General features: G+C 43.5%; 2 protein-coding genes across 2 annotated transcripts; one reads left to right on the top strand and one right to left on the bottom strand.

The window, feature by feature from the left end:
- Positions 1 to 32,592: 32,592 nt before the first annotated feature.
- Positions 32,593 to 65,206, top strand: COPB2 (COPI coat complex subunit beta 2). Its single transcript, XM_065942134.1, has 22 exons — positions 32,593 to 32,706; positions 37,876 to 38,013; positions 43,478 to 43,564; positions 43,798 to 43,924; positions 44,846 to 44,994; positions 46,809 to 46,955; positions 47,790 to 47,889; positions 48,548 to 48,690; positions 48,929 to 49,128; positions 50,471 to 50,581; positions 52,563 to 52,651; positions 52,744 to 52,850; positions 54,036 to 54,179; positions 55,050 to 55,180; positions 55,939 to 56,146; positions 60,622 to 60,732; positions 61,703 to 61,917; positions 63,768 to 63,860; positions 63,947 to 64,127; positions 64,313 to 64,381; positions 64,539 to 64,610; positions 64,846 to 65,206. The coding sequence occupies exons 1-22, from the start codon at positions 32,704 to 32,706 to the stop codon at positions 64,939 to 64,941; spliced, it is 2,721 nt and encodes a 906-aa protein (XP_065798206.1). The 5' UTR covers positions 32,593 to 32,703; the 3' UTR covers positions 64,942 to 65,206.
- Positions 65,207 to 65,783: 577 nt separating this feature from the next.
- MRPS22 (mitochondrial ribosomal protein S22) lies at positions 65,784 to 79,271 on the bottom strand. The gene is made up of 8 exons (XM_065942135.1): positions 79,084 to 79,271; positions 74,656 to 74,819; positions 73,397 to 73,561; positions 71,640 to 71,783; positions 71,244 to 71,327; positions 69,874 to 70,019; positions 66,877 to 66,985; positions 65,784 to 65,912 (listed from the first exon to the last, which is right to left on the bottom strand). The coding sequence occupies exons 1-8, from the start codon at positions 79,253 to 79,255 to the stop codon at positions 65,817 to 65,819; spliced, it is 1,080 nt and encodes a 359-aa protein (XP_065798207.1). The 5' UTR covers positions 79,256 to 79,271; the 3' UTR covers positions 65,784 to 65,816.
- Positions 79,272 to 144,179: the final 64,908 nt, after the last annotated feature.

Consider the following 144,179-nt stretch of genomic DNA (forward strand, 5'->3'; position numbering starts at 1 on the left):
CTAAAAGAGACTGTGTATAATTTGTGATAAATCCTCTTTGAACATTTGGTAGACTTCTCCAGTGAAGCCATTTGAGCCTGGAGACTTCTCTTTGAGGAGTTTTAAAATTATAAACTCAATTTTAAAAATAGTAATAAAGGTATTCAAATTGTCTGCTTACTGGACTGGGTAGCCATTCCCTTCTCCAGGAAATTTTCCCAACCCAGGGATCAAACCCAGGTCTTCTACATTGCAGGCAGATTCTTCACCATCTGAGCCACCAGGGAAGCCCTTAATTTCCTTAATAGTAATAAAGTTATTCAAATTGTCTATTTCATATTAGGCTAGTTGTGTATTTTTTTAGAAATTGATCCACCTCAGCCTCAGACTTTTTCCTCTCCTTCCAGGACTCTGAAGACACAAATATTCTTCTTTATGTATTTTGCTTCCTTGCTGAAACTTTCTTTTTTCACTTTTCATTTGTTTCAAGCATGTTCATAATTGCTCACAAAACATTTTTAAGATGACCGGCTTTAAAATCATTGTAAGATAATTCTAGCAATTCTGGCATTTTGGTGTTGACATCTATTGATTGTATTTTTCCATTCAGTTTGAAATCTTCCTGATTCTTTGCATGATGAGTGATTTTCAGTTGAAATCTGGACATTTTTGGTATTGTGCTTGACCTTTGATCTTATTTGAACTTTCTGTTTTAGCTGACTTCCTCTGACACGCTCTAGTGATGTGGGGAGAAAAGAGGCATCTCGTTGCCAGATGAAGGTAGAAGTTCAGCTTCACTACTTAGCGTCCTTTGACACCTAAGAGCAGTATGGGGTAGCTCCTCGTTAGGTGGAGGTAGGAGTTACAGCTCCCCACCAGACCTCCACTGACACCTGTCTAGCTGGGAGGGGTAGGAATGTATCATTGTTTTCCCCTAATGGCCTTCGCTAACATCATGAGGGTCAAGGGGACAGTGATCACCTTACTGCTAACTCTCCATTGATATCACTCCAGCAGGGTGAGGGGCACCTCATTACTGACACGTGGAGGGGAAGTCCAGGCTCCCCACGTGGTCTCCACCGACACTGGGGGAGCGGGGGCGGGGCAGGGATGAAGGATCCAGCTTGGTGCTGGCCTTCCCTGACACCACCACAGCAAGAAGGTTGGGACACCTCATTATGGTCTGGCATGGGTGCAAGCCTAGGCTCACTACTTGGTCTTTGCCAGCATGAGTGGGGTGGGATAGCATTTTTTTCTGTAGTGTTTGGCTAGAGAAAAATGGTTATCACCTAAAGCTTTTCTGTCTTTCTAGACTTCCTATTTCCTGATCCATTGGTTAGTAAGAATAGGCTCTTATTTGGGATTTTTTGGCTTGCTTGCTTGTGTCCACTGGTGTTTCCAGATTGCTGGCTTCCTCAGTTCCAAAGAAGCTGATGATATATAGTACAAAATGACAATCCAGGGAACTCACCATTGTGTCATTAGTTGGGTCTTGGGTCCCTGGCTGGTCTGTTATACTTAGGAAGAATAGTAGGGAAAAGTCTGTCTACTTCATTTTCCTGGAAGTGGAAGTCAAGTACTGATAATTACAAATTTTAAAACATCCAAATTGTTGAATTCTCTTGTCTATGTCCTATGTCCTTTCTTTCCACTCCTTCACCTACTCAGTGGCTAAAGGGGACTTCTCATAAGTCTGTTTTTTATACAGTACATCTTACCCCTGGGGAAGTAATCATAAAATAGTTGACCATGAATAAGGGGATGGGGGGAGGAATTTTAGCACACACAAAAAAGGAAATATGAGGTTAAAAAAATTGGGTCAATATTTTTTAAAATGGTAACCTCATTTCAAATGTATTATTTTTATAACACCTGCAGCAATCCATAAGTTAGGTATTATTATCAGTTTACATTGAAAAGACTGAGGTTCCTAGAGGTAACAAACTTCCCTAAGGTAAGAAGAAAATGTGAAGAGTTTGAGTCAGCTATATCTGTTCCCTTTATTAGGAAAGTGAAGACTTTCTCAGAACCCGCACTGACAGACTTCTACTAGCATGTCACTGGTACAGCACTATGTAACATGGCCATTCCTCACTGCAAGTAAATCTGGAAAAGCTAGTCAGTGTTTCAAGTGGATGACTATAAGGAGAAGGTTGACAATGGCTGTTGGGTCCACCACCCTGCAGGTTTGCCATAATCCATAACTGTTATCCAGGGGCCTCTCCTTATGCTAACTGACCCAAATTTCCAGGGAATCTACTTCATTTTTAAAAGGTATATTCAATATACTTTCATATATGGGAACTTTAAAAATATATAATAGGTTGAAAAAATTTAACTTAACATCTTCCTCACATCTTGGAATCTGAAACTGTAATGACCTATATATGGTAAGGGAGAAATTTTATATTTAACCAAAAAAGACATAAATTTCAGCAGGTTGAAAAGTTTGACAACAGAAAGTGAGCACCTTGGGCACTATTAAAAGATACCATCTGTATTAGTCAGGGGTCTTTATGAAACAAAGCATATTTATGTATGTGTGTATGAGTGTGCATGCATGCTTAGTCATGCCCAACACTTTGAGACCCCACAGACTGTAACCCACCAGGTTCCTCTGTCCATGGAATGTTCCAGGCAAGAATACTAGAGTGGATTGCCATTTTCTACTCTGGGGGAAATCTTCCTGATCCAGGAATCAAACCTATATCTCTTGCACCTCTTGCTTTGGCAGGTGGATTCCTTACCACTGTGCTACCTGGGAAACTATGTGTGTGTGTGAGAGAGAGAGAGAGAGAGAGAGAGAGAGAGAGTTATTATGAGGAATATAATTATGGAGGTTCCAAAGTCCCAGACTTGCCATCTGCAAACTGGAAACGCAGGTAAGTCGGAAGCATGGTTCAATCTGTGTTCAAAGGTCTGAGAGCCAGGGAAGCCAATGATTTCAGTCTCAATCCAAGGGCAGAAGACCAACATCGCAGTTCAAACAGTTATAGGAGCTCTAAAGGCCATATACAAAGATGAATTGACTGCCCTCTTTGTCAGCTTCAGCTTATCTATTTAAAGGGGTCAATGTGTTCTCTGGACCTGTCTAGAGTCAAGATGTAAGTGTCGCAAACAGTTTTGTGACAGTGTCACATGTTCCTGAAGTGCAAGGAAGACCCACAGAGGGAGGGAGAAAGGAAAACATGCTGTAAACCATGGTCAGAGCTAAGGGCCTTGTTGGTTATGCTTTCCTTCAGGGTCACTTGACATAGAGAGTAGTCAAGCTCGGGATTGGAGGAAAATCTCCTCTACTCTATTGGATTGCTAACTGCCCAAGAAGCAAAGCACAGTAGAAATAGCAGGCAGATATAAGACTCCAGATGTTGGTGATAATTGTATTTAACCTTTCCTAAAGGAACATTAAAGAGGCTTTAATACTTTGGGCGCGGGGGGGAACCCCTGTGTGTGAAAAAAGAAACAGCAATTGCTGACAGAGTCACTTTCCATCTGAAGGAACCATGCCAGAATCAATTTCTGATAGGAGGGAAGGGCCAAGAGAGTGCATTGTGGATTACAGTCACGTTCAACATCACATGCTAAATCTCTAAAAGCTTCTCTGGACAGATTGTAAATTACCCTGACCTTAAAGAAAATGTTCACATTAAGGCTTTGGTTTTTATGAACATTCCACCTGGACAGTCTGACCTGGCTTTCAATGAAATGAGAAATAAGCCAAGAAACCAGCTGAGTCACACAGAACCAAGGGTCAGGCTTGGTTTGATGATTGATTCAGAATGTTTCCTTGCCACCCATATATTGAGAAGAGAAAAGAGCATTATTTCCATAAATGATGACCAAACCCAGGGCTAACTTGGAATGACTACTTGCTACCCTGGGTTTCCCTGGTGGCTCAGGGGTAAAGAACCTACTGCAGTGCAGAAGATATTGGTTCTAATCCTGGGTCGGGAAGATCCCCTGGAGAAGGAAATGGCAATGCACTCCAGTATTATTGCCTGGGAAATCTCACAGACAGAGGAACTGGGTGTGCTACAGTTCATGGGGTTGCAAAAGAGTCAGACATGACTTAGCAACTACACAACAGTAACAGCTTGCCTCACCAAATTTGCTTTGGTTACTGTCAAAAATCAATGTGGAAGGAGAACAAGATGGTGGAAGAGTAAGTGGACGTGGAGTACATCTCTCTCCACAGATTCATCAGGTATACACCTTCAGACACAGAAGTGCTTGCAGAACACCAGTTGAGAGCGGACAGGAGCACCTGACCAGTGAAAAAGAATATATAGAACCATGCAAAACTTGGTAGGATGAAGGAACTAGAGGAAAAAACAGGAGTGTTAGTAGTAGGACTGGACCTGCCCTTGGCAGGTGGAGGAACTGAAGCAGGGATCCGATCCCCACATGGGACAATTGTCTGAGTCAGAGGAGAAACATTTAAGGCTGAGAGTGAGACAGTTGACCCGTGGCAGCCTATATGGAATGAGAATCAGGCAGCCCTTGTTGCAGCCGTACATACCACGGACAGGGATGCAGTTGCCCTAGAAGGGGCAGTGGCTGGGAGCGGGAGTTGAGGGATTATGGAGCAATCCCAGGGTAAGGACTGCTGTTGACTGTGGAGAGACGGATCAAGGGATTATGAGGGAGGAGACTGTGGTGGGAAATGCCTGTGGATGAAAGCCAGTCAGCCATGGAAGCAAGGTGATACTGCTGAGCCACGCATAGAGGGTGGAGCTACTACCACAGCCTCTCTCTCCGCACTCACCATTATCTGGAGCCGAACAATAGAGAGGCTGGCCCATCAAATGCCTGATGCACTGAACTACAGAGTAGGACCCCCACCCAGGGTGCCACTTTAAGTGCCTGAGGCACAGATCTACAGAGTAGAATCCCAGCCAGGAGGCCCCTATATGTGTCTGCTGCTTGGAACAGCAGAGAAGGACCCCAGGCAAGATAGCCCTCTAAGTGCCTGAATGGGCAGAGCTACGGAGAAAGACTGGCCAAAGAGACCTCTGATAGCCAGCTACAAGAGGCTCGAAAAAAGACTCTGATAGGGCCATAACTCCTGCGGTGGAGACAGTCCGTGTCGCTGCACACTGGACACCACCAGGATTCCTGCAAGCCAAGCACCTGTGCCACTGAGAGAGTAACAGGCAGGAAGGCCAGGGGTCTCCAAATGGAGGAATGAGGCTGTAAGTGCCAGACATTTTTATCTCTCTTAACCGGCAGGAAAGAACAAACCAGCGATCTGTTTTTCCTTCTCTATACAAAATTAAAACGAGGTTTCTCCTAACATTCTGTGTGGCCATGACACCTGGTCTCACCTAAAGCTAACTACTCCCAAACCTTGAGTTAACCAATACATTTCTTTTTCGTATGGAAATGTCGTCTTAAGCTATGTTAATGAACCCCAGACTCCATCTTCAAGTTGGTTCCGCCAAACGGCCTAACTTACTTATTCAGGTATTGTTCCCCTAATCTATGTAAATGAAACTATTTGTTGGTACAAGATGCAAGTCAATAGTTTTATGGCCTGGGATGAATTATCTGGTGCCATTCTAGATTTTATAACATTCCTTTCTTTTCATTAACAGACTGTGAGTGACTATATAACATACAGCTAAAGACTGGGAGGGGGGTTCTCTTTTGCCCCCTTCTGATGCCTATGTCAGAAGCTTTCTCTATCTCCTTTATACTTTAATAAAACTTTATTACACAAAAGCTCTGAGCGATCCAGCCTCGTCTCTGGCCCCGGATTGAATTCGTCTCCTCCGGAGGCCAAGAATCCCGCGTCTTATCGTTCAGCAACAACCTTTCACCACCTTCACGCTCAACTCTCACTGGGGCAGAGCTACCACAGGCAAAATGTCACACAGGGTCACTTTGATAGTGTCCAACTCTTTGCAACCCCAGAAACTGTGGTCTGCCAGGCTTCTCTGTCAGGGAGGGGGATTCTCCAGGCAAGAATACTGGAGCATATTGACCAATACTTGTTGCCATACCCTTCTAGAGCACTGTATTTCCTGCTGCCCTAGCTGCCAACTCCCCTGAGTACCTGGTGCTGCCAGAACCCCTGCAATGCCAGCAGATGTACCACCTCCACACCTGGCCCTCATGGGGGCAAACCCAAATCCTCCAGGGCAGCCTCAGGAGCAAATCCCAGTGGACGACCCACATGCAGAGGTGGAAGTAAAATCACAATTGAAACCCAGGGGCAGTGTGGCTAAGGAAGAAGACCCAAAACCTTCCCACTGTTATGCTCGATGTCCGAATCCCCGAGCGGGAAGAAAAAAAGGCTTTTAAGACAATGCAACTCGCAAAAAAGGGAAGTTTATTACTGACTCGAGCCAGGGCTTTCTGCCTCACCCATCACAGTGGTGCAGGGTCAGAAAAAAGCCCCGAGCCCAAGCTGTTAGCAAATTTATAAGATATGCATAAGCAATTAGTAGCTGGCTTAAGCGGATTGGTTACATGTTTGTAAAGCAATTTTATTGGTACAGACTTTCGCGGGCTTTTTTAAACCTGGGCGTTCGCGGGCTTTTTAGTTTTTCCTTTGTCTCTTACTGGGCGCATATTGATTGGCTGGCTCCAGGTTACCTGATGCGGGTAGGGAATCTTACCATTTCGGGGGAAGCTAAAACTTAATCCAGGCTGCCTGTCATGGTATTAACCCTGGCAGCCTCACACCCACTAGCTCAGATAAAATCCATATGACCAACTAGGCAGATTCCGTGTCTGTGGAATATATAAAATGTCATTGAGAGTTCCCACAAAAGAATACGACTAGTTCTCATAGCTGTGGACATTGAAGGCAAGAACACACAGAGGTAGTGAAGAAGGAATTCATAGGGCCTGGACTCCATCTCAGGCCTGTCCGTGCTGATCGTGCTCGGCTGCCTCTCCAGTGGACTCTGAACTCTCTGCTTAGTGCCTGTGGGAACGACAATGGAAGGATAAGACCCCCTCCGGACAGGGGAACCTTGAAGATCATATCCAGGTTACTCATCGCCTAAGAGAAAAGAGACACTAATCACCCCTGACACTATCTATCAGAATGTAAGCACAGGCTTATCGGTTATTAACTGTTTGGAATGTAACTGCAGGCTGATTGATTATTGACTGTTTGAACACATAACACGGGAATGATGGGGTTATTGTAGTTGTATTTACCCTGCCTTTGTTTATGTAAGTCTCAAGGGAATTGAGGTGGTGGGTTTGGACACGTACACATGGGGTATAAAAGATTTTCACAAATGCTGGACGGGGTCCTTGGCTAAGAGGTGACTCTGCCTTGGGCCCGCCGGTGTAATAAACTGCACTCCACTATCTGCATTGTCCTTCTGAGTGAGTCTGTTTCCCGGAAAGCGTGGCTATAACATTTGGTGCATTGGCCGGGAAACTCCTCGCTTTGAGGAGACAGGTCTCATTTGAGGCCACCCCGAGGCTTTGTAGCTTGAATCTCCTAGAGGGGGGAAGGCGCCTCGCCCCTCTGGAAGGATTCTGCTTTTCAACGCCGGGACCTTTCACGTAAGCAGGTAGTGGACGGCAGCAGGGGAACTGAGCGCTCAGGTGAGGAGGAGCCCACCCAGCAGGGTGGAAGAGGGGGCCTGATCACCCCCCTGGGAGGGACTAGAAGGAGCGGGGACCCACAGGAGCCTGGAATAGGCAGGTGGCGATTGCTTGGTACACAGGTTGACGAGCGTGCTAGGGTTTAAGAAGGAAATTTGTGAAGGACATTTAGGAGGTGTGTCCACGCCGTCTCGGGGAAAATTATTACCAAGCGATCGCCAGGGGATTCTTAGGATAAGAAACTGGTCCGTGTATGCTCGTATTCTGCCCTCCCCCAGGAGGTGTCCCGTCTGCTGTGAAATTCTTGACCCCCTCGGAATTGTTAGGCTAGAAGGAGGGGGATACAGAAGTGAGTATGAATTGGCTTTTCCGGAGATGGCCTGGGACATGAGATATTTAACCCATCTGTGTTTTCATCCGCACCTGATCAAGCCCACCAAGGCAGAATGGACTTTAAGGGAGAAACAGTCTCGGACCATGTGATGTTCTGGTTCAGCTGTGCTGACCGGCAGGTGAAGACACGCCAAACCCCCTTCTCCCTCTGGGGTCTGGCAGGTAAGGCTCTTCTCTCCCCAATTAGAAAGGAGGCAGAATGGCAATTTAAGTGTCACTGAGTGGAAATATGAGAAGTACATAGGGTACTGAGAACTTCGTAGACAGAACGAAAAGGAAAAGTAGAAGAAGGTCCGAGAAGGTAAGCGAGATGGGGGAAAGTGAATCTAAGGCAACTGTATTGGAGTGCATGATTAAAAATTTAAAGAAGGGATTAGGAGGAGACTATGGGGTGAAGATGAAGCCTAACTGCCTCCACATACTCTGTGAGGTCGAATGGACCCCAATGGGAGCAGGATGGCCACCAGAGAACACCGTGAACTTAAAAATAATGGAAGCAGTCTACACAGTAGTCACAGGCGAGCCAGGACACCTGGATCAATATCCATCTATTGACTCATGGCTAGGGTTAGCTAAAGACCCTCCTACTTGGACAAGGTTCTGTATCCAGAAGGGAAAGGGAAAAATATTAATGGCACAAAAATTGACTGATGATAAAAAAGGAAATTCTACAGGATTTGGACGGGGATGACCTGACCCCTCCCCCATGCTGGATAATGACACGCCTGCCTCCCAGTGCTTCACCAGGACCGGAGGCTGCCTTAATGCCCGATCCAGGGCCAGGTGAAGTTTCTGCAACAGCCACTGCTCCTCCGCCAGCTTTCCCGGAGTTCGTAGAGCCTCCGTTTGGGCAGGCTCCGATCCCGGTGACAGAAGCCTCTGGCCAACACTGCCAGGATCCGGCTCCAACCGAACCGCCCAAGCTATACCTGCCTCTCCCGGTGAGTACTGACAAGAGGGGGAGGGAGACGTTGGAATTAAGCAGAGACTGCGCTCTGCCAGAGAGCCGGAGGGAATAAAAGAGAACAGACAAGAGACTTACAGTGCTAGCTGCTGCTCTGGGAAAGTCTATCTTGGGCCCTCCAGAAAACCTCATCTGCCCCAGGGACAGGACAGTCCTTCAACGGTCCCAAGGGAGGCCCCGGTCCCCGTTACAGCCAAACCAGTGTGCCCGGTGCATGCTTTTGGCCACTGGAAGAATGAATGCCCTAAGGCAAGGAGGGAAGAGGAAGCTCCCGCAGTTGTGGGGCTTGCTGACTTGGAAATTAACTAGGGCTGCCAGGGCTCAGAGATATCAGGTCCCTGAGAGCCCATGGTAACCGTAAAAGTGGGGGACCAAAACATTGACTTCATGGTGGATACAGGAACAGAACTGTCGGTAGTAACAAAACCTGTGGCACCACTGTCCAAAAAGACTACCGCTGTAACTGGGGTGTCGGGAGAAGAGATGATTAAATCGTTTTGCCAGCCCAGAAAATGTCAGATGGAGGGGGGACACCAAGTGACATTCCTGAGTGCCCAGTACCCCTGTTGGGAGGAGAGCTCTCCAAACTAGGAGCACAGGTGACTTTCTCCCCTGAGAAGAGGCCCACCTTCTGGACGGACTCTATGACTTATTTGCCCTCTCTCTCAGTGCCAACCCAAGATGAGTGGAGGTTGCATGAGCCCCTGAAGGCAGAGCCGGGTGGGCCGGAAGAGCATGAGAGAGCTAACTCAATTGTTCCCTGAGGTCTGGGTGGAAGACAACCCCCCCTCCCCCCAGGCTGGCTGAACATCACGCCCCAGTGATAATGGGACTCAATCCAGGTACCATCCCAGTTAGAGGGCACCGGTACCCGCTATGGATGGAGCCTGAGCTGGCATATTGCCCTACATCAATAGATTGAAACAAGCAGGCCTTCTAGTAGAGTGCCAGTCGGCTTGGAATACGCCAATCCTGCCAGTCAAAAGGGAAGGAGGACAGGACTATAGGCCTGTACAAGATCTCAGGCTAGTCAACCAGGCTACTGTGACTTTACAGCCCACTGTTCCAAACCCCTATACCTTGCTTAGCCTCCTTCCGCCGAGGACTAAAGTTTACACTTGCCTAGATCTCAAGGATGCCTTCTTCTGCGTACACCTCGCCCCAGCATCACAGCCCATAATTGCCTTTGAATGGGAAGATCCAGTCGGGAGCACCAGATAACAAAGGCTAACTCCACAGCCATCTTTGGGGAAGCCTTGGCTTCTGATCTGAACTCATTCCATCCGGAAGAGTATGGATGTCAGCTCCTACAATATGGAGATGACCTGCTGCTGGCTGCCTGAGACCAAGGAAAAATGCTAGAAAGGGACAAATGCACTGCTCCAGCTGTTGATGAAAGCAGATTACCGGGTGTTGAAAGAGAAGGCACAATCTACAAAGAGGAGGTAAGGTATCTGGGGTTTGTTTTAAAAAAGGGCTCAAGGTTCGAGACCCTAATTGGGTCTTATATACTGATGGCACTCGCATGATAAAACAAAGACAACAGCTGTTGGGTTAGCCAGAGCAGAAGGGGCCATCAAGACTGAAAAGAGATGGTGGGAATTGTCAGGTGACAAATTATTGGTACCAGAGGAGCTGGCACACACTCTGGTAAGCCAAACACACCAAGCGACCCACCTAGGCCATGCTGTCTGCTCACAGGTTAATGCTGCCTCTCGGGTATTCAGACAAAATCCTCTGGGTATTCACCTGAAAGGCATGCTGCCCCTTGAACACCTGGGAGTGGACTTCACTAAAATGAAACCTCACCGACACTACCATTATCTGCTGGTCATGGTATGTGCATTCTTGAGATAGGTAAAAACTTTTCCTACCTGGACTGAAAGAGCATCAGAAGTAGCCTGGTGGCTGCTTAGGAAAATGGTTCCCAGATTTGGATTTCCTACCAGCAGTGGATCAGGCAATGGCCCGGCTTTTGCAGCTGATTTAGTACAAGTAAGCAAAACTTTAAACATCAAATGGAAACTGCACACTGCATATAGGCCCAGAGTTCTGAGATAGTGGAATGAACCAACCAGACACTTAAAGAGACTGACTGCTCCTGAGTGGACTTGCTTCTGACGGCTCTGCTCAGACTCAGGATGACCCCACAGTCCCAAGGCTATTCTCCATACGAAATTGTGTATGGGAGGCCTCCTCCCATAATAAAACAGGTGTCAACAAATTTGCCTCAGGTAAGGGGGGATAAGATTTCACAGCAGATGGAACTGGGTAAGGTAATAAATTGGGTAACTAAGTTTGTACAAGAAAGGGTGCCGTTCCCCCTTGGGGAACAGATTCATGAGTTTACACTTGGTGACCAAGCATGGGTCAAAGATTGGGAACATGATTTGCTAGCCCTTTGGTAAAAGGGCCCTTATGTTATTCTAACTACCCCTACTGCAGTTAAAGTTGCAGGTATTGTCCCTTGATCCATCACACCAGAGCAAAGAAGGCATACCACGCTGACCCGGAGGACGCCAAGTGTACCACCCAGAAGGACCCCACCGACCCACGGGAAACCAAGATCATTCTGAGGAGAAAGAAGAAAACGAGGTCCCGGACGAGCCCTCTACAGGATGGAGCTGGGTAAACGACTCCTGCTGCTCGGCCTCATCAACGCAATTCTGAACCTGACCACTGCTCCTGCACAGGACAACGTCTTCATCTCGTGGGCCACAACTCTGCCAACTGTTGGGTGTGTGGGGCTATGCCCCTGTCAGTAATGGACAGACTCCCCTGGTGGGTATCGCCACTCTGTTCCTCTCTCCAACCATAACCTGTCTTTGCTCTCCTGGTGTAAAAAGAAGCCATCAATGGGCCAGGGACATAGGGTTACATTTAACATGAGCACCAGCCTTACAGAAGTAACAAAGGCTTATACCTCATATGTGAAAAATAAAAAGGAGAAGTGTTCTTTACAAAAGGGGGACAGGCCTCCCGGTACCTTGAGCAATACTACTAGGTCTGGGATGAACATTTCTGGATGACTCCTGAGAAAGGACAGTTGATTACCCCTGCTACTATTTGCTGGGAACAAAAAAAAAAAAGAAAGTTAGATTTGGAGACCACCCCCTAGACCCAAAAGAATTAAAATATATGGGTTATTTACCCCCTGAACAATGTAAACAAATCTTGGAAGTTACCTATCACCCCAATCAATCTGTTCAGTGACCTGTTTCCGACTGGAAATATAATCCTGGAATGTGCTGGGTAGCCCCCAATGGGACCCAGTGGCTCTGTGGGCTTAACTTATGGCCATGGTTACCAGTTGGCTGGGTGTGGCGTTGCACATTAAGATTTGCTTTCGCCCATGGCAGAATTAAGCCTAGCCTGCACCAGCCTCCAGTAAACCCGCCTTATCTGCATGCAAAATGGACACGATCTGTGTTCCAATGGTATGACTATCTTGCTGCCTTGTTTGTACCCTCTGTAGGGACAACGGATATCATGGTTAAAGTAGAGGCCTTAACTAATTTCACTAAACAGGCCCTCTTAGACAGTACAAAAGCCATTCAAGCTTTGAATGAGAAACAAATTCAGATGAGGAAGGCAGTAATTCAAAATAGGATGGCATTAGACATACTCACAGCAGCCCAAGGAGGGACTTGCACCGTAATTAAAGTTAAATGTTGTGTGTATATCCCTGACCTGTCTGAAAATGTATCTACTGCCTTGAAGGATATGAAAAATCAAGTGAAAGCCATGTCTAATGAAAATATTCCCTTTTGGACTTCAGTTCTCTCCTGGGTAAAGGGAGACTGGTAGAAAACCATTGTAACTGTTGTTATAGTAATCTTAATCATACTGCTCTGTGGGCCCTGCTTCCTATAATGTCTTGTGAATTTTGTAACCCAGAGGTTGATAGCATTCTCTCATATGGGTGGCAGGAGGGCTAAGGTACAATATATCTCAATAAATGATGCTCGTTATGGAAACTAAGAGCATCAAGGGGGGAATGAAGAAGGAATTCATAGGGCCTGGACTCCATCTCAGGCCTGTCCGTGCTGATCGTGCTCGGCTGCCTCTCCAGTGGACTCTGAACTCTCTGCTTAGTGCCTGTGGGAACGACAATGGAAGGATAAGACCCCCTCCGGACAGGGGAACCTTGAAGATCATATCCAGGTTACTCATCGCCTAAGAGAAAAGAGACACTAATCACCCCTGACACTATCTATCAGAATGTAAGCACAGGCTTATCGGTTATTAACTGTTTGGAATGTAACTGCAGGCTGATTGATTATTGACTGTTTGAACACATAACACGGGAATGATGGGGTTATTGTAGTTGTATTTACCCTGCCTTTGTTTATGTAAGTCTCAAGGGAATTGAGGTGGTGGGTTTGGACACGTACACATGGGGTATAAAAGATTTTCACAAATGCTGGACGGGGTCCTTGGCTAAGAGGTGACTCTGCCTTGGGCCCGCCGGTGTAATAAACTGCACTCCACTATCTGCATTGTCCTTCTGAGTGAGTCTGTTTCCCGGAAAGCGTGGCTATAACAGTAGGTCCAGATTAGAATCTGAGCTGCCTCCACAGCAGGCCCAGAGATCAGCACAGTGTTTGAGGGCATCCTAGGGAGGTGAGATGGCCTGTGACTCCTAGTAAGGCAAAGGGCTCTGACAGCAGCGACTCAAGAAAAACATTTATTATTCTTATGTTTTGACTTGTTCTGTAGATTATTTTGGAATTTCTTTTTTTCTTTCCTTTTTATTCCCCCCTCTATTGTCATTGTCAATTTTATTGGCACTATAAAATCTAATTAAGCTTTTGAGCTTTTTTTTTTCCTCAGTCAATTTTTTTTTTTTTTTCTGTTATTATAAACCTCTGCCTCTACATTGGGCTTTTGCAGTTCTGTGTTTTCCTTTGTTTTCTTTTTTCCGTTTTAATTTTAATTTTTAAAATCTATTATTATTTTTTCTACATTTATTCCTTTGTTTGCCTTTTCTACTGTTCTTTCCTCCTTGCACTTCATTTTTAATGTAAATAAATCTTCTTCATCTACCTCTATTTAATTTTGCATATCTATTCTCTCTTTCCTTTCTTTCTTTCCTTTCCTCTCAACATATTTGTTAGTTCTTTTTTCACTACTTTATTCCTCACTTGGCACCTTGCTTTAGTTTTGTTTTCCAGTTTGTGCTTTAGTTACTTTTCCTATTTACTAGTAAATATAATTTTTTATTTCCCTTGTTCACCAGGTCAATCTACTGTACTTTATTTTTGTTGGACCGTTTTGACTTTGCTCATGGGTGCATATGTATATGTGTCTATTTCATTATTTTAATTATTATTTGCTTGGTTTTGTAATTGCCATTTGTCTGGGGTTCATCTTTGATTTCTCATTTTTGGATATTTGTTTTGATCTCAGTTAATGCCATAAGGAACCTCTTGTGAACTCCTCATTCCTGACCAGAGATCAAGCCCTGAGCCTGTGGAGTAGGAACACTGACTCCAAGACCCTAGAAAACCAGAGAACAAGCCCTAGGGAGTATCAAATAGTGAGAACTCACACAAACAAAATGACTTGAACACAAGACCCAGCATTATCCAACCACCAGCAGCACCCTGTGCAGGATGCCTCATCTAAACAACAAACAAAATAAAAATACAAACCAAATCATCAGCAGTCAGGATGACCACCTCACTCAGCCTTGCCCATCAGAGGAAAACAAACAAAAACTCAGCACAAATCTCACCCTATACAAGCTTACACAAACCACTGGGCCAACCTTAGGAGGCAGAAACCAAAAGAGGAAAGAATTCAGCCCTGAAGCCTGGGAAAAGGAGACTTCAAACATAATAAGTTAAAAAAAAATAATGAAAAGGCAGAGAAATTCTACACAAATGCAAGAACAAACTAGAAACACAGAAGTCCAAATAAATTAAGAGGAAATAGGCAAACTACCTGGAAAAGAATTCAGAATACTGATAGTAAAGAAGATCAAAAACCTTGAAAACAAAGTGGAAAAAATGAAAGAATCAATTAACAAAGACCTAGAAGAATTAAATAATAAACATACAGAGACAAACAACACAATTACTGAAATTAAAAGTACTCTAGAAGGAGTCAATAGCAGAATATCTGAAGCAGAAGAACAAATCAGTGAGCTGGAAGATAAAATGATGGAAATAACTTCCGAAGAGCAGAGTAAAGTAAAAAGAATGAAAAGAACTGAGGATAGTCCAGAGACCTCTGGGACAATATCAAATGCACCAACATTCAAATTATAGTGGTCCCAAAAGAAGAAGAGAAAAAGAAAGGGTATGAGAAAATTTTTGAAGAGATTATAATTGAAAATTTCCACAACATGGAAAAGGAAATAGTCAATCAAGTCCAAGAGGCACAAAGAGTCCCATACAGGATAAACCCAAGGAGAAACATTCCAAGACATGTACTAATCAAACTAATAAAGGCTAAACACAAAGAAAGAATATTAAAAGCAATAAGGGAGAAGCAACAAGTAACATACCAGGGAAACTCCATATGCCTAACAGCTGATCTTTCAGCAGAAACTCTGCAGGCCAGAAGGGAATGGCAGGATATATTTAAAGTTCTGAAAGGGAAAATTTTACAACCAAGATTACTGTACCCAGCAAAGATCTCATTCAAAATTGATGAAGAAATAAAAATCTTTTCAGACAAGCAAAAGTTAAGAGAATTCAGTACCACCAAACCAGCTTTGCAAGAAATATTGTAAGGGACTAACATACATTTAAAATACAAATGTTAAAGGAACTTAAATAGTCAAGAAATACAAGAGAAGAACAAAGATCTACAAAATCAACCCCAACAATTAAGAAAATGGCAATAGGAACATACATATCAATAATTACTTTAAATGTAAATGGATTAAATGCTCTAACCAAAAGACACAGACTGGCTGAATGGATACAAAAACAATATCCATATATATGCTGTCTACAAGAAGCCCACTTCAGACCTAAAGACACATATCGACAGAAAGTGAGAGGATGGAAAAATATATTCCATGCAAATGGGAAGCAAAGAAAGCTAGAGTAGCAATCCTCATATCAGACAAAATAGACCTTAAAACACAGAGGATTACAAGAGATAAGGAAGGATGCTACATAATAATCAAGGGATCAATCCAAGAGAAAGACATGACAACTGTAAATATCTATGCACTCAACGTAGGAGCACCTCAATACATAAACACTAACAGACACAAAAGGAGAAATGAACAGCAACACAATAATAGTAGGAGACTTTAACACCCCACTCACACAAATGGACAGATCATCAAAGCAGAAAATTAATAAGGACACAGAAGTCTTAAATGATACATTAGATGAGAGGGTTTTCATTGATATCTTCAGGACATTCCATCCAAATGCAGAAAAATACACCTTCTTCTCAAGTGCACATGGAACACCCTCCAGAATAGACCACATCTTGGGTCACAAATCAAACCTCAGTAAATTTAAGAAAATTGAAATCATATCAAGTATCTTCTCTGGCCACAACACTATGAGACTAGATATCAATTACAAGAGAAAAAAAAAACTGTAAGAAACACAAACACATGGAGATTAAACAACACATTTCTAAATAACCAACAGGTTACTGAAGAATTAAAAAAATTCTAGAAACAAATAACAATGAAAACACAACAATTCAAAACCTATGGGATGCAGCAAAAGCAGTTCTAAGAGGGAAGTTTATAGCAATACAGTCCTACCTCAAGAAACAAGAAAAACATCGAATAGACAACCTAATTTTACACCTAAAACAACTGGAAAAAGAAGAATTAAAAAAACTAGCAGAAGAAAAGAAATCATAAAGAAATGAGTAGAAATAAATGAAAAAGAAAAGAAAGAAACAGTTGTAAAGATTAATAAAACTAAAAGCTGGTTCTTTGAGAAGATAAACAAAATTGACAAGCCTATGGCCAGACTCATCAAGAAAAAAAGAGAATAATCAAATCAACAAAATTAGAAATGAAAAAGGAGAGGTTACAACAGACAGTGCAGAAATACAAAGGATTATATGAGACTATTATGAACAACTATATGGCAATAAAATGGGTAACCTGGAAGAAATGGACAGTCTTAGAAAAGTTCAGCCTTTCAAGACTGAACCAGGAAGAAATATAAATTATGAACAACCCAAAGACAAGCACTGAAATTAAAGCTGTGATCAAAAATCTCCCAAAAAACAAAAGCCCAGGACTAGATGGCTTGACAGGAGAATTCTATCAAACATTTAGAGAGGAGCTAATGCCTATCTTTCTAAACCTCTCTCAAAAAACTGCAGAGGAAGGAACACATCCAAACTCATTCTATGAGGCCACCATCACCCTGATACCAAAACCAAAGACAACACAAAAGAAGAAAACCACAGGCCCATATCACTGATGAACATAGATGCAAAATTCCTCAAAAAAATTTTAGCAAACACAATTCAGCAACACATCAAAAAGTTCATACACCATGATCAAGCTGAGTTTGTTCCAGGAATGGAAGGATTCTTCAATATATACGAATCAATCAATGTAATACACCATATTAACAAATTGAAAGATAAAAATCATATGATAATCTCAACAGATGCAGAAAAAGCCTTTGACAAAATTAAGCACCCTTTTATGATTAAAACTCTTCAAAAAATGGGCATAGAAGGATCCTACCTCAACATATAAGGGCCATATATGATAAGCCTACAGCAAACATTATTCTCAATGGTGAGAAACTGAAAGCATTACCCCTAAGATCAGGAACAAGACAAGGGTGTCGACTTTCCCCACTATTATTCAACATAGCTTTGGAAACCCTAGCTACAGCAATCAGAGAAGAAAAAGAAGTAAAAGGAATCCGGATTGGAAAAGTAGAAGTAAAGCTCTCACTGTTTGTAGATGACATGATACTATACATAGAAAACTCTAAAAAATATTGTCAGAAAATTACTAGAGCTAATCGGTGAATTTAGCAAAGTTGCAGGATACAAAGGCAATACGCAAAAATCACTTGCATTTCTGTGTACTAACAATGAAAAGTCAGAAAGAGAAATTAAGGAATCAATCCCATTCATCATTGCAACAAAAAGAATTAAATACCTAGGAATAAACTTACCTGAGGAGACAAAAGAACTTTACACAGAAAATTTTAAGACACTAATGAAATAAATCACAGATGACATAAATAGATGCAGAGATATTCCATGTTCCTGGGTAGGAAGAGTCAATATTGTGAAAATGACTATACTACCAAACGCAATCTACAGATTTAATGTGATCCCTATCAAATTACCAATGGCATTTTTCACAGAACTAGAACAAAAAATTTCACAATTCATATGGAAACACAAAAGACCCCGAATAGCCAAAGCAGTCTTGATAAAGAAGAATGTCGCTGGAGAAATCAAACTTCCTGACTTCAGATTATACTACAAAGCTACAGTCATCAAGACAGTGTGGTCTGGCACAAAAACAGAAATATAGACCAATGGAACAAGAAAGAAAACCCAGAAATAAACCCATGCACCTATGGGTACCTTATTTTTTACAAAGGAGGCAAGAATATACAATGCGGCAAAGACAGCCTCTTCAATAACTGGTGTTTGGAAAGCTAGACAGCTACATGTAAAAGAATGAAATTAGAACACTTCTTAACACCATACACAAAGATAAACTCAAAATGGATTAAAGACCTAAATGTAAGGCCAGAAACTATAAAACTCTTAGAAGAAAATATAGGCAAAACACTCAATGACATAAATCAAAGCAAGATCCTCTATGACCCACCTCCTAGAGTAAGGGAAATAAAAACAAAAGTAAACAAGTGGGACCTGATTAAACTTAAAAGCATTTGCACAGCAAAGGGAACTCTAAGCAAGGTGAAAAGACAACCCTCAGGATGGGAGAAAATAATAGCAAATGAAACAATGAACAAAGGATTAATTTCCAAAATATACAAGCAGCTCATACAACTCAATGCCAGAAAAACAAACAACCCAATCAAAATGTGGGGAAAAGACCTAAACAGACATTTCTGCAAAGAGGATGTACAGATGGCTAATAGACACATGAAAAGATGCTCAACATTGCTCATTATTAGAGAAATGCAAATCAAAACGACAATGAGATATCACCCACACCAATCAGAATGGCCATCATAAAAAGTCTACAATAAATTCTGGAGAGGGTGTGGAGAAAAGGGAATGCTCTTGCACTGTTGGTGGGAATGTAAATGGATATAGCCACTATTGAAGACAGTATGGAGACGCCTTAAAAAAAAAAAAAAAAGCTAGGAATAAAACCACCATATGACCCAGCAATCCCCTCCTAGGCATATACCCTGAGGAAACCAAAATTGAAAAAGACACAGGTACCCCATTACTCATTGCAGCACTATTTACAGTAGCTAGAACATGGAAGCAACCTAGATGTCCATTGACAGATGAATGAATAAATAAGTTGCAGTACATATACACAATAGAATATTACTCAGCCATAAAAAGGAATGCATTTGAGACAGTTCTGATGAGGTGGATGAAACTAGAACCTATTATACAGAGTGAAGTGAGTCAGAAAGAGAAAGAGAAATATTGTATTCTAACACATATAAAGAATCTAGAAGAATGGTACTGAAGAACTTGTTTACAGGGCAGCAATGGAGAAACAGACATAGAGAATAGACATATGGACATGGGGAGAGGGGAGGAAGGGTGAGATGTATGGAAACAGTAACATGGAATATTACATTACCATATGTAAAATAGATAGCCAATGGGAATTTGCTGTATGGCTCAGGAAACTCAAACAGGGGCTCTGTATCAACCTAGAGGGGTGGGATGGGGAGGGAGATGGGAGGGAGGTTCAAAAGGGAGGGGATATATGTATACCTATGGCTGATTCATGTTGAGGTTTGACAGAAAACAACAAAATTTTGTAAAGCAATTATCCTTCAATAAAAAAATAAAAAGGAAAAAAATCAATATGGGACTTCCCTGGTGGCAGAATGGATAAGAATCCACCTGCCATTGCAGGGGATGTAGGTTTGATCCCTGGTTCTTGAAGATTCCACACACCATGAAGCAACTAAACCCATGTGCTGCAACTACTGAAGCCTATGTGCCTAGAGCCTGTGCTCTGCAACAAGAGAAGTCACCACAATGAGAAGTTCATGCACCACAAAAAAAGAGTGACCCCTGCTCACTGCAACAAGAGGATGCCAGCATGCAGCAAGGAAGACACAGAACAACCAAAAATAAATAAATTTTTTAAAAAATCAATGTGCCATTTGGAGCTTTCTTTCAGCTTTCAAAACTACAGTTGAGAGCACCATACCATCTTTCATTTGTGGCCCAGTTACTGGATACTATATAGGTAGGGTTCTAGATTGAAAACAGCAGACACTAACTCTGGGTATGTATTTGATGCATATTGGCTGGGGAAGAAGGCCAACCTATGAGCCTACCAAGGATCTGTGTGTGCAGCACAGTGCTATGGGCACTGCATAGGCATCACAGACCTGCATCCCTTCCATTGGTGCTACTGCAGCCCATCACTTTGGACACACACTCTACACTCCTGGATTCCACCAGCCGACAAGTCTCTCAAGATGCAACTTAGACAGGAACACCTTACAGTTGCTGCTGAGACCACAGGGCCATGCTTGAGTTCAAGCTGCCAGGGGGTGTGCAAGCCCCCCACATACGAAGGGGGTGTGCAAGCCCCCCACATACAAAGGACATAGTAAGCAGTCAAAACAACAATGCTAACTGTGGATTTGAGGCCCAGGTCTTTCACATATTGTGATCTTGAGAAGTTATTTAAACTTTGCAACCACCAGATTTCTCAACTATAAAATGGAGATACTTTCAGGATTGTTGGCTGAAGGACCAAACTCTGTGACACATGGCCAACAGCTGTTACTATCCATCAGTTGAAAACTGTCCCAGTCTTAAGCGTCTCCTCCTCCCAGTAGAGTTCCTCAGTCTCCCAAGGGAGCTGGTATCCCACGCTCCTCCTTTTGTGCTTGGTTTTTACCTTCTCTGCGGAGCTCAACACAGGCAACACTATTGGATAGCAGGAATCTTCACCATATCCCCAGTAGCACCTAGCAATGCCTCGCACACAGTGGGTCTCTATAAAAAGTCATTGAATTGAAATAGTCAAACTAAATTCTTCATGGCCAACTATCCATTTAGCAACCTAAATGTGCTAGTGAGTTGTCTAAATTGCTTTTTCTCAACAGTAAAAAAGGAGATGTTTTGTACTGAGAGGCACACAAGCAAGGTTTGGATTCCTCATTCAGCATACTATACAAAGACATGACAAGATAACCCTTAAACACATCCTTTAAAAGTAGCCATGCTGGCGATTGACATACAACCTTGCCATAAATCTAAAGCAGCTATTTCCACTTTGATCACTGATTTCTGAGTTAAGAACTACAGGAGAGAGATGGGTTACATTTAAGGACAAGTGATAGAAAACTCACCTGTTTTTAAGCCCCAAAATCCCACGAGAGAGGGAACAGGATCTCATCATAAGTATAAAGGAACTGAGGTGTTTAGAAGGGATAGGAGATTCACTCCTAGTGTGTGTTCATTCCAAGAAGAGAGAGATGCTGTTAATATTTCTTTATTTCTTTTGTTTGTCTATGTTTTTATTTCTCTTGGGTATATACTAGGTGTAGAGTTGCTAGTCACATGGTAATTCTATATTTAACCTTTTGAAGAACCATTAAACTATTTTCCAAAGCACTGCACAATTTTACATTTCCGCCAGCATGGCAACAGGGTTCCAATTTCTCCACATTCTCGCCAACACTCATGATTATCTATCCTTTATTATTTTAACCACCCTGGTGGCTGTGAAGTGTTTTTTTAAATTAGTTTATTTATTTCAATTGAAGGATAATTACTTTACACTATTGTGGTGCTTTTTGCCATACATCAACATAAAGCAGGCATGGGTGCACATGTGTCCCCCCATCCTGAAACCCCTTCCCACCTCCCTCCCCACCCCATCCCTCTGGGTTGTCCCAGAGCACTGGCTTTGAGTGCCCTGCTTCATGCATCAAACTTGCACTGGTCACTCAAATAGCGGAATTTGTATAGATTTAGATGTATGATGCCGTTTTACTACATAGTCACAGGCTACGGAACTCACTTTATCTTAACTCCCTGTTGAATCCTGTTCAGGGTTTTGTTGTACACACTAACCTTTCAGCAAGTTGCAAATAAGAATGGCAGGGAATAAGACAGAGGGAACAGATTTGATCTGAAAATGTTCTAAAGCTGTGTTAAGAACCCTCTTCATGGTAATCCTGATTATTGAAAGACATGGCTAAATTTCTAGGCTTTCTGCCTTCTCCCCTAAGACCAAATATAAGATTGATGTTCCTCCTTATCCAGGGTTCCTAGGGGCTGTGAATAGCTTGCATCTCTCATTGGTGTCCCACGGATGCCCTCTTAGCACTGCCATTAGTCCCAGCTGCCTATGGGAATACGACCTTCCTTGTCTAGGGCACAGCGGTGGAGCCTCCCGCGTAAGCGCTGCTGGGACCTGTCAGGTGACCACTGCGCTGTGTCCGTCATTCTTTACTTATTCACCTGTGTCTACAAGTCACTAAAATCTGCAGCTAGTCCCCTACTCTTTCTCCTGTAATTGGATTTATAATGAATCCAATCTTCCTGGGTTTGGGTTTCTTTAAAACACAGGCAAAAAACTGTATAGAATCCCTTTAAACAGTGCTCACCCTGGATATGTTTGTGAGGACAATGTTTTTATTATCACAGTAAGCTCAAGACCTTTAGAATAGGGATGGTGTCTTTTCTACCTAGATCTAGAACTCTACATGATTCCTAGCACAGAAGAGGTCACCAAGAAATACTTGTTGAATTTGCATTGTCTATACAGTAGGCTTGGTGCTTGAACTTTTTAATGGGTTCCATGAAGTCTTAAAACTGTATGAAAAGTACATCACATATACTCTTCCCTTTAGGAGAATATTCCATCCTAATCTGGGAACACCAGTGACTTCTGTGAACACTTCCCTCGTATACTGATCCAGGTGAGGAAGGCAGCAGTGTTGGAGAGAATGGAAGGAGAACCTGAGACAGATGCTTGAACAGAGGTTGCTGAAGAGTCAAGCTGAGAGATGCAGGGAGAAAAGAGGCACATGAAGGAATGTGGGGAAAATTCTTGCCAAATATGTCAAAACATTACCCTGCTACAGCACTAGAGACGGGGTCAACTTTCAGAAGCACTGTAAAGGGTGCTCTCTCACCTCCGTTGAGAGAGAAAATGTGGTGTGTGCTCCTGGCCACTTCAACATACACCTCTTCTCTCCACTGTAAATCAGAATGACTCACCATCATTATTGTTTTTCATACTCAAAATGCCTTCATTAAGACCCAATTATAAAATCGCTCAAGGCTTCTGGCTTCTGTAAATAGCAAGCTGGTATACTCAGATAAAAACTCTTGATGAGAAAAGAACAAATACCATATATTAATGCACACATATGGAATCTAGAAAAATGGTACTGATGAACCTATTTGCAGGGCAGGAATAGAGACACAGATGTAGAGAACAGACGTGTGTGCACAGTGGGGGAAAGAAAAGATGGGACAAATTGAGAGAGTAGCATTGACATGTATACACTACCACAACCATGTATAGCTAGTGGGAAGTTAAACACAGGGAACTCAGCTTGGTGCTCTGTGACGACCTACAGGGGTGGGATGGGGGGGGTGGTGGGAGGCAGGACCAAGAGGGAGGGGGTATATGTATACTTACGGCTGATCTACGTTGTTACATGGCAGAAACCAACATATCATTGTTAAGCAATTATCCTCCAATTAAAAAAGCAAACAATAACAACTTTGGGTCAATATCTGAATGAAAACCTCTATCGAAATGGTAGGAAGAAAGACTATGGGATGATCAGAACTCCCAAGATCATCTGCCAATACTGCTGTGACCAGTAGGAACTAGATGGGCACATGTCAAAGCCTGAGACCCACCAAAACTGAAAAGTCTTACAGGACACTTTCCCCAAATCAATACACACAGAGATTGAGGATAAACCAAATGTAAATCTGCCTCCTCCTACCCATCAGCCTCAGGGGACTGCAGGACACCCTACCATGGCTGTAAGCAAGGCAAAAGAATTAAAAAGAAAAGGAACAAAATGTCTTCAAAAAGGGCTATCCACAAAATACCCTGTTGTGGATTTGTACTGTGGGTACACTTGACCTGGGTGGGACAGAGGCATTTCAGTCATGAATTTGGTGTGAATAGATCTCAGTTGCCATCAGGTGCATGGCAAAACCAAACAAAGCCTCTCTGAAGGGGATGCATCTAAACTAGGCTTGAGATATCCCCCTAAATAATTTAAAGATGGGCTTGCCTGGTGGCTTACAGGTAAAGAACCTGCCTGTCAATACTGGAGATGAGGTTTCAATCTGTGGGTTGAAAAGATCCCCTAGAGAAGGAAATGGCAAGCCGCTCCACTATTCTTGCCTGGAAAATCACATGGACAGAGGAGCTTGGTGGGCTAGAGTCCATGGGATTGCAAAAGAGTTGGACACAATTTAGCGACTAAACAACAATTTAAAGGCAGTGATTAGTTATCCAATCGAAGATAACTAAATATCAAGGGAACAAGAACCAGCAAAACAACAGAGAGAAGATATAAACCCACACATACTTCTGCTATTAAAGCCAGATTTAAAAAAAAGCCAGGCTTCCATGTTTATGGAAATAAACAATAACCATGAAAATAACTATACAGAGACTATGAAAAGTTATGTACTATATCTGAAAAAAAGAACCAAACTAAAAATAAAGATAATAATTGAAATTTTAAACTCAACGATCACATTTACAACATACTGACACTATGAGGGAGAAATAAAGAACTGGAAGGTGGGGTCAGAGGGCCTTACACAGAATGCAGGACTGAGAGAAGAAAATGGAAAAAATATACACTTGCAAAAAAAGTGTGTAGAAGTCATGGAAAATGTGGTACAAGGTTGCTACAAACATTGGCATGCTAGGAAGATATAAAAGAGGGAAAAGCAGATGGGGTTGAGAATTTTTCAGGACTGATGAATGATACCTATCCTCAGATTTAAGAGACTCAGTAGATTCCAGAAAAATAAAATAAAACCCATTCCTAAACAGTTCATATTAAAACTTCATAAAATCAAGACATAGAGAAAACCTTAAAACAACCAGGGGAAAAAAAAAGATTATCTTCAAAGAAGGAACTGACAATGGGCTTTTAACAGCAAGTGAGAAAAGAGAAGACTGATACAGCTTTAATGTGCTCAAAGAAAATTAGTGCTAAACCTGTAATTCTATACAAAACCACAAATGAATGAATTTGGAAAGAAAAGAAAAAAACGAATTTGGTCCCTTTCCCTAGAATGTGGTCCCCTTTAAAATTCTTGACACTCTGAGAGGGGCCTGAAAAACCCATGTTGAATGATTGCACTTTAATATGATGGGCTAGGTGATGAGTTTTCAGAACGGTGTTTGAGAAAGTCATAGAACAAGGCCCTGTGATGGCACACAGTTAGTGGGGAAGGGAGGAGAGGATACCTGAGAGACTGAAGTGGCTGCCAAAGACCAGCCAGGCTTACCTTATAATTCAAAATACCTGCTTTCTCCTTTCACTGATTCCTCAAATAGATGCAGCAAGGACCAGCTCATTATCCTTACCTTACAGGCAGAGTTGATACTCAAAATACTAAGGCATCAGCACTCATCAATCAGAAGAGATGTCTAGTACCAGACTAGCTGCTGGCTGTTGCATAAGTTCAGGGGTGTATCTTGTTGCTCCTCTAGTGGCTACAATAGGGAGAAACCCAGGGGAGACACTTATTAAGCTTCAGCTGAGATGATGGAGACATTCAAGGTAGCAGCTATCTAATAATTGGTATATTAATACATTTGCTGGCATCCTAATACATACCTGCTAAACATAACACTTCTAGCCCTTCCACCAGGCTCCTTAGTGGGTCTCATTCTTCCTCTCCTCCCTGATCACTACCTCACCTTGCCCCACCCCCACCCACAACTTCAAACATTTCAACAAAGCTGCTTCCCTGTATTCTATGAGGAATACATCTTAGCAAAAAAACCTTTCTTAAAACCCTCAGACAGGTATTGCATATTGTGCCTTGGTAACTGCCTGGATATGACTATACCATTTTGTTGCAACTCAAATGAACTTTATAAAATGAAAAGTGAGATTTATGCAGAAAATAAGAGGTATTAATTTGCTTTATAGCCAGATTCAAACTAAGCTTTCTTCATATGACAAGCTCCTTTGCTACATTTTATATTTGCATAAAGTAATTTATTTTCTTTATTATACAGTTTACATTCATAAAAGTTAGAAAATATAAATAACCAAAAGCACCTGCAATTTTTTCCTATCTCCCTCAGATATTGACTTTACCTCTTTATGTACATACATCTGTATATATGAACAGATATATATATATATATATATATATATATATATATGATTCAATTAACATTCATTTTATATGTAAATCTTTTCAGGATAAAGTTATATCTGTATTCATTGTCAATGTCAGAGGCACCAAAGTATGGCCATATTTAGCAAAGGAAACACTTTCTTCTTCTATTTGGATTTTAGTGAATGGATCAAGCACTATCCATGTGAAGTTGCTTTGACATCAAATGCAAAGTCCTGTAATAGTGTGGCTCAATGTGAATTGGATTATCATCTTCAGGTACAAAAACATATCATGAGTTCAAGAGCCCAAGGACTTCATTTTTAAAGCTTTGGAGCTTGAACTTTATTTGAATTCAAATTAAGTAATGCCCTTAGATCAACTTGAGCTGACAAATTCTTTAGAAGAAAGTGGAATAAGGCAATTTGATGGAAGTTATACTGTGCAGTGCCTTGTCACTCCAGATATTTCACCTTTACATTAAATTTTTTTTCAATTAACTTAATGGTAACTGTTGTATGCCTGATATTCAAGCTATCTGTCATTATTATTCATTTATTTATAAGCAGAACTATCATTTACAAGGACCTAATTCTTAAGGAAACATAATTACTCTAAACCAATCAATTTGCTTATATAAAACTTACCTCTGGAACAAAAGTTAAACATTGGTTGTCAAAGCATGTTCCCTGGGGATCCTCAAGTTTATACAGCATTGTTCCAAGCTTCAACAAAAATTTGCTGACTTAAGGTGACTTCCTGAAAAAAAGAGCAATGCATGCTATAAAATATGCAGAAAGAGCTACTTCACTGGCACCGGAATGAAGTAAAAAAAAAAGAAAAGTCCATTAATATATCCTGCACCCACTCCCTTCACCCATTTCACTTGAAAAGAATATAGAATCACAGGCCTAAAATTCTAAAGAAACTAAGTAGAAAGGGAGTTTAGAGTTCATTTTTCCAAAATAAATGTGTTTTGTAGGTAATGAAATTGAGACCCAGAGAGTTCATTCCACAAGACCACCCTGAGCCAAAAAACAGTCTCCAGAACCTGCTGGTCTTGACTTAACCACCGGTAGTCTTAGCACCCCACATATGAAGAACTGATAGAAAGCCTAGTGTGTGGACTGCTGTGCAGGTCACTAAATGACAAACTCCCAAAACTCTTCTGCCATATTTTCAATGTTTAGCAATTCCCACCTATGAAATCACCCCCTTTATTCATTCAAAGCTCATTTTAAACTCTGCCTCCTCTAAATATGTTTATTAAAAAGATATGAAAGTGAAAATTGAAAGTGAACTCGCTTAGTTGTGTCCGACTTTTTGCGACCCCATGGACTGTAGCCTACCAGGCTCCTCTGTCCATGGATTTTCCAGACAAGCGTACTGGAGTGGATTGCTATTTCCTTCTCCAGAGAATCTTCCCAACCCAAGGATCAAACCCAGGTCTTCCACATTGCAGGCAGACGCTTTACCATCTGAACCACCAGGGAAATCTAAAAGATATGAGGTTAATGCAATTTTTAAGAAGGTAAAGCTATACTTGTATCAAAACATGACTAACGATCTGGATAGTTATGCTTTCAGGTAAACAAAAGCAAGCATTCCATCTACCTCAAATCCCACAACAAGCTTGCATGGAGTAAATTTAAAAAGTTTTAAAATTTTGGAAGGTAATCATACTAAGTGTATAGCACATTGTAGTCGAACAATGCTTTTGCAATCAGTCAAAACTTTGCCTCTAGTGTCAGGCAACCCTAAGTTTCATTGTTCTTAGAAGACAACTCAGTGGTTCTCCAACTCAGTTTAGTCTCCTGCTGGTTAGTATGTGATTATGTGGTCAAGACTCTCACTCACTTCACAAAGAAATCCACCTGAGAACCTTAACATTTCCTTTAATAGGGAAAGTAACTGACATGCAATGATGAATCAGTAATAGAGCATGAAGATTATCCTACTTGACATTCTTCAATGGTTCCCTAGAGCCTTCAAGGTAAAGTCCAGACTTCTTACACTGGCAATCATGGACTTTCAGGATCTGAGCTTCATCTATCTTCCTAGTCCCATTTCTCAATCCTCTCCCTTCTTACTCTTTGGCCCAAGCATGCTAAACTACTTTTAGTTCTCTGGAAAAATTGAACTCTCAAGTCTTTCCACTTAAAATGCCCTACATATACCCTCTTGACATTTGTCTTGCTAGCTCCTACTCAATACCGCAAAAGTTTACTCCATCCGTGTGGAGTAGTTATCATGAGGTAATTAATGTCAACTACACCCCAAATACAGGAACAATTAATCCACTTTCAGTGAGACATCAACATTTGTCTTTTCATGACTAAACTTTCGGTAAAATATTTTATACTCACCACTTTCACTGCTTTATCACCCAATCATTTCTTAATCCTTTGCAAACCTATTCCCCCTAGCATTACTTGACTGAAAAGAAAATTTTAAGGCTACTAGTGTCCTCATAATCATTTAGGTCACTGACAATAGTTTTTTCCCCCAAAACCAAGTTTCCTTAAATTCTCTAAAGCCATCTAGACTACTGTCAATGAACTAAATGATTGTGAGTCACCCTACTATATTCTACCTCCCTTTCCTTCAGTTTTTCTTGTTGTCTTATTCTAATTGTGCCTTTTCTGTGTCATTTTCTGGCTCCACTTCTTCCTCTAATTAAAGATATTCCTCTTGGTTCACTAGATTCAAAATATTAGCATTAGAATATCTCCCAATCCCTTAACTCCAAAACAAAGTCAAATCATTTGTGTATCTTGTTGATTCTACCTTCTTAGTGAAAAAGGAAAAACTCATAGTCCAGTAGAAAGAGCAGTCATTTTGGAAATAAACTTGGGTTCAGATCTCAAGTGTGTCACCAGCTCTTAAGCAGTGTGGCACAGAGCTTATTATTTAACCCATTTGGGCTTCATCGTCTCATGTATTGGGGGCTACCCAGGTAGCATTAGTGGCAAAGAACTGCCTGCCAGACATAAGAGAATGGGTTTGATCCCTGAGCCGGGAAGATCCCCTGGAGGAGGGCATGCTAATCCACTTCAGTCTCATCTATTGGGCTTCCCTGATGACTCAGACAGTAAAGAATCTGCCTGTGAAGCTATAAATTTAAGAAAATAATGACTATATGTTAGTATTACTATATGAATTGTAGCATGCAAAGTGAATATTTCAATTACAAAAGTAAGCACTCAATGAAATCTGTTCAATATTACTGTTATTTCCATACCCACTTCCTCCAAACTTGTATAGTATCTCACTGTTCCAATTCATTTCTTCATACACATCAATGAAAGATAAATCTTACAGAGTGCATACATAAACATGTTTCTTTTCTGGCTTAATTGTTCCCAACTTCTTACTGAATCACAGTCCAATTCCTATTTCAGTAAAATTTCAGATTTTAGCACCATCCTTTCTTTCTAGACATCTGCCTCATGCACTTCTAAATGAATACCATTCTCCAAGCAAACGAGACTTTTTGTGGTCCAGAAGTCCAGCTCAATTCTGCCTCCTTTATGAAAATTATCTCCCCAGTTGGATATTTTATGCTGAGTATTTTTACTTGTACTTCTTACAAATTTGTAATCCCTTTTAGTTTGGCCAGACAGCATGCAGGATATCTCAGTTCCCTGACCAGGATTCAGACCCTTTGCCCCTGCATTGGAAGTGCAGAGTCTTAACTGCTGGGCCTTCACTGAAGTCTCTTAATTTGTACTCCCTGTGAAGGGAGAAACTAGGCTCTTATTCTCCTACTCACCACTTTGCTAAGTGATGAGACATGCATATATTTTTTAAATGCCAACTAGATTTTTCCTCAAGGAATTATTCTCCCTTCCTCAGCTTTTAATGAAGGGGTGGGAACAGCATAGGGAGGGAAGGATGTTTGTAGGGTATTAATAGAAGACAAGTGAGCTTCCACTTGGAAAAAGGAAGAATTGAAAAGTCACCCTAGAAATCCAGTTGTGACCAATCTTTGGGAAACCAACCCTTCATCAATTTGCTACGCTTGTTCCTATTTATTTTCTTCCCCAGAGTTATTTTCTAACATAGTCTTCTCTAAACCAAAGAGTAAATGGTTTTACTCTTTATTTTTAAACCCACAATTGAACATACAGGGATACACACACACATGATGTAATTTTATGTATTAGTTCATATTTTAGAATCTTATTTCTTTAAAATGAAATTTCTTCCAATCCAAATCCAAGAGGTATAATCTTCAGGCAGCATCTAGTATAGTGCCTTGGATATAGTACAAATTCAGTATGTACATTACATGAAATAATGTATAATACACAACTACAGAACTTAATGGAAAATATATAGCCCAAGTGAGTATGATACTTGGGGGCTAAGCCCCTCATCAATACCAACTAGGTAAACTCTTGGGTGCCTAGTGATGTACAAACTTTTTTTTTTAAGATGAGGAAAACTAAGACCCACAAAGAAGTTACATTAGCAATAAAGCTCCTGCTAAAAGCCAAGTTACTTGATACAGAGTCTATATGTCTCCCTCTGAATATTACTTTCTACACACACACACACACACACACACACACACACACAAGCTTTTTTCCTTTCTGATAATTTAAAGGGCTACAAAAGCTCCAAGGCTACTTTCACGCCTTTGCTAGACATTTATATGTAGCAAAAGGTCAAAATTATTTGGCCCACTGTGTTTAGAAAATTAAAAACTAAATTTATTTTAAAAAGTGGGAACTCAGAAGGTGGTGGTAGGCAAATACTCTAGCAGTACATTTTGCAAACCCTATGGCTCAGGTCCCTATGCTAGAGTTCAACTACCTTAATGAAGATGTATTTCAGCGAAGGAGAAAGAGCACACGACTTTGAGGACATATCAAATCCTGACTCTATGATTTACTGTGTGGCCCTGGCTGGGATACTTCTTTGAACCTTAGTTTCCTCATTGGTTTCCTGAAATTCAAAGATGCTTGCTCCTTGGAAGACAAGTTATGACCAACCTAGACAGCATATTAAAAAGCAAAGACATTACTTTGCCAACAAAGGTCCATATAGTCAAAGCTATGGTTTTTCTAGTAGTCATATATGGATGTGAGATTGGACCATAAAGAAAACTGAGCACCAAAGAACGGATGCTTTTGAACTGTGGTGTTGGAGAAGACTCTTGAGAGTCCCTTGGACTGTAAGATCAAACCAGTCAATCCTAAAAGGAATCAGTCCTGAATATTCATTGGAAGGGCTGATGCTGAAGCTGAAACTCTAATACTTTGGCCACCTGATGTAAAGAACTGACTCATTGGAAAAGACCCTGATGCTGGAAAAGATAGAAGGCAGGAGGAGAAGGGGATGACAGAGGATGAGATGGTTAGATGGCATCACTGACTTGATGGACATGAGTTTGAGCAAGCTCCGGGAGTAGGTGATGACAGGGAAGCCTGGTGTGCTGCAACCCATGGAATCACAGTCGGGCAGGACAGGGCAACTGAACTGACAGAACTGACTTCCTCATCAGCAACATGGAGATAATTCAGATTTGATGTGAAGATTAGAGAGGAAAGTATTCTGGCACATAGCCGAAGATTGACATATAATTATAAATGAATGAACAATGCGGTCGATGCTCAATAAAAGGAGATCCTGCAGGGCCTGATACTCCTATCTCCCGGGGAGCTCCAGAGCTGAAGACTCTTCGCTGCCCTCCGATCTCCGAAGCATTAAGCTCAGCCCTGAAAACCGCCCACATCTTTCCAACAGAATTCGGTGTCCCGAGCAGGGCCGGAAAAGGACTGCTACATGGGCCTCATTCTCAAGCCGGCCAAAGTACAAGTGGGCTGACAGCCTCGCTTCATCTTCCCTTCTCTCCTCCGCCCTCTCCCTCTGACAGCACTTCCCAGCTCCTGTGACACAGCTCCGCTGTGGGGGGGTTTCTCCGGCCGTTAGCACTCGAAAGTAGCATTTCGCTTTTCCTTCTCGTTTTTAACTCTCGGTTTGTTTCTACTCCACTCTCAGCAGCCTCAGGGCACTGCAAAGGATTCTAGAGGTCACACCCCGCCTTCTCCTGAGCGCCCAGGTCCGCTTGGGGCAGTTTGGAGGCCCTGTTGCCTAGGAAATTGGGGCGGGGCTTAGGAAACCAGCCCGGTGCCGGCTTTGCGCAGGCGCTCGCTCTGGTCTTTACTATCGCGAGAACTCCTCCCGGAAGTTCCACGTCAGTCAGTCGCCTGGTCAGCGGGTCGGTGGGTTTCTGCAGGACTGGTTGGTCGGTAGCGAGTGAGGGCGCCAGGCCTTGGACCGTCGGAGCCATGGTAAGTCCAGGCCTTGCAGGAGGCAGTGGGGCCCCGTGTGGCCAAGGCCAGTTCTTGGGGCTCCTGGCCTGAGACCCGCAGTTGTCCGCGGCCTGGTTTCCCGCTGCGGCCACCGCCTCAGGCCTTGAGGGGTCCTGGTCCAGTTTGAATTCTGGAAGGAAAGAGGCGGCAGGTCGTTTGGGGAGGCAATGCTTGGAGGGTCCCTGACTTCGGTGCTTACGGTGTTTGCTAGAGCTTCTGCGGTCTGCAGTGGGGTCCTTAGTGTAGGGAAATATAAGAGGCCGAAAATGTTGAATTCTGTAGAAGGTTTTGATGAAACTACCTCATTATGCCTTTAAAACGGTGACAGCTGATTTTGCACTCTTGTGCTTGTTTTGGAATAGTATGACCGCAGACTACGAACTTAAAACAGGCAGGCTCCCCCCATCCCCCCGCCTTTCAAAATGTGAATGGATCCTATAGAGTCAAAAGTGGAATTTCAGATGCTTTGGAACTCCAGCTTAAGTGTCAAGGGAGAAGCTTAGAGTTGGGACGTATTTTATAAAACTGGTTGGCGTGCTTGTCTGTATTTGCAAATATACTGACTGAAGAATGACCCTGAAAAGATCCTGATGCTGGGAAAGATTGAAGGCAGGAGGAGAAGGGAACGACAGAGGTTGAGATGGTTGGATGGCATCACCGACTCAATGGACATGAGTTTGAGTAAACGGGAGTTGGCGATGGACAGGGAGGCCCGGCGTGCTGCAGTCTATGGGGTTGCAAAGAGTTGGAGACGACTGAGCGACTGACTGAAGAATGACAGTCACACAGCATTTTTGACAAATGACAAATCATCACACCATTTTTTGTATTGTCACCCCCAAATATGCGCTAAAATATTTTTGCACTTGTTATACTAGTAAGAAAAACAGTACGATAGTGTGAGAATTTCTTTCCAAAAGCATGTAAGGGATTATGTATTTTGTATTTAAACATTTTCTTGCTTTTTTTTTTTTTTTAACTTCTTAGGCAGCACAGATTCAGAGATTTTGGAGCTTGAAGACCTTAGGGATTAATAAGTCCAGGTCCCTCACCTTACAGTTAAAAGGGAGGGGGAAAAAAAGTTTAAGGCTAATTGCTGCAGAGTTTTAACTGCAACAGAAGTTGATTCCCTGGGGAAACTTATGAACGTTATGAATATTTCCATAAAAATGCGTAGAGAAACACAACATTGCATAAAAATTTAATGGGCTCACTCACAGGTACTGTCACCCACCAATACTCATTCATGAGCTTTCTTGGGTCCGCAGGTTAAGAGCCCCAGAACAAAACTTAAGTCCTACTACCTTGTCTTACCAAGGACCTGCTCTGGAGTGTGCTGTGGTTTTCAAAATGGACATTTTTGGAAACAGCCCCTTGCATCTGCCTAATTTAGTTTTCTTTTAAGAGTATTTTTATGATTAAATATTTCATTCTTTAACACATTTAAAATCTTTTACAAAAGATTTTAAATGTAAATTTTTTCACTCATTTACCATAGAGTGTTTACTGTGTGCCATGGATTTTGCTAAACATTTGCTTCCTAATTCTCATAGCAGGTGGGAGAGTAAGTTATAAATGTTCATGGAGTGGTTAAAATAGGCAAGGCATTGTTCTTACTGCTTAATACTGAATTTAATTCTCATTACACTAAGGGATAGATAATAGTCAATAGTTTTATGTACATCAAACCTGAGGGAAGTTAAGTAAACTTGCCCACTGTCATGCGTTTGAGATGAGTGATGGAACTGAAGCTTGAGTCCATCATGATTCTTTAGATCTTGATTATACTATCTTAAACCTCTTTTGTTGTTTAGTCACTCAGTCACGTCCAACTCTTTTGTGACCCCATGGACCCACTGAGGCTCCTCTATCCATGGGATTTTCTAGGCAAGAATTCTGGAGTTAATTGCCATTTCCTTCTCCAGGGAATCTTCTTAGCTCAGGGATTGAACCCATGTCTCCTGTATTGGCAGGCAGATTCTTAAGTGCTGAGCCACCATGGAAGCCTCCCATACCCAAATATATAAGGTGCTGAATATTGCACATGAATGAGCTCTTTAGGAGCATCCACTCTAGAAACCAAAAACAGACATGTGCACAAATATTAAACTTTAAATTCTGTAGGATCCTGTAGGGAAGGATACTTCTGGTAGGGTAATCCAAGAGATTATATGATGGCAGTAACAGTTTAACTAAGTCCTAAGTGCCTTCAGCCTTGGGGAGATACAAGGAGATGTTTAGAGTTAAGGCTGCAGTATGAGTATCTTCCCTGATAGCTCAGTTGGTAAAGAATCAGCCTGCAGTGCAGGAGACCCTGGTTCGATTCCTGGGTTGGAAAGATCCCCTGAAGTAAGGGAAAGGCCACCCACTCCAGTGGAAAATTCCATGGATGGAGGATCCTGGTGGGCTGCAGTCCTTGGGGTTGCAAAGAGTCGGACACAACCGTGTAACTTCACTTTCATTTTCACCCACTCCAGTATTCTTGGGCTTTCCTTTTCCTTGTGGTTCAGCTGGTAAAGGATCTGCCTACAATGCTGGAGTCCTGGGTTTGGTCACTGGGTTGGGAAGATTCTCTGGAGAAAGGAAAGGCTACCCACTCCAGTATTCTGGCCTGGAGAGTTCCATGGACTGTATAGTCCATGGGGTCGCAAAGAGTCAGTCACAGCTGAGCCACTTTCACTCACTTTTATGAGTACCTTACTCATCTTGGTATTCCACAGTCCCTAGTACAATGTCTCTTTCAAAGTAGGCACTAAAATATTGGGAGAGATGCAGCAAGAGCCCTTGGCTGTGCTTTTAAAAACTGAGATTGTGCATTAGGGGCATGTTGTTATACTGGTGTTGCTTTGTACCTTGGGCCACCTTCACTTTTACTCAGTAATCAGTCATTTAAAACATTTTTTAATGGTAAAATATGCATAGTTTAAAAGTGTACAATTTCCTCATTTGCTAGAGAAAAAGTATGAGATATGCTGGCTTATGTAAACTTCCACCATGATTCCTGGTATATAATAGACACATCATGTTTGCTAACTATGGAGAGACCAGAAAAAAAGTTAATATCTGTGAAGGTAATTAATGGGGCAAGATTCAGAAATAGATGAAGTGAAAAGTCCTGCTTCAGGAAGGAATGTGAAGATAATGGTTTGAAAGTAGAATGTTTGAGATGGAGAAGATATTTTTGTGGCGATTGTGAAGAGCCAGAGAACTTAGATCTTTTAAAGGAAAGTAAGAGGTGGAGGTTGTTGCCAGAAGGAGGGGAGGCCTTTATAGAAGTGAGAACCAGGTTCAAAGTAGTCAGTGACCCAGATTTGATAGAAGTCCAAAATGATAAGTAAGAGCCTTGTGAGGTGTTTGCTTTGTCTCAAGAAATTACCTCTGCTGAAATCATTTAGCAGTCTTCATTTGTGTAGAAAAGTAATGTTAAATTTCTCTCCCATTCATGAACATCTCAGAAGATAGCAAAAATAAAAATTTGATAGTAACTCAACTTGCCAAGTAAACTCTTGGGTTGTGTTTTAAAACCTGCTGAAGGAGAAACATGTTTTAAATCAGTCTTCCTCATATCTGCTTCCAAGAGAGAACTGAGACTACTACCATAAGCCATCAGTGTGTATAATGAATTAACTTTTCTCCTAAAAAGCCATCCTTGGAAGAACTGAGAAAATAGTTATTCAAATCATTTTTTTTTTCTGTGGTTTGGATGATAAATCCAGATTGAAAAACACTGTTTTTAACCTATTAGTATTTATGATGAGAGAGAGTATTTTAGCTTTGGTTCAAAATTCTCCTAATTTCCATTTGGTTATTATAACTTAAATCCATTAAAATATTATAAACATTCCCATTTGACTCCAGAGCCCTTCATGGACATGTATATAATAACCCTTATTGATCCCACATTACATTGTCTGGCATTTACTATTAACACTATTGCCAAAATAAATCTACTATTCTCTGAAGAACTCAATTTAAAAAAATAGTAAAGGTATAATTGACATGATATTATATTAGTTTTAGGTGTCTAGTATAATGATTTGATACTTACATATAGTAAAACAATCACCACAATAAGTCCGGTTAACATTTGTCACCATACATAGTTACAAAATTGTGTGTTTTTTTCTTGTAATGAGAACATTTAAGATCTACTCTCTTAGCAGCTGTCAAATATGCAACACGGTATTATTAACTGCTTTGCTGTACATTACATCTCCATGATTTACTTTATAACTGGAAGTTTGTACCTTTTGACCTCCTCTACCTATTTCTCCCTCTTCTACACTCCACCTCTGGCAGCTACAATCTATTGTTTTCTGTATCTATGAGCCAGGTTTGTTGTTTTTTTTTTTTCTCATATACCAACCAAAACAACATATCACAACATATTGAGGGCCAAAGCAGATATGAGAAATGAACTGTCTTCTGTTAAGTCAGAATTTAAAGAGTTCTGCAAAACTGTAAACATCGCTACTCTTATCACTAAATTTCTTTCGAAGCTCTAGTTATTTTATTTAAGTTAATGTGAATAGGTTTAGTATGTTTTTGAAAATGAATTAATACATGAATATTTTAAAGTTGTCTCAGTTTTCATTTTTAACATGATAAATATTAATAAATATAATCTACATAAATAAGGTGGCTCAAACAGTAAAGAATCTGCCTGCAATACAGGAGACTCGGGTTTGATCCCTGAATTGGGAAGATCCCCTGGAGAAGGGAATGGCAACCCACTCCAGTATTCTTGCATGGAGAATTCCATGGACAGAGGAGCCTGGTGGGCTACAGTCCATGGGGTCAAAAGAGTTGGACACAACTGAGCAACTAACCCTTTCACCTTTCACCCTTCATATAAACAGAAGCTTTTTTATGTCCTCAAAAATTAATACTGTAAAGGTGTCTGTAAACCAAAAAGTTTGACAAGTGCTGCTGTAAGTTAAAGTTTTTTAAATACTCGTATTTTTTTGTATGTATGAGTGTATAAGTAGGTGCTTTAGACTTTAAACTGTGGCTACAATTTCGCAGAGTAAAAACTGAATTGTTTTGTAGGCATGTTAATGGACTTTTTACTTAAGATTGCAAACATGTTTCATTTGACATAGCAATGTAACATTTTGTTTGCTTGTTTTTCATGTTGTTTGTCCTTAGCCTCTGCGACTTGATATCAAGAGAAAACTTACTGCTCGATCTGATCGAGTTAAGAGTGTGGATTTGCATCCTACAGAGCCTTGGATGTTGGCGAGTCTTTACAATGGTAGCGTGTGCGTTTGGAATCATGAAACACAGGTAGAAATTTTTAAGGGCTTTATTAGAAATACTGTCTTAGACTGTTTATAATGAAAGAGGATAAATATAACAGTCTAGTAGTATGTGTGTGTATACTGCTTTTCCAAATAAATTGGTACAAAGTATTTTTAATATAAGCCAACATTTATGAAGATAGAGCTTGTGGGAGAAACTATTCTGGGCTTACTGTATCCAATATTGAAGTATTAAGTTCTCATTTAGGTATATTAGCTCTTCTTTGAAGAAACTGACCAATATAAGATCACTTGCTGTAGATAATAGTATTTAATGGTACTTAATTTTCCATTCAATGAGTGTTCTAAAAATCTTTATAATGGGACTTTTACTTTTACTGATTTTCCCCCACATGCTTAATATAATGCATGATGCAGATAACTTTCAGACAGCCATACAGATTATAGACGATATCAGAGAGATGTTTGCAGTCAGCTTTTCATTACATGTGGAAATATGTCTTTTACAGATTATCTGTCTTAAATGCTTTCATCTGAGTAAGTGATATATTTTTAACTTAGTTTATTTTTTCCAGTCTTTCTTGGCCATCCTTAATCTTTTTCTTTCAAGGTATAGAACATAGTCAGCACTATACTATACAGTTTTGTGTCTATTTATACAATAATTATCCACAACATCCAAGGTTAAGTTTTTAAAATCCAGATAAAATTCAGATTTGAGGGGTTTAAAATGGCAAAAATAGGCTGTAGGAGGAACCAAGTTCAAAAGTAAACTTAAAACCACCCTTTCAGCTTATATCATTCTAATGAAACAGTAAGGACTGCACATTTCAACCAGGACCCCACCAGTGATATTTTATTCACGTTAACATTTTGTTTTCTGCTGTATCCCAGTGCCTATGACATTACCTGGCACACAGTAAGTGCTCAGTAACTATGTGTTGAACTACTGAATAATAAACTTTGCATTTATCAGTATATCATTGATTCAGAATTTCTGTCCTCTGCAGTTTCAAATCTTGTGAATTCCTTTTGCCTTGATGTGGAAAGTATGCTTGCTAATTGCTTTTGGTGGGGTAGGGGATCTATTCTATCCAAATGTTTAAAATCTTTCTGATTTTATGCTTAACAGATATATATTGGTGCATCCACCACCCCCACCATGCTTCCTAGGGGTTCCCTCTGTCAGCTCCATTTCACCATCTCTCACTCTCCTTCCTCTCACTATGGTATGCTCTAAAGCCCAGGTGTACTTCCCTCAATTTTACTGTAATGTAACTGCTTGATTCAGGTCATCTACTTTGCTTCATCTTTGTTTTTGTGCCCTTCTGCAGGGCCATCTGCTTCCCCCTTCATAATTCATCTCATTGGTAATTTTTAAAATTTCCTTCTTTCCTTCAAGAAAAGAAGGTTCTGTGAGGACAGGGATTTTCCTAGTGTCAATTCCCATTGTTATTTCAAGTGGGCACCTGACAGTCAGGCTCATAGTAGATACTCAGTAAGTCTTGTTGAATGTTTGATTTGTTTTGGTTCTCCCTGCTTTTCTTCCTTTATCACCAACAGAAGTTACTTGGTACTCATGTATATGGAGAGCAAGATGCTTGAAAGAGCCAGAAAGGTTTTTGGGAGTAAATTCAAATGTTCTTCAATTTCAAATAAGGAGGAATTATTTACTCTTTGTGGTGATGGGTACAGCAGTTTAAAAATCAGTATGTTAGAATTTGAAGTCATCCTGCTAATTAAATGATGTGGGCATGACTTAACTATGTTGAGGCTTGATTTACTTACCTAAATGAAGGTGATATGTTGCCTTTCTTACTTCACAGGATTGTCAGAAGAATTAAATTAGATAAAATTATGTATGAAACCCTGTCAGGCACCATACAAGTATTTCTTTATTTACTTCTCATTGGTGATTTATATGTTGAGTGTGTAGTGTTTCATCCTCTTTATCTTGTTTAGCTTCTGGAGTAGGAAGGCCATCCCTTAGGTCATTTGTATCAGCCACAGCACTTAACGTAGACCTGAACCATGACTCTTAGTGCTGTGGCTGCTTTATTTTTTACTGCACAGCAGATCCCTGAGTTTGTTGCCACCTTAAGAGGAGGCCTTACACATAGCTGTGAAAAGAAGACATGTGAAAAGCAAAGGAGAAAAGGAAAGATACACCCATTTGAATGCAGAGTTCCAAAGAATAGCAAGGAGAGATAAGAAAGCCTTTCTCAGCCATCAATGCAAAGAAATAGAGGAAAACAATAGATTAGGAAAGACTAGAGATCTCTTCAAGAAAATTAAAATGCCAAGGGAACATTTCATGCAAAGATGGGCTCAATAAAGGACAAAAATGGTATGGACCAAGCAGAAGATATTAAGAAGAGGTGGCAAGAATACATGGAAGAACTCTACAAAAAAGATCTTCACGAGCCAGATAATCACGATGGTGTGATCACTCACCTAGAGCCAGACATCCTGGAATGTGAAGTCAAGTGGGCCTTAGGAAGTATCACTACAAACAAAGCTGGTGGAGGTGATGGAATTCCAGTTGAGCTATTTCAGATCCTGAAAGATGATGCTGTGAAAGTGTTGCACTCAATATGCCAGCAAATTTGGAAAACTCAGCAGTGGCCACAGGACTGGAAAAGGTCAGTTTTCATTCCAATCCCAAAGAAAGGCAGTGCCAAAGAATGCTCAAACTACCGCACAGTTGTACTCATCTCACACGCTAGTAAAGTAATGCTCAAAATTCTCCAAGCCAGGCTTCAGCAATATGTGAACCATGAACTTACAGATGTTCAAGCTGGTTTTAGAAAAGGCAGAAGAACCAGAGATCAAATTGCCAACATCCTCTGGATCATCAAAAAAGCAAGAGAGTTCTAGAAAACCATCTATTTCTGCTTTATTGACTATGCCAGAGCCTTTGACTGTGTGGATCACAATAAACTGAAAAATTCTGAAAGAGATGGGAATACCAGACCACCTGGCCTACCTCTTGAGAAACCTGTATGCAGGTCAGGAAGTAACAGAACTAGACATGGAACAACAGACTGGTTCTAAATAGGAAAAGGAGTACGTCAAGGCTGTATATTGTCACCCTGTTTGTTTAACTTATATGCAGAGTACATCATGAGAAATGCTGGGCTGGATGAAGCACAAGCTGAAATCAAGATTGCCGGGAGAAATATCAATAACCTCAGATATGCAGATGACACTGCATATCCCTTATGGCAGAAAGTGAAGAGGAACTAAAGAGCCTCTTGATGGAAGTGAAAGAGGAGAGTGAAAAAGTTGGCTTAAAGCTCAACATTCAGAAAACTAAGATCATGGCATCCAATCCCATCACTTCATGGCAAATAGATGGGGAAACAGTGGAAACAGTGGCTGACTTTATTTTGGGGGGCTCCAAAATCACTGCAGATGGTGATTGCAGCCATGAAAATGAAAGACGCTTGCTCCTTGGAAGGAAAGTTATGACCAACCTAGACAGCATATTGAAAAGTAGATACATTACTTTGTCAACAAAGGTTCATCTAGTCAAGGCTGTGGTTTTCCCAGTGGCCATGTATGGATGTGAGAGTTGGACTACAATGAAAGCTGAGTGCTGAAGAATTGATGCTTTTGAACTGTGGTTTTGGAGAAGACTTTTGAGAGTCCCTTGGACTGCAAGGAGATCCAACCAGTCTATCCTAAAGGAGATCAGTCCCGGGTGTTCATTGGAAGGACTGATGTTGAAGCTGAAACTACAGTACTTTGGCCACCTGTTGTGAAGAGCTGACTCATTTGAAAAGACCCTGATGCTGGGAAAGATTGAGGGCAGGAGGAGAAGAGGACAACAGAGGATGAGATGGTTGGATGGCATCACCAACTCAATGGACATGAGTTTGGGTAAACTCCAGGAGTTGGTGATGGACAGGGAGGCCTGGCATGCTGCGGTTCATGGGGTCGCAGAGTCGGACACGACTGAACAACTGAGCTGAACAGAACTAAGTGCTTTTGTGCATTACCATGTCATCTTGTAAGTTGCATGTTCTGCCTGCTCACATGTGTCTATATCACAGTCAGCTGGTAATGGTTGTGCAGGTTGGAGCTCATGTCCCCACTTATTCAGTCTTTTCTGAAGAATCTTTGAGGTCTTGCTCAGGAAGCCAGATTGGGCTCAACGGTTCTTATGAACCAGTTCCTATATTTAAATTTGGTACACATGGTTAATCAATCAGAATATGCTCTTTTCATTATTCTCTAGTACAGAAACAGATATAGAAAAGTGATAGTTTGGGGCTTCCCTGGTGGCTTAGTGATAAAGAATCCACCTGTCAATGCAGGAGACATGAATTCGATCCCCAATCCGGAAGGATCCCACATACCGAAAAGCAGCTAAGCCCGTGCACCACAGCTATTGACTCCGTGCTCCAGAGCCTCGGAGCCGCAACCACTGAGCCCATGTGCCACAACTGCTGAAGCCTGTGCTCTGCTTTAAGAAAGGGCCACTTCAATGAGAGGCCCATGCACAACAACTAGAAAAGAACCCCCATTCTCCACAACTAGAGAAAAACCTGTGCAGCAGTGAAGACCCAGAACAGCCAAAAAATAAATTATATATATAAAAAAAGAATGAAATAATTTTTTAAAAGGGATGGTTTGACTTTCAGAATTTTAAAGAACAAAGCATCAAAGTGGGAGGACAAAGAAATGCATTCATTGCTGTTCTTTCTGCAACGGTCTTCTAGTTTTCCACCTTCATTCTGTGTGTATAATTCTTTTCTGAGCAGCTTTCTATCCTGTGTATATAATTATATTCTGAGCAGCTTTAAAGGACATCTTAATCACTGTGAAGAATTAAGAATCACTTAATTCATCACTAAAAAGAAACAGCTTCTGTATGGAAGTATATTGCTGAAGTATACAAAAGAATTGTATATTGTTTGTAAGTTTATTTTATGAGTTTATGGGCTTAATTTTTATAAAAGAAGAAAACTAAGAGCTAATTCATTCAATAAATACTTATTACACATGGGTTATTTTTCATCCGCTGTTCTAGGCTCTAGGTATACAGTGGTGAACAAGATTCCCACCCTCAGGGGGCTTAGCAGGGAAGACTGACATTAAACATGTAATTATGAAAGTGCTATGTTATGAAAGTGGAGCATAAGGTTCTCTGGGTGGGTTTTCAGGCGGAGGGAATGGGAGCAAAGGTAAGACTGAGAGTAGCTAAGAATGGGGCTAGAAAACTAGGGAAGGACTGGAGCACAGAGGATGGGGAACTTCATCTTGTGGACATATGCTTTCTTTTTTCTTTTATAAGTATTTTAGGTTTGAATCTGTTAAAAGATGATTGGTCAATGTTTTCCATTCGACTGCTTTTATATTTTAGCTAGAGAATATTTTTAAGATTAGAAGTGATCTAAATAATTGGATGTTTTAAGTATAACAGAATAGATTTTTCAGTTATTTTCTCATAACTCAAAGTGGTATGTTCTTGTTACATTTTTAAGACACTGGTGAAAACATTTGAAGTGTGTGATCTTCCTGTCCGAGCTGCAAAGTTTGTTGCAAGGAAGAATTGGGTTGTAACAGGAGCGGTAAGTAAGCATATGAATTTCTTTTTTTTTCTTTTTTAGCATATGAATTTCTAATCCCATTTCTGAATTTGTCAGTGATTACCTAAATGAATTGCAGAATTTTGATTCTGGCTTTCTTTTGTTAATTAGTGCAGTGTTTTGAAGTCTGGACTTTATACCTTGAGCCTATAGTATATTTTTTTGTGCAGTTTACTTCATAAGAGTAATGGTGGTTTTTAAATTTCCATTTCTAGGATGACATGCAGATTAGAGTGTTCAATTACAACACTCTGGAGAGAGTTCATATGTTTGAGGCACATTCAGACTATATTCGCTGTATTGCTGTTCATCCAACCCAGCCTTTCATTCTAACCAGCAGTGGTAAGAGATGACCCCTTTTGGTCATGTAGGTCTCTGAGTAATTCATTTTCATTCAGTGAGACATGCAGTTCATTTACTGCTGTTACAAGTAGAGTTCTAATTCCAAGCAGCCTTTAAACTGTTTAAATCCATTAACGTGCTATCAGTGCTGCTTGCTTTTGTATTTTAATGAATATCAGCTCTACTTAGGATTTGTGTAGCAGTTGCTCCAAAATCTGTCAGGGAAGACCTGAAGGTCTAGATTCTGAAACATCTGCTGAACAGAAAGCTGAGTGAGTGAGTGAGTGAGTGAGTTTTTGGCAGATTGCCATATACTCTAGTCAGTTTTATCTTTATATTCAGACTACTTTGCACCTTGATGTTATGTATGAAGCTGTGGAGCTTTTTGGAAGGCAGTTAAAACAAGTTGCACTAAATTGGTAATAGCTCTTTGAAACATTTTTAAGTTAGAAATTGAGAGGTAATTCAGAACTTTTTCTAACCAATTGAAGCTTGGTGTGCTACAGTCCATGGGATTGAAAAGAGTCAGACATGACTAAGCAACTGAACTGATTAAAAGAGAAATGCTTGTTTCTGAAATAGTCATTGTCATCATTATTCAGTCATACTTAGACTCTAATTAAACTTATGTTGCTCTTTCATCATTCTGTAAAGTCCATTGAGTCTGTTTTAAATTTTTTCCATGAAATTTGTACATTTGCTGTTAGTAATCTCTTTTATCTCCATTCTTCAGAAAGTTAAAATTATTCTTAGAATAAGCATTTTGAAAAATCTGTCCAATTCTGATTCTGTGTCTGTAAGTCATGGAATATATGATTTGTGTTAGATTTTCTTCCTTAAAAAGGCACAGAGATTCTGCACCTTAGTTCTGAATGAAAGAAATAGAAATTGCAACTAACTGGAGACTTTCTTTTGGTCTAGATGACATGCTTATTAAACTCTGGGACTGGGATAAAAAATGGTCTTGCTCACAAGTGTTTGAAGGACACACCCATTATGTAATGCAGATTGTGATCAACCCTAAAGATAACAACCAGTTTGCCAGTGCTTCTTTGGACAGGACAATCAAGGTAAGGTGCCCATCGTTTGTGTCAGTTATGCTTGTTGGTGAGATATAGTTGTGTTAGGTATTTTACTGCTGGCTTCCCAGAAAGTTATTTCTATCTGAAAAGTTTCTCTCAAAAGCTCATTTTGAAGCAAAATAAGACTTCTTATTTTGATTCAGAAGGGCATATTCTGTTTAGAAAAATGGTGTGGCAACTCACTGCTCTTAATGGAGGGGTGTTTTTCCATGTGGAAGCAATATATTGTAAGAGTTTTAAACCTCTGCAAAACTAGAGTAAAAAAATGCCTGTGTCTTCTCTAAGTCACTGTTTTCCTCTTTGTTAGTGTATTTGCTGGTGCCTTCTACTGATTATTAATCTATTTCATCTGCCTCCATTCTCTTTTTCTTATTCCATTTCTCCATACCACTACCAGTTACCTTTCTAAAACATGGGTTCTGTCTTATCAGTTCCCAATCTAAGGGTAAAGTCCAGTTGCCTTGGTATGGAATAAAAGAGTTTCCAAGACCAACCTTAGCTAATGTTACAAGACATCTCCTGTAAACCTGATCTTCTCACCATTTTCTCAAGAGGCCATGAATGTTCACAGAACCTTACCTCTTTCAGCTGGTCCCTCTGCCTACAGTATTCTTTATTCTCCCTTTTTGATTTCTTTTCTTCTGGAGAATTACTCATGTTTCAAGGCTTAGCAGTTATTTACTCTGAGAAGCTCCCTTCAGACATCCATTTCACCCCTAGACAGAGCCATTCTCATCTCATTCCTTTCTCTTTTTTTTGGCCTCTATTATGGTCTTCCTGTTGAATAATAATGGGAAATCTTTATTCCTGAAATGTTGATGTTTGGGGCAGGAACCGTATGTTACCCTCCTCCTACAAGCAGACAAACGTTAGCAAGCAGCACAGTGCCCTGTCTGTATTAGATGCTTAATACATGTTGCAGTGAGTGCAAATATATTCCTTTTCCCACTATAATATTTAAAATATTTCTATATGCATAGATTTAACTTTGATTACATGAATAGGCTTACATCTATATAACATTTTTATTAGTTTTCCTTTAACTTGTATAAAATGTTATTTTCTGTTTGACAACTTATTATTAAATGGAACATGTTGAGTATCTTGGGGCTTTTAATTATTTTTTTTCTTTTACTGGATTATCCTTGCTTTTGACATAGGTTGAAAACTTAGAAATTAGTTTCAAACTTTCTTCACTAAATTAGATATAGCCTGAGGACAAAATTGTTTTACCTTTGGCTCTAGTATAGTTTGTTTACATACGTTTATACTACCCACAGGGCTTCCCATGTAGTTGTCATACAAAATAAATGTTTGTAAAGATAAAGCTCAATAGCAGTACTGTAGTAATATTTGACTGCTTTTTCATACTTTTAATTTTTTGATTAAAGCAGTAATTTTCTCCTTTTAATATATCTTACTAAGTCGATTTTCATTAGCTTTGTGTTATTAATAACTCTCTCATAACATCATTTCCTACCCTTAAAGTAGTGTTTCTCAAAGTCAAGACACCTGGGGTGTCTGTTGATAATCTAGATTCCTGAACTTCATTGTAGTTCCACTGAATCATAATCTCTTAGGATAAAGCCTGGAAATTGGCATTTCAGAGAATGCCATAGTGATTCTGCCCCCTGGAAATTCAAGTAAAGTGAGGAAGAACCCAAACAAGTGGGTTAAAAATATGAGCATTCTTCAGCTTCTCTCCTGGGCTTTGGCATTTCTGTGACTGTCAGGGGTGTGATGGAGCTGCCTTCTGAAATGAAGGCCCCATGTTGACTGGCAGATGCTGTTGCTCTCTGAAGGTGTGGCAGCTGGGCTCATCATCACCAAACTTCACTCTGGAGGGACATGAGAAAGGCGTGAATTGCATTGATTACTACAGTGGTGGTGACAAGCCATACCTCATCTCAGGAGCAGATGACCGTCTTGTGAAAATATGGGACTATCAGGTACAGTTTTTTCATAGCTTACTTGCCTTATGTTAGATATACTTCTCACTGTTTCTTATAGGACAGTTCAAACTTGAGTTGTTGAACTCTATTTTGGGCATAATAAGTTAAGGCATCAGGAATTGTACCTAAACTGTGGTCTCAGAATTCCTCATGAAAATAACAACAAATGCTTATTAAGATTTTAAAAATAAAATGCCGTCTTGTTTATTTTTCATTTACTACTAGAAATGAGAAATTTCAAGATTTTAATTAAAATGAATTCTTGCATCCTTTAGTATCCTCATTGGCAGACTTCCATTTGTATTTCAAAACTAGCATACTAGTGACTAATGTCAGACATCACAATAGTGCTATCATTTTGCCACATAGACTTGTAAACCTGGTTATGAACTTTTGTTACTACACTTTTTATCTCCAAGATTTTAAATTTTTATATTTTTGTTTCTCACATCAGAATAACCACGAATAGTTAATAAAATGAGGCCTAGAAAACCACTTATAGTGAGATACTCAAATCTGTGTTTAAATACAGGATAAAAACATTAAAGACATCTTAGGAAATTGGGGGACTGATACTTAGATGAAAACCAACTCTTTCAGGGTGTGTGTGTGTGTGTATGTTTTCCTCTTTAAATATGATAGTTACTTTTGTCTGTACAATCAATGAGAAAACATGTACACAATAAGATGATTCTCTTTCGAAAATCTATATTGAATACTATTTAGATTGTTATGACCATTACCATTGATTCTGTATCTGTGCTCTGGGAAAATTAAGGATGAGTTAATTGTTTTCCACTAATGAGAGTGTTTTCTGTGTATTGACTATAGAATAAAACTTGTGTACAGACACTGGAGGGACATGCCCAAAATGTGTCTTGTGCCAGTTTTCATCCTGAGCTGCCAATTATCATCACAGGTTCAGAAGATGGTAAGTTAGAAATGTATATTTATTCCTATGCTTATCATTCATTGTTAAGTGGATATTTAAGCCAGCTTAGTGCCCTGCATTTTTATTGGAAGTTTCAAAAGATTTTGATATTGTTTATTAGAGTAGATTACTTAAGCTATAAAACAGTACAAGGACATTGTTATTATCATTATCATCATCATGATTCTGATATGTTTTGACTCTGTTAGTTACATAAGAGGACACCTAGAAGTGCTAGCAGAAAACGGAAAAAGCCTGTGCTTTGGAGTCTAAAACCCAGGATCAGATTCAGGCTCTGCCACTTCATAGATGTGTGACTTGGGTACATTATGAAATGGGAATAGATATGCCTACCTTATAGGATTGTAGTGAAAGGATGTGGAGAAATAACATAGAAAGCATCTGGCATGTAATAGGCACTGTACCCAGGAATCTTGTCATTATTTCACACATAAAAATTACGTTTCTTTGTTTTAGCTTGTTATGCACTTTCTATTATATGTTTATGTTACTTTATAAAGTCACAGACTACAGATCAAAAATGAAGCTTCTAGGAAGTGTGTTGTGTTTGAATATAAAGACTTCCACATGGCTGGTTCACCTGACACTTCATTGTTGGGTATTCAAGTCAAATGGCTTATTCATATTGTTTTTTCAGGAACCGTGCGTATTTGGCATTCAAGCACCTATCGCCTTGAGAGTACTTTGAATTATGGAATGGAGAGAGTATGGTGTGTGGCCAGCCTGCGAGGGTCCAATAACGTTGCTTTGGGCTATGATGAAGGGAGCATCATTGTTAAGGTAATCTCTAATTCCACCGTCTCTGAATAGGGGTAAACGGGGAGCAGTTTTAAGTCACCAGTTTTGTTAAACTGGCACTCTGTCATTGAGCTATGTACCTAAAAGAGATTAGGTACTGTAGAGGAGAGTTACGTGGAAGAAAGGAGCCCTCCATTAAATGAAAATAGAAAATGTTTATTTTGTTGTAGTTTCATTTGTTTTCCTTTTTGCGGCTAAAAGTCATTTGTCATTCCTCTAGCTTGGTCGGGAGGAACCTGCCATGTCCATGGATGCCAATGGAAAGATAATCTGGGCCAAACATTCAGAAGTCCAACAGGCCAACCTAAAAGCAATGGGAGATGCTGAAATTAAAGATGGAGAAAGACTACCACTGGCAGTAAAAGATATGGGCAGTTGTGAAATATACCCTCAGACTATTCAGCACAATCCTAACGGGCGGTAAGCTACCACCAGAATCTCCCTCTGGGCCTCTGTGTGTGTTTGCATATCCACAGCTTGTCCCAGCACTGCCCTGTGATGCGCATTCCTCATTGAGCTTTTGCCCAGGCCTCACAGTCCTCAACACAGTGGCAGGCAGCCAGTCCTGTTGATCTTGTCTGCATGCACCGTGAAGCATAATTGCCTTCCTGGCCTTTCCCACTACACAGTCGTGAACAGTGGAATAGTTTTGTGTTGACTCTATTTCACATTTGTTGGTATGCGTCCTTATGACATGTCTTTATGCTCCTTCAAGGGCAAGAATCCTGTCTTATCTGAGACTTAGTAGGTGCTCTCTAAATATTTGCTGACTCATTGCTCTTAAGAAGAGTTGTGAGGTCTTTGTCTTGTGAAAAAGTTTTGGGAAAGGTAATAATTCTGCTGCTTCTCTATAATTTGTATCTCAGCTTTGTTTCTCCCTTAAGATTTGTCAAGCACTGAACATCTTGTGAAAGAAAAGTTTCTCATACAATGAGTTTAAATGTGTAAGCTTTAAAAATTATTTTACAGTAGATCTGAGCATTTTATAATGCTCTCCTGAGTATTAAAAAAGACCAAGTATATCAACCAAGTATGCTGCCTTGTTCAGTAAATGGTCTCCATAATTACTTGCAATAAAGTTTTCTTATGAAGAGTAAGAACACATTACATATTTTCCCCTTAATATCATAAAACATTTTTTGCTTAAGTTTTACATTTCACCTTTGGCAGTCTAATAACAGCCAATGTGTCTGTTGAGAAAGTTTTGACTATGCAACTTTCTTTTTTTCTTATCAAATGTTAAAAATGTCCTGTTTATTATGAATATCATAAATTTAACAGTCATTAAAACATGGGGTAAGATATTTTCATTTATTTGAATGATCAGCTTTAAAATGATGGTAGGCTTGCAAGAAGATCAGAAGATCATGTCTTCTTATGGTGTAGATGTAATGAGCAAAATGCCAGGTATCTGAGTACTCAGCAAATGCTAGTTGAATTATTGGAGTCCTCTCCTATATGTCTCCAGCCTTTCTTATCTTCCTGACCCTTTGTTTTAAGAGAGGCCATTGCAATAATATTTTCAGCAGTAACCCCATCTTCATAATCTGCTTTTGATTTGTTGGGTGTAATATTTGTCTAGCTCTGATTCCAAGAAATATAACTTTAAAGGATATTAGGTTCATTTGTAACAGTTAACTGAAATAATGTTTGTTATTAGAAATATTTCACCATATTAGAAACAAGATAAATCATTGTTTCTTATCTTCTGCATGTCATTGGTCCTCTGTACTTCCTCCCACCCGGCTTTCCTAACTTGCAGGTTTGTTGTGGTGTGTGGTGACGGCGAGTACATCATCTACACGGCGATGGCACTGAGGAACAAGAGCTTTGGGTCTGCCCAGGAGTTCGCGTGGGCCCACGATTCTTCAGAGTAAGTTTTGGCTGTGTCATATCAGCTGCCCCTGATTGCCAGTGGGCATTCTGTGTGCAGCTGTATTGAAGAGGTCTGCAAGGCTCAGTAGGCTGTGCTTCTCCATGTTGAAGACCAGTTCTCACCAGACCTGTGTTGGAGAATTAGTCAGGGGCAAATGTGCAGCATGAGCTGTTTAACTTTTTATACACAATTTGGAGCTGGCTCACTCAGTCTGACCCAGTAATAAACTGGGGAACACCTATTTTTCTTTGGTGGAGCCCACGGCAGGGCTGAAGACAGAGTAGGCTCTCAGATAAAGACCTTGGCAGGTCCCACCCCCACCCCAGAACCTGCATCCTGAGCTGCTGCTGCTGCCCTCATCTTAGCCACTTGGACAGATGCTAGATTCTAATGTAATCATGATAAAAACTTAATGAATCTGTGATAAAACATCACAAAAATGAGTTTTCATGATGTTACTTATTTCCCATTCTTAACAAATTCTGTCTGAATTCAAAATGTTCATAAAATTGTCTCACTAAAAACACTACCTCTCAATATTATACTAGACAGTTATTGACTGGTTCCTTGTTGATTCGTTTGGTGCATGTGATAAACATGGGGGCTTTGGTTTTTTCCAGACTACACACTGATTTACATCTACACAGTTTTCTTGGTTTTGTTTTCTCCATATTTTGTGTTGCCTCTTCTGCCAACAGTGGGTAACTTAGGCCTCAGCATTGCTCAGTAAGGTGCGTGCTTTTTAGTTTTTAACAAAAAGGTCACTGAGAGGTAAGATCTTTTTGTCAGTTTCCTAAATAAACTCATTTATGCACAGTTCCCATATACTAAAAAGTACTTTGTTACCGTGAGCACAGTTATAGTTCGTGAATTGCCATACCTCTGTCAGCACACGTCTCCCTCTGTTTTGATGGCTCCCTCTTTTCAGGTTTATCCAGCCCAGACCCTCCCTGTTCAGCATCTTTCCTGTTGGAGCAAAGTACTTGTTCCATCCCTTTCTCATATACTCTTAATTATCCAGCCATAGCCCCCTTTCAAGAGAGAGGCCTGAGTATACACAATTTAAGTTGTTGCTCAGCATGACTGACTAGTGAGCCACTTAGAAAAGTTTTTGTTTTTTTAAGTTACTTTTTATTGAGGAATAATTTATACAAAATAAAAGGCACTGTTTTAAGTGTATCTTTCAGCGAATTTGGACAAATGGATGTAACCTCTAACCACCAGCACAGTCAACATTTCTGTCACCTCAAAAACAATCCCCTTGTTTCTCTTATAGTCAGCACCCCATCCTTGTTCCCCACTAGACTAGATTTGTCTTCTTTAGGATTTCTTCAATGGAGTTGTGTGGTATATACTTGTCTGGCTTGTTTTGCTCAGCATAATGTATTTGAGGTGCATTCATGTTGTTACATGGGCTTCCCAGGTTGCTCAGTGGTAACAAATCTGCCTGCAATGCAGGATATGTGGCGGTTTTATCTCTTATCTGGGAAGATCCCCTGGAGGAGGAAATGGCTACCCACTCCAGGATTTTTGCCTGTGGAATCCCATGGACAGAGGAGCCTGGCAGGCTACAGTCCATAGGGTTGCAAAGAGTCAAACACGACTGAGCAACGAAACAGCAACTTGTTGCATGGATCAATAACTGGTTCCCTTTTTGGCAGAGTAGTATTCCATTGTATGCATAGACCACAGTCGGTTTACTCATTCACCTGCTGAAGGACATTTGGATCTTTTAAAATGGTTTGTAAGCCCTAGTAGTTTGTATAATAGACATTGTGAAGCCCATTCATTATTTGTCCAACTGTAAGCAGTTCACTGATCTCTTAGGAAAAAAATATATTAGTGAATCTTCAGATATTAATTTTATATTTTTGTGTAATTCACTACTCAAGTACATTTGAAGATATTTGTAATATTTGGTGGAATTACAGTTTAGTATATATGTAATAGGCTATGACTGCTTTCCTTTCCCCCCCAGATACGCAATAAGAGAGAGCAACAGTGTTGTAAAGATATTTAAGAACTTTAAGGAAAAAAAATCATTTAAACCAGACTTTGGAGCTGAAAGTAAGTGCTGTTTATATATGATACAATTTTAGAAACTTTGTAATGGCTCAAAAACATCTGAAGATCTGAAAATATTTTGTTGTTCTTTGTAGGTATCTATGGAGGCTTCTTACTGGGAGTCAGGTCTGTAAATGGCTTAGCTTTCTATGACTGGGAAAATACAGAACTCATACGCAGAATTGAAATTCAACCCAAACACGTGAGCTTCCGTCTTTGCTGTTTTTGGAATGTACTTCTTTGTGACAAACTCTGGGTCCCCGAGGCCAAGAAATACCCTGGTACCCCGCTGTCCCTGTCCCATTGTGCTGGACATAGGGCCATTTACCTCAGGATTGCTTTAAAAAGGAAGACTGGGGTATTTGAATAAGGCAGTAGATGTTAGGCTTTTTGAAAAGTATAAATAGTTGTACAAATGCCAAATGCTAGTCGTATTTTAAATGGCTTTAATGCTTTGAAGAGGAAAAGTCAATGAGTTCTTGGCGTGGCAAGACCTGCAAGTCTCCCACGCAGTTCAGAAAGCCTTTGCCTACGTTACCTGATAACGGCTGTTTAAACTTTAGGTGGCCGTTCACCAGTGACAGTTTTCTACCTTTAAATCTGCCTGCTTCTTTGAGAGCTTTCATTGTCAGGAAATTATCTCTGGAGACAGATATCTCCCAGGGTCCTGGCTCTGATTTCTAGAGTCTGCATTCTCAGCAAGGGGGGTGTCATCCTCAAGGGGGCAGACATCGGTTCCTGAAACCAATTGATGAGAAAAAGTACTCTGTCTTATCTGTAAAGCATAGATGTTCCTATGTTTATACCTGTTATGTGTCTGTGCACTGTGTGTGTGTTTATGTATTACACAATGTATAGATGGATAGTGGGCTATCCATCTCGTGGCTCAGTTGGTAAAGAACCTGCCTGCGACACAGGAGACCTGAGCTGAGCAACTTTCACTTTCAGATGTGTAGTATCTGTGACATTAAAACTTCATAAAGGAAAGTGATTGGGAAAAAATGCCTAAAAAGGGCTTGGGGTGGGGCTCATAATGGGGGTGGGAGGGAGGGAGAAACACTGTTGTAGAGCAGTTGGAAACAGTCTCGTGCTCCTCTGAATCTCAGTACACCTGGCACTTACTGCCCCGCTCCTTCCTGCCTCCCTCAGGGCTTTCCATTTCTGTAAATAAAATAGCGTCCTGTCCACCCTCCCAAATATGTGTGTGTGTGTGTGTGTGTGTATATATATGTGTGTGTGTGTATGTGTGTATATATATATCAGATTAAGTGCTTGCTTATTATCCTAATGTAAGAAGATAAATCTTGTAGGAAACAGCATATGCAGTTTGTCACATTCACATACACTCCAAAATCATTTATCTGTGTTTTTCTTTGTCATGTCGCAGATTTTCTGGTCTGACTCTGGAGAGCTAGTCTGTATTGCAACTGAGGAGTCATTTTTTATCCTTAAATATCTGTCGGAAAAAGTCTTGGCTGCACAGGAAACACATGAAGGAGTTACTGAAGATGGCATTGAAGATGGTTTTGAGGTAATTGCATCAGTAAAACTTTAGCTTTGTTTTTAAATGAATTATGTACTTACAGCTGAACTTCACTCATTGGAACATTTTATTATAAATTAGGTTTGGGAAGACTTAATAAACATTTACGGAGTTATGGTAAAATGTGAAAATTAAAGTCTTGGCTCAGAGATTAGGGTTTGAAAGTATTTGTTAAAAGAGATTTGTGCTTTGATTATAGGAAATCTTTAGACCAACTTTGACTGTTTTTCAGTAAGGAAGTTAGAAGTTCTTATGGTCCTAAGACAATTTAGCTAGAGTTATTTAAAATGGGTTTTCAAGCAGAGGGAACCTAGCCTGGTGCTCTGTGATGACTTAGAGGGGTAGAACTTGGTGGGGAAGGGATGGAGGCTCAAGAGGGAGAAGATATATTTATTAATTATGGCTGATTCACTTTGTTGTACTGCAAAAACCAATACAATATTGTAAAGCAATTTTCTTCCATTTAAAAAATAAAATAAGAGAGTCTATAATTATCTTTAAAAAAATAAATGGACTTTCAAATATAAAGATAAACTGTGGTGGAGGTGTCTTAGAAGATTTTATGAAATATTTATTATGCCAATCTCATGTATGTTAGGAATTTCAATCAGTATTTTCTTAGATTATAGCTTTGACTCAACAGTGAGACTTTACATTATAGATGCTCATCCAGGAATCTGTTCTTAAATGAAGAAAGAAGATAGACATTCCAAGAAAGATTTTCTTTCTTGAAATAGGATTCTTTTGTTGCATCTGTTTTTCTATCCATCACCCCTAATTATATTCAGTTTTTTGTTATTGACAGTTTGTTATTTGTTGTTGAATAAGATAATAACAGGCTTCATTTTCTTTCTGTAGGTTCTTGGTGAGATTCAGGAAATTGTGAAAACAGGGCTGTGGGTAGGCGATTGCTTCATTTACACAAGTTCTGTGAACAGATTAAATTATTACGTCGGAGGAGAAATAGTCACCATTGCCCACTTGGACAGGTAGCTGACTATTGTTTTGCTTTTGTTTTTAACATCCTAAATTTAAAAGTATACTTTAAAAATAAAACTAATTGCTGGCTTGTAACAATGATAGGCCTGGTTTTTCAGTGTTATCGTTTAAATAGGTGGCAATTGCTAACAAGCAGAGACATTACTTTGCCAACAAAGGTCCGTCTAGTCAAGGCTATGGTTTTTCCAGTAGTCATGTATGGATGTGAGAGTTTGACTATAAAGAAAGCTGAGTGCCAAAGAATTGATGCTTTTGAACTGTGGTGTTGGAGTAGACTCTTGAGAGTCCCTTGGACTGCAAGGAAATCCAACCAGTCCATCCTAAAGGAGATCAGTCCTGGGTGTTCATTGGAAGGACTGATGTTGAAGCTGAAACTCCAATACTTTGGCCACCTGATGCTAAGAGCTGACTCATTTGAAGAGACCCTGATGCTGGGAAAGATTGAGGGCAGGAGGAGAAGGGGACGACAGAACATGAGATGGTTGGATGGCATCATTGACTCGATGGACATGGGTTTGGGTGGACTCCAGGAGTTGGTGATGGAGAGGGAGGCCTGGCTTGCTGTGGCTCATGGGGTCGCAAAGGGTCGGATATGACTGAGCGATTGAATTGAACTGAACTGAATTGCTAACTAAAACTGCATCAATCAAATGAAAAGATTTTGAGCAAGAGGCAGAGTGAGGGAGGGAGGGAAAGAGTATGTACTGATTTGGGCTTAATTCTAAATTAGTTTCCATTTCTTTTACAGAACGATGTATCTCCTGGGCTATATTCCTAAAGACAACAGGCTTTATCTGGGGGATAAGGAACTAAACATCGTTAGCTACTCCCTGCTGGTTTCAGTGCTGGAGTACCAGACGGCCGTCATGCGGAGGGACTTCAGCATGGCCGATAAGGTCCTTCCAACCATCCCGAAAGAGCAGAGGACCAGAGTTGCACACTTCTTGGAAAAGCAGGTAAAGGGGGGTTGTTGGTTTATTTGTGTGTGTTTTTAAAGTCAGCAATTTGAAAGAATGGTTGTTAGAATTTGAAGAACTTTATTTCTTAACTATCACTGATTTCCTTATGGCAGTGGACTTCTCTCTTATAAATTTAAGTCACTTGTTAATATGCTTCCTTTTCCTTTCTCATTGTCCTTCATATCCCCTTTATATGTTGAAGGTGATTTATTAGTCTTCCCTTTCTGTAGATTTCTTTTACATTCTATCAGTATTTTCATTTTTATGCTGTATTTTTCTCTATCCTAGCTAGCTTCTCTCTTTCTGTAAAATACACATAAAATTTATCATTAGCGATGAGTATTTTCCTTTACGTAGCATTTTTATAATCAAAGCTTGTTTATTCTTGAAACATAGTTGATTTACAGTGTTGTGCCTGTCTGCTGCACAGCAGAGTGACTCAGTTACACACATGTATGCATTGTTCTTTATACTCTTTTCCATTGTGGTTTATCTCAGAATATTGAGTATAGTTCTCTGTGGTGTACAGTAGGGTGTTGTTTATCCATTGTATGCAAAATGTTTTCACCTACCAACCCCGAGCTTCTAGTCCATCTCTCTCCCTCTCCCCTCCTTGGCAACCATAAATCTGTTCTCTATGTCTATGAATCTGTTTCTGTTTCTTAAATAGGTTCATTTGTGCCATATTTTAAATTCCACATATAAGTGATACTATGTGATATTTGTCTTTGTCTTTGACTTAATTCACTTAGTATGATAATCTCTAGATCCATCTTTGTTGCTGCAAATGGCATTATTTCATTCTGTTTTATGGCTGTGTAGTGTATGTGTATCTATGTACCACATATTTATCTAGTCCTCTATCGGTGGACATTTCGGTTGTTTCTGACTTTTGTGAAAAGTGCTGCTTTAAAATCCAAGTTACGTATGTGCACAAAATATAAAGCTTTGCAAGGCTTAGGAGAAAACAGCCTCTCCCTTCTCTCATTTCTACTCCCTAGTGGTAATCACTTTTATTTCTTTTAGCTGGCTATTGGCATTTATTTCCACATGTCTAACATGCTTATTATATACTGTTTCTCAGTTTTAGGTATTTCTTGGTACTTCCCAGACTGGAGAAAATGAAGAATTTATTCTTTCTTTCATTCACCCTACTTCAACAACATACCTGCCACTTAAATCATTACATCATAATTTTGATTAGATCAGTATCCATTGTTTATATTATTATGACTATTTAAACCCTGTTCACAGCTGAGCAATATTATACCTTTGCCTTTTTTCAGTTGTTTTCCCTGAGTTAATAATTGATTCTTTTATTAAACCTTGCTAATTTTTCTATATGTTTAGGGTTATTCTTCCTACTCTGCTGCTTCTCCAGATTCCCTTGCTATCTCCTTTCAGTGTGTTCAGTCTACTTCAGGCTGAACTGATTCTTTCCCTCATCATGGGTATCCCCTCCCCATCATGTTGGGGCCTCTCTTTGGCTTGAGCCATTGTATCCTATATCCCCTGTCTTCTTTCCTGATTTACTCCCTCATTTTGCTGGAGTATGTCCTTCAGTAGTTTTCTGAGAAAAGGCTTTTTATTGATAGGAAGTAAATTTTTTTGTGACCTTGAATATCTGAAAGTGTCATTGTTCTACCCTAGAATATATTTGGCCACTTAACTGGATATAGAATTCTAAGTTGGAGATGGTTTTCTCTCAGAATTTTGAAGAAAAAATTCTATTTTGTATTCTAGTTTCTAGTTATTGTTGAAGTCTAAACCATTTATATTCCTGATTCTTGGTACCTGATCTATTTTTTCTCTTTGGAAGTTTTTTGGATCTTGTTCCTAATGTTCTGTAATGTTATCATGATAGTGGGCCCTGCTTTAAGGGTCAGTTATCATTCATTCTGCTGGGTATTAGATGAGCTCTCTTAATTGGAAGCTCATTCCTTCATTTTTGAGAGATTTTGTTGAATCATGTTTCTGTTGTTTTCCTTCCTATGTTTTCCATATTCTCTCTGTGGAACTGTTATTCAGATGTTGGACTTATCGCACTGGTTTTCTCATTTTGTTATTCTTGGACTTTTAAAATCTTGTTTATGGATTAAAGTTTCTCTTCATACCCTCTGTTAGGGTATAAGTGATAGTTGAAGTTTTCTTTTTCCCTTATTGGTATGCTTTCTTCAGATTACTGTTATTGGTTCTGCTATTGTTTGATTTCTGTCTTTCCTTTTAAAGATTTTCCTCAGGGGTCTGATGATCTTTGGGCACTTATTTAAGAGTGGAGGTCTAAGAAGCAGGTCAAAAGATCTGAGTTTATGGCTGAACTTATTGAGTATGAACTTAAAATATGTGATGTGGCTTGGCCATTTGATTGGGAAACCTCAGTGTCAGTATCTTCCTCTAATGAATTTGTTCATCTAGTAAATTTAATGAGCACTTACTATTGTACCAGGCACCGCTCAGGCTGGCATATAGCCCTCACTGACGTTTTAGTATTTTGAAGTCGAGCCCCTTTGACTGGTCAGTGTACAGAGACGCTCCGCAGTCACCGTCATTCTGGGGGGGCAGAGTACAGCCTGGTGTCTCCCCATTTAGTGTTTCAAACATTTAGTCGAGTATCCATTCTCATAATCTCCTGTTTTCCTTTTGCCACTCAGTATTCCTGCTGGGTGTGTGAGTATCCCTCAGGCTGGAGACCCTCTAGTTTACCTTCTCTAGAAAACAAGCCTTCTGTCTTCCATGTGTGTTGAGAGGATGGGGGGAGGCGTGAGGACCTGGGGTGTCTTAACTGCTTCTTAGATAGACCTAGGCAGTTTGATTTCTTTACTGGCTTTAATGCTGCCCTTCATGAGACACTGCTGAGGTGTGAACTGAGTTATTTCTATGCTGTCTTGACTCCTGATTTAGGGATTAGTCTTCTCTAGTGTTTTAACTGAATGTTTATTTCAGTGAGTTTAACTCCTTCACCAGCTTTCAAGCTTAACAACGTGTTGTTATTAATACTGATTTCTCCTCTGCCTTTTTATGTGTCCTTGGGAGTTTGTGCTTTAAAGAAGAATCCCTTTAGTGTCATTTCAGTGGGGATTTGGAGGAAAACAAAAGTAAACATATATAGTCCACCTCATTTCATTTGCTTTGCCCTCACCTACATCTGACTAGTTCTATAGATTGTCTATCCTCCACTCTTGGATTGTATATTGTCTGCATCAGTGCTCTGGGAGAGAAGGAGTAATGCAGATTATTCAGAATTCCTTGTTACATTTTACTCAGGAGTGAGTGGAGGGAGGATCAGCTTGTATAGTCTGGGAACTTATTTTGAACACAGTGATACAGCCATGCTGACTGAGTATCTAGTGAGACAAAACTGTCCAGTTTCTGCATCCTGACCTAACAGAGCATTCACCCTCAGTCTGAGGAAGTCTTCTGCAGCTTGAACTTTTTGTCTCATTTATACCAATCCCCTGGAGCTGAAGAACTTCCCCAAAGGGCAGACCCCATCAGTACTGACTTGAGGGAGAAGCTAATATAGTGATTATAGTGGTTGGCTTAAAATCTTGTTTCTGATGACTGACTGGAGCGTGGGAAGGAGGTTTTAGACTTCTGCCCTCTGGAATACTTGCTGATGAGTAAACTGGACATGAGCCCAACAGTAATGACACCTAATCAGTCTCTGGACCTGAAAGCAAAACGTTTGCTAAATGACCTGCGGATGATTGAAAATTGTGAAGTTTTACATTTGACTTTCCTTTCTGTGAGGCCCAGGACTAGATCTCTGAGGCTCAGCTTGGGCAATTAGACAGCTAAGGCAATGGCACCCCACTCCAGTACTCTTGCCTGGAAAATCCCATGGATGGAGGAGCCTGGTAGGCTGCAGTTCATGGGTTCGCTGAGAGTCAGACACAACTGAGCGACTTCACTTTCAGTTTTCACTTTCATGCATTGGAGAAGGAAATGGCAACCCACTCCACTATTCTTGTCTGGAGAATCCCAGGGACGGGGGAGCCTGGTGAGCTGCCGTCTATGGGGTCGCACAGAGTCGGACACAACTGAAGTGACTTAGCAGCAGCGGGTGTACACTACTGTGCCTTTTATTTGGAATGGTTTTTATTCAGTCAACTTTCCAGAATCATTTTTGATGTTTACTTTTATACTTCTAAATTTTACTAGTTGTTGTTTAACTTGAGTTTATCAAGCATTGGTCAGCGTTCATGCTTAAAAATCAGGCGTGCAACTGAATTTTGTCTGCCCTGTATGTTCTTAGCAGTTGATTTAATGGCTCCTTAATTTTTTTCTGTCTTCTTATTGAAGAGTAATTGTTGTTGTTGTTACTTTTGTTTAAGTAACGGGGCTTCCAGTGTCAGCAGCATATTTAGTTTTGAGGGGAAAACGATTATTTGCCGTGTGTGTGCATTGTATATGTAGACTATACACACAGGTTTTGCTGTACATAAACACACACATACATCTTATCTGTTCAGGGTTTCAAGCAGCAAGCTCTTACAGTATCCACAGACCCTGAGCATCGCTTTGAACTTGCTCTTCAGCTTGGAGAACTAAAAATTGCATACCAGTTAGCAGTGGAAGCAGAGGTATGTTCTAATTTATGATTTTTTGTAACTGATGGAAAGGTCAGTAGGTACTTGTATGTGTTTTGTGTAAGTTGTGTTATTAAAGTTTTCTGAAATGCAAATTAATAACTCATTTTAGTGAGGCTATTGCCTTTCTTTGGTCTTTTTTAAAATGATTAGTTACTTCTATATTAATATATTCTTAGCATTCTAATTAAAGCTAAAGTTTTTTTATTTTTTTAATCTTATATGGGATCTATTTTGGAAAAGAAGAAAAGCTGGAAGATAGTAGATAAAGGAGTCTGCAGACACAGTAGTAATGTGTCAGTAATCCAAACTAGTGAGGAAGATGTTGGTTTTAAAGAAGGATTCTGACATTTTGAGACAGTTTAATGACTTTTATGGATCATATATTGAGGGCTTCATTTATGGTTTCGGTCTAGCTTTTATGGGTAAATTCATTTCAGATGTACTAAAGAAATTTTAGCTGTGTTAAGATTATCCAAATGAGCAGCATTTCATTTGATTTCTGAGAAGCTACCAATGACAGAAATGATATTTATTATTAAATATTTAAGAACATAAAATCTTTTTTTCTATTCTTTTAAAAAATGGTTATAAATCATTCCTTAAATTACAATCTAATTACCTTAAAACTTATTAGTTTTAGTTTCACTATATAATTACAAAATAAAAATATAATGGGCTAATGATTATTCATACAGCATTAAAATTAATTTGTGTTTGAATTAATTTTGTATATGTGAATAATTTCCATTTCCTCATTATATATTTTGTCATTCCGTTCTTAGTTTGACTGACAGAACCAACTTAACAAGCACAGCTCAGTAGACATAAAACATGTATTTTATAATTATAGAAAATATAAAATTGTCAGCACAGTAATGCTCAGATTAACAGAATAATGTTGGTATTGGAAATTCAGATGTTTATTTAAAAGATATTTTAATGTGGAAACTCTTTCTTACAGTCAGAACAGAAGTGGAAACAGCTTGCTGAACTTGCCATTAGTAAATGCCAGTTTGGCCTCGCCCAGGAGTGCCTGCATCACGCACAGGACTATGGGGGTCTGTTGCTTTTGGCCACTGCCTCTGGTAATGCTAGTATGGTGAACAAGCTAGCGGAGGGCGCAGAGAGAGACGGCAAGAATAATGTGGCATTCATGAGCTACTTTTTACAGGGCAAGTAAGTATTAACCCAAGGTCTAAAGGTGGGCAGAGTAATGAGAAGCACTGTCTGCATTGACTTTTGAGGGTGTTCTTTGGAGAGGAACGTGAAGAGGAAACCCTGGAGAGTGCATGGATGCCTGACCAGGGGGTATTGCTGGTAGGAGCAGGCAGGGGGACCGGGCTGCTTCAGCAAAGGATGCTTTTACCACAGTTGGTCTAAATGTTTGAGCAGAGTTGAGCTTCAGGGAAGCTCAGCTGGGAGAAATGTTAAACCCCTTTCTCAATAGCCCTGCCAGTTCCTGGCTAAGGTATTTTATTTAATGACAGCAAGAGGCTGTCATTTGATACCTGAATGGCAGGTGATTTTGCCCAAATTGAGTAATTCTGATCTGCTTAACAACAAAAAATAAGGGGGATCAGGATTCTAGTTACTTTTAGATTTGCATTTAAAGCATTAAAATGTCATATATTTTCTAAAGTGTAGCAGTTAGTACATATCAGATAATTTCATTAGTTGACCATATTATGAAATAAAATGCAAAAGTATTCATTAATTTTGCCTTACAGACTTTCTAAACCTCAGTTAATCATAAAAATTGAATGTATGTGTATTTTATAGCATATGTATACATACATTTATATACCTGTGAGAAAAGGTCTGGGCTTCCCTGGTGGCTCAGCGGTAAAGAATCTGCTTGCCTATGCTGGAGACATGGGTTTGATCCCTCTGTTAGGAAGATCCCCTCGAGAAGGAAACGGCAACCCACTCCAGTATTTTTGCCTGGTAAATCCCAGAGGAACCTGGTGGGCTTCAGCCCATGGGGTTGCAAAAGAGTCAGACACGACTGAGCGACTTAACAAGAATAGGTCCACTATTTTTTATTTTCTGGCTGCACTGGGTCTGTTGCTGTTTAGGGGCTTTCTCCAGCTGCAGTGAGTGAGGGCCACTATAGTTGCGATGCACTAGCTTCTCACTGTGATGGCTTCTCTCACTAGGGAGCAGGGACTCTCGAGCATGGGGGCTTCAAGTTGTGGTGCATGGACTCAGCTGCCCTGCAACATGTGGAGTCAATCCTTCTGAATTCCTGTCCCCCCTGCATTGGCAGGCAGATTCTTAACCATTGGACCACCAGGGAAGTCTGGTCTGCTATTTCTTATCAGTAATTCAAAAACCCAAAAACATTCTGAAAAGAGTATTTTATTTGGTGGCATAATCAGACCTGAACTCTTGTTAGCTGTTTTTATGCCACTTGGTATGTTTTTATTGTATTTAGTAGTCACATGTTTTTTGCAGAATATTAACGTTTGTGACTTTGGTGTTGAGGATGTTATGTAATGTATGGCATATTACTTTGTAAAATCCAAGTATTACCTTTTTAAAATCAAAAAAATTCTTAATTGTAAAACACATTATCCACTTTATCAAACTTACACAGGAACAAACTGAAATAAAGAAAATGGACACTTGGGTACTTTTCTACTGGGCACCACTGCATTGTCCAGCACGGTTCATCTTAGAGATGCTGCCCTCAATAATATAGCTGTAAAACTGAGTTTCTCCTCTGTATCTCCTGAAGTCCTTAAATGTGTTCATCTCAGCTACCTTGTCTTAAAAAGCCCCTTTAGTCTGCCTAGGACAGTTAAGATTGAAAATGGTCACGAAAGCTGTCTTATTTCTCACGTTCCTGGAGTCCATTATGTAGCTCACTGGTGATAAGTTAATGGCTCAGTGACAGAAAAGAGGTATACGTGTGGGAGCTGGAGAGGGAATGCTGACTTTGCAGCACTAAATCCACATTTCTCTAATGTGCTAAGTGCCATTATTACAGCGTCTATTCTTGGTAACAGTGCCTCTCTAATCTGTAGGCTTGATGCTTGCCTGGAGCTCTTGATTAGAACTGGACGACTGCCAGAAGCTGCCTTCCTGGCACGGACTTACCTACCCAGTCAGGTTTCAAGGTACAGACTTTTCATTTTGGGAGGAAATATTTCGGATAAAAACTTCAGTCCTTACCAGTCTCCCTTTGGTTCCATATCTGTAACAGAGTGGTGAAACTCTGGAGAGAAAACCTCTCAAAAGTCAATCAGAAAGCAGCAGAATCCCTTGCTGATCCAACAGAATATGAAAACCTTTTCCCTGGATTAAAGGAAGCCTTTGTTGTAGAAGAATGGGTGAAGGAAACGCATGCTGACCTGTGGCCGGCCAAACAGTACCCACTTGTCACAGTGAGTGCCTGGGGCGCCTAATTTTGTATAACTACAAGTAGAAGGGCATTCACGACTTAAGGTTTTAAACTGTACTACATACGTTCTGGTTTGATTGAGAGCTAGTATTTGGGATTTGGGCCGAGTTCATAGATGAATTATGCTTTCAGAATATTTGATTTCATCATTGCTTCATTCCCTGATAGCCAAATGAAGAAAGAAATGTTATGGAAGAGGCAAAAGGCTTTCAGCCCTCAAGATCAGCAGCTCAGCAGGTCAGTAGACTACTACACAAGATAGTCTGGTTGAGATTTGTTGATTTTAAGTAACATCTCCTACTTCCTAATCCCAACCAGCCTTCCCTTTGGGAAAAACTTCGAATTTCTGAACAAATTCATTTGTTTTTACTTGTATCTCTACCTGGGTTTTCAGGAACTTGATGGGAAACCTGCTTCTCCTACTCCTGTTATTGTGACCTCCCAGACAGCAAACAAAGAAGAGAAGGTATTGACATCATACCCAGCTTCCCATCGGATCCCAGCCTCACCCTCTCTTCACGTGAATGTGTGCTAGCTATGCAGGCCTGTGTTTTAAGTGATGTAATCAGTTTCAGAGCAGGGGCTTTGAAATGGAAAGATATCCCTTTCTGACTGTTGGTTTAGTTCTCTTTGGATCATGAATCACAGGTAACTTAACACAGTACTATAGAACTAACTCACCCTCTTCCTTTTGTTTGCAGAGTTTACTTGAGCTGGAAGTAGATCTGGATAATTTGGAATTAGAAGATATTGACACAACAGATATCAACCTGGATGAAGATATTTTGGACGACTAAATAATGTTTCCCATTTACTCAACTAAACAGAGCATTATTATGGACAGGTATCGATCATCACCCTGACCACCATGCTTTGGACTCTGAGAAACTCCTTAAATTTTTTACATGTAGACGCTGCTGCCCACTAGGAACGCATGCCCTCATCCTTGGAGGGGTTTGTGTGCAGCATCTAAATCACTTCCCTTACTAACTAAAGCAGCTGCGAGCTTTGGTGTTTTTCATACTGTCATTGGACCATATCTCATAAAGTCTTTTGAATTAATGAAGATACTTCAGAGTTTCCTTTCTGCAAAATGAAAACAGGATTCCAGTTTGGCTGAGCCAAAACTACACCTCTTCTAGGTATCAGCCCATGTTCTCTTCTCTTTGAATAACTATTTTCAAATAGCATCACTCATATTTTTCTTAGAACTGAGTATCTGTGCTATAATTTTCTAAACTCTTTCCCTTGACCTCACTGCATTATTCCCCTCATTCTATGTAGCTTTCTTATGCCTTCCTCTGACTTTGTCTGGTAGTACCTATTTCTAGAATCAGCCCCCCTCACTCATTAAGCTGGGCTCTGTTTAACTTACCAACTACCCATTTGGTAACAGAGAGACATAGTACTTTTTTTCTTTCATTTTATGCTGTACTCATCTGATATGATTAGAGAAATTCATAACCAGGTATTTAAATATACTTCTCAGTTATCCTCTCATAGCCTCGGAAAGTGAGTGGAATAAACAGTTTTTTCTTTGTATTTCTGATACAGGTACTATTTGGAGTCTAAAAAACAATTTTATAAGGAACTCTCGATTTTGACATTTTTTTCAGTATTAACAGAAAACTAACTAGAATTTAGTAAAATGAAGTTTATTTAAACAATATTTTTAGGAAGCTGCAGAACTGCTAATGAATGCTTCTTGGTAAGCTTGCAGTGTTAATTCTATATATGCTCCCTTCTGTGCTTCTGTTTTTGCAAAGACCTGTTTAAAGTTAAAAAAACAAAGTTTTAAAATAGAGAATATACTATTGATAAAGTTCCTAGTGAAGTCCCAGTTTAAAAAGCCCTCCACATTTCACAGTATTTTTTTGATTACCAAACAATAAGCATACTACATGGACAGAAAAACAGTACAACAGTTAAAGCAACCTAATTCCAAACACCAGAAGTTTCCAAACGTGATTGTCATTTTTCAGAAAAAAATTAAGAAAACCTGACACTGCTGGATCAAAATGAGAAGCATTAGGTTCAAGAGAAATCCAGAGGATGAAAGTTAGCAAGATGATTTTTCACTTTAAAGAATGGGCTTTTCCTACTCCACCTGTAATGTCATCACTGGTTGTTTTCATCCTCAATAAGCTTTATAACTGCTTTGCAGTAGCATAAAGTAATACTGGGACAGAAGCCAGATCCACAAATACATGTCTATTCCGAGCGTTAGAAAAGATGAAAATTATACAATGATTTCCCCGCTTCCTGAAAAAAATCATCTCAGCACTTACAGAGAAATCTGTGTAAGCCCATAGTTTTGAGAGCCTTACGGTTCCACAATGAGAACGCACCACCCTCCCTGCTTCTGGAAACCTGGATGGGAATGTGACCGAGCTGGGCGGTGTGTGCTCCACAGAGCACTGAGTGGCTGCCCCACTATCTGAACTTCTTCGACTCCAGTGGCAGTTGTTTCTGTTGTCCAGGCTGAAGCAATACGGGGCTCTCAGCACTCTGCTTTAAGACCACAAATCTGTGTGCATTGTCACTCAGTTGTGTACTATTCTTTGCAACCCCCACGGCGTGTAGCCCTCTCTGTCTATGGGATTCTCCAAGTAAGAATACTGGAGTGGGCTACCATTCCCTTCTCCAGGGGATCTTCCTGACCCAGGGATCGAACCCTATGATTTCTTCACTCAGTCACTACATGATAATGAATGTGAAAGAAGTCCCTTTACCTTAATTAACTGTAATCCCTCAGCAGCCTGCTCCTTGGCCTCTTGAGCTGACTGGCCATCAGGATGGAGTATGTGATAGAGCTGGACCAAGCTGGTGGCATCATCAACTCTGGAGGGAAAGGGTTACTGTTTAAAAGGGTTTGTTTTCGTTTTCTTTTTACATTTTTTAGTTTATAGTTTCCTTCTTTGGCTTCACAGTTCTATAAAAGTATATGCTGATCTTTAAATTACATTTCAAACTTCCTTTGGGCCAGAAAAAAAAACTTTTTTACAGCCTTCAGTTTCATATTTTCAAAGCAATTTCAGGAATATTGGCTAGTTTAGGCTTCACAGGGCAAGAATCAATACAGGCGGGTACCCAGTTTATGAAAGTGAATATATTCAAAACGTGGCTCTATCCTTTCTGAATGCAGGGCATCATTTCTCATAGAAACCGTGTTCTAACACTGGATGATTTCCAGGCCGGCGCACATCACCAGCAGATAATAATACAACTCAGAGGGTGGGTCAGTACCGTCATCCCACGTAAGCCAGAGGCTGGTGGACATGGGGATGCTCAGTGCCACTGCCTTCAGGTGCACCAGCAGTGACATCTGCTGAGGAACTTTCATTGAGACTCTGAATTAGTGGATAAATGCCTCTGAGAGGCATCTAGAAGTCCAAGGAAAGACTCCCAAGCTACCTGTCAATTCACAGTTTCCCATTAGTTAAAAACCAGCATCCTAGGGAAGCAAATTTGAAATTACGCACTCTAGACAAGAGAAGTCAGGTTCTTCCTCAGCAGTCTGTCTTGTGTCTGTCAAGACAACTACCCATGATGAAGCCAGAACAAGAGCTCAATTCTTACAGTTTGTACTTAACCTTTTGAGAAACCTACAATCTTGATCAACATTAAAACTTAGCCTTCCCCAAACTAAATAACCTCTATCCTCTCACCCAGTCAACACCTTCCTACCATTTGCCACCTCAAAGCCCTTCTAGGGTGGAGTGGGAGTGGGGTAAAGAGTTTCTTAAGCCACAGTGACCTTAGAGAAATGCTCGGGGCTCATCCCAAAGCTCGTTCACCCTAAAGGTCATCTCCTGGTAAAACTGAGAAAACCAGAGCTGAGAAACCAAACTTTCCGGAGGAAAAATATTTGTTTAATGTTCATTATGAATCTGTTGTGTTTGTTGTACTCTAACAGTTCAACAAACGTGGCAGCAAAAGGTAACAATCATTCTCTTTAAGAGCATAAGCATGTGAGTCCATAAAGAGCTTAACTGGGTTTCTATATCTTGGTCACAGCAGGGCTTCTTTACGTTCATACTACTGTATAATAGCTGTTTCACAGAATGATTTAGCTTCACACCCAGCCTCTGTTTGAAATTAAAAGCAAGTTAATCCCCATGTAAAAAAGATTTTAAAGCACCCCAATTCACGACCAGCAGTGGAACTTGAGTGTGAAATAAATCTCTGCAGAATTCTGGCATGGGCTCCATTTGCTAAGGATATGCACCCTCTACTGTTTAAACTGGGATTTGCAGCAAACTGTCCTACTGAGAATTCCCACAGGAAGTTTTACTTACACAGAGCAGGAAGGGTTAAGTACTCAAAATTCCCTGCCAGTATGCAAATGAAATGCTTCAGATGTAAAGCTTACATGTGGTAAGTATTAACCATAATAACTTATGAGTATACCTTAACAAATAACTCATACATTCTGTGTTGCTCTAATTTCTTATAAAAAATGTTAAATAATTTCAGAACATTTACAGCTGAGAAGCTTTAAATTCATTCACGGCTAATGCACCTAAAGGCAAGTCATTTTTGAACATGCTCATGATCACCAGCAGCCTCCTGCTTACGTGGGATGAAGGCATATTTCTGCCCTCTGAATTGGATTACATGATTACACCACACATGCTGGTGAAGAGGGCTGGCCTGGAAATCATTTCCCATTATGAATGTTTCTATGAGAAATGATGCTGTTTCCATATGGACTTTTTTAAGACAATATGGAACTTTCTAGTTCCAAATGCCTTGCCTTTGTGTGAATGTTTCAGATTACATGGAGGATAGACAGACTGAGTCAAAACTTACGTTCAAGGTGACAGTAATCACTAACCCTTCCTGTGACCTTCTTACTACAGCCATGCTTGTTTCTTTTCCTTGCCATTTTGACCTTGACTCAACCAATGGAAAGATATTCAAAAGATAATTTTCTCTTCAGTGTCATCACAAATCATAAAGTGTTATTTCAGCTAGAAGGCAGGGCACACGCCAGTTGTATACTAAAATACAATAGACATTCTTTGTTTTATTCAACTTTGAAAAAACCTGTAACCTTTTTAACACCTTAAAAATCTTGCAAAAACAAGGAGGATCAAAAGCAGGAGTATTTTTATAAATGATGACTTTTACTGAAAAGTACCCCGCAGACCTTATGTCTACTTCTCTGCATTTCCTGTCTAATCCCCTTGTTCATTGGCAAGTTCACTGGTACCCAGAAGCACCAGCAAGCCTATGGATAAGTCAACATCCAGCGTACACAGCACAGCTCCAGAGTCATTCACTGTTTCAAAGACTCTAGCCATGTTTACATGACACAGAAGCAAAGACTGAGGAAACTGGGTTATACTGGAAAAACAAATCATAAATAAACTGAAGTGAGTGAAAGCTATCACCGGGTGTGCACATGCGCTCAGCTGCTTCCGTCGCGTCCAAATCTTTGAGACCCCACGGACCACAGCCTGCCAAGCTCTCTGTCCATGGTGTTCTCCAGACAAGAATACTGGAGTGAGTTGCCATTCCCTCCTCTAGGGGATTTTCCCACTCCTGGGATTGAACTCATGTCTCCTGTGTCTCCTACATTTCAGGCAGATTCTTTACCACTGAGCTACAAGGGAAGCCCTTATCACTGGGCAGTACACTGTTATCACTGGAAAAATATCACAGATTAAATACAGGTTTACTATAATGGTAGTAAGAATTTCTTTACTTACTAAGATCATACTTACAAATCTCTCTGAATCTGGTCAATCAATAAACCATCGATCTTTTTCTTATTTACAAAATACCAAGCCATTCCACCGAAGTGTCTTGTTGAACGTAAAAGGTCATACTTTCCATACTTATCTATATCTTCATAGGTCCGATGATGAATCTATCCACACAAAGTGCAATTTTTCAGAAATACAAAAATAAAAGTGAGCCAGCACTACTGGATATACATCTACTAGCATGCAAGCTGTCCAAGAAAGTATTAGTAAACCAGGTCTCCTGATCCTGCATCCACTATTGATCATTATCTAGCAGGTATCATTAAGTAAGGACAGCTTGCCACTGCAGAAGTGTGTGGAACCTGGAACAGGTCTGCCAGACATTTATAGCCAGATCAATTATTCTTCAGCAGCCATGCACTATATATGAAGCACCTATTATATATATGGACCACTGGGAATAATGGACCACCACTTCTTTCCTCTATCCAATCAACTATCCCATTCCATCTAACTAATTAATGTTCCTCAGTTCTTCCAGACTGATCTTAAATGAGGACTCTGATGAGGGCATTCCTATATTAAAAAGGCTGCTGACTGAAGTCCAGATTCGTCAACCTAGCGTCTGAGGTCACCTGTGATATGGCCCCATCTACCTTTCTAGCTTAATCTTGAACCACTTCCCTAGGTACTCACCACATATACAAGCAAACCAGATGACTGGCCATTTCTCAAGTCTACTTTTGTGTCCTGCCTGTTGTTCGTACTTTCCTCTCTACCTGAAATACTTCTCCATCCACTCGTCACAGTGTTCCCTATCCTCGTAGAGCCCTCTTAGGCCTTCTCTGAGAGCATGTTGCAACCTTCTCTTAGCACCTAACATCTTAGACCTATGGTGGTGATTATACTTCCCCACGATCTTTCCTGGACTGCAAGCTTTGACAAGGCTCCCTATCCTAGTTCATGTCATCACCTGTACCTCCACAGTAACACCTTACACACAGAAAGTACTATATGATTATTAAATTGCAATCTAAGGCACATATACTGCATTTTGGCAAACTTTAGAAATAACTTTCCTGTACAATAAACTGAAGAAAAAATCTCTGCCATCAAGTTTGGGTACTAACTCTACCACTTACTAGCTGTGCAACTTTCAACAAGTTACTTGACTCTCTAAGCTTAAGTTCTCTCATCCTTAAGTCAAGGGTTGTTGAAAGGATGAAAATATCTATTTGGTGTACATCCAGCACTTGACAGGTGTTCAGGCATTTCCCTTTTCCTCCCCCTGTATCAAAGCTTACAACCTAACTCATTGTGTTGGACTAAAAAATCTTACTAGTAACCATACTTACACCCATACTTTAGAAACTATAAAATATACTCACTTTGATATAGTCAGCAGAATCTGGCTCAAACTGGGCAACGCAGAGATTGAGGACATCAACATGCCGGTCCTGACTGTACATGGTCTAAACCCACATAGCAGAGTTGGAATTAGATGAGAAGAAAAGAAAGTGCAACACCTGTCCGGACGCCATGACAGCCCTGCCCATCCACATACAGGCCACATCTGCGCCCAGCATGAGGGATGCGGAAATCACACACACGCCACATGTCACACCTGAATTCAAATCCCAGCTAACCCAGTTACAAGACAAATGACCCTACTTATCATTAGAAATGCCTGTATTTATCAAAGCAAAATACCTAGCAGAACCAGAGCCAACTGGTTCAACAAAGAAATCATCACCACTGCCTCTGTGACCCCAAAGTCATCTTACCTGAAGATTTTCTTCCCTGAAAATTACTGGTGTTAAAACTCTACGGCCTTCTTTTGGGAAATAAATTTGAATCATACGGTCCCGTTCTTCCCAAGAGGCTTTGCGTAGTGTGCCACTTGGTTCTCTGACAACAATAAAACGCTCCTGAAATAGAAAACACAATCAAGGATAAGTTTGTGAGAGCTGAATTTTAGTTCCAGTGTCCCACCAAGCACCATTATAAAAATAATTTGCAATCAATATAAAATGCAACTGGCAAACAAAATGCAATCATGTATGATTTCAATAATTGTAAACCTCAGATTTGGCAAGATTTGATAGTTCCTTCACTAATCATTGCAGTGCCTGTGACAATCAGAAATCTAATGAAAGTATTTATTAAATGTGAACTACAGTCCTAAAGTGAGTTGAATGCATAAAATGGTTCAACTAAAAAAAGTTGACTTGAGAGTCATCTAAATCCATTTCAGAAAAAAAGAAGTGCTATAAACCTTTTTAAATTGTTTCCTCATCCTAAAGTCTCACCCAGATAAGACTTGACTATTTTACAGTCCACATTTAAAGTCACAGGGATAAAAATAATAATAAAGTCACAGGGATAAATGGAATAAACCCAAGAATGTGGAATCTTAATTCCACACGTCTGCGATTCCTCATTCTGGCAAGAGACAAATGCATCCGAGAGACTGACTGGTGCACCTGCCTCTGGTCTCTTCATTCTCTTAACTGCCAAATCCCAGGCCAAAGGATGCTTCCTTCACCCACTGGGTGAATTCCACCTACTGTCTGTACTACTCAACTGGCAATCTAATTTAGCATAGGCAGCATTCTTGACACCTGTTAGATACTTGTTAACATTGTGTCAAAACTAGAAAAGGTCAGGAACTGGATTATGATTCTTTACAAAACCCAGAATGACTTACACAGAGCTTTGCACACAGCTGATAAATGCTACATATCTCATTAATGCTTAAATTAACCAGATGGTAGTGACTCTCAACTCTTCAGAACTTTAAGAGTCTCTGAATGTATTTCAAGGATAATATAATTAAAACTTTCATCAAGCACTGCAAACAGAAAAAAAAAAAAAGAGCAGATGGTAAACTAACACAATTGTTCTTCAAACGGATTTGGCAATTTTGAATTCCAAGTTCCTTTGTCCCTTTCAGGTTATAGAATGCTCCCATAGCCAGCCTTCACAGCACTGCAAACATATAATGTATATTAAAATATTTCAAAGCAAAAATTCTAATAAAATGAAACTCTGATCCCATTCATTATGTCAGATATACAGGTGATTGACATACAGACATGGACACTGCTCACATCGTGTCTTCTAACCATAATCAATATGATAAGAAGATTAGCACAGGGTGGCCCTTTTTTCAACCCTATCACTATTCAATATTCTACTGAAGTTTGTGGGCTGAAATGTAAATTACTCTTTTCACTCATTACTTGAAAAGGCTCAAACACAAAACTAATATATTTTATTTTATAGGTGCTAGAGTGTTCTTTTGGAACTGCCAATCAAGGGAAGAGGAGCTAGACAATAAAAACTACATCAGATGAAGTGGTGCCTAAAAATTATCTGGGAGAGTGTGATATTCTTACTGCAAATTCTGAAAAGTGAAAATCCTTTGGGAAGTCTGAGCTTTCTGGGCATCAGCAAGCATTTCCATCTTCTCAAAAAGTTTGAGCTTTCTGAAGTTGATCTAACTTAGGCAGAATCATTTTGCAATTAGACATATACTTACTCGATGTGGTATGCTGTATGATATATCAGTAAACACATATTTGACTGTTTCGGTTCCTTCCAATATCTTATCTTCAGCTAACACGTCATTTATTGGTGTTCGCTCTTCCAGAACTGGTGGCATTTTTAATCTGACTTTAGCTGCCTCAATCGCCTGTCTTGTAGCCTAATGAAATAAAATATATCTTAGGGAAAGCCACAAGGTTACAGACCAAAAGGATCATCTGACAAAAGCAGATACTAATTTTAAAAAAAGTGCTAAAGACTGCAGAGAGAAGCTGTAGGTATAAGTGAGTGAGTGAAAAGCCAAACTTGGGCTCCTGGGCCCTGGCCCTTGTCTCTGTGATGAGAGCGCCAGTCACAGGCTCAACGACTCTCAAAACAGCAAAGGAAGGCTCTGAGACAGAGCCAGGCCACAAGAGCCACCCAAAACAGGACAGAGGACTTCACTTACTGGGTGCTTACTATGGTCCAGATATTGCTCCCTCTGAGTGCATCTGGCTCCTTTAATGCCACAACTACCCATACGAGCTAAGCGCTACGTTAGAGGTCATTTTATGAGAGAGAAAGTAGAGGCACACAAATATTAAGTAAATTGCTAAGAAGCTGCAGCACTACAATTTGAACCCAGGCAATTTAACTCCAGGGCCCATGCCCTTAACCACTGAGCACAGTGCTCCATGCCGTACCGCTGACAGTGGTTTACCTCTGAGAGATGAAAGGGGCCTTTCAGTCTTCACATGCTATGTACTTTTGGGTATTTGAACTCTGCTATGGTTCTCAATGATGTTCAAGTTGAAAGAAAAGCAACAATACTTTACATATTCATACATGAAAGTGTTTTCCACAAAGCACTCAATACCCATGACTCCAGGAGGACACCTGCCTGGAACAGAATACTGTTCAGAAGGATCTCATTATCTCACCAAGCCTCAGCCTTAAAGCAGCTCACAAAAAATGTTTCTGCAGTAAGAAGACTGGAGCAGGGAGGACAGAGGAAGGCTGCTAGGCTGGTTTTGGAGCAGAGGTGGTTCCGCCTGATAGCCAGACCTGACCCATGTGCACAGTCTGTCTAATTCTGGCCATCTTCCCTACTCCTCTCTGCCAGACTGCACACGTTTCTTTTCAACAGTTCTGTGCCTGGAACTCCACCTCATTAGTACCTGTAGAAGAGCAACTATCAGAATCTGGAGGGACCCTGAAAATTTTGTTTAATCTTTCAAAGAAAGATATTCTACCACTATTCGTGCATTCACATACCTCTTCCAACTGTGCCTGGGTCATTAGCTTGTAAGTTGGTGGCTTCGTTTCTCGTATTGCTGGCTTAAAAATCTTCAGTAAATCCAAGCCTGTCATCTTGATGAGTATGCTTTGGACTTCCTCATCCATAAAAGTAGGTTTCTTGATCTTTGGGCTACCAGATTCTGTTAAATGAATTTTAGTAAATAAGATGGCAAAAATGACAAGACAACAAGACATCTAAATGGAAAAAGTCAATGATAAAAATGATTAGCACCATGTCTATTCCACCTCAGTATGCATAATGCTAATACCTACAAGATTCATTCATTCATTTAAAATTTACTGGGCATTCACGATGACCAAGCTATAGTTTCTGCCAAAAAGGCATTCAAAGTCTAGTGAAGGAAGCAACAGGAAAAAAGTAGTTAATGCAATATTGATGACACTAACGGTTACTGCCAACCAAGGTATTGTTTCCTATCTGACAGGAGTTACACACATTTTCAGGAATGCTTACAACAAGCCACAAAGTATGTACTGATATCCCAGTTTTGTATATGAGAATACTGGAGCCTTGCTAAAGACAATTAACTATTAAATGATATACCCAGGATTTAAACCAAAGTTTATCTGATTCTAGAACCTAGACCAATTTTAACTTACCATCATGTTCCTCAAAGTAAGTGCTACATACAAGGGCGGTACAGGGGGTTGTGTGATAACAGAGACTGAAACTAAACTTAGCCTGGGAGCAGAGAAAGGCATGGTAGAGTCAAACAATGCTTCCCGGTGGTTCTGAATAGGGCAGAGAAAAAAAGGGAAGGAAATTCTAGGCTGAGGGGTTCCAGTTAGGGGAGAGGCCTGGATCACTGGACACGATACTGAAGAGGCCATGTGATGTTATAGAAGAAAGCTGGACAGGAGCGGACCCAGCTCTCAGCTCTGCCTTTCCTAGTATGCCGATCCCTCTGCCCCACCTCCATTTCCACTGGGGGTGGGGGAAGCCATTCCTTCCCACCACCTCTTCCTCTGCTGGTCCTATAAATGCTGGTGTCCCACAGGATTCTGAACTACATTCTTCTTCTCTCCCTGCTCACATTCTTGATGGATTATCTCCTAACCTCAGTAACTATTAATTACCTAAAAACTCTAAAAGCTGAATCTCCAGCCAGATCATCTTCCATCCAACTACCCAATGGACATCTCACACGTACTTCAATACTGCCAAAGCAGAACGCGTAATTTTTCTTCTGTCACAAACCTGCCTTTCCTCCTATCCTTAGCACCATCCAATAGGTCACATGGGCCAGAAACCTAGTCATTCTTGACTTCCCCACTACCCTCCACATCTAGTCAATAGCATCAGTAATAAAAACAGTAATGTTAACAGCTAACATCTGTTAGATACTTACTATATGCCAGTACTGACTAACACTTTTACATACTTGGTACATTTAATCCTCATAACAATCTCATAAATACTATGATTAGTCCCATTTTTACAAGAGGACACTGACACAAATCAATTGCCTGTTACATCTTATAAATCAGTCTATAACTCTCTATTTCCCACTGCCACTACCCTAGTCAAGGCCATCCTATCTCTTGCCTCAGCCTTCTAACCTGTCTCCTTGCCCCATTCTGACCATTCTCCACAGATCAATCACAGTCATCTATTAAACCTGTAATCCAAACAACAGAAAAGATTAACAAAATAAAGAAGTGGTTCTTTGAAAACATAAACAAAACTGACAAACCTTTAGCTAGACCAAGGGAAAAAGAGGACCCAAACTAACAAAATTATAACTAAAAAGCACATTACAACTGATACTACAGAATTACAAAGGATCATAAGGGGCTACTATGAGTAACAACATGCCAGCAAATTGGACAACCTAGAAGAAATGGAAAAATTCTTAGAAACATACAATCTACCAAGACGAAATCAGGAAGTAACAGAAAATCAAAGCAGACCAATTACTACTAAGAAGACTGAATCAATAATAAAAAAAAATCCTCCAGTGAAAACTGGCTCAGGACCAGATGGCTTCACAGGAGACTTTTACCAAACATTTAAAGATGAATTAATGCCAATCCTTCTCAAACTCTTCCAAAACAAATGGAAGAACAGGGAGCACTCTCAAACGCATTTTATAAGGCCAGCATTATCCTGATACTGAAATCAATAAAGGATACTAACAGAAATCTACAGGCCAATATCCCTGATGAATACAGATGCAAATATTCTCAATAAAATACTAGCAAACTGATTCAGCAGAACGTTAAAAAGATCGTTCACCATAATCAAATAAGATTTGGGATGTAAATATGGCTCAACATACTCAAACCAATCAATATGAAACATACTCATAGAAAGAAGGAAGAAGATTTCTTTGATAGATGCAAAAAAGCATGTGACAAAATTAATGATTTGAAACTTCTAACAAATTAGGTATAAAAGGAACACACCTCAACACAATAAAGACCATAAATGACAAACACACTGCTAACATACTCAGTGAGGAAAGGTTGAAAGTCTTTTCTCCAAGAACAGAACCAAGACAGGGCTGCCCACTCTCACCACTCCTGTACAACCCAGTATTGGAAGTTCTAGTCTGAGTACTCAGGCAAGAAAAAGAAATAAAAGGTATCAGAATTGAAAAGGAGTAAAATTGTCTCTGCAGACAACATGATATTATCTATAAAAATCCTAAAGACTCCATCAATAAACTATTAGATCAACAAATTCAGCAAAGTTGCAAGATACAAAATCAATATCCCAAAACCAATACCATTTCTATACACTAACAACAAATTATCTGAAAAAGGAATAAAGTATCAAATACAATATAATATTTATACTAAATTTAACCAAGGAGGTGAAAGATTGCTTTGCTGAAACCACAAAACACTGGTGAAAGAAATAAAACATATAATGAGTGGGCAGGTACCCTATGTTCATGGATTAGAGAATTAATACCATTAAAATGTCCATACTACCCAAAGCTATCTACAGATTCAATGCAACCCCTATTGAGAGTTCAACAGCATTTTTTACAGAAGTGGGAAAAAACAACAGTCAAATCTGTATGGAATCGAAATCACAAGAGACCCTATGATTGCCAAACCAATCCTAAGAAGAACAAAGCAGGAGGCATCACACTTTCCAGACTTAAAGCCATTAACATGTAATCAAAATAGTATGGTCCTGGCATAAAAAAAAGACACACAGACCAAGAGCATAGAGAGTGCAGAAGTAAACTCATGTATATACAGCCAACTAACAACTGAAACTGTGTCCTCAGTAGACTCTGTGCTCTCCCAAGGCGACCACCCTGTCTTGTACTGGTCTCTGGCACCCAAGGTCTCCTACAGTGCCTGCCACACAATAGCGCTCAGCACTACCTCTCGCCTCAGACAACCTCACCCATTCCCCCCAGCTTCTGTTAACATTTTTACTCCAGTGTTTCTCACCTTGTATGTAACGGCATATCTGACACCTCCACTTGAATTTCAAAGGCATTTCAAATTTAATGCATCCAAAACAGATGTTTAATTCCGCTTCCTTTCCCATCTCCTTACCTCATCCACTACTGCCTTTTCCTCACTTCTCCTCCTCTCATTCCCCTCTAAAAAACTGTCCTATAATTAATTTTCTCTCTCCAGGTACAAATAGGACTTACTTCCCACTCAACTGCTCAGGCCAGAAACCTGAGAAATATTAATAATATTGATCTCTCCTTTTATATCTAGATTCACAGTTATAACCAAAGTCATCAATCCTACCTCCAAAATGGGTTCCCAGTCTACCTGGGTTCAGTCTCATTTCTGGACTTTTGCTTATGCTGTTTCCTGCACTTGAAATGTTTCTTGTTTTCTCTTGAACACCGTTAACCAAGTTTCAACTGTGGTCATATTTTCTACGAAACCTCCCCTGCCCTTCCAGCCTAGTTTAAGTGAATGCCACTCTTCTCTCCACTGGAGAAGGAAATGGCAACCCACTCCAGTATTCTTGCCTGGATAATTCCACAGACATAGGAGCATGGCAGGCTACAGTCCATTCGGGCGAAAAGAGTCGGACACGACTGAGCGACTATCATTCATTCACTCCTCTCCATCCCCAATCACAGTCCAGGTCACACTGCACTGCCTCTTCCCACTGGACCACGACTTCCCTCAAGCAAAAACCCGTGTCAGTCTTAGTCCCCCTTAACCCCTAAACTTAGCTTAGTACTCTACAAAGAGCGGCGCTCAAGCAGTGCTGCTTAAGCGACGGAACGAATCAACAAACGCGGGCGACGTCCGAGACAGTGCGTACAGGCGAGAGCCGCCTGGGTCTAAGGGCGCGCCACGGGAAGAATAGGGGCCCCCGCGTGGGTCTCGTCATGTGAAGTGTTCTAGATCTCCCAGAAGAACGCCCCAGAGGACGCCTAGCAGGTCACTCACCGGCCTCGGAACAGAGCCCACGGCATGGCGTTCCCACCCTGCAGACCCCGGGCAGAGGCTGGAACAGGTCACCGGGCCGGGGCCGAGCGCGTGCCCGGAAATAGACTCGCTCGGCACCGCGAGAACCTGCATGGAGATTCCACAGCAATAAAGACACTCTGAGGGTCGCCATGATTATCCGGGCCACTTACGCCGGAAGCGGCTGAGAACGATTCTGGGTCTCACGCGGTTCGCACGGCACCCTGGGAAATGTAGTCTTCATGAAGGAGGAGGCGGCAGCGACGCAATTCCTATTTATAAAACAATAAACTTGTTTATAAAACAATAGATTGTTTCTTGTAAACCGCTCGTTCACACGGAAAAGGTGTTTATATGCTCTTTTTTCTGGACCTTTCCTTCATTTCCATGGCTCTATGTAACAAATTCCCATTTCCTGCCCAAACCTTTTCTCCCAGCCACAGTTTTAAACCCAGCTGCCTAAGCATCCTACTTCTCCATTCAAACTTCTCACGCCCCTCCCCATCCCGCCCCACTACTCCCGGCAAACAACACCTGATTCCAAACCCCGATTGCCACGGCACCTATCATTCCCCTTCAACTCACACACCTTTTTCTGTCTCAGAATCTTAAGTCTCTTTTACAGCTCTTTTCTCAATTTGTGCTCAATTATTTTGCTTATTTATCTGCTTGCTTATTTTTCTCATGCCATGAAATCAAAGACATTATATATTGTGTTATAAGATCACCTAGCCTGGTACATAAGAACACAGCAAACATTTGTTGAATAAATGACTGAGTGAACAATTAGAGGATCCTGTTATGTTCCTCCCAGTTGTCCAGGATGTGCAGGTTTTATCCCCTCCTAGACTGGTGCCTGTACTAACTTGTCCCAACGTCTGACTGAAAAGAGGCGTTAAGTAAACGACTATTTGAATTTGCTAGACAGATAAACTCATCTTCTAACCTCACCTCACCATTGCCCAGTTAAGAGCTCTGTTTATGAACTCATACCCTATTTGGACAGGGAAAGACAGAGCCCTAGGCTTTGTGCTATATTCAGGCATGACTGCTGTCCAGTATGTCCCAACACTTCCTCCTCTCACACCTACAAGATAAAAGGTGTCAGGGAGTGCTAGTGTGATGCATCCAAGTGTCTCCCAGCCGTGTCCTTTCTCTGAGAATATACCACCTACTTTCCCAGAGCATAGGCCTCTGTGGTTGTGTTTGTCTTATTAACATCCTCCTAGATAAAACTGATTGGACAATGAGTGGACATCTAATGCAGGAGAAATGACTCATTGGATGTTGCATTAGTTCCCTATAGCTTCTGTAGCAAATTATGACAAATTTGGTTACTTAAAACAACAGAAATTCTCTCACAGTTCTGGATACCAGTCACCTAAAGTCAGTGTCACTCAGCTAGGTCAAAGAATTAGCAGAGCTGTGCCTCTTTCAGAGGCTCCAGGGGAGAACCTGTCTCCCAGATTCTTGTGACTGCAAACACTCCTTGGTTTATGGCTGCATCACTATAATCTCTGCTTCACTGCACCTTCTGTTCTGTCTGTGCCCAACTGCCTTTTACCTCACTCTGTAAGTTTATACATATGATTGCATTTAGGGCCCACCCAGATAATCCAGGATAATCTTTCCATCTTCAAATGCTTAATCATTTTTGCAAAGATCCTGTTTCCATGTAACATTCATAGGTTACAGGAACTAGGAAATAAATATCCTTTCAGGAGGGAGAACATTTTCAGCCGACCCCAGCTGTCGAGGCACCAAGCAGATTTTATCTCAATATTTCAAACTCAGAAACACAGTTGATGGCAGAAGCTTAAAATGGGTAACTGTTTAGAAATGTTTGCAGCAGCCTTTTCCAGCAATATGCTCACTAATCAACAAGCAGAGAGAATGCCAGTCTACAGAGGAAGGCAGGAAAATGGATCAGAAACATAAATGGCAGACTAGGATGCTTAAGAAAGAGAGGGAGGGAGGGGTGTGCTGTCTTTCCCAGAGATGCTCCTACCTTCCTGTATTAACCTCCTTTTCTTGGGCTACACTAAATTACTGATGGGATTACCAAGACTCTTAATTTCAGCTGTAACCTCGGGCAGATGCCCACATCTTTCAGAGCCTCAGTTTCTCACCTGAAAACTGGGTATGATGATAGTACTTATCTTGCAGACTCTGAGGACAAAGTACCTTCAGGATCTAATGCCTGGTGTTTCCAAAGGGGACACAAGAAGGTCATGTGGCAGCAAGTTGGTGGCTTTCTGAAGATCTTCACGGGGAAAGCTTTACTGCATTATATGGTTATCAGTTAATATTCTCTGGTTGCAAGTGACAGAAATATTTCTTACAAAACAGAGATGGAAGTGATGGGAAGGATGCTTAATATCTCACAGAGTTAAAGAGAAAGCTGAACAGCCAAACCTCAAGAAAGACTTGAAGGATGGAAGCTCCAGCATCCCCAAAGGCAAGAACTTAAGAGAAATTGCTTCAGGAGGCTGATGTCAGTACTTGATTCCAACTCAGTTGGCCCTCTGAATCCACGGGTTAAAAATCCACAGGTTTAACCAACTATAGACTGAAAATATTAAAAGAAACAATTTAAAATTTCCATAAAGCAAAGCTTGAATCCGCCACATGTCAGCAAATATTTACATATCATTTACATTGTATTTACGAATATTTATATAGCTTTGGACAGCAAGGAGAGCCAACCAGTCAATCCTAAAGGAAATAAACCCTGAATATTCATTGGAAGGACTGATACTGAAGCTGAAACTCCAATACTTTGGCCACTTGATGCAATGAGTCAACTCACTGGAAAAGACCCTGATGCTGAGAAAGATTGAGGGCAGGAGGAGAAGGGGGCAACAGAGGATGACACAGTTGGATGGCATCGCCAACTCAATCAACATGAATTTGAGCAAACTCTGGAAGATAGTGAAGGACAGGGAAGCCTGGTGTGCTCCATGGGGTCACAAAGAGCTGGACACAACTTATCACAATACACAACAACAACATAGGATTTACATTGTACTGGGTATTATAAGTAATCTAGAGGTGATTTAAACAGTAACAGAGTGTGTGTGTATTATAAGCAAACAGAGTGCCATTTTATGTAAGAGACTGGAGCATCCTTATATTTTGGTGTCTGAGAGAGTCCTAAAACCAGCCCTCTGTGGATCTTGAGGGATGACTCTACATGCTTTCCACCAAATTCAAGTTCCTGGTGAGAGAAGCGGATTGCCCTGGTGGGGCTCTGTTTACTTGGAAATGGGAGGTTGATCCTCTGACAGTTCCAAGACAACGTGGCTGCATCTAGTAGTAGGTAAAATATGGGAGAGCGATCACCAGCTCTGTGGAGCAAGAATGAGTCTTATTATTTGTAAAGCAAAAGTATAGTGATGTTTCAATTACTCAATTGTGATTTTACAAGGTCTGGACTTTTCATTATTTCTCTAAAGGGACTGGGATTTTGCCCTGGTCTTTTAGAATTCTTCAAGACAAGGGTGTGAGGATAGATGTCAGTCAGGGAGAGGGATGACAGAGACTGAGAGAGAAGGGTAGCAGTCTGGGCAATCCAAGAGCCCTTTCAATCTTCAGGAACACCCTTGTAACTCCCACATAAACTTCAAAACCCTATCTTTGAAGCTGTCCCTAAGAGCCACATGTGCCCCCATTTTTATCCTCACCCAGAATGTTTTCCCCTGCTCCTGTTCAAGGTCCAAAGCTCCAAAAGGTTCCCACACACACAAATTCCAAGGCCAAAGCCCCTCTGTGCACTGAGAAGGAAGCATTAGCAAGGAAAAGAGTAAAGTGAGAAGAGGTACATGATGATGGGAGGTTCCCAAAGAAGCTGCAGCAAATAAGGTCTAAGTGGGGACAATGGCCATTGATGGGATGGGGCCTTTGTACCAGGAGGCAGGGAGGTAAAGATGGTGGAGTATGGATAGGTTTTGAGTGGAGAATCAGAGGGCCTTCCTGATTCTCAGCCTCTCTGCTCTGAGCAATGGAAAACAAAGTTATTGGCTGAGAAAAGACAAGGTTGTATTGGGAGCTGCAGGACTGAAAAGTCTAAAGTAGCTGGTGGGGGCTGTGCACAAGGGTCTGGTGCTAGAACGTGAATCCACACAGTCCACCAAGTAGTGGGAGGGTCTGACGCAGTGCTAGAAAGGAATCAGGATCTGGAAGCCAGGAAACTATTCCTCCTAGTTCCGGAGGAAAGCGGAAAACATTTGAAGATGTGCCTGGAAGCCTGTGGAAGGCTGCATCTGAGCAGAAGAAACTTGAGCAATGTGAGGATGTTATCAGACATGACAAAGCACAACCACCTTCCCACTCACTCAGAGCACAGACTTCTTATTAGTCATGTGTGTCCTCATGGCAGACTGATGAAGGAGACAAGGCAGATACTGACATTCCCATCTTCTATACATAAGCTGAGATTCTGCAGAGTTAAGGGTCTTGCCTAGGGCCACCCAATTTAGAGACAAGGCTATAAACTTTGTGGTTCTTTGGCAGCTGTTACAATGGAAAAGCTCTGTTTCACATGTGTTTAGTAGGGTGAGGCAAAAACACTTGAGAGTTGCAGAAATAATAAAGACTGAACATGGCCCAAAAGAGAGTACGCGGGAGACTGTCCTCCCCCACAAGATGATGGGGTGGATGAGTCAGTTCTTCCAACCCTGGAATCATCTGTTTATCCTCAATTTTCCACATGACACTCTGTCTCTTTTCTTCCAACAGCACCTACTGAACTACAATTATACCCCAAACTGAACACTCAAAACAGAAAATGATCGCCCAAAGCCAAGGCTACATCTGTCTGTGATGACAGGCAGACTCTCTGTCCTATAGCACAAGGACACGGATATCAAAGACACTTAGGCCAGCTCCTTCCTGCCATTCTGGAGCCCCCACCATGATGCAGGCCCAGAGCATCACCGCCTGTCACAGCCACAGTGGATATGATCTATGATAGCCGACACTTGGCTCCCCTACTCGTGAGAGCTGGCTGCTGTCAGGTTTGGTATGTGGAACATTTTGTCTGAGGGATATGCTGGCCTGGGTTGAAAGTAATTCCCATCAGCTCAGAACCGGGTGGTCTGTCACAAGGTTATTTTTCAGTTTGATCTGGACTCAGGAAGTCTTTCAGACTGAGCTGATATTTTCAAAGGTTAACAAGCCCATCAGAGATGTCCTTCATGAGAAAATGTGATGCATCTGATTGCCCTGACTTGCATGCAGTTCCCAGATCAGGACCTGAGCATTATTTCACTCCAGACTCAGGCCTGCAGTGTCCTCAAGATGCTTGGGGCCCAGAATGGGAGAAGCACCGGCCACTACTAATGGAAATCCAGATAGGGCAGAATGTATGGTCTTAGGATGCCCTAAGTGTGTGCCCGTGTGTATGTGCGCATGCAGCATGTGTCTGGCTATATGTGTCACACAAATGTTTATGTGCATGTTTGTTTGTCTTCAAGGGACATGTGTTTGTGCATATGTGTATGTCAGGGTGGCCAATTGGTGTAAAAGTGCGTGTTCAAATGTGTGTGTACATGCATGCATGTATATGTTATTTTGAACACATGTGTGCATTTGTGTGGTCTTGTGTATGCACTGATGCACATTCAGTTCAGTTCAGTTCAGTTTCTCAACCCCGTCCAACTTTTTGCAACCCCATGGACTGTAGCATGCCAGGCTTCCCTGTCCATCACCAACTTCCGGCGTTTACTCAAACTCAGGTCCATCGATTTGGTGATGCCATCCAAACACCTCATCGCCTGTCATCCCCTTCCCCTCCTCCTTCAATCTTTCCCAGCATCAGGGTCTTTTCCAGTGAGTCACTTCTTCGCATCAGGTAGCCAAAGTATTGGAGTTTCAGCTTCAGCATCAGTCCCTCCAATGAATATTCAGGACTGATTTCTTTTAGGATTGACTGGTTGGATCTCCTTGTAGTCCAAGAGACTCTCAAGAGTCTTCTCCAACACCACAGTTCAAAAGCATCAATTCTTTGGCGCTCAGCTTTCTTTATAGTCTCAACTCTCACATACATACATGACTACTGGAAAACCATAGCTTTGACTAGATGGACCTTTGTTGGCAAAGTTCTGCTTTTTAATATGCTGTCTAGGCTGGTCATAGCTTTTCTTCCAAGGAGCAAGTGTCTTTTAATTTCATGGCTGCAATCACCATCTGCAGTGATTTTGGAGCCCCCCAAAATAAAGTCTGTCACTGTTTCCATTGTTTCTCCATCTATTTGCCATGAAGTGATGGGACTGGATGCCATGATCTTAGTTTTTTGAATGTTGAGTTTTTAAGTCAACTTTTTCACTCTCCTCTTTCTCTTTCATCAAGAGACTTTTTAGTTCCTCTTCCCTTTTTGCCATAAGGGTGGTGTCATCTGTGTATCTGAGGTTATTGATATTTCTCCTGGAAATTCTGATTCCAGCTTGTGCTTCATCCAGCCCAGGATTTTGCATGATGTATACTGCATATAAGTCAAATAAGCAGGGTGACAATATACAGCCTTGACATACTCCTTTCCCAATTTGGAACCAATCTGTTGTTCCATGTCTGGTTCTAACTATTGCTTCTTGACCTGCATACAGGTTTCTCAGGAGGCAGGTAAAGTGGTCTGGTATTTCCATCTCTTGAAGAGTTTTCCATAGTTTGTTGTGATCCACACAGTCAAAGGCTTTGGCATAGTTAATAAAGCAAAAGTAGATGTTTTCCTGGAATTCTCTTGCTTTTTTGATGATCCAACCGATGTTGTCAATTTGAGCTCTGCTTCCTCTGCCTTTTCTAAATCCAGTTTGAACATCTGGAAGTTCATGGTTCACGTACTGTTGAAGCCTGGCTTAGAGAATTTTGAGCATTACTTTGCTAGTGTGAGATGGCTGCAATATGTGGTAGTTTGAACATTCTTTGGCATTGCCTTTCTTTGGGGTTGGAATGAAAACTGACCTTTTCCAGTCCTGTGGCCACTGCTGAGTTTTCCAAATTTGCTGGCATATTGAGTGCAGCACTTTCACAGCATCATCTTTTGGGATTTGAAATAGCTCAACTGGAATTCATACATGTGTTCAAACATCTATGCTGGCCTGGAAATTGGGCAGTTAAATGGTTAGAGATTTGGAATCAGACAGATATGGGTTCAAATTCTAACTCTACAATTTATTAGCCACATGAGCTCTTGCTATTCACCACCTTGGCTTCCTCCTCTCAAAGTTGGGATTAGAACAGCTTCTTCACAGGCCCAGGGAGAGGGTTAACAGCCATAGAACAATACAGCCCTGGCACATAGTCAGTGCCTAGCAAGTGGTAGGTAATATTACTGCTATGACTATCATCACCACCACCATCATCATCATTCTTGCCTCTTGCCATTTGTTTCCTGGCTGTGTGGCATTTGTTTTGTCTCTTTAAAACCCACCCAGGGCTGCAAACATTTCAGTTGTACATGAACTAGCAGTCCAGAGAAATGAGTGACCACACCGATTCCACTCAGCCACTGTGACTTTGGCTACATCAGTAAATCACAACTCCCCTATCAGTCAACTGGCACAAGTAACAATGCTGCTCTCCAACTTTTTTTCCTATGCTGGTACATGTTGCAGAGATGAAAGTAATTAAATGGTTGTCAACTACTTTCTGCACACCCAGGCCTGGCATAGGCTCCATGGAACCTATGAGAAAAGAATACACACATCCCTGACCTTTAGAATTTCCAGTGGAGTTGCCCTGTTGTTTTTAAAAAATAAACAGTTAAACAGACTTATTCAGGAATAACTGGTGTACAATAAACTACACACAAATAAGCTATGATCTGATAAGTTTTAACCTATGTATGTACACATCACATAACCATCACCACAATCCAGATAATGAACGTGTCCATCAGCCCATTTCTTCCCCCCATTCTTCCTGTACAATACCTTACCCCTGGCGACCATGCCTTCTTTTCTCTACAGACTGGTGTGCATTTTCTAGAGTTCTAAAATCTCCAGATTATAATCATAAGCACAAATTCTCTTTTTGGATTTTTGCATTCGGCATAATTGTTTTAAGCTTCATCCATGTTATCATGTCAGCTTATTCCTTTTTATTGGCGAATAATATTCCATTATATGGATGTACCACAACTTGCTATCCATTCACCTGTTGAGGAACTTTAGGGTTGTTTTTCTCTGATTATTACAAATAAAATGCCTATGAACACATGTCTTTGGACATACGTTAATATTTCTCTTGGGAAAGTATCTAGGAGTGGGATGGTTGAATCATATGATAGGGATATATTTAACTTTTTGAGAAACACTCAAACTGTTTTCTAGGTAATTGTGCCATTTTACATCTCCATGAGCAGTGTATGAGGATTCTATCTCCTCCACATCCTCACCAACACTTGATATGATCAGCCTTTTCATTTTAGCCGTTTTCATACTGTGTTGTGGTATCTCATTGTGGTTTTTAATTTGTGCGACCTACTGACTAATGTTGTTGAATATACTTTCTTTCTTTCTAAAAAGATTTTATTGGAGTATAGTTGACTTAGGATATTGTGCTAGTTTCACATGCACAGCAAAGTGGCTCAGTTATGCATGCTCATATATTCATTCTTTTTCAGATTCTTTTCTCATATAGATCATTGCAGAATATTGGGTAGAGTCCCTGTGCTATACAGCAGTACCTTGTTGATTATCTTATATATAGTAGTAGTTGTTGTTTAGTCACTCAGTCATATCTGACTCTGTGACCCCATGGACTGTAATCAGCCAGACTCCTCTGTCCATGGGATTTCCTAGGCAAGAATACTGGAGTGGGTTGCCATTTCCTTCTCCAGGGGATCTTCCCAGCCCAGGGATCAAGCCTGCATCTCCTGTCTCAGCAGGCGGATTCTTTACCACTGAGTCACCTGGGAAGCCCATTTATAGTAGTGTCTGTATGTTAATGTGCATATTTGCTATCCATGTACCTTCTTTGATAATTTGTCTATTCAAATCTTATGCCTATATTTAAAGTTGGGTTATTTGTCTTCTTACTGAATTTCAGGAATTCTTATATATTCTTGATACAAGTCCTATATTTAAAATGTTTGCAAATATTTTTTTTGTGACTTTGTGACTTGCCTTTCTCGTAACAATTATCTTGTAAAGAGAAATTTAAAATTTATCACTGTGTTCTTTTATGGGTTATGCTTTGCCTAACCTAAGGTCATACTGTTTTCTTTTAGAAGGTTCATAGTTTTCTATTTCATGTTTAGGTCTATGGTCCATTTTGGGTTAATTTTTTAAATATAGCATAAGGATTGAAGCATATTTTTGCATATATATATATATATCAACAATTCCAGAATCATTGTCTTAAAGACTGTCCTTTCTGCACTAAACTGGCTTTGCAACATTTTAAAAAATCAATTGCCTGTATATGTGTAGGTCTATTTCTGGAACCTAGTCTATTGTGTTGATCTATTTTTATATTTTTATGTTAATACTACACTGATTATTACTATGGTTTTCTGATAAATCTTGAAAGCATGCAGAGTTATAATAGTTTTCCAATTTTGTTCTCTTTTCTTTCAAAGTTTTTTTTTTTTTTTTTTTGGCTGCCTTATGTCCTTTACATTCTCATATAAAATTCAGAATCAGGTATTTGATTTTTACCAAAATTCTTCCTGGAATTCTGATTGAGATTATATCAAATCTCAAATCAAATCTAAAGTTTCAAATCAAATTAAATATATTCTCTCCAAATAAATCAATTTGGAGAGAATTTAGATCTTAACAATACTGAGTCTTCTGATTTATGAACAAGGTTTATTTTTCCACTTACATAAATCTTATTTAATTTCTCTCAGCAATGTTTTGTAGTTTCAAATGTCACTCAGTTGTGTCTGACTCTTTTGCGACCCTATGGATGCGACCCCTTTTGCGACCCCACAAGGCTCCTCTATCCATGGAATTCTTCAGGCAAGAATACTGGAATGGGTAGCCATTCCCTTCTCCAGAGGATCTTCCAGACTCAGGGATCAAACCCGGGTCTCCTACATCACAGGCAGATACTTTACCATCTGAGACATCAGGAGTGGACTTTCAATGTATAGACTGCATCTTTTGTCAGACATATCCCTAGGGTTTTATATATTTGATGTTATTTATAAATGTTATTATTTTCATTTCAATTTATGATTGTTGCTAGTCTATAGAGATACTGTTGGTTTTTGTATATAATATCCTGAAAACCTGCTCAACTCACTTTTTTAGTTCCACTAGGTTGTAAATTCCATCAGGTGCTTTACATAAACAGTCACATTGTCTGTAAATCAAGATAGCTTTAGTTCTTCTTTTACAATCTGGAGAACATTTTCTTTCCTTTTCTTGCTTGATTGCAGTTGCTAGAACCACTAGTATGATGTCAAATATCAGTAGCAAGAGCTAACATCCTTATCTTGTTCCTTTGATCTTAGAGGGAAAGAATTATCCTTCATATTAAGTGTGATGTTAGCAGTAGGTTTTTCATATATGTCCTTTGTCAGTTTATAGAAGTTCTCTTCTATATACAGTCTACTGAGAATTTCTTTCAGAAATGAATACTGAAATTTTACAATTTTTTTTTCAAACCTGTTGAGATGATCATGGGACTTTATTTATATAGTCTAATACAGTGAATTACACTGATTGATTTTTGTATGTTAAACCAACCCTGCATTCCTGGAATAAACCCATTTGATAAGAATGTATCATACTTTCATAAATATTGTTGGATTGATTTAATAAACTCTAACAACTTTTACTCTATATTCATGAAGATATCAGTCTATTTTTACCTTTTCTTGAAGTGTTTGTCTGATTTTAGTATTTGTATGAGGGTAATGCTAGATGCCTAGAATGAGTGAGAAACCTTTTCAGTTCAGTTCAGTTGCTCAGTTGTGTCTGACTCTTTGCAACCCCATGGATTACAGCACGCCAGGCCTTCCTGTCCATCACCAACTTCAGAGTTTACTCAAACTCATGTCCATTGAGTCGATGATGCCATCCAAACATCTCACAATGGAGAAACCTTTTAGTCTCTTCAATTTTCTGGAAGAGTTTGTGTAGAATTTGTATCATTTCTCCCTTAAATGTTTGGTAGAATTCACCAATTAAGCCATCTGGGCCTGGAGTTTACAGTGAGGGAAGGTTTTTAATAAAATTTTAATTTCTTTAGTAGATATAGTGTTATTCAGGTAATCTTTTTATTTATTTTTTTTTTTTGAGTGAGCTTTGCTAGTTTGTATCTTTCAAGGAATGGTCCATTTCGTGTCAGTTTTCAAACTTATTAGTAAATACCATCCACAGTATTACTGGTAAATTTTTATTATCTATATATTCTATAATGATATTCCTTCTCTTATTCCTGATATTAGTAAGTTGTATATTCCCTTTTCTTTCTAATCAGTCTAACCAGAAGTTTATCAATTTTGATTTCTCAAAGACTCAGTTTTTGGTTCTTTTTTTGTTTTGTTTTGCTATTTTTCTTCTGTTTCATATTGATTTCTGGGTTGATCTTCTGTTTACTCTCTTTATTCTGCTTCTTTTTCGAGTTTCTTAAGGTGGAAACTGAGGTTGTTTTGAGATCTTTCTTTTTCTCCAATATAGCCATTTCATGCCATAAGTTTCCTCTTAAGAATTGCTTTGTCAGCATCCCATAAATTTTCATATGTTGTTTTCATTTTAATTCAAATCAAAGTAACTTAAGATTTTTCTTTTTAAAATTGCTTCTTTAATCCATGGGTTATTTACTAGTAAGTTACTTGGCTACTCCATATTTGGTATTTTTCCAGATATCTGTCTGTTATTAATTTCTAATTTAATTCTATTATGGTCAAAGAATATATTTTGTATGACTTGAAACTTTTAAAATTTATTGGACTTGTATTTTGTCCCAGAATACAGTCCATCTTGGTAAATATGCAGTGTACATTTAATTATCTTTCTGTTTTTAACTTCTAGTTTAATTCCACTGTGACCTGAGAGTAAGCATTGTAGGATTTCTATTCTTTTAAGTATGTTAAGGTGTGTTCTCCGGCCCAGAATGTGATCTATCTTGGTGAATGTTCCATGTGAGCTTGAGAAGAATGTGTATCCTGCTATTGTTGGAGGAAGTAGTCAACAGATGTCAACCATATATGTAAACTATAGCCAGTTGATGGATGGTGCTTTTGAGTACAACTATGTCCTTACTGATCCTCTGCCTACTGAATCTGTCCATTTTGTTAAAGGGGTGCTGAATTCGCCAACTGTAACAGTGGATTCATCCTATTTTTTCTTGCAGTTCTGTGTTTCGCTTCACACATTCTGACACACACACACACTAAGGATTATTATGACTTCTTGGAAAAATGACCGCTTTATCATATGCCATACCCTTTTTTACCCCTGATAACTTTTCTTGCTCTAAGTTCTGCTCGGTCTGAAATGTAGCTACTCTTACTTTCTTTTGATTAGTGTGAACAAGGTGTGGGGTCCCCAGGTGGCGCTAGTTGTAGAGAACCTGCCTGCCAATGCAGGAGACATAAGAGATGGGGTTCCATCCCTGGGTCAGGAAGAGCCCCTGGAGGAGGGTACAGCAGCCCACTCGAGCATTCTTGCCTGGAGAATCCCACGGACAGAGGAACCTGGCGGGCTACAGTCCATGGGGTCACAAAGAGTCAGAAACTTAGCAGTAGCAGCAGTGGCAAGGTGCATCTTTCTCCATACTTTTAATCTTTATGTGTCTTTATATACAATATAATGAGGGGTTTCTTATAGGCCACATACAGTTGTGTCTTGCTTTTTAATCTACTCTGACCATCTCTGTCTTTATTTAGTATATTTAAACCATTGCCATTTAAAGCATTTATTGATATTGCTGGATTAACATCAACCACATTTGTTACTATTTTCTATTTGTTGCCGTTGTTCTTTGTTCCTATTTTTGCCTTCCAGTCTTTTTCTGCCTTTAATGGTTTTAATTGAACACTTTATATGTTTCCATTTTCTTTCTAAGCATACAAGTTATATTTCTTTTTCCAGTGGCTGCCTTAGAGTCTGCAATATATAGTTACAACTAATCTAAATCCACTTTAAATTAACACCACACAACTTCATGGGTAATGTGAGTACAGTACAGTAACAAAGGTACTTCTTCCCATCCTTTGTATCAGAGCCAGCATTCACTTCACTTAATCCTTAAGTATATATAAATAACTCCATAATCATATATAATCTACTATATTGTTGCTTTATTTTGAACAAACTGTTACCTGTTAGATCAATTGAGAATAAGAAAAAAGAAAGTTTGTTTTTTTTTTTACCTTCACTTACTCTTTCTCCAATGCTCTTCCTTTTTTTATGTAGATCTAAGCTTCTGACCTAATTCATTTTACTTCTCTAAAGAACTTTTAACATTTCTTGCAAGGCAAGTCTACTGGCAACAAATTCCCTCAATTTTTGTTTTTCTGAAAAAGTCCTTATTTGCCTTCATTTTTGAAGGATAATTTTTCAGGGTACAAAATTCTAGATTTGTGCATTTTTCTTTTCCTCTTAACACAAATATGTAACTGCACTCTTTGTTTGTTTGCATGGTTTCTGAGGAGAAGTCTGCTGTAATTCTTACCTTTGCTTTCCCACTGGTAAGGTGTTTTTCCTCTGGCTTCATTCAAGACTTTATCTTCAGTTTCTGCAGTTTGCATATGACATAGTTCAGTGTTAATTGTTGGAATTTATCCTGCTTGGTGTTTTATGAGCTTCTTGGATCTGTGGTTTGGTGTCTGACATTAATTTGGGAGAAATGCTTAGTCATTATTGTGTCACATATTTCTTGTACTCCTTTCTTTTCTTGTCCTCCTGGTATTCCTGTGACACGTATGCTACATGCTTTGTAGTTTCTCCATAGTTCCTGGATAGTCTGTTCTGCTTTTTTTTTTCAGTCTCTCTTTTCTCCTTACTTTTCCATTCTGCAAGTTTCTATTGACATATTCTCAAGTGTAGAGACTCCTTCCTCAGCCATGATAAATCCAGTCTACTTAGTCATCAAAGGCATTCTTCATTTTTGTCTCAGATTTTTGATCTCTGGTATTTGTTTTTAATTTTTTCTTAGAATTTCCATCTCTCTCCCTACATTGCCCATCTATTCTTCATGCTGCCTACTTATCCATCAGAGGCCTCAACATGCTAATCATTGTTGTTTTAAATTCCTTTTCTAATAATCCCAACATTTCTGCTGTATCTGATTCTGGTTCTGATGCTTATATTGGTTCATCAAACTTTTTTCCTCTTTAGCGTGTTCTGTCATTTTTTCTTGATAGACATAACACACTGAGTAAAATGAATTGTTGTAAATAGGCCTTTAGTAATGTGGTGGTGAGGTGTGGAGGGAGAGGAAGTGTTCTAGAGTCCTGTGATTAGGGACTGGTCTCTAAGTGAGCCTCTGCCTCTGTGAACTTTACACGTACCTATCAGTTTCTCCTCTACACCATTTCCTGTGGCAGGATGGCTAGCAGGAAGTGGAGTTCCGTATTTTCCTTCGCTCAGTCATGTCCCACTCTTTGCAACCCCGTGGACTGTAGCCCACCAGGCTCTTCCCTCCATGGGATTCTCCAGGCAAGAGTACTGGAGTGGGTTGCCATTTCCTTCTCCAGGGGATCTTCCCAACTCAGGGATCAAACCCAGGTCTCCCGCATTGCAGGCAGATGTTTTAACCTCTGAGCCATCAGAGAAGCCAGATCATCTAGGCTCTGACAAAACCCTAGCAGGTTAGGTTCTGATAAAACTCTGAGCTCTCTTGAGCTCAGGCCTCATAATGAAAACAGTGGGACTTCCCTACTGGTTCAGTGGTTAAAAATCTGTCTGCCAATGCAGGGGGCCCAGGGCAACTAAGCCCGTACATCACAACAATTGTAGCCCATGTGCCCTAGAATCCATGCCCAGCAACAAAAGAAGCCACCACAATGAGAAGCTCATGCACCACAACTAGAGAGTAGCTCCTGCTCACCATAGAAAGGGCACAGAAAGGCCACAGAAAGGCCAAGTACAGAAATGAAGACCCAGTGCAACCATAAAGAAAGAAAGAAATTAAATTTAAAAAACTAAAGAACACAGTGTTCTGGTAGATTTCAAAATGGTTACTTTCCCCATACCCCTGAAGGAAACAGGTGGGGATTTTTCTCTGATATTTATTGTGAGAATGTAACAGAGAAGAACAAATCTGACTCCATATCAAGATCTATTTCGCTAGGGCCTACCTCTGTGCTCTCTTGCCTGGGCTTAGTCTGCTGGTTCTGCTGCTGCTGCTAAGTTGCACCAGTTGTGTTCGACTCTGTGCGACCCCATAGATGGCAGCCCACCAGGCTCCTCTGTCCCTGGGATTCTCCAGGCAAGAATTCAGAGTGGGTTGCCATTTCCTTCTCCAATGCATGAGAGTGAAAAGTGAAAGTGAAGTCGCTCAGTTGTGTCCGCCTTTGTAAAGGAATGTTGATTATAGTCTGAAACACATAGGATAGTCCCTTCTGGAGGCTCCATTTTCCAGGATTGACCTTTAAAAGAATAACACTTCATTCATTCAGAGATAAAAAGTTGCAGGTCTGAGAATAACATTTTTCTTGATGGAAGTTTACATGAACATCATGAACAGATCTATGTGGACATCTGCAAGAAAAAAGGATTATCACATCCTCTCTGAGTCTAGCTAGCATCAAGGAGTCTGCAACAACCAGCCACACCCCTCCCATTTTAGTACAAAAGAAACCTGAATTCTAACTCAGGTAAGATGTTTCATTGGGACACGAGTCTACCACCTTCTCAATCTGCTGGGTGTCCTGAAAAAGTCACTATTCCTTGTCCCAAGACCCTGTCTCTTGATTTATGGTGAGCAGTATGAGCTTGAACTTGTAACAAGAACCTGGTCCAACTGCTGGAGGTAAAACTCACAGAAGTCTGAAGGTCACCCTATGATTCTGTCCACCTAGAGTTTTTAACCTTCATGCTTGTCCACACTGAACCTCCAGCCATTTCTCTGACTTCCGTGCTGATTCCTACAGAAGCTGTGATTCCATGTATCCAACTGTCTCTCCAATTTGGGGGTAGCAATATGCCCTGTAACCTCACTTCTCTGACATACCTAAGAAGATCTGTTGATTTTCACTTTGTTCAGCCTTTTAATTGTTAGGATAGAGTAATGACTTCCAAACTCCTTACACACTAGACCAGAACCTGTTAGGTTTTATTTGTCTAAACTGTTCATGATCTTTCTTTTCTGCTTTTTTCCAAAGTAATTATTTTTTAATGATCCACTTTATATCCCTTGTTGGCTTATCATATTTTTATTTTAGTAATTGTTTTAGAATAGTATTTATCTATTACACAGCACATTCGTGTGATGTTACCTCAGAATATATTTGTTTTCTCCCCTGCAGTATTTATGCTATTCTAGCATATATTTTACATATGTATCTACATATGTTTTACATATAATACATGGTTACTATTTTTCTTTAAATTTAATTTTTAAAAATTTTTTTCCATTTATTTTTATTAGTTGGAGGCTAATTACTTTACAATATTGTATACTTTTCTTTAAATTTTAATACTTTAGTTTTGAAAGCATTTTTAGGCTTATAGAAAAACTGTACTAGAAAGTACAGAATTCCCATATGCCCTCTCTGGACTCCCACCACCAGTTTCCTCAATTATTAACATTTGTGTATGTTACCATTAATGAACCAATCTTGATAGATTTTTTAAAAGCTAATGCTCATAGTTTACTTTAAGGCTCATACTTTGAGTTGAAAATTCTATGGGTTTTGACAAATGCATGTTACACATCCACCATTACAGCATCATTTAGAATAGTTTCACTGACAAAAATGTTCTGTGCTCCACATCTCCTCCTCCTCCCCCTGCTGCTGCTGCTGCTAAGTCACTCCAGTCGTGTCCGACTCTGTGCGACCCCATAGACGGCAGCCCACCAGGCTCTGCCATCCCTGGGATTCTCCAGGCAAGAACACTGGAGTGGATTGCCATTTCCTTCTCCATCCTCCTCCCCCTAACCCTTAACAAACAATGCGTTTTTCACAGTGTCCCATAGTCGGAATCAAAGTATGTAGCTTTTTTAGACTGGCTTCTTTTACTTAGTAATATTCATTTAACATCCCTGCATGTCTTTTTGTGGTTTGATAGCTCATTTCTTGCACTGAAAAATAATTCTGTTGCATGGATGCATCATAGTTTTGTTTATCCATTCACCTATTTAAAGACATCTTAATTGCTTCCAATCAAGGATTCCGATATCAACATTCATATCCATATTTTTGTGTGGACATAAACTTCAACTACTTAGGTAAATACTTAGGAACATGATCGCCGGATAGTATGGTGAGAATATATTTAGTTTAATAAAAAAACTACCAAACTCTCTTACAGTGGCTATCCCACTTTTCATTCCCAACAACTATCTTTTAAATATATTTAAGTAGTAAGAATATATAGATATATATACACATATACCCATACATGCCATTTCTAGCGTTCTTCATTCATTTGTGGATGTCCACATTTTCATCTGGCCGGTAGGAGGTGCTCTGGGTTCCGGTCCAGCGCCCAGCTCTGCAGGATGACGGGATGCATGTTATCCCAGGACGACACGAGGTGGCGCTGTGGGACTGCTGTCGGGATCCAGGCCCGGGGCGATTGGTCTTCCCAGGCGGCACAGCCCTGGGGGAATCCTTTCCTACCTGGTCCTCTGGGAAGCCAGGGCGGTTCTCTCCCTGTTTTGCTTCTCTCGGAATGATATAGCTCATGTCTTCCCTTTTCATGCAGCTTCTTTGTTCCTTTTCCACCGGCACTGCGGGCAAAGAGGATCGCCACCCTCCCTCCTTCCCGCAGAGACATGAGGTCTCTGAGGATGGAGGCGACAGTGGGAGCAGACAGGAGCTGCGCTTCTGGAAAAGCCAGAGACACGTCTACTTGCTGCTAATTGCCCAAAGCCCACATCCAGGCATAAGAGCCCTCTTTCTAATTCTGGAGGCTTGGTGATTAAATCTCTGCAACCCTGTCTTTGGGGAGACTTGCTTTTCTAAAAGGGTCTGTTCTAGGGAGGCAGAGGGCCACCTCCTCCCACCTGGCGTCAGGGAACCCTACTTCCGCCCACAAGGCTTAGCTGTGGAGCTTTCAATGTGGATTAACAGAGAGAGCGGGGGTTGGGGAACGTCAGCCCTGGAAGCACGTGCAACCTCCACAAAGCGGGTCATTTAGAATCAGTCAGCATGACGACTCCTCTGAGGCTCCTGTGCAGAGCAGGGAGAGGAAGCCCTGTGCTGGAGGGCTGCAGTGAGGAGTGAGTGGTCGCCTGGACTGCTCTGTCCGCTGGGAAACTATGGGCACCTATGTGCTGTGGTTATCACAAAACAGTAACGAATTTGGACAGCCCTGAGACCGAACAAAATGGCTGGTGAGGGCAGCTGAGGGCCAGGGAGGCCACAGGAGGGTGGAAGGGAGAGGTGGGTCTTGAGCCAGGCAGTCAGGATGAAGGGGCTCGGGGTGAGTTCCCAGGAGCAGGGGGATTGCAATGTGCATGGTGAGTGGGGCCTGGTCCATGGGCTGGAAGGGGAGGACAGAGCCTGAGATGGGGCCTGAGTGCCTGGCTGCTGAATCTAAACCATCAGAGAACTTCTACCCAGGAAGGGCAGCCCTTGGAAAGTGCTGTCTGACAGCTGTGGAGTGAGGGATGGATGGGAAGGCAGCCTGGAGGCTATGGTGACCGGTGTGCTTTTACTCTTTTCTTAATTGTGATTTTGGAAACACTGTCCCTCCTCTAACCTTTCCTGACTACAGAAACAGGCTTCAGAGTCGAGGCTTGCTGGGCTTCTGTGTCTCTGAGGAACAGGACTGGCCAGGATGCGGCAGGCAGCCCTTGACAGATGACCCAGGGCTGTTCACGCACACATTCCCATCTGCACTGACTCACGGACAGTCTCTCTGAGGCTTTAGCCCTGCTTCCCAGCGAGGCAGAGAACCCAGCTGAGGCCTGTCTGGGATGTCTCAAGGAGACAGGCTGGTTATGGAACCCATGGCAGTGCACCCCAACACACACATACACACACACACACACACACACACGATGAAATTGGGCTATTTCTGCCCTGAGGGAAAGCCATACAAACCACAGGGCGTGATGTGCCAACACCCCTGGGCTTCCCCTCTTCTGCCACCTACCAGAAGAAGGCGCTGCAGCCACTGGCCCCTCCTGCGCAGTGTGGCGGGACAGCCTTCCTTGGTATCTCCTCCACAGCAACCTTATCGCCGAGCCTTGGAACTGTTGGCCACGAGACCTTGGCTGGCCAGAGGTCTGGGGCAGTAGGCTCTTCCCCTGGGAAGGCAAAGGAGGCACCTGAAATTGCTTGCCTTTCCCAGCCCACAGCTGATAATTTTTCTGAAAGACCAGCATTCCCACCACTGTTGGTGGCTTTGGGTGAAATGTCCCTTGAATGTTAACTCTGAAGCCCAGCAACCCTGACCACAGGAGGAGGGGCTGGGCTGGCCTGAGGATGTATTTGAGAGCTACCTCCCTGGAGGAAACCTCAAATCTCAGTTTCTTTCTGTGCATCCTGGGCCTGTCTCCTTCATGGAGAAGACAGAGAAAGGTGGCAGACTCAGGATGATGGGAGACTTGGTTAGTTGGGTTCTGGCTTAGTGAGACTTAGGTTCTGAGCTCTGGGAGCAACTCCCTGTGTCTTGTGACTTCCCCACCCCACCCCACCCCCAGGGGAGGAAGGCAAGACCAGAAAAGAGGCAGAGAAGCCTCTGTGTGCACGGGACAGCCCCCTACGAGCTCTGTGCTCAATTTTTCCATCTGTAATATGGGGATGACAGCACACAAAGGCACTTCATGAGGTCATCATGGGGCTGAATCAATAGATGTAAAATAACTTGGAAAAGTGCAATGCACCATTTAGTGAAGGTGGTATTTATGTTTTCCAGTGGAAAAAAGCAGCAGTATCTTCTCACTGCAGAGAAGTAAAACCTCAGTCCCTGGAGCCAAGTGAGTCCAAGAAATGAAGCCAAAAGCAAACCTGGAAGGCGGTGGCTGGCGTTCTCCATGAGGAGGCCTTTGAAGTGAGAGCTGTCCCTCCCTCCAAGGGCTCCGGCAGCTCCCCCCTCCGCACTTGATGAAAGGGGAGACGGGCTCTGTTGTGGTTTGACACATGCCCCAGATGTCAGGTTGCGACTCTACTTGGCAGTTAGCTCCCCGAGGTGGCAGCTGTGTGGAGAGGAAAGGCCTGGGCTTGGAATCGGAGTGCATGGTGTCAACGCCAGCCGTGCCCCACGCAACTCCTCTGTGCCGCCTTCTATAAAATGGGTGTGATACCTGCTCAGGCCACCTCAATAGGGCTGCCAGGTTTGGCAAATGCAAATCAAGGATACCCAGATCAATGTGAATTTCAGATAATGAACATATAATCTTTCAGTACAAGCATGTCCCATGCAATACTTGAGACATACTAACACTAAAAAAATTATCTGATATGTACCTGAGATTCAAATGTTCCTGTATTTTATTTGGCAACTCTAATCTCTTGGGAGACTTTACAGGGGTCACCTGGGTGAAAGCGCTTCAAGCTGTAAATGCTTTGAAAGTACATGCTGGGAGGTATTCTGAAAAGAGGGTGGACAGTTAACTTTGGTAACCAAAATGGCCTTTTATCTTGAAATTCCTAAGGCCTCCTTCCTGCAACCATAGCCACCCCCACTGCAGTGGAATCTCTTCCTCTCTAAAGGGCTCTCCTGCCCTTCTAACCCCTGCTGTCCTCTGCTTTCATGTCTCCTTCATCCCCACCCACTGGAGAGGCTCCTGGGTTCGTGGAAGCTGAAGTCATTTTCTGCTCTGGGTCCTGCCCACTGGGCTCAATCCACCTTGGGTTTGCTGTGACTTCAACCTTCATGGAGTGTGTGATGCAGTGAGAGGCTTCAGGGTTCATTCTATAACCCTGGCTGGACCATGTGCTCTGCGGTGGAAACAGACTGTGGACAAGGTGCTTCTGTCTCAGCTTCAGAGTCCTCATCGATCCAATGAGAAGATGCTAACCCGAGCTCACCTTTAAGACAGGAAAAGAAGATGATGACAGCAAAGCACTTAGGATGGAGCCAGGCCCCCAGTGGGTACACAGCAGGCTAGTTACCAATTCCACCTGTTCACTCTGCCCTCCCCCATGCCAGGCTGGCCTACTGGCAGTCCCCCAAGTGTTCCATTTGAGGGAAGGCTCTCACTCACCTCCCCTTATAAGTCTTCACACTCTCAAGGAGTCCAAGCCATCAGCTTTGCCAGCTTCTGTATCCCCAGTGCCCACCTGCCTGCCCTCCCCACTCATGATGGGAATCTGGCCACTGTTGTTGTCCCACACATGCAGCAGAGAAACAGACAAACTCAGCTGACACTGCCTCGTCACACCACCAAGACTATTCCCTTCCCTCCCCAACCAAGACCTTCCAGAAATTCAGTCACCTCAGGGAAGCAGGGCAGGTGCCCGAGGAGGAGGTGAGGCTCTCTCCTGCTTCCCTGTGGGATGCCAAGTGGCTTTCAGGACAGAGAGTATCTGGAATGGGGGTGGGTGAAGAATGATGACGAGAAGGAGGATTCGGGCTCTTCTGCCTTCTGTTCTCTCAGCCCCAAGTGCCGTTCTGTGCTAAGTCGCTTCAGTCGTGTCTGACTCTGCGACCCCATGGACTGCCAGGCTCCTCTGTCCTTGGGATTCTCCAGCAAGAATACTGGAGTGGGTTGCCATTTCCTCCTCCAGGGGATCTTCCTGATCCAGGGATTGAACCTGAGTCTCTTAAGTCTCCTGAAGTTGGGGCCAAGTATCCACTAGAAAGGGCAGGGTGAAGTGTTAGGAGCCATGGCCCATCTTTACCCGCACTGGGCTGCAGCATCTCCACACACATGGACTAACCTCCAGAACTGTTCACTCATTCACCCAACGCACAAACTTCTGGTGGGACTGGAGGTGAAGGAAATGTCACTGCTGTGGTGGGACCTCCAGGCCCCAGCGAGAGAAGGGGACGGAAATGAGGCAGATGCAATGCATGTGGGAAGAACCAGGATGGAGGGAGGCTCGGGTCCCTCAGGATAGTGTCGGGAGGATGGTGAGGCTCCCAATGGTGTACAGACCAGTGGGTGTGCAGACTAATAGAGAAGCTACATAGGCATCGATGAGTTGACAAAACTGTTGAAGTTGGCCATCACAAATGCTAGTAAAGATGTGGAGCAACAGGAATGTTCACACCTTGCCAGTGAGAGGCTAGTTTAATAGAACTACACAAAAACCACTGGAGATGCCCATTCCCAGGACTGTAGGAGAAATTCCTCTCCCAGGTCTGCGCACCAAGACGGCTGCATTAGGCCACTCCTGGCTGCACAGTACACCACAGCCTGAGATCCAAACAGCCACCAGGGCCATCAGTGCTAGTCACGTGTGGCAGGGCCACATGACGGAAGGCTGCAGAGCTATGAAAATGCACAGGCGATAACAAACACTTGCAGGGACGAACCTCACAGCACAGACACAAAACAGGACACGCGTGATTCCACTTTGAGATTTCAGCACAAGCAAAACAAAACCATATTGTTTCAAGGATACACAAATGGGTGTTACAATCCCACACATCGAAGCTGTGACTATCACTAGTCACAATGGCAGCTTCCTCCAGGGCAGAGGTTTTGCACTGGGGTGAATTTGCCCTCGCCTGCCCAGAGAAGTATTTGAATTTTGTGCAGGACGAGGGAGCGTGCTACCAGTCAGAGATGCTGCTAAACATAGGATGCACAGGACAGCCCCTCCCCCGCCAAACACATCCCCATAGAATTATCCTGCCCAAATCTCACCTTTCTGCTCTGGAGACACCCTGATCTAGGGGACCAGGGTGGTGGTGGGGGAAGAAGGGGCTCACCCAGGATTCTAAAACCCTGGCAATGTACAAGAGTGATCATTTTATATATAACCCAGATGGCGGTAGTGGTAAAGAACATGTCTGCCAACACAGGAGACTTAAGAGATGTGGGTTTGATGGCTGGATCGGGAAGATCCCCTGGAGGAGGACATGGCAACCCACCCCAGTATTCTTGCCTGGGAAGTCCCATGAACAGAGGAACCTGATGGTCTATAGTCCATGGGCTTACAAAGAGTCAGACACTCAGTTCAGTTCAGTCGCTTAGTCATATCCGACTCTTTGCAACACCGTGGACCACAGCACACCAGGCTTCCCTATCCATCACCAACTCCTGGAGCTTACTCAAACTCATGTCCATGGACTCGGTGATGCCATTCAACCATCTCATCCTCTGTTGTCCCCTTCTCCTCCTGCCTTCAATCATTCCCAGCATCAGGGTCTTTTTCAATGAATCAGTTCTTCACATCAGGTCACCAAATTATTGGAGTTTCAGCTTCAGCATCAGTCCTTTCAGTGAATATTCAGGACTGATTTCCTTTAGGATTGACTAGTTGGATCTCCTTGCAATCCAAGAGACTCTCAAGAGTCTTCTCCAACACCACAGTTCAAAAGCATCAATTCTTTGGCACTCAGCTTTCTTTATAGTCCCAGCTCTCACAGCCATACATGACTATTGGACAAACCATAGCTTTGACTAGATGGCCCTTTGTTGGCAAAGTAATGTCTCTGTTTTTTAATATGCTGTCTAGATTGGTCATAGCTTTTCTTCCAAGGAGCAAGCGTCTTTTAATTTCATGGCTTCAGTCACCATCTGCAGTGGTTTTGGAGCCCAAAAAAATAGTCTGTCACTGTTTCCATTGTTTCCCCATCTATTTGCCATGAAGTGATGGGACCAGATGCCATGATCTTAGTTTTCTGAATGTTGAGCTTTAAGCCAACTTTTTCACTTTCCTCTTTCACTTTCAGCAAGAGGCTCTTTAGTTCTTCACTTTCTGCCATAAGGGTGGTGTCATCTACTTATCTAAGGTTATTGATATTTCTCCCAGCAATCTTGATTACAGCTTGTGCTTCATCCAGCCCAGCATTTCTCATTATGTACTCGGCATTTAAGTCAAATAAGCAGAGTGACAATATACAGCCTTGACGTACTCCTTTCCCAATTTGGAACCAGTCTGTTGTTCCATATACAGTTCTAACTGTTGCTTCTTGACATGCATAGAGATTTCTCAGGAGTCAGGTAAGGTGGTCTGGTATTCACATCTTTTTAAGAATTTTCCACAGTTTGTTGTGATCCACACAGTCAAAGACTTTGGCGTAGTCAATAAAGAAGAAGTAGATGTTTTTCTGGAACTCTTGCTCTTTTGATGATCCAACGGATGTTGGCAATTTGATCTCTGGTTCCTCTGCCTTTTCTAAATCCAGCTTGAACATCTGGAAGTTCACAATCCACATACTGTTGAAGCCTGGCTTGGAGAATTTTGAGCATTACTTTGCTAGTGTGTGAGATGAGTGCAATTGTGCAGTAGTTTGAACATTCCTTGGCATTGCTTTTCTTTGGGATACTGAGTGACTAACACATTCATAAACTCTACATAATGGTTTATACCTTTAAAAGAAGCACTTCCTGTAAGCAATCTGCCTGCAGTGCAGAAATGAAGTGAAGTGAAGTCGCTCAGTCGGGTCCAACTCTTTGCAAACCCATGGACTGTAGATTGCAAGGCTCCTCCATCCATGGGATTTTCCAGGCAAGAATACTGGAGTGGGTTGCCATTTCCTTCTCCAGGGGATCTTCCGAACCCAGGGATCAAACCTGGGTCTCCCACATTGCAAGCAGACTCTACCGTCTAAGCCACAAGGGAAGCCACAGAAGACCTGGGTCCAATTCCCAGGTTAGGGAGATACCCTGGAGTCAGAAACGGCAACCCACTCCAGTAGGCTAGACTGGACAATTTCATGAACAGAGGATCCTGGCAGGCTACAGTCCATGGGGTTGCAAAGAGTCAGCCACAACTGAGTGACTAACACAACAACAATGGTTTATACAAGCCAAGAATAATTCCAGAGCATGCAGTTGGGCATTCGCAGGATGAGTGGGGAGGCCCATGAGATGAGGTCAGCCTTGTTCTCCAGATGAAACAGGAGGCCAGGGACCAGTACTGTTGCTGGGACACTCTTCAGAAGGCATTTCAAAGACCTGGGCAGTCTGACATGTGTCCTCAACACTCCTCCAAAAAAACTAGTACACAGAGGGGTTCCCCATGCTGAGGATGAGCACCCTGCCCAGTGAGGTGGGTTTTCTGGGCTCCACTGCACTGTGGGGTGCAGCAGGGGCAACAGGGGGCCAGGTGGACAGATCGCCTAGCCAGCTGCCTTCTTGCTACTCAGGAGGGTCTGGGTTTCCTGGGATTCATCAAGGCATTCCGGGGGCTGTCAGGAAGTAGATCTTTGTGGTCCTTGGATTCCCCCAGACAAGGTGTGAATGTTTACAACCCAAGATTAGTGAGGAAGGCAGCAGTAAAGTCTACTGGAATTCAGATTCAGACCTGGGTTTGAATCTGCGCTTGCCAGTTATAAGTGTGATGACCTTGGGCAAGCTACTTGATTTTGTTGAAATTCAGTTTCATCCTGTATAAAAAATGGAAAAAGAGGTGTTTCAGTCATAGTGTTCGCAGAAAAAAGGATGAAATAACGTAGGTAAGAAGGTCAGGTCATTGGAAAAGATCCTGATACTGGGAAAGACTGAAGGTAAAAGGAGAAGAGCGTGGCAGAGGATGAGATGGTTAGAGGATGAGATGGTTAGATAGCATCACCAACTCAATGGACATGAATGTGAGCAAACTCGGGAGATAGTGAAGGACAGAGAAGCCTGGTGTGCAGCAGTCCGTGGGGTCACAAAGACTTGGACACAACTTAGCAACTGAACAACAGCAACAAAGATGGCCAGACTAACTTCAAGGGCCCAGGTAGCAGCTGGCAAGTGGTAGCCGTGACTGTGGCAGGTGGGAACCACTGCCGCCATATTGAGTAGCACACAGGTGATGGCTGTTTTGGGCTCCACCAACCTGCTCTGTGTCAGCTGCCATAGTTCAGGCCTCTTGTGTCTGCCTGTTTTCCTGAGAATGTCCCTTTGTATTGACTAATTTAAAAACCACTAGCCCGGTTAGGAAATCAAGAAAGGAATCTGGCTCCAAACCTGAGCCAAGGCTTTGGAAGCAGACTGGGAGCCAACTCCAATGGGTGGTGGCATGAGGTCACACATTAATGGGAAATTTAGGGCCTCCTGGCTCTGCTTCCACCACCTTCACCTGCTCCCCAGACTCTAGCCAGTGTCAGAGCCTCTGTTTTGTTTTTACAGAAAAGATCTTGTGTTCCATCAGTCAAGATCCCAGCTGGCAAGATATAGAACACTCAAATTAAGATGATTTGAATGGACCACTCCAATGGACCATTCGAACATCAAACATCATGCACAGGTGTAGGGCCACCACAGAGACAGTGTAAACTCTGAAAGTGGGAGTGTGGAATGGTCACCAGAACCTGGAAGGGAGAGTAGTCCAGACAGGACTGCCTTGAGGAACCTGTGACCTAAGTCCCAAGGTGCCCCTAGCGTGCAGCAACCCTACAGGATCTGCCAAAGAAAGAAATGCTCCCACTAACCTTCCTCCTCCTGTCAATCTTCTGCTGGTGCCTGGCATTGGCCAAATCTAATAGGAAGACAACTGGCAAGGGTACGTCCATGCAGCTCATTCTGGTCAGCCTCCTGGATGGGGAAGACAGTACCCAGAGATATCCAGCAGAGGGGTGTGAGGGGCTCTACTTGGGGACTCTGGTGATGGGTCTCTGCCTGATTATGTAGATCTTGGGAAGACTCTGTTTCGAGTCTGAGGGATATCTTTAAAATCAACTTTCTAAAGGTATTAATTGAGACACAATAAAATGACCTCATCCATGTTAAGTAATACATTGTGATAATAATGTATATCCATTTACATACCCATGCAACCATTGCCATGATCAACACACAGAACATTATCATCCCTTTAAAGTCCTCTGTGCCTCTTCCCAGTGAATGCTCACTTCCACTTTGACTCTAAGCAACCAATGGTCTGCTTTGTATCATTACAAAAATTAGATTCATCTTTTTTAGAGATTCATAAATGGAAGAATACACTGTGTAATTTTCTGTGTCTGATTTCTTTCCCTCTGCATTATTTTGAGATTCATCCATGTTACTGTGTATACCAGCTGTTCATCAGTGTCATTCCTGAATTGGTATTCCATGTACTGATATGTCACAACTTATTCCTTCACCTGTTGATGGCCACTGAGGTTGTTACTGTGTGCAGGCTAAGTCGCTTAGTCGTGTCCAACTCTGTGCAACCTATGGACTGTCGCCTGCCAGTCTCCTCTGTCCATGGGATTCTCCAGGCAAGAATATGGAGTGGACTGCCATGCCCTTCTCCAAAGGATGTTGTTTTTAGGTTTTTACTATTGTGAATAAAGTTTCTATGAATGTTTGCATACATGAGAGACAGATATTTTCATTTCTCTCGGGTAAAAACCTGTGAATAGGATTGCTGGATCATTTTTTAAGTGTCATTAAACTTTATAAGAAACTGTCAAACTGTCTGCTAAAGTGGCTGTATCTTTTTGCAGACCACCAGCAAAGCAGAAGCATTCCAGCTGCTCCATATCCTCACCAACACTTGGTATCATCAGTCTTTTTAACTTTACGCATCCTAACCAGGCAGGGTTGGGGGGGTGCAGTGGTCTCTCACTGTGATTGAATTTGAATTTCTCTATGCCTAATGATATACAGCATCTTTCTGTGTGCCTGCTGGCTATTCAGATACCCTCTTTTGTGGTATCTATTGAAATCTCTTGCTCATTTCTTTTTTTGTGTACTTATTAGTGAGTTTGTTGCTCCCCATCTAGTTTGCTTTCTGGCCTCTTAACAATGCAGTTGAAGGTCAGAAGTTTTTTATTTTTCATTGAGACTCTTCTTAAACATGACTCTGATCTGGGTAAGAAGGTGGGTTTTCCTCAGCCGTGCTCTACTCCAAGGTGGAGAGACACACATGCCCAGGTCTTTCATTCCATCAGTTCTCACAGGACTGCCTGGCTGGAAAAATGGCTTCCTTGTCAGATGAGCGGAACCCAAGAGAACACTCTGCTTCCTCCTTCAGCTTAAAACAGACACAAGGTGCTACACTGGGGGCCCTCCGGTGCCGAGGCTGCGGCACCCAGACCAAGTCCTCCTTGGGCACTAGGCTTTGGTCCACGACACCCTTCACAGGCATCTCCTTCCTAAACCCTCACGACCACCTGTGTGTGGAGTCATTGTACCCAGTGGACAGATGCAGACCCTGAGGTATGAATGGCAATCCCACTCCTAGGCATACACCCTAAGGAAACCAAAATTGAAAAAGACACATGTATACCAGTGTTCATTGCAGCACTCTTTACAATAGCTAGAACATGGAAGCAACCTAGATGTCCATCGACAGATGAATGGATGAAGCAGCTGTGGTACATATACACAATGGAATACTACTCAGTCATAAAAAAGGAACACGTTTGAGTCAGTTCTAATGAAGTGGACAAACCTACAGCCTAGTATACAGAGTGAAGTAAGAAAGAGAAATATAAGTATCGTATACTGACTCATATTTATGGAATCTAGAAAGATGGTACTGATGAAATTATTTTTAGTACAGCAATGGAGAAACAGGCATAGAGAACAGACTTAGAGACCCAGGGGAGGGGAGGAGGGAGAGGGTGAGATGTATGGAGAGACTAACATGGAAACTTATATTACCATATGTAAAATAGATAGCCAATGGGAATGTGCCTGTATGACTCAGGGAATTCAAACAGGGGCTCTGTGACAATCTAGAAGGGTGGGATGGGGAAGGAGATGGGAGGGAGGCTCAGGAGGGAGGGACATGGGTGTACCTCTGGCTGATTTTTATTGATGTTGGACAGAAAACAACAAAACTCTGTAATTATCCTTCAATTAAAAAATAAATAAAGTGACAAAAAAAGAGAGATGAAAAACATCTTTTTTGACAGAGCCAATTTCACATAAGCATTGTTAACCAGGAACTGCAGAACTGAAAAGGCAAAAGGAAATGCTGAGATATCACAGAAGTGGTAACAGCAGGGATGTGTAAAGAACTCCTGCAACTCAATAACAAGAAAGCAATCCAATTTCTAAAAATAGGCAGAGGATTTCAACAGACACTGCAAGGAAAATATAGGAATGGCAAAGAAGCACATGAAAAAATGCTCAGTATTGGTCATAACCCCCAGGGCTGGGGAAACAAAGGTGACACTTTGGGGTTATAAAGACCTAGATACTTGGAGGAGGGGCCTCTGGGGTCGGGACCCCGATCTTAAGGGACACAAGGCCTGTGTCTGGGCCTGCGGAGGACACAGACAACTGGAACTAGCAGTTGCTGCTGGAGTGCAAGGCCACTACTGTTGGGAGTGGGGAGCAAGTCTTTTCTTCCTCCTCCAGATGGGCAGGCTCACTCTGGTGTCTGCTCTTGGCAGAGCCTAACCAAGAGCCTCTGGAAGGGCATAGACCTGACTTACAGCATCCCACAGGGCAGGTCTAGAGCTGAGAGACAAGAGCTTAACAAGCAGTAGCATAGATAAAGCCCCTTGTCCAGGGAATACAGCTAGTAAGTGATGGAGTTTTGACCCAGGAGCATCTGACTCAGGCCAATGACCAGCTGGAGGTGCCAGGTGCCAGTCCTGGAGGTCAGAGAAGACCCTGAAAAATGTGATGCATTGGGCAATGGGGCCGAGGCAGAGGGCTGGGCAGGTAGCCCCACAGAGCTCCCAGTGGGTACCTGGGACCTGCCCTGAGTCCTGATGCACAGAGCCAGGGCTGCTGGGGAGCCAAGTTGGAGCTCAGTTATGGGGCTGGGGACGCAGTAAACGCTTGTGAGCTAAGCCCCCATTCCAGCCTGGATGACGGTGACTCATGTCCTGGCTCTGGGCTCTACACCGGAGGGTCGTGGATGGCCCTGCCTGAGATGTCCTGATGGCCTGAGCCAGGGCCTCCACCGAGCAGCCAAAAAAGCAGAGAGCGCAGAGCTGGACAACCTAGTTCCCCAAGACACAGCACCCTCTTCAGCTGAAGACTTCCTGAGGCAAGGCTGTTAGGGGCCCTGATGGAATCTTTATTTGCAGTTTTCTCCTGAGACTAGCCTCTCTGTTGTAATGGCTGCAAACCAGCCACCACTCCCTCCACCTCTGTGAGTCCTTTATTCTCAGAAGTTTCCAGAGGGTGGGTCAGACCCCAGAATCCAGGGTGGGCGGAAGAGTTGTAAGATGGGGAGTATGGGCTGCTCTCCCCCAGTCATCCGCAGGCAGATCCAGCCTGGGCGGTCACTGGCAGGACACTCCCCCACCCGCCCACTTGCTCCACTCCTTCCCTTCTGATCCACACGGCCATGCAGCTGCTGAGCTGCACATATGGCGGTCTCTGAGCCAGCCTCCACTGCAAGCCCTGAACCCCAAGCTCTCAGGCCCTCTGACACCACCACATCTCTCTGCAATGAACTCACATGTGATCTGATCTGTGAAGACTCAGGTGGGGGGCCCCAACTTTGGGCTCAACAGCCTTGGGCTCAGATCCTAACTCTGCTGCAAGCTAGCTACGTGCAGGTGGGCACGGCACTCAGTCTCTCTGTGCTTCCTTATGGTACGTGTCACACTGGGCGACACTGGTATGTGTGGCCTGCTGGGAGGACGGCCCGAGGCCAGATGTCACAGCTCTGGTGCGGTGCCAGGTGTATGGTTGATGCTCACACAAGGGCACTGTGTAAGGGCTACCTTCAGATTTAGGACTTCCAGGGCCTCCGTTGGTCCTCTGCCCACCTCCTGGGTCTAAACACCAGGTATAAATGCTTTCCAGTTTCTCACCCAGCCCTGCAGTTGCCCCCTTGTCCACGGTTCCACACCATTCAGACCTGCCAGCCACAGACCAGATGAATTCCCTGGCCCAGCCTAAGCTGCTGTGGTCCAGTTCTAGACAAGAGTTACTGACCCATCACAGACACATCTTGGGCACAGGGCCTATCCAGGTGCCTACCTGGTCAGCAGCTCCTGGCCATCCCTCTCCCCACCATGACTCCGGGGCTGTCAGCCTGCAGCCCCGGCTGGCTCCTCCCTGCTTCCGCTCCAGCCCTCACGGGAAGCGGACGTCTGCCGCCTCCACTTTGATCAGGACAGGGGGGTGCTCGGCAGTTGGTTTGGGACCATCTCTATGATGCATTCTGACAGCCTTGGCCAAGCATATGCTTTAAATCCTCAAGAGAAGGGGTCTTTTTAAGTGGAGAGGAAGCCCACTGCATACAGCCTTCAAAGGGCTCCCTGGACAAATCAGGATGCGTGAAGAAGACCCCTGGCCCTGTGTCACCCGTTGCCTGTGTGCAAGTTCAAGGTGGCTCAAGAGAGAAGATTCGGGGCCTGTCTTCCAGCCCAAACGGCAGCACTGGGGTCAGGTCACAGCCCCAGGGTTCAGCTTCCTGAAACTGTCCCTATGCCCAGTTCCTTTGAGCTGACCCCCTGATTCTCCTCCATCATCTGCCTTAAGCAGAACTTGTATTTCTTCTAAAGGCTTCGGAAGGAGTTAGATAATTAGTTACTGACACACCCGGAAAAATGTAATGAGATTTCAACTCAGTACTTCTGAAAAATCAATGATTTCCAGCCACGAGGACTTGGACAGCAGAGAGAATATTGCAAACAAAGAGCTTTCACCCCATTCTTTTTCTGTTATTAGTTCCCCTGTTCCTGTCGATAGGAACGCATCATTGAGAGGCAACGCCACCTTGGGGTCATGGCTCTCCGGTGGACAGCAGGGTCAGCCTCTCCCCTGACGGTGCTCAGAGCCAGGCTGGGCCTCCAGGAAGGCAGGGAAGGAAACTTCCCTGGAGCTGGCGTGTCCTTCTGTGTTTAATTTTCCCACAAGTCAGCTCTGATTAAGGGGGACGGCCTCATGTTTCGTGCAGTCAGAGCCGAGTTCTGAGAGCACCTTGCGGGGGCGGGGGAAGCCCCCTGGCTGGCGGGTGGGGGCATGGGGGGGAGCTGCTCGCCGGGTCACCCCCGGCACACACGTCTGCTACCTATCAGAGCTCATCGGAGCAACGACCCTCCGGACGCTGAGATCATCTGACAGCTTCCTCCTAATGAGACCCAGGGCTGCTCCCAGGCTAGATTCGGGAGGCTGGGTGGAGAGGAACCCCCACCGACCTGGAGAAACATGTCCTCCCATAAGCCTGTTTCTTGTGTGAAATGGACCCAGCACCCCAGGAGCAGATGCCTTGTGTTCCACTTTCTACCTAGGGTAGATGCTCCTCAGGTCCCTCCAGGTGAAGACAGAACTCTCAAGGCCTATTCCTGACACTTGGCATCTTTGTTGCTGGTTCACTCCCAATGGCTTCGGGCGGCTGCAGGAGGAGGCAGGTTCAGTTCTCACCTCTGAGAACCTGCAGTCCTCCTGGAGAGTCATGATCAATGCCCAGAGAACCAGGAGAGCCCATGTCACCACAGAAAAGGGAGTTCTATGCACAGAGGTGCCCAGCTAAAAGCATACATCAGACCATGCACCTTCTTCCTGAAGATGCTCTCCTGCATCTCATTTCACCTGAGAAAAAAATCCAGACTCTTCCCCAAGACACTCCACTCCCTGCCCAGGTGGGTTCCGGCCAGGGTGATTTTCTTTAATTTTTCAAATGCAAACTCCAACCGCTGGGGTCAGCTCTATTGTCTGGAATTCCCTTTCTCCAGATCATCATAAGGCTATCATTATGATGATCTCATCATTAAAGTTTCAGCCCAAAGGCCATCTCCTCCAGGTATATTGTCACCCTGCTTATTTAACTTATATACAGAGCACATTATGTGAAATTCTGGGCCAGATGAATCACAAGTTGGAATCAAGATTGCCAGAAGAAATATCAAGAACCTCAGATACGCAGATGATAGCACTTTAAAGGCAGAAAGTGAAGAGGAACTTAAGAGCCTCTTGATGAGGGTGAAAGAGGAGAGTCAAATGCCTGGCCTAAAATACAACATTCAAAAACTAATATCATGGTCCCATCACTTCACGGCAAGTAAATGGGGAAAAAGTGGAAACAGGGTCAGATTTTATTTTCTTGGGCTCCAAAATCACTGCAGACAGTGACTTGACTGCAGCCACAAAATTAAAAGATGCTTGATCCTTGGAAGAAAGCTGTGACAAATCTAGACAGCATATTAAAAAGGCAGAGACATCACTTTACCAATAAAGGTCCATATAGTCAAAGCTATGGTTTTTCCAATAGTCATGTATGGATGTGAGAGTTGGACCATAAAGAAGGCTGAGCACTGAAGAACTGATGTGTTTGAACTATGGTGCTGGAGAACTCTTGAGAGTCCCTTGGACTGCAAGGAGATCAAACCAGTCAATCCTAAAGGAAATCAGTCCTGAATATTCATTACAAGGACTGATGCTGAAGCTGAAGCTCCAATATTTTGTCCACCTAATGCAGAGAGCCAACTCATTAGAAAATACCGTGATGCTGAGAAAGACTGAGGGGAGGAGGAGGGGGCGACAGAGGATGAGATGGTTGGATGGCATCACTGACTCAATGTACATGAGTTTTACCAAACTCCAGGAGATAGTGAAGAACAAGGAAGCCTGGTGTGCAGCAGTCCATGGGGTTGCAAAGAGTCAGACATGACTTAGTAAGTGAACAAAAGACCAACCCCTATATACAAGGCTCTCTCCCCAGGCACTCCTGGTAGCTCCAACTCAACCCAAAGGCCATGATATCTTTCCTACTGATTGCTTTCTGAATGATTTCATAGACTTCCCACTAGAATGTAGCTCCATGAGAGCAGGGACCCTGTCTATCTTGTTCTCCACCATATCCTAGAATGCAAGGATGTTTGATGAGTCTAACAGGGGAGACTCATTAAATACCCCATGAATATGTGATGGAAAATGGGATAAGGAATCTACATACAGTAGTTGTTTTGAAATGCTCCCAATCACCCACATCGGCACCCAGAGTACTGTAAAAGTGACCTCAGTTCCTCTATATGACAGCACATGGGAATAAGCCTCAATTCATTGTAAATAAATGGGAGTGTTTCAAGATTAAGCATGGACCACTTGGTAAGGATCAAGTGTGACACATAGTAAGCGTTCCACAACTTGGAGCTTCATCTCCACCCCATCACCACCAGCATCTAAGTGCAGTTCAGCATGGACCCACTTTAAATCCTCTTTGTTGTCTCCCCTGAGCATTTGCTATGTGAAGCTTCCTTTTCTGGCTGCCTCTCCTTGTTTCACCTCACTTGAACCACTAGCAAATACTGTTGGTTTCCTGGCCCAGCCTTTCTCCCTGCTAATAGGACCCTGACTATCTGACAATAGATGTCCTGATCTTAAGAAAAATGGATGCAGAAATCGGTCTGAGGAGTGGGCACATAAAGCCATCTCTGGTCAAGCTTCTGGAAGAAGTTTCCTTACCAGAAAAGAGAGGCACATGAGCTAGACTTAAATAAAGTTGAATGAGAATGTGATATCTGGAGTTGTAGCAGCTATCTTGTGACTGTGAGGCAACATGCATATGGGAACAAAAGTGTTAATAACCTGCTGAGGACAGGAAAACAGAGAGCTAGACAGAGCCTTCTTGCTTGATGACATCTTAAAGCTACTGAAACCACTCTGAATACATTTCTTCAGTCTTCCTGTTAAGTATCAACCTTTTCTAGGTCACCCTTAGGTAAGTTGTTGCTTCAGCCAAAAGATAAGATAGCAAATGTAGGTTTAGACCATCTACGGAGCTCTAACCTGGCAGTCCTTGCAGCAGTGTGTACTCCAGTGACCGCACGCCCTCTCTATGAGACACCAACCACCCTGGGCCTGCTGGAGAACCCATCCTTGCCTCCCTCCGCTCTCTCCCACTGAAGAAAGGAGGCACACTGGAGAATATACGGTAATCAGAAGAGGAGAATAGGGAGCACAGCACATCCTCCTCCCACTTGAAGGGAGAAGGATGTGGGGTATACCTGTCCTCAGGGGCCTCCTTCTGGGCATTTAAAATGATAAAATGATTTAAAATAATAAACGGTAAGTTCTCTGAGAGAAGAAAAGCAACTTCATATGTGAGATACTGTGCCTGAAGCATACATTTATGACCAAACCTGAGATTAATCTTGTTTCATGTTTACATGTTACACACTGGCCTAGAGCCCCAAAGTGAGACTTTTATATTTTCTGTAATAGATTTCCTCTAGCAGGATAGTGGAGGGAAACAGAGGTGATTGAGTTTAACAATGAGAGGAATCACAGTCTCTCAGTATATAGTCTTTATCCCTCTTTTTCTTCCTAAAGCAGCTTCTAAGAGTAGGAGAAAGCTTGTTTCCTCGTTTAGTGGAGGGAGGGTCCTCAGGAAAGAGAAATAAGGCCCGGGATTGTTCCCTCTACGTACTGCTGCCTTCTTCTGATGGTGCTTTGGGTTCAGAACTCATGGTTTTTCCTTCAGCATCATCAGTGCCTGCTGGGATTCCCTACCTCAGCCCCTGCTACTATTGTCAGTGATGCTGTGAGCCTGTGTCTCAGCCACATGCACCATGTGACCCCAGCTCAACCTCCCCATCCTGGTGTCTCCTCTGGGGTCACCTTGACCCTCACCATGGCAACCCTCTGGCCGCCCCCCACCCCCAATCTCCCACATCTCCCAGTGGGAGCTCGTGAACAACTCCAGATTCCTCTAGAGGAGGCGAAGGAGACCGTCCACCATTTGGGTATTTGCCCTAAGGGTGTGATCAACATGGCTGAACTAGACAAGAAAGGCTTCCTGGAGGAGGGCCTGGGGCTTAGCCCTGAAGGGTGGTAATCCTTGGCATGCTCAATGACTCAGAGGCAGGATGAGTTTGCTGAAAACATCCCCTTACCCTGGAGTCTCCCTGATGAGCCTCTACCTAAACCTCCAAGACTCAGATCCAAAGGTCTCTGACATTCTGTCAACAAAGCTGACATGGACTCTGTGCCAATCATGGGAAAACACAAGCCCTCCTCCATCAGAGACTCTGGACATCCCTACCAGCTTAGACCTGGCAGCCGCAGGTTTGCGCTGCAGTGACGCTAATGCCTTGTAGCTAAGGCCTGATCCTTTGGTTTTAAGTAAAAAAGACCTCCTCATGGCCCTTTAAAATCCATCCCTTGGGCTCTTTTTTTCCTTTAGCTGCAGCATGAGGAATCTAGTTTCTTAACCAGGGATCAAATCTAGGCCCTTTGCATTGGGAGGGTGGAATTCTAGCCACTGGACCGCCAGGGAAGTCTCCTCCAGGCTTTCAGTCAGTTGACCTTGCGCCACTCAGGAAGGCTGCACCTCCAATCCTTGGGAGGCAGACCCACCCTTGTCTTGATTCACGCTTCCATATTCATCTCTCTGCTGTGTGGCCTTGGCAAGCCTCTTCACCTCTCTAGGCCGGTTTCCTCACTTCTGCTGTCTCTCTCCCAAAGGTCTGACGATTATAAATGTTCACGCACGTACACATACAGCACAGAGTGAGTGTTCAGCTAATGGGAGTTATTACTGTATCTCTTCACACCACATCACTGAGGCAGGTCCTTGTCCTTTTCTCCCTATGAGCAAGCCTGTGCCAAGCTGCAAGCAGTCATGACAGGTATATCACAGAGGACAGTCTCTCTCTCGGTTTCCCGGGCAGCTCAGTGGTAAAGAATCTGCCTGGCAGTGCAGGAGATGTGGGTTTGATCCCGAAGTTGGAAAGATCCTCTGGAGGAGGAATTGGCAACCCACTCCAGTATTCGTGTCTGTGGAGAATCTCACGGACACGACTTGGCAACAGACACACATGCACATCTCTCTCACAGAGGCATTGCTGTCCCCAGACCTCCAGGCCCTCTGCACCCCTGCTGGGACGCCCCGGCTTGCTCTTTGTCCCTTGTGGGGAGCAGCAGGGCACTCTGGGAACACTCAGCTTATCTCGTCACCCAGAGTTCTGTTGTGCCCAGCACCCCCAGCTCCTCTGACTTGCCTCCCTGCTCTCGTCTCCCACCTCTCCCCACCAGCATGGGCACACAACCGCATGCACGCATGCTCTCGTACATGTACACAGATGCACGTGACCACTGGCTCTCTTGTGCATGGAGTGACCTTCCAGAACCCATGTGCTGAGGATTGCCCACACTAAGATGCCTCAAACACACAGCGGAGAATGGGTTTAAATGGCATCCAGAGATGAACAGGCCAGTTGCCTCACACCAGGAGAATGAGAGCCAGCCGTGTGGGTGGCTCAGCTCAGAACAGCGCAGAAGTGAGGGCTACTGGCTCCCCGCCATACACAGGAGGGTTCAGATCATGTCCCCTTCACTTCCTAGTCATGTGGCCTCCAGCAAGCTACTCACCCTCCCTGAGTTTCCACCACCGCCGCCTCTGAGCTCTGAAGACACGAGGACCCACCTCTGAGCAGGGTTTGCAGACTCACTCCAAATAATGTGTATAAAACACCGAGCACACAGCAGGCATATGGCGAGCAATCAACAAGCAGAACAGCTTTTTAATATCAGAATCAGGCCCTCCGAGAACAGGAAATAAATGAAGGCCAGAGGGGCCAACAAGAGCCGCGTGGAGGGCCTGGACACTGACCCCCCTTGCGAAGAGGTTAGGAGCTGGTGGAAACCATGCAGGTATGGGAAATGGAACTTACACACACACAGTACTGTTTGCAAAGGTTTGTCCTGCGGGTTGAAGGTCCTTCAGAGGATGTTCTAAGCCTGGAGGGAATGCTGTTTAAAACCCTCCTACCCCAAACTCCTTTGAAACTGGTCTGAGGCCTTGGTTTCAGGGAGCACATCTGGGAGTGTGACAAGGTCCAAGGCCACAGGGCATAGTCCTACTGAAAGGCCCAACACTGCCCACATCACAGGGAATGCAGAACAACGGACCCTGGGGCCCACAAACCTGGTCAGGATCCCAGCTCCCCACTTACTGGCCACCTGACCTTAGACAAAGCAATTCACCTCCTTGATGGGACAGGCAAACAGCAGGTGCTCAATGATGGTTGTCAGCGCCACCACTCCAGTACCAGCCCAGCTCCCGGCTCTGCTTCCCGCCGGGGATATAACCCCCACTCTGGGGATCGGGCCCCACGTGGTCACTGTCCGTGGTGTGCCTCCCCTCCATGTGAACGCTAACGTTCTACTCCTCTCCGGAAGAATTCAAAGGGCCCTGGAAACTTGTTTATTAGGAAAAGCTGTGGGAGTCTGTCCTGCTTGGTGGAGGCGCTGACCTCTCCCATCCTTCCCTGCATATTTCTCCCCAGCGACATCTTTTCATGTTCCCTGGCTCACTCTGGTGAGTCACAGATCTGTAAATCCCAACCACAGAAAGCTTGGCAAAGTATGTTAGGTGTTTATTGGAAGGGGAAGGAGGAAAATGATCAAAACATTGGCTGTGGCTCTCGTCTCTGAAATTTGCAAGAGCAAGTTTTAAAATCTCTGTTGGAAGCATCTAAACCAACTCATGGAGCACTTTTTTTTTTAAACCACAATAAGGATAAGACCGTATCTATTCTTTAGTTACAATCAGATCTTTAGGCTGCCTTTGTATAGTGCCAGATATCTGAGTGAAATACCAAGAAATGCAGTTCTGTTTTCAGTTTCCCCATTTAGACAGAACCCTGGTGATACAAACACAGGCTGTAGTTCTCTGCATACCCCCATGCCTTTGCTCATGCTGTTCTCACTGTCTGTAAGTCCCTTCCACAAACACCAGAGGGGAGTGTTTTTACTCTAGTTGTTGTTACTCTGTGTCAGGCCCTGGGCTGGGTCCTGGGACACAGAGATGAACCAGGCACTGATCTCAAGAATTAGTGAGGAAAAGAAGCTAATGGAGGAGGAGGCCCAATTTGGGCTTTGAGGGATGAATAGAAGTTCTCCAAACCAACAAAGAAGGGAAGACCCTTCTCATGTGAGCACATCAACTCATCCTCAAAGACCTGGATTCTGTCTCCTCCTTTGGGAAGTGTCTCCTCTTGCTGTGTTGGTGACCCCTCTCTGTATCTACACTGACCTGGCACACCCCCTCCGTTGCCCACTCCTTCCTGGGTTGTTAATCTGCCTGGTGGTCTGAACTGGGGGGTTGGCAAGTAGACATTATTTCCTCTCTGCATCTGATGGCCACTCCAGACCTGCCACAGGGTGGGTCATTAGGTGTTTGGTGGTGTTTTTAAGCTGAGCATAACCACTGTCAGGAGGCAAGAACTGACGCGGCCACAGGGCATTCTGAGAGCACTTGCTGTTTTGTCAGAGAATCTACACCTGAACCGCACCCGCCAAGCCCCCGTGGCTTCAAGCATCTGAGCCCTGAAGGGGTCTGGGTGGGATTAACCCCTGGATCCCAGCCTCATTCCAGCATCCGTGGTTTGGGGGTGGTAGTGGGGGGGTCCTACTCAATCAAGGAAGAAATATGCTTTGAAATGAAAACGCTTCTCTTTCTGATCTGCCTGGCTCTCCTTTCTCCTGCCTCCTTAGTATGCATGAATTCAGCCCCCATTTCGAGACGCCCCCTCAGCATCTTCTCCATGCGGATGGGGTTGGAGCAGGCTCCCTCCCCTTGCCCCCCTCTGGTTCTCTCCAAAGACAAATTGCTTACATCTGTCAAGGCTTTTCTGATTAATAGAAGAATACGCCATGGGATGTCATCAGGGGTTCAGAGGGTTTTGATCAAAGAGGGAGGGGGGCCGGGCCACACATCCCCGTTGGTTCATTTATCAGGTCAGTTCAGCACCTTTCCTCCTGAGTGCCCCTGGCAAAGGCCTGCCCACCAGGCCACCATCAGCTCCCACGCCCTCTCTGGAGCAGAGAGGGATGCAGAGAGGAAACAGCGCTACAGTAAGGTGGCCGGGGAGCCAGAGGCAAGGCGAGAGGAAGACGAACCAGTCTAGGGTGGCCTGGGTATTGACCAGGGCAGTGGGTCCCAAGATCTTCCTCATTTCCAGGCAGCCACTGGGATGAACATCTCCCAGGCGATTCCCCAAAGCAAGGGATGAGAGGGAGGGAGGGAAAAAGAAGGGGCCAGAGAATGAATGAATAAATCAGAGAGAGAATATGGGAATGAGGGATCTAAGAAAAGAACAAATGCAGGAGGGGAGGGAGGGTTGAATTAATGAGCATCTGAACGGGTGCAAGAATTTATAGTCCTCACAAAAGCTGGTTTTATAACATCTCTCATTCTTTCTTCCATTTACCCATTGGCTGGTGTCAACAAGACATGGCTTGGAGGAGCAACAGGAAAGCAACTTGGGAGAAATTCAGGCTTCCTCCTGGTCAATGTATCTAACAGCCCCTGGGAACTGGGTGAGGACAGATGATGGGGGGCGGCTGGGTGACGGATGCTCAAGTACGAGCAGCACAAGACCTGGGCCTGCCTCTCAGCTTAGCCCCCTCCTGCAGAGCCCGGTCCCCAAAGAGTGGCTGGTGTCCATCACAGGCTCCGCGCGGCCTCAGCTGCGAGGTCACTGGCCGCCATTCCCCCAAAGCTCACCTCTGCAGAGACTTTGCGATGGCAACCGCAGAGAGCCTTGTAGGGTAAGACTTCGGTCGACTTTGGAGGCTGCTAAATTAGGCTCTAAGGATTTAGATTAGCCTAATTTAATAACACGGATGACTGGCTGGATTGAAGTTCTTGCTATAGTTTTTTTTTTTTTCTTTCAACTTGCTCAACAATTATTCCCTCAAGTTAGTTGCAGATGCAGCCTGCCCAGCAATTATAATCCATTCCTTACTGAGCAGCAAGGAGACCCAAGATGCTGGCCACATCCACACACAGACCGCCCAGGCAGGGGGGCCACAGCTGGAGGGAGGGCAGTGCCACCAGCCGTGACTGTTCCACAACGTGGAACTTGGGAGGGAGGGCCCAGAGCATCCTGCTTGGCTGGGTTAGCTGTCCTGGAGGCTGGCAGGTGACAGATATAGCTGCATGGTTCGTGACTGGGGGGTGACTCTCTCTACCCCCTGCTCTCAGCCCAGAAGTAGCATCCCACACAGATAGGCAACACACCGGCACACAGTCACAAAAGACAGATGGACACAGCCAGGATGAGACACACACAGACACTCAGTCACGGACAGACACAGGCATATAGACCTACAGACACAGACTTAAACCTCAAGGCACATGGGTAAACAGGCCAGAGCATCATCTCATGTCAGGGCTGTGATGGAGGGGGCTGTGGAGTCTGGAGGAGACCAGAGTATCTCTGAGTTCTTCCCATAGAACGCATGCTAAATCATTTCAATCGTGTCTGACTCTTCACGATTCCATGGACTGTAGCCTTCCAGGCTTCTCTGTCCATGGAATTCTCTAGGCAAGAATACTGGAGTGGGTTGCCATGCCCTTCTTCAAGGGATCTTCCCAATCCAGGGGTTGAACCCATGTCTCTTATGTCTCCTGCATTGGCAGGCAGGTTCTTTACCACTAGTGCCACCTGGAAAGCCAGGGATTAGGTGAAAATAGCAGGAAGGCCCTTCCTGGTTTAAGGAGGAACCCAGGTCAAGACCCAAGTACAACAGGGAGAAGTTATGTTCAGAGAAGGGTGGTTCACGCAGTATGACCTGCCTGCAAAGAGGAGCCAGGAGCATGTGAAGGGAGTTGCATGCTGGTCCCACTGCCCCAGCAAGTCAGCCTCAACCTACAGGCCTCTGTGATTCACATTAAAAACACCATTTCCCTCTGAGTAGGGGGCCAACCAGGGGTTTCCCAGGACTGGCCAATCGCACTGGCTATGGCTGCCGACCTTCCTCACCACTGCTAGTTTCCAGTCCCTTCAGAGGCTGGATCAGCCCCCAGAGGAAGGGTGCTCTCTGGAAACACTCACTGCCATCTATGGGGCCATGGCCTCACACCCTACCTGAGCCCAGAATCGGGCTGCCAACAGGGTTTCAGAGTCTGCAGTCTTGACTTCATTTGTCCAGGGCACATGCAAGGGGCTCTGCCAGGTGTGAGGCCCTACATGATGGCCAGTTCTTAGAGGGATCTGTCACTCACATGCCAATTGGGCAAAGCCAGGCAACTCCCTGGCATCCATGTCCCAGGGACTCAACCCCTAGTCCAGGCTCTCCCTGGAGGGCCCACTCCCCACACTCTTCCCTACCTTCCATCCTCCCCCTAGAGAACTCTTACTTGCACTTCCAGGCCAAGCTGAAGTGTCATCTCTTCCAAAATGCTCCTCTGAATTCCCACCCTCACTGTCCCCAAGGTAGTTCCTCAATGCTTCCCTCTGTCCAGCTTTACCAAACAGCAGACTCATTGTCTGGTTACTTGGAGGTCTCTCCAGAGACCCTGAGAGCTCTTCCTCTCTGAAGTCACCTTCTTCCCTGCAGGGTCAGGAATTATGTATTAGCTATCTAGCGCTACATAACAAACTATCCCCAAACTTAGTGACTCAAAACAACAACGGTTATGGATCAGTTTGCAGGTTTCCAGAAGTGAGAAATTTAGCACAACAGGGATGTCTTGCCCACAGCACTTGGGGCCTCAGCTTGGGTCTGGAACTGTCAAAAGATCATTCACCATGGCTGGTGAGGACCAGCTGCACTTCCATGTGGCCTGGGCTTTCTCTCAATATCATGTCTGAGTGCCAAGGACCAGAGTCCCAGGAGAGACACAGAGACAGAAAGGAAGAAACTATATCATTTCTATGACCTAAAATTGGAAGTCATATAGCATCACTATTCTGTTGATTAATATGGCCTCACACATACATTCTGAGTCAAGGGGAATAAACACTTCTTGGTGGAAGGAGAAATAGTCACACTGTAGGAAAAGCAAGTGGGGTAGGATAAACATTGAGGTGTGGCTATGTTTGGAAAATACAATTTGTAGCAATTAGTGGCCAGCAGGTGCTAAATGCAGGGCTGGTGAGTGAATGAATGAGTGAAAGGAGTGAATGAGTGCCTCTTGTTCTGCACTTCACATCTCTTCTCTGTCTTCACGCAATGCTCAGTTAAGATGCCAACCAACTCTGACAAGCCTCAGGGCAAGTCACAGCCCCTTTCATTCTGGAAGCTAAGAGGCTGTGAAACCCCTTCCCGGTTCCAAGTTCTCAGAACGGTCCTGGAGCCTCAGTCACTGTGGCTTCAGGGGACAGGGCCGTGGAGAAGACGATTGGCAAGTCTGCTGGGGGTGGAGGGGGTGTAATTTCCTTGCTGGTCCACAGACAGGGTTTCAGGAAGCAGGTCTATAAAACTAAAATATTAGAAGAAAGTTCCCTTTGCAAGGTCTTCAAGGTTTTAATAACTGTCTCTAGTTACTTAATATTCTTAGGGAAAAAAGTGCTACTTGTACAAGTTGATTATATTTTCTGAGTTTGAATTTTTGTTTTTCTCTCTTATTTACCTTTCCATGCACTCTCTGTTTTCATCTTCCTAGAGGTAACCACTATTCTGATGGTGACAGAGGGAGTGGAGTGGGGTTGACTATTTTAGAAAGGAACATTCATAGTAAGATCTAAAGGAACAAGATGAAGCTATTCAAAGAGGCAAAGGAAAAGTGTAAAGTACACAGGCCCTGAGGCAGGAATAAGTTTGCTATGTTGAAGAAAAAATTTGGTATAATAATAGAATAAGTGGTATAGGACACAGCATGAGTTAAAGGAGGGGAGTTAGACAATCATAAAAAGTTCTATAGTATGGGCCACAGTGAACTTTGGATTTTACTCTAAGAGTGATCAGAAGGACAGAAGAATTTCAAACAGAAGGGCAATATTATTCAGCTTGAATTTTTATTACTTCCACAGCTTTTCTTATGAATAACAGAACGCACTGAGATCTTAAAAGGTCAGACTCTAGAGAAGGAAATGGCAACCAACTCCAGTATTCTTGCCTGGAACATCTCATGGACAGAGGAGCCTGGAGGGCTACAGTTAATGGAGTCGCAAAGAATCAGACATGACTTAGCAACCAAACCACAACACCGTGCTTTCTTTGAAGTCCTAACTCTATAATTACAATCACTGTATCATAACTAAACCTGCTGTCTTACTTGCTGCTGGCAGGTTGATACCACACCACTGCTCTCATCAGTGATATTTCTGATGCTATTTTCCTTAAGAGGCATATTGAAATAAATATGGGATCAGGATCCCTGGTGTAATGCCTTTGGGCAAGATTTGACCAGATCTTTGTTTTGGGGCTCTAGGTGACTAGGGAATGTAGGCAAGATCCCTCCCAACAATCAGCCAGCAATTCCGTCATGTAAGCTGGTTAAAAAATATTTTCTTGGGGGACTTCATTGATGGTTCAGTGGCTAAAACTCCGCACTCCCAATGCAGAGGGCCTGGGTCCAATCCTTGGTCAGGGAACTAGGTCCCACATGCCACAACTAAGAGTTCATATGGGGCAATTAAGACTCAGCAAGCCAAATGAATAAATATAAAAATATATATATATACATATACTTGGACATATTCTTAACCCATCAGAAACCTGGAACAAATAAAATATTTGACATTTAAAATAAGGCCAGACTCTAGGGCTTTACAAGCACTGTTTCTGTAACAGGGCAAATGTGATTCACGCATGGTCATCAGAGACTCGCTCCACCGCCATACTATGACGGTAACCAGTGGGAAAGAACAGAAAAGCCTTTGGTGAGGGAGGAGCAGGCTACTGGGAGGGTTGAGGGGAAGAGGAAAGCAACTTTGAGAATCTTTCTGGTGAGCTACGAAATAGATCTCCTGTGACATTCTTGAAGAGATACAACGGAGACTGAGATACCTTTCACAGTGACTTTTGGCTCTTGGACCAAGCGTCCTTGCACGTGACTGCACAGAATCTGAGCCACAGGGACACTGGAATTGTAAGGGTTGCATCTCACTTGGACCTCACGACAGTGAATGAAACAGAAACGCTCATCCTTTTCTTTCAACAGCTCAGAAAAGTCAGAGGCCAACCTTAAACAACATGCCTAAGGTCACAGTACTGAGGAGTGGCCAAGCCAGGGCTACACACCCAATCTCTCTGATCTGTAGGCTGATCTCTTAGTGATATGACCACCGTGTGAGACCACCTCTTAATCGCCCTAGGTAGGAACTGGAGGAGCACAAACATTCCACGAGAAAGCCAGGCCAGGGGTTATTTCCCCGGTGGGAGAGGAGGGGCTTCCAGTCCCTACCCTACTCAGGTGCCACCTTCTCTGGGAGCTACCTGTGAGCACCCCGGCTCACAACATATGGAAACAGGTGCTGACCTTGTCACCTGTGCCTGGACCTTATCTCCCTGTGTGCACGGACCACACCTGCCCCCCGCTTCCCCCCTCAGGAGCAGCCAGCCCAGCTCCAAGCACATGGAAAGGGTCCACTCTGGACTGAACTAAGGGGTAGGGGTAGGGATTAATCTGAGCTTTAGAGGGAGCTTTTAAGAAAGTCAAATCTGGTAAGACAAATTCCAACATCCCAAATTTAGTCTCAGCTGCCCTAATGTTCTCAGCTCTTCCTTTTGCATTTGCTTTGTTGAATGAAAGTCTGGGGAATCTGTAAAATGAACTAGGATCATCTGATAGAGCCAGGGTTCCTGTCCCTTCCAGACCCAGACCCCCTCTCAACTAATCATCACTCACACACACACACACACACACACACACACACACACACACACGTTCTAAGTCATGTTTCTGAGGGCCTCACACTCAGTAGCAACCCCCAAACTTGTTGGCCTGACACACAGAACAGTCTTCCCTGAGAAGTGGGATCTGGATCCACTTCTACCCATCCTCCATCCCCTCTCATCAGTCCTTGCTCTGAGTCCTGAAGTAAGTTGCTTAACCTCTCTGAGCCTCCATTGCTGCAACTTAGAACAGGGGTAATAAGAATGCCTGGCATGGGACTTCCCTGGTGGTCCAGCGGCTGATACTCTGCACTCCCAATGCAGGGGGCCCAGGTTCGATCCCTGGTCAGAGAACTATGTACACATGCTGAAACTAAGAGATTACACGCCACAGCTAAAAAAGAAAAATCCCACATGTTGAAAATCCCAAAAGTGGAAGATCCTGTGTGTGGCAACTGAGACCCAGCACAGTCTAAATCAATACATAAATATTTTAAAAACTTCCCTGGTGGTGCAGTGGATAAGAATCCTGCCAATGCAGGAGACATGGGTTCAATCCCTGGTCCAGGAAAATTTCACACGTGTTGGAGCAACTAAGCCCATGCGGCACAACGACGGAGCCCACGCAACAAGACAAGCCACCCGTGTGAGAAGCCCACATACCACAATGCAGAGTAGATGCGGCCTGTTGCAACCAGAGAAAGCCTGAGCAAAGCAACAGAGATGCAGTACAGTCAAAAATAAACAAATCCAAACAAAATGAATGCCTGGCACATGGTAATAACTCATTCAAGCGTTTTGGAATGAATGAAAAATATTACTGTCTACTTCATAGGGCCATTGAAGGGGCAGCGCATGCAGGGATCACTCAATAAGTGGTAGTTGCACTGTTATAAAAGATGTGGAAGGACCGAGAAGCACTGTACTGAGAGTCTGTGTTGCCCCAAGAGTCTTCATGCCTTTCACAGCCAACATTCCTTACTGTTTCTGCATAACCACATCTCCCTGTGATCTAAGCATTATGAAGAAACAGTAACAAACAAACAAAACACAAAACCAAAACAACCAGCACCAAGTAACTCCACAACTGTCCCCTGTGACCACACACATGCCAAGCATAGCTTAGCGAGGCCGGTCCAGCCACCATGGAGAGGGAGAAGTGGTGATGAGATCCAGCAAAGGAAACCTGAGACTGCTCCTGGGGGGGTGAGTCAGACTCCAGCGTGGGGACCAAGGCATCCAGGGTGAGTGGGGTGCCAGAGAGGCCTGCATGCACATCTGCCCAGCTAGTGCCAGGGATGCAACTCTGTCCCACGTGTCTGTGGGTAAGTGGGGCGGGGACTCGGGAGTGAGCTGAACAGGGAATCACTGCACCGGAAGAGGACCACGCAGAAGTCAGGTTTCCACCCCACGGAGCCCACCATCAACACCCCTACATGGTGGCTGCTGCTCCACTGACTCTCGGGGGTCTTCCTCTGCACCTGGGGCTCTCCTCCCTGCCCTGCCCCACTGCTCATGGTCAATTCCCCCAGGGGGCAGGCCAAGGGCTGGGGCAGGTCCCAGATGGGCTCCAACTGCTCATCCCACCAACATCTGTGTGTACATCTGAGTGGTTTCTGGGGCAGGACCCACCATGACAAGACAAGCACTCAACAGAAAGGTGCTACCATCACTGCTGATGCAGTCCAGCCCTTTTGGAGCCCACCCAGCTGGGGGTCACAATCTCCTGTGTGCAACCTCCGTCCACTCACTCCCTAAGCCAGGGCCTGCCTGGGGTACAAGTAGTTGGACCTTCAGCGCCACAAGAGGTGGGTGTCTGTGTTGGGGGTATAGTCTGGATTTGATGGACCTGCCAAACCCTGGTGCTCTGGACCCTGCCAAGCATCCTGGACCACACATGCAGGAGGCTTCTCCCAACTCTCCAGCCATCCCAATGGATCTCATCCTGAGACCTCAACTCAGACGGCTTCTAGCCTGCAGGCTTTGCTTTCTCCTACCTACTCAGCACAGCACTTTCTGGGCAACATGGACTTTATCTGGCTTTGCAGAAGGGACAAGGGGAAGGATAACTCTTGGCCAGCAGTGTCACCCTCTTGGTGGGCCTGCTCCTTCCTTGGGAGTCAACTTCGAGGCCTGGAAGGTCTAGGCCCTCCCTGAGTAACCGGCAAAGTTGGCTTGGCTGGGTGTATGCAAAAGTACCCACCAGAAAAGTAGCACCCCACACCCCCCCGCCCCACACACATAGCTCTCTCCAGTGAGGGTGGGCTGAAGTGCAGCCCCACGCCCCCCACACCAGGGCACAGAGTCTTCCAGGTCGGTTCAGCACCTGGGCATCTCTGACTGCTCCTGACCCCTCACCTCCCTGGGCCTGTGGGAGTGGAGAGGGCTTAGGGCTGCCTCATCCTCCCAGCCTGGACAGGCACCAACCCCAGAATGTTCACTTCTGTTCACTGTTGTGGCTGGTTGGTTGTTTTTTTTTTTTTTTTTTTTTTTTTTTTTTATCAACTATACAAGTAGAGCTAAATCTGTAGAAAATTATGTAATCAGAAAAGTGCAGAGAGAGGCAAACACCACTATGGGATTTTCCCTTCCAGTCTTTAACCGCACCCCCCGCCCCGTCCCTGCTGTTCTTTTTTTAAAACACAGTTGAAATCCTAAGTATTTCTCATTCTGCTCTTCTACACCTAGCTCCCCCTACCCGCATCCTTGGGCTTCACCTTATATCAGCAAGATTTCCCTCATCTCACCAAACTCTCTTTGTAAACACCATTTTTAGAGGTTGCATGTCTTCCTTCATTGGGCTGACCAGGGTATATACGGATATTCCCCTCATGTAAGCTTTGTTCGTTTGGTTTGTGGTATTGCAAAAGCAATGACACAGAAAGCTCTGCCTGCATTCCAAAATGTTTCCCGGGGATAGATTCCTCGAAGCGGCACTGTTGGGTAAGGTGTGAGAATATTTTTAGGGCTCTTGGTCTCGTTTGCCCAATCGCCTCCCAGTTTACACTTGATAAGCAGAGCTGTGCTTGGCGCCAGTGACCCAGGACCCCCGACCACAGACCTTGCTGCTCTGAACCCATCATCTTGCCACCACTATCAATTCTGGGATGTCTAAATCCCAAACAGCCTCCCTTCTCCCATACCCCCAAAGGACACCTTCCCCACCCGTGCTCCTCCACCCCCCGCCCCGCACACACACACAAAAAACTGTAAACGTGTTTGGAAAGCGTTCTGGGCCCAGGAGATTAGAATACCAGTTCCAAAACCCCTCTGTCACCAGTGAGCTGGGGACTCAGGCCTCAGATCTTCACAGGCCACAAAGGGTACCTGAACTGGATCGTCCCCAAGGCCCCCAGCCAGTGGCTCAGGCTGGAAGTACAGGAGTCAGGGGTCCTGACTGGGCTGTCCAGTGGCCTTGGCTCCTGTCCCAGCTTTCACCACTTGCCAGCAGCATGCTCTTAGGTAAATTATTTAGAAAGCCTCAATCCCATAATCTGTAAAATGGGAAGGAAGGAAATTAAATTATGTCTCAAGGTATTATGATGGTTGAGCATAATTATATACTGAAAAATTTTATATTGGGAAAATAAGAACAGTGCCTGGCAGAGAGGAAATACAACACAAAAGGTTTGATGCTATTGCATTTGCAGACATGAACACAACCAGAGGGGTCCTCTATGGTTGATATGAGCAGTCAGGAGAGGGTCAGTGCTCCCAGCCCACAGCGGCATGGTAACCTGGGACTGCCCTCCGCATCTCAGTCTGACCAGAGGTCTGGCTGCGCTGCGCCCCTCGGGCTCTGAAACACGATGCTTCCCTGGGAGGGGAGTTGAAGGCCACTACACCAGCTGGTTATCAAGGCCTAGGTCGCCAGGAGGCTTGGGAACATAATCTCCGGAAAGAGACTGAACTCACTCTCTGGGGAACAAGGACACCAGGCTCTGATAAGCCTGTTGAGCAGATGAGAGGAACTGTACCTGGGGGCTTGGGGAGGACCTGGCTGACACAGCCTGCAGGCGTCTCCCGGGGGCTTCAGCAAGTTGGAAGCCAGATCCTTAAACCTAGGTGGTGGAAGGTGGCAGGAAGGTGGGAACAGAAGGGCTGGGGATGGAGAGAAAGAGCCAGAATCAGAAACATGCCTTAACGCCAGGGTCCAGTCACAAGCCCAGCATCCAGCCATGGGCCACAGCCAGGGCCTTCCGAGTGACTGGGTGGCTGGATCAGCATGGCTCATGCTCTCAGGGGAAGGCATCATGGTTCCAGCCAATGGGTGTCCTAGGCATCCTAGTGAGTCTGCTCAGCAGCAACAGGAACGCTGCTTCCAGGACAGGACGTCCTCATGGGGGAGCCTGGGTGGGAGTGACCCTCCGCATTTTACAGATTCCAATGGGAAACTGAGGTTGAGAGCAGTCAGAAAAGGTGCCTGACCTGACAAAGTGAATCAGGGGTCAAACAGCATGTGAACACAAGTCTCCCACGCCTCCTTTTCCTGAGCAGGGCTCATGGCTTCACCAGCCTGTCACAAGAGGGAATAAGGACCCCGGAAGCAGTGGATGTGTTAGAGTTGGCGGCACAAATCAAGTGAAATGATTCTATGTCACAGGAATTAAGTTTCTGCGGGCAAACTCTGTTTCTTAGTGGGGAACGTCAGAAAGTAGCTGCTAGGAGGTATCTTCTTTCTTGCTGGCTGGAAACTCAACATTCAGGCAACAGCCATTAATGTTCACTTCAACGGGCCCTGTTTGCTAGGGAGATGCCACTTTCTCTCTCTTTCTCTTTCCCAAGAGAACCCTGGTTTTGCTCAAGGCTCTGTCTCCCTCATGTCTGGCTCCATCAAGGCACGATCATTAGTCTAAGCCAATGGTTCCCAAACCATGCACCAAGGCCCCTAAAGGAGGAGCAGTGAATTCACTCCAGCACCAAGTGATAACTTACATTTTTGAGGAAAATGCAGTGATGTCTGAGAGAATCACGAGAACTGCTAGCTCAAGGCACTTCCCAGTTTTCACATCAATAACACCATACCTTGTAAAGCCAGGTTCTCAGTGAGTCCTATCATAAAAAATACCACACAAAATCTACATAAATAGGAAAACAGGATGTGGTGTCCAATCTAACGCCTAGTTTGAGAAGGTATGCAGTGCTATCAGGCACACACAACCTACTAGTAAATAGTTGTGGTTAATTAGCCAAAAAGGACCTACTGTACGGCACATGGAATTCTATTCAATATTATGTGACAGTCTGGATGGGAAAGGGATTCAGGTGAGAATGGATGCATGTATACGTATGGATGAATCCCTTCACTGTTCACATGAAAACTACAACATTGTTAATTGGCTGAATACAAAACAAAAAGTTTGAAGCTTGAGACAAACAAAAACAAAAATAGTTGCAGTTAACTAGAAATGACATAAAAAGACTTTTTTCAGTTTAGTTTTCAAATGGCTACAGAGTTGTTAGGCCATAAATACTTATTAAATTGTTCAGACCTAATTAATAACGAAAACTGTTAGGTATTTCTTTATTTTTAAAAAAAATTTTAACCAAACCCATGGTATGTGGGATCTTAGGTCTCCAACCAGGGTTCACACCCATGACCCCTGCAATGGAAGCACGGAGTCTTAGCCACTGGACCACCAGGCAAGTCCCTATTTCTTTGTTTGGTTGTCTGGTTGGCTGGTTGGTTTAAGATGCCATGGAAAACTACTGAGGCACTACAGGTGCTATAATTGAGAAAGTCTGGAAGCCTCTGGGCTGTACTGTGCTTAGTCAGTCAGTCCTGTCCGACTCTGCAACCCCATGGACTGCAGCCCGCCAGGCTCCTCTGTCCATGGGATTCTCCAGGCAAGAATACTGGAGTGGGTTGCCATGCCCTCCTCCAGGGGATCTTCCCAACCCGGGGATCGAACCCAGGTCTCCAGCATCGTAGACAGGTTCTTTACTGTCTGAAACACCAGAGAAGCCCTGGAAGCCTCGGCCCTAAGCTAATAAGAATCGGCCACTTCTGCCTGGCCCCTGTCCATGGGGGCCACTGTCCCCACGAGACTGAAGATGAGGACACACGTGGTATGATTGGGGAGCTAACTCTCTCGCTTCCCCGCAGGCTGAGAACAGCCCAGAACACACACACGAGTGCCGCCGGGGAGCACCTTGTGAATTCAGGGAACCGCCCTCAGCCTGGCACCTGTGTGGAGGACAGCAGACAGAGGACAGGAGACCTGAGCCCCTGATACCGTCACTGAGCTGAGGGGCCTGTCCCCCCTGCCTCCAGGCTTCCTGTCGTGGGAAATAAGACATTTCCTACTGACCAAAGTATGTGAGTCAGACTGTGCTGCTTGCAGCCCGTAGCATTCCAAGGTATAAACACGGTCACAGTGATTCGGGCCATGTCGAGAGGACCTGGGGATGTGGAGAGGAGCAGCAGGGCCCTGCCCCTGAGTGGTCATGGGCCAGGGGAGTCGCCAGAAGACTCCCTGTGGTCAAGGTCTATACAAAGCTCTCCTGGGATGGGTCCCTGCTCTTCCCAGGGAAAGAGTGAGGGCAGCAGGTGCAGGAGTCTTTGGGGGGGCATTCTCTCCTGGCACCAATCATGTACGTGGCACTCTGCACTGCTCCCTGTTCCCACGTGTTTCCTCATTCACCAGAGCTCCTTGAGGGCAAGAACTGAGAACTCACATAGTGCAATCTCAGCCAATAAGCTCCTCTACAACAGTGCATTAAGCAAACAGAAAGAACTGTAAGAATTAAATGAAAAATGGGGTGAGGGGAGAGAGGGGGCTTCCAGGAGGAGAGATGAGCATGGGTAAATGCGTGGATATTTATTGACGTAACATAGTAAGGCCTGGCCGCTGCTGATGCTGACCATCATTCCCTTCCCTGGGGCAGCTCACAGCTTAGTGCCGAGAAGGCTTGATGGAGGCTGTATGTCTAATTCCAAACGCAGGGCAAAGGAGGATGCTCTGAGGGAAAATAACAGGGAGCCTGCTTTAGACTGGGAGGGTCAGGGAAGGCCTCCTGAGCAGGTGACACCCAAGCTTCAGTGTGAAAGCACGAGGAGGAGCCAGCCAGGTGGAGGGGAGAAGTACACTTCAGAGAGAGGGGAAAGGGCAGCGGAGGCCCCAAAGTGCCGACACTCAGCAAGTGGAAGAACAGAAGAGAACAAACCCAGAGCTGCCAGACTTAGTGGCACCCATGCACACAAGTCAAATGTGAATTTCAAGTCACAAGTCACAAGCCAAATGAGGAAGCAAACACTTCCCCATTTTAAGTATGGGTTGGTCAAAAAGTTTGCTCAGGTTTCTCTATACGATGTATCAGAAAAACCTGAATGAACTTTTTGGCTGACCTAATATGTCCCAGAAATGGCATGGACCTAATAGAAGCAGAAGATATTAAGAAGAGGTGTCAAGAATATGCAGAAGAACTATACAAAACAAGTTCTTAATGACCCAGATAACCATGATGGTGTGATCACTCACCTAGAGCCAGATATCCTGGAATGCAGTTAAGTAGGTTTTAGGAAGCATCACAACAAATAAAGCTAGTGGAGGTGATGGAATTCCAGCTAAGCTATTTCAAATCCTAAAAGATGACGCTGTGAAAGTGCTGCACTCAATATGCCAGCAAATTTGGAAAATGCAGCAGTGGCCACAGGAAAAGGTCAGTTTTCATTCCAACCCCAAAGAAAGTCTGCGCCAAAGAATGTTCAAACTACCACACAATTGCATTAATTTCACATGCTAGCAAAGTAACACTCAAAATTCTCTAAGCCAGGCTTCAACAGTACATTAACTAAGAACTTCCAGACAAGTTGGATTTAGAAAAGGCAGAGGAACCAGAGATCAAATTTCTAACATCCATTGGATCATAGAAAAAGCAAGAGAATTCCAGAAACATTTACTTCTGCTTCATTGACTACACTAAAGCCTTTGACTGTGTGGTCAATGACACAACAAACTGTGGAAAATTCTGAAAGAGATGGGAATACCAGACCACCTTACCTGCCCCCTGAGAAATCTGTATGCAGGTCAAGAAGCAACAGTTAGAACTGGACATGGAACAACAGACTGGTTCTAAATCGGGAAAGGAGTACGTCAAGGCTGTATACTGTCACCCTGCTTATTTAACTTATATGCAGAGTACATCATGCAAAATGCCAGGCTGGATAAAGATCAGTTTTAAGCAGAGTTGTGGCATCAGTAGAGTTAATATGGCAACACAGGGACCAAGATCCAGAAAAGCTGGTTCTGGTCTGGCTCCGCCACTGGAAGCTTCATAGTCTCCATTGAACTATCAACCATTCTGTGCGTCTATTTTCTTATCTGTAAAATAGGCATGATGCTACCTCCCCTCCACCGAGTTGACGTGGGCACACCCGTTAGAAGAGTTGCCAAATCTGTGTGCTCTCACTGGCACTGTCTCTAAAAGATCACCCTGACTCTGTAGGGAACATTGCAGGGAGAGGGAGGAGACCAGAAATGAGGCAGGGAGACCACGGAGGAGGCTGTCCTGGGGGAATGACGCTGACCGTAAGGTGGAGGAGTGGTGGAACAAGGCTCCACGTGCATATCAGGGAGGCATGAAACCAGGCGTTCCCTCTTCCCCCGACTGCCCTGGCAGCTCCAGGTAGGCAGAACAAAGCCGTCCTGCCCTTCCAATGGCCATTAGGGCGAAGGGGGGCCCTCACAGAGGCCAGGAGCCCTAGCCAGCCAGAGAGTGGCCTCTACCCTCCAGTGGCCTTCACGCTTCTCCCTTCCTACAGAGGCAGGAGTGGGCTCGGGGAGCGTCTGTCTCCATGGATCAAAAGGCACTCTACATGCAAATCAAGAAGGAAATTACAACAATGTGAAGCAGACTTGCCTTCTATTTCTGGCACCTTGGTAACTTTAGAAAGTCCTGAAAGATTTACATGGTTTGTCATTTAAGGAGAATTCCATCCCCCTTTCAGAGTGAGCCACGCCTGCCAAGCTCCTGCCCAAACACTCATGCATTTGAGACGTGCATGGCTGCCAGAGAAGGTGCAGATGGGAAACCACAGCTCACTGCTCACTGCAGAGCCTCAGGCCCGGAGACCTTGGCGGGCCTGCCAGTCCAGCCCCTCTGCTCCCTGTGGGTCGCGGCTGCACTCCAGCCATAGTGGCACTCTTATCTGGGATCCAACAGGGGGCGCCAGAGACTGCTTGGGACGGTGAACACAGAACAGCCAGGAAACTGGCGAGAAGGTTCCAGACCTGGGATCTGATCCCAGGAGCAGCAAAGATGAAGATCACGGGCACTCACAGTGAGCCCTTTCTCCCCATCTGCCTTACAACAAAAAGCAGAGAGATACACGCTCTCAAATGACTGGACGAACCCACCCTGGACACACATTCGTCCCCAAATACACAGAACATTACAAGAGCTTCCAGGTTGCCTCCCAGCTGAGATTGACTAGCAATGTCTGCTAGGGGACAGGAGCTGGGAGTATGCCAGGTTTTACTCATTCACAGACAGGACAAATCTTGGAAAAGAAAGTTATCGGTGTTCATTAGTTCAAAGAGTTACAGTAGTCCCTGCAGCTCCAAAAAAGCTAAGCCTGGTACTGAAGGCCCTGTGCAATCTGTACCCTACCTCCCTGGCAACCTTGATTCCCACCAGTCACCTGCTGGCCTTGCTGCCCCTTGGTGGACCTCCAACATGCCTTCCATAGACCCAGTGTAGCTCTGCTCTCTAGGGTCTGCCTGATGGGAACACATTCTCTTTCCCTTTCCAAAATCCACTAGCCCCAACTCAAGGCCAGGGATCCACCTGTGATCTGAAGGCCCAAGCAACCCACCTCTGATCGGCTTCTGTAGCACCTAACCACTTGTGGCTTTTCTAAGCCACCACTTGGTTAATGCCTGGAGAAGCACTTGTCTTTTGTGCACGTGAAGTTTGCTCATCTAGACCATAAGCTCCCTGACGACAGGAATGCTGCTTTGAACTTCCCTGAAGAAAGGAGGCAAAACACTTAACTCTGGGCCAAGAACATTCCTGGGGATTTTCACCCATCCTTCCATTCAAGTCTGCTAATAATCTCGTGATGTATGACCACCTTCATTTTATAAATGGGGAAATAAAGGTTACATGACTTGTCCAAGATCACATAGCTAAGAAATGCCAGGGGCATGGATTCAGACTCTGAACCACCTGATTTCAAATCCAGACCTCTTTTGTCCTGTTCCAGGATTCCTCCCACTAAGAACCACATTTCCACAGAGGACTCTGAATGGGGCAGTGCTGACGCCCAACCGAAGTGCCTGACACTCAAAAAATGGTTTTGGTCTGATACAGGTCTCATGGCAGAGTGGGACATGAGGAGGCAGATGGTGGAGGGGCTTATTGGGCGGTGGGATTTGCCCAGCTCTCCACCCATCTCACTTACCAGGTGTCTGCCAATTTCACCTGTTGAAGCCTAGCCTGGCTGGTAAGCCACCCAGACCGTGCATTTCCTTCTTACTTTCCATCTGCTCCCTCCCTCTGCTCCCAAGTTTCAGTCTTCCACCATCCTGGTGACTCAGCCTTGAACTGCCTAGGCCACACCACTGCTTCAACCACACGGACAAGCCAGAACTACCCGTCACTCGTGTCCTCGGTTTATCTTCAGAAGAAGAATGACTGAAAGGACCTCCACTGCCCAGGATGATTGTTTTGACAGTTTTTTATTGTGCATAAAATTGCATCATTGTTTTGTTTAACATTGAAAGGAGTTAAACTGCTATGAACTTAATGCGCCACCCCCCGTAAGCCATTAGGTCCCTTCTGTGTTCCTGACTTTATAAGTCTGTTTCACTCAGAGGAACATCTGTTGTATACTTAAATGACCTTAGTTCAAAGGCACGATCAACAAAAAATTCTTAACTCCACTAGGAAGCATTTGAGGGTATCCGTTACTCCACGCTGGTCGTGGTATTAGGGGCTTCTCCGCCAACAGCTGTGCACATCTGCCCGCGCGGGCCGAGGCCCCTCTCTTTCTGCACATCATTAAAGATGTTCAAGCCCGCTTTTCAGCCTCATTCCCGCTCTGACCCATGCAAGCAAGTCTCGCCAAAATCTCCATTTTATGGGCATCGATAGCCAGGCCTCTACTCACATATAATTTCTACCCTGCGTGCGGAGGGAGTGTGATGAAAGACGAGCAAGGGGTGTTCTGCTAATCCTTGGAAAGAACATGAATGAGCATTAGGAATTTCGAGCAACTTGACAAATGTAGGAAAAACAGATTGTCCTGAGCCAAACGCAGAGGAATTTGAGTAGAAAAACGAGCCCGTTGCCGAGAAAGATTACAAGGAGACACCATCTTGGAGGCCATAAAAATCCTGTTGGAAACAGAAATGGCCAGGCAGCGGGTTTTCTAGCTTTCTCGTTGATTAGCTCATCCTGAAGTTATCCCCATTTTCCAGATGAGTTGACGGACACTGAGCGCTCCTGACTTGAGCGGAGGGCCCAGGCATCTGCCTCCTGCCATCCTGTCTACGGTGGCTGCTGCGTAGGTAAAAAGGAACCTGGCCCAGCTTAGAGGGAGGAAGACAATGATGGTGAGGGACTTTAAACGTCCCTTCTTCCAGTTCATCTGCTTTGGGCTCAGCTCTCAGTGAGTCTCTATCAAGTGAGGTGACAGTCACTATTTTTCTTACTGTTTGGTCAAAGTTTCCAGGGAATGTGACTTTTTGAGGATGCGCTGATGGCCACTGCACTGAGTATCAGGGACATCTTAAACTGAGTGTCTACAGGAGGCTGAGGACCGGTGGGCTATGCAGGTTGGCCTTGCTCTGGGGCCGAGCTGTCCAGCCTGGCTGGGGACTTGTCCTGGAGAAGAGGCAATTGGGCGCCAGCTCGGGTTCCAAGCTTTGTCTGGGGGCCCTTCCCTAAAAGGGTCATCGGGTTTTTACACACATGGGAATCTTCATGGGTTGTTGAAACTTTTCTGGAAGTTGGTGGGTTTCTGCAAGGCTGGTTCATGGAATTATGCCTTCTTGCAGTTGGGAAAAACACTGCTAAAAATAAAGGAGAGTTTGGGTTTCACCTTATTTGGAAAGGCCTGGCCTGCACAACCTCCCTCTTCCTATGTTATCTTTTAGAGAAAGTTGAAGAGCTTTATTCACACACACACACACAGTGTCTTTAAAAGTATAGATCAAATTCCATTGCCAAGAGTTTCAGAGATTGCTGGAATCTCTTCACTGGACCACAATGTTACAATACTTATTCTCTGATGCTGGTAGCATGTGGACCCATCTGGGTCTGAGGAACCTCAAGGGGTTTGTCCGGTTTGGTCACTAAAATGTTAGTTGAAAGAGAATAGGACCCATAGCCCTGTTACTCATTAATTTGTCCATTCAATTTATCAGTCAGCCAGCCAAAGATGATTGAAACCCATCTATGTCAGGCCCCATGATGGGCTTTAAAGAAACAGAGATGAACTGGGTCAGGATTCTACTCTGAAGGAACCGAGATAACAGTGACTGGAAGTGGGGATGGAGAGGGGAAAGTTGCAGACCACAAAAGCCTCCTGACCTGGCCTGGGGATAAGAGACAGGCTGCCACAGCTGAGTTTTAGGATCCAGGTGAGAACATAGACAGAAGAAGAAGAGACTTCTGGAAAGAGGGAACAGCACTGCAAAGGCCTGGGGCACTTGGAGGACTGTAAGCAGCTCCCTGGGCTCAGTTGACTGATGCAGGATGAGATGGGCACATCCAGACACATGGCCAGCACTAGGGTGAGGCGAGTGAAGACTAAATAGATAGGACCTGACCCTGCCCTTGTACAATTTCCCTCACTCCCTTCTAATCCTGCCCCTGACCAATCTTTGTTCAAAATTTTATTTATCATGGATTTTTTTTGCATCAATTTTGATTCTAAAAGATGGCACTAAAACATTATTTATCTTGATTATTGGGCTTATGGGTGCTGTCTTAACTTTTGTTCCAGAGGTGAACATCTTTCTCTCCTCCCCCTAGTTCATTCAAGAGAAGAGGCTTGTGAAGTGGGCAGGACTGCGACCCAGAGTGGGCCCTCTCAGTTCAGAACTTGTCTTTCACCCTGAAGGCAGCAGGGAGTCACTGAAGATTGTAAAGCAGGGAAGGAATGCCATTGGATGTGATGTAGAAAATCTTCCATGAGACTTCCCTGGTGACGCAGTGGCTAAGACACTGTGCTCCCAATGCAGTGGGCCCGAGTTCGATCTTTGGTCAGCCACAATGCAGATGGAAGATTCCGTGTGCTGCAACTAAGATCGGGTGCAGCCAAAAAAATAAATATTTTTAACAAGGAAAGTAAATCTGCCAGCAGCAGCAAGGTGGAGGGGGGGCAAGGAGGTGGGGTGATTAGAAGCAAGAAGATGGCGAGGAGTGAGTCCTAGAATCCTAGGTGAGTGGGGATAAGGGCCCATGTCAAGGTTAGGGGAACGGGGTTTGAAAGGAGGACCTGGAGGGGAGCAACACACCCTGCAGACTCTCCAACAGTCCCAGCACCCAGCTTCCCTGGCTTCCCATGGACAAAAGAGCAGACAAAGAATTCCCAGGCTCTCTGATAGGGAGAGACCTATATGCAGGTCAGGAAGCAACAGTTAGAACTGGACATGGAACAACAGACTGGTTCCAAATAGGAAAAGGAGTACGTCAAGGCTGTGTATTGTCACCCTGCTTATTTAACTTATATGCAGAGTACATCAGGAGAAACGCTGGGCTGGAAGAAGCACAAGCTGGAATCAAGATTGCTGGGAGAAATATCAATAACCTCAGATATGCAGATAACACCACCCTTATGGCAGAAAGTGAAGAGGAACTAAAAAGCCTCTTGAAGAAAGTGAAAGAGGAGAGTGAAAAAGTTGGCTTAAAGTTCAACATTCAGAAAACTGAGATCATGGCATCTGGTCCCTTCACTTCATGGGCAATAGATGGGGAAACAGTGGAAACAGTGTCAGACTTTATTTTTTGGGGTTCCAAAATCACTGCAGATGGTGATTGCAGCCATGAAATTAAAAGACGCTTACTCCTTGAAAGGAAAGTTACGACCAATCTAGATAGCATATTAAAAAGCAGAGACATTACTTTGCCAAAAAAGGTCCGTCTAGTCAAGGCTATGGTTTTTCCAGTGGTCATGTATGGATTTGAGAGCTGGACTATAAAGAAAGCTGAGCACCGAAGAATTGATGCTTTTGAATTGTGGTGTTGGAGAAGACTCTTGAGAGTCCCTTGGCCTCAAGGAGATCCAACCAGTCCATCCTAAAGGAGATCAGTCCTGAGTATTCATTGGAAGGACTGATGCTGAAGCTGAAACTCCAATACTTTGGCCACCTGATGCGAAGAGTTGACTCACTGGAAAAGACCTTGATGCTGAGAGGGACTGGGGGCAGGAAGAGAAGGGGACGACAGAAGATGAGATGGCTGGATGGCATCACCGACTCAATGGACATGAGTGTGAGTAAACTCTGTGAGTTGGTGATGGACAGGGAGGCCTGGCATGCTGCGATTCATGGGGTCACAAAGAGTCGGACATGACTGAGCAACTGAACTGAACTGGTAGGGAGAGCATAGATGTGGGGCTTGGAGCAGCCTGATGACCTGGCTGTAGCTGCCTAGGGCTGCACCAGGCCCCTGCTATGCCCACCCCACAGGGGGCACTGCCCTGCTTCCTGTGGAGTAGGGGCCCCCAGTAGGGCTCCCCCCTCCCCCCCCACCCCCCACACCACACCCCACAGCCTACCCAGCAGGAGCCAGAGGCCCAGGGACTGAGAGCAGGACAGGGGTCCAGTGGCAAGGCTTTGAGCCCCACACACAGGCGTGCAGACACACAGGCAGGCAGGTGGGAAGAGGTCTGGTCCCCATTAGGAAACATTTGCTTGTGGTATCAGGCCAGTGGGGCTGTGGGCTGGTTAACAGGCATGGCTGCTCGCTGCTGGAAGGGGCTGCTGCCTTGAAATTGCACTGATTATGCTCTAATTTCCCCTGCTCCATGCAGGGGGCCCCGAGGGCAGCCTAATGCAGGGTGGCAGGCGTGGCAGCCCAAGACAGTACATCCCTCTCCACTAAACACACACACAGTTTCTTCTCTCCAGCCAGTTCCTACAGATAATGCAATTCACTGTCCCTGACGTCTGATTACATTTCACCTCCTCCAAGAAGCCTTCCTGCCCTGCCCCACTCTGACCCCAGAGCTCTGCCATCAGACACATCTGGGTCCCTTCCTTCTTTGTCTATGTCCCTCCCCCCACCACGAACCTCTCAGCCTCTCTCAGACTCAGTTTCTGTAGCAGGAGAGGACTCCGCAAGGCAGACATAGGGTGACAATGACAGGGTGACATAATGAAGGGGCACTTTGCTCAGGACAGCCCTGCCTTTCTAACAGCAGGCTTGGCCTTCACATCCAGATGGCCCCTCCACCCCACTCCCCACTGCCCTGCCAAGTTTGACTTATTTCTCTGAAACTACGGAGGAGAAACCTGTACTTTTCCCCACCACCCCCCACCATCCCCCTCCCCGCCCCACCCCGCCTCGACAAAGAATCCAGACTTCCAGACCGGCCTTGTAGTTCCCACCATACCCACTGGAGAGGAAAGTGGAGATAAAACCCGCTGGCTAGGCGATGACCTTGATGGCGCTCCCACTGGGGTAGCGGTGGGGGTGGCCTGGGTTTCCGAGGTGCCTGTTTGTAGCTGGGGAACTTGGGGCAAATCCACCACCCCTCCACCAGCCCAGTCCTCTTTGCTCAAGGGCCGGCTGCCTCTTTACTCTCTTCTGTCTCCCCATCTCCATCACTGACCTCCCAGTAGAACCTCACGGCCAGCTGTGTTCCCCTCTTCTCCCTTTGGCATTTCTCTGGCTGCTGCTTCTTCGTTTTCTCCACCAACACATACCTCCCAAGCTTCTAGCTTTTTTCCCTCTTCATTCAACAATACTCATTAAATAGTCAACATACTTTTTTTTTAAGGTCCTCCTATGTGTCATGGACTCTGCTCCGTGCTGGGCATGGAAGGGTGGGCTCACACAGGGGATGTTCTAGTGGGTGTTCTCCTGCCCTCTGCCATTTACTGACTTGTCTAAAGAGTCTTTCTTGGGCTAAGAGGGAGGTCAGGGCTACTCTATACCCCCAGAGAGGAGCAGACAAAGCCAGGCCTCTGGAAGACTATCTTTTCCTCTCTCCCATGTCTGCCCAGGGATGCAGAGGCCCCTGTCTGCCCTTCTCCTCCCCTTTGCCATCTTCCAGAGGTTGTTCCTGCCCCAATAAGGTTGGGAGTGAATGGGGAAGAGGAGACCTCCTTTCTCAGGCAACTGCTTCTTTGGGCTAGGATGCTGACTAGCCAGAGAGGAACACGAGGAGCAAGGGGCCGGGTCACCGTGGAGTCAGGCCCAGAAGGCACTGCTTCCCCCGCTGGCCTGGCCGCCAGCCGCCGACCGTTTCAAAGGGCCTGATAAACAGCTTGGCGGCCTTGTCTCCCCCACAGGCTGCTCAGGAGCACGGCTGGGAGAGGCAGCACCCAGGGTAAGGTGTTCCTCTGCTGGGTCAAGGTGCTCCACTCTGGGCCCCCAGAGCTGGCCGCCTTCTGGCAAACAGCTGCGATCCCCGCCTGACCCCACGAGGCCCATCTGTTCACAGTTAAGGGTCAGCGTGCATCCAGGAAGCGGGGCCCAGCAGCACATGCTCAGACCCCCATGCGTGTGTTCCCAGGCCTGGGTACACCCGGGTACATACGTGACTCCACACAGTCACCCACATGCGTCCACGGTCGCAGAAACACATATACATGCTCACATCACTGAGAACATGTTCAGTCCAGGAATTACACAGCCAAGTAGCCTGGAGGAGGCAGGAGGAGCTCTTTCAACTGAGAAATAAAATATAGGCTAAGGAGGTTCAGAAACAGCTTTGAAAGGAAAAAAAAAAAAAATTGGAAGGAGCTAAGCCAACATCTTAGTGCTCTTGATGCTATCGGGTTGAACTGAGCCAACACAGGGGCTCAGTCCTGCTCCTCAGAGGGGTGTTCCCTCAGGGGCAAACCGCCCTCCACCCTACAGGCCCCAGCCGTGCATTCTATGAAAATCAAGACCAAGCCTCAGCCTCCACTTCCTTCTTTTTTTAAAAAAAATTCATTTATTTTAATTGAAGGATAATTACACTATTGTATTGGTTTCTACCATACATCCACATGGATCAGCCATCACCATCTCCTTCTAAGGTCTGTGCCTCGGAGCCCAGGTGGAGTGAACATGGGCTTCGGGAAGAGGCCCAGGTGTCAAGAGGCCTGCCCAGCCCAAGGTGGCTAGTGCAGCCCCTTTAGGTCCCAGAGCAGGACAAAGCCTCTCCAGCTCCTCATTTCACAAAGGCAGAGGCTTCCCAGAGAGCAGTAGGGACTGTCAGCATAGCCCAGCAGGCCTGCAGCGGTTAGGATGGTAACCAGGACCTCCTCGCTCCTCACCTCTCACCCTCTCCTCCTATAATTCAGCTGGCCTTCGGGAGGCCCTGGCCTGGATCAGCAGCATCAGGGGGCAGAGGTGGCCCTGCCCCGGGCATGCCCACGTCCATCTTGACCCTTCCATGACCAGGCTCTGAACTAATCCCATGGTTGGTGGCCACTTACCTGAGTGTCCTGAGGCGTCCGGGAGTATGGTAGCCCAGCACACAGCCTCCAGGGCCAGACTGCCTGCATTCAAGTCCTAGTTCGCTGCTGGCCAGGGTGTGACTACCACCCTGGGTCAGTGTACCCTTCTTTAAAATGGGAGTGATAATCCCATTCGGCACAATCCTTGTAAGAACTCAATAAGAGAGAGTTCCCTGGTAGTCTAGAGGTTAGGACTCAGGGTTTTCACTGTAAGGGGCCAGGGTTCAAACCCCAGCCAGGGTTCAGTCCCTGGTCGGGGAACTGTTCCCGCAAACTGTGCAGTGGGCCAAAATTAAAAAAAAAAAAAAAAAAAAAAAAAACAATCAGTAAATTAATGTAGGTAAAGTGACTGGGACCCAATAAAAGCTCAGATGCCACTATAGTACTCCTAGATTCAACCCTGATTCAATCAATGTGAGCCCCCTTCACTTCCTTTAGTGTACACAGCCCAGCTCTTCCTGTTCCCCTGAGGGTGGAGAGCAAAAGGACTTCAGGCAGTGGTTTTAAAGTGTGAGCCCCAGACCAATGGCATCACCTGGGAACTAGTCAGAAATGCAAATTGTGGGTCCCACCGCAGACCTGTAACTTAGATGCTCTGGGATGGGGCCCAGTGTTATTTTAAAGAGCTCTCCAGGTGATCTGATGCCTACTCAAGGTTGAGAAGCCCTGGTGAAGGTGTACTTGCCACTTGTGCACAGGACCGACACCTGCCTTGTGTCAGCTTTTTACGACTTTGCTCACAAATACTCGCCACTGGGCCCTGTGGCTGATCCCAGCACTGTGATCTCCACACCCAGTGGCTGTCTGAGCCCCTCCTGGTCACCACACCTGCTCCCATCCTGCGGGCACCAGCCTTGCTCCACACCCCCCCCACCACCACCTCCACAGCCCATATGCTGGGGCCTTGCCTGCTCCTGCCTCTAGCCACGTGCACCCCAACCTCTGCCCCACACTCAGCCTGTGTCCAGCTGGGCCTGGCCCAGCCCTGGAGGGGGAGACTCAGGCACTTGACTTCAAAGCCTTGTCAGAGGGAGCCTGGTTTGCAGTGGAGGTCAAAGATAAACCAAGGAACAAATCGGCCAGAAAATGTGTGATGGGGGAAGCTGCCCAGAGCTCCGGGGGAGGCGAGGTGGGGCAGGGGGGCTGGGCTTGTTCCACAGCCATTCCTGCAGGAGGCCTTTCAGCAGTCCTGGCCACGCTGGACACCCTTCTGTGAGGCAACCTGCGGGGGAGCCTGGACCCAGCCGATCCCACCCCCATCCAACCCCCGTCTGAGTCTGAACTGCATTTGTTCTGGCCTGATCTCCTGCATCCCCACTAGACAGAAACATGTGCTCAGAGCTGGACCAACACTTGCCTGAACCCAGGAGCAACTTGGTGGAGGAAACACTGCTAGATGGGAGTAGAACAGAGTCCAGGTGGACCCAGGTGTCCAGGGCGGGCGCTGCCCTTTAGATGGCATGGAGCCGCCTGCACCACCCACTGCCCTCCCGGGTTTCAGGCATACATCCTTCCCCAGTGTGCGACAATGCCCTGTGCTGCCGTGGCTCTGTTCATAGCCCAGGCCCCCATCTATGTTCATCTACTACAGGGGTGGCCCTCAGGAGCATGTAAGTGGGGTGAAGTCCTGTGAGTTCCATCCTACACCACAGCAGGGCACAGTTGGGAGGGTGAGGGAACATGCTAGTGTTAACTGTCCCCTCCCCCAGAAATCTAACATGCTTGGCTATGGCTGGGGGCATGCCAGGGGCTGACCAGGACTCTGGGCTTGGTGGGGCCATCACAAGAAACAGGGCTTCCCCCCAACTATCAGCGGGGTCCAACCATGTACTGACACCTTTGTGAGCACAGGTTATTGTGCTTAAC

The sequence above is a fragment of the Muntiacus reevesi genome, chromosome 8 (genome assembly GCF_963930625.1).
Source record: "Muntiacus reevesi chromosome 8, mMunRee1.1, whole genome shotgun sequence".
Lineage (NCBI taxonomy): Eukaryota > Metazoa > Chordata > Mammalia > Artiodactyla > Cervidae > Muntiacus > Muntiacus reevesi.

What these genes read in the sequence shown, in the direction of transcription:
- COPB2 (XM_065942134.1), top strand. An exon ending in ATTGGGTTGTAACAGGAGCG is followed by an intron (nt 43,565 to 43,797) that starts GTAAGTAAGCAT and finishes TTCCATTTCTAG; the next exon opens with GATGACATGCAGATTAGAGT. An exon ending in AACAGTACCCACTTGTCACA is followed by an intron (nt 64,128 to 64,312) that starts GTGAGTGCCTGG and finishes ATTCCCTGATAG; the next exon opens with CCAAATGAAGAAAGAAATGT.
- MRPS22 (XM_065942135.1), bottom strand. Translation starts at nt 79,255, where the DNA reads ATGGCGACCCTCAGAGTGTCTTTATTGCTGTGGAATCTCCATGCAGGT. An exon ending in CCCAGGCACAGTTGGAAGAG is followed by an intron (nt 73,562 to 74,655) that starts GTATGTGAATGC and finishes TTATTTCATTAG; the next exon opens with GCTACAAGACAGGCGATTGA. An exon ending in AGGGATTACAGTTAATTAAG is followed by an intron (nt 65,913 to 66,876) that starts GTAAAGGGACTT and finishes AACTTTAAACAG; the next exon opens with GTCTTTGCAAAAACAGAAGC.